The sequence below is a fragment of the Eubalaena glacialis genome, chromosome 5 (assembly GCF_028564815.1).
Source record: "Eubalaena glacialis isolate mEubGla1 chromosome 5, mEubGla1.1.hap2.+ XY, whole genome shotgun sequence".
Classification (NCBI taxonomy): domain Eukaryota; kingdom Metazoa; phylum Chordata; class Mammalia; order Artiodactyla; family Balaenidae; genus Eubalaena; species Eubalaena glacialis.
The window spans coordinates 29,914,927-30,059,105 of NC_083720.1; the positions used below are offsets into that span (position 1 = coordinate 29,914,927).

Below are 144,179 nucleotides of genomic sequence, written 5' to 3' on the forward strand. Positions count from 1 at the left end.
GAAAGAAGGTAATACTGTTTTATGCCTAACTCTCCTTGGAAGTCATTTCAGGAGGAACTCATGGGCGTAAGGGCCCTGTCCAGGTTTTACAAATTTCTCTCCTTTCTCAAGTGAAGGAACCATTAGCAACTTTTCTTTGGAGACATGACTGAGCCCAGGAGAGGTGCTACCCTGGTCTCGAGAACCCATGCGGCCGGCTTTTCCCGGTGTTCCCCGGACCCTCGGAGCAGAAGCCCCGCCCCGAACGCCGCCGCCGCCCGCGCCCGCGACCCCCTCGGCCGCTCGCCCGCTGGGTGAGGCGGGGATTCCGGTGCCTGGAGCCCAGTTAGGTAGGTAGTGCTCAGGGTTTCAGTCACCTCTACCTTTCTCGAGCCTTCCTCCCTCCCCTCCAAGGCCAAGCGCGCCACTAATTCTGAAAAGCCTGCAGCTTCGTCCTCGCCCCCGGCCTCTCTGCGCGCACCTCTTGCTCCTTGCTCCGAGGTGGAGCGGCGCTCTGAACTGGGGGAGGCCTGGGCCGGAGCGGGAGGCCCGGGCCGGAGCGGGAGGCCTGCAGTCCTGCGCGCGAGGCCGGCCCGGGGCTGGTGGGCGGTGGAGGGCGAGGCGGGCCCCGGGCCGGGTGTGCGGGCGCCGGGCGCGGCTCGGGCCTCGCCAGCCTGCGCTCCTGTCGCGTCGCGACCCCGGCGCGGCCGGGCCAGGAAGGAGCGGAGCAGGCGGTACTCTAGGCTCCAGAGAACGGGAAGGGTATCCATACACAGGGAAGGCGGGCGACGTTTGCGGCCTTCGCCGTCCCACACGTTCCCAAACGGTGGGGCCTGATTACGAGTCGAGGGAGGCGACCTACGTCCAACTGGGCGAAGAGTGACTTCCGTCTTACTCGAAGTCCGCATTTCGTGTCACAGCTCTCAGCGACTTTCCCAATTCCCGGGCTCTGTCCTTTGTGGAAGCTTAAAGAATGGCTGCCCCTGAACGTTCTTAAAGCTTTCTGGTTGTCCCTGTGTGGAGTGTTGAACGTTGGTTTGCACCAAAGCGGTTGAGCTATCACTATGGGCAAACCTCACATCCCAGCACCGCTCGTTGAGTGACGCTGAGTGTCCAAAGGTGACATCGGTGCCTTTGTAGTAGTAACTGATGAGGAAGAACATTTTATTTACTTATTTATTTTAATTTCATAAGTAGTGAGAAATCAAGGGTTTGGATGAGTGTGTAAGAGTTCAGAGGAAGGAGAAAGGCAGGGGTATAAAACCAGAAGACATTTATTTGGTATATTCCCGGCCTTTCTCTTGCACTGTCCGAGAAAAGGGCCCCCTTTGAAAAGATGAAATGAGATTCAGGAAAGTTCATTGTTTCTCAGATGGAGAAGATATTTCCGTTTTCCTCAGAATATTTCTGCTTTTGATCACCCTTGATTTAGGGAGATAGAAAGGCTAAGTGCGAATTGGACTTCATTTCATCAAACCTATCTGTCTTCATTGAGGTTTTGTTAGCCCTTTCGTTCCTTACAGTTAAATATGGCACCCCTCTCCCCCCGCCAATGGTTCAGATATAGCCCATTCAGTTAATAGCCTATCTCTGTCTACAAAGAATTTGATTTGGTTTTTAAAACTACACATACGGAAAAGAATACAAATAAAATGTAACTATTAACACTCAAAGTGGGAGTGAAATTATTATTTGCTAAAGTTGATTAGCATATTTGGCTCTGAGCTTCCCCATGTTCCTTGGATGAAATGTATTGATACTTTCTGCTCAGAGTGAATAGTAAAAGAACTAGAAGGCATTTTGGTTTCTGCGAGGGCTTTCTGTAAAATCCTTAACCTGCCACTAGAGGCTGCTCTTAATTCTTAACATGAGAGGACTAATCTCCATAGTTAATAAGGAACAGGAAGTTACTACTTTGGAAATTGCATTGCTTTGCTATTCACATGTTGATGTCTTTTTCCCACTAACAGTTCTTTCTTTTAAAAAATATTGTTATTATTATCATATATTTTTGGGTTCATATCAATTCTGTTTGTTTGGTTGTTGGTATCCAAATAGAAGACGAAGACACTCTTACTTTTGGCTTATACTCTTGTATTTCAGCATGATATGTAGGTAGGCCTGGGATGCTTTTGGTTGCTATTACTGAATTTCCTTTTATGCAATTAGAAAGAAAACTCACTTTTTATTAAGGCACAATTCATGACCAAAATGCATTGTGTCTGTCACTTTTCTTATTAACCATTATGGTGAATTAAATGGTTATTCTCATTTACCCGCTGTCTTTTTTAATAAAATAAGGGATATTCAGAAAGGACTTTTCAAATAGGCAAGATATAATTAGGTCTCAAATAAGCAAAGAACGAATGAGTAGAAGGTGAAGATTTATGAAAAGTTCCGACAGCTGAGAGAGGCTTTATTTCTCATCAGAGGCATATTGCATTCAAAATATTTTAATTTCTGACAAGTGCGATCCACCACTTAAGTGTCATATGGCAAAGTATTAAGCTGCAACATGAGTCTTAAAGTAAACATTCAGCTTTCTACATGATATACAAGACCTGCCCTTTTTGACTTCCAGGTCTCATTGCAACTTGCAAAGGGGATGGATTTTAGCATTTATTGAGCTCCTGCTATGTGCCAATTACTGTGCTAGGTGTTTTATGAACAGTTATTTCATTTTATCCTGACAAGTCTTATGGAGCAGATATTAGCACCTTTTTAAAATGAGGAGATAGGCTTAGTGAAGTTAAAAGTAACTTGTTCAGGATCCAACAGCTATCAAGGGGCGAAGCTGAGATCAGATCTGGTCTGGTTGATGACAAAGCCATCTTTCTAATTCATCATGCTCGAAGAAGTTTAGCAAGAACAAGGGTACTATTAAGGAATCATTCATGTATTTGATAAATAGTTCTTGAGTTTTATTTTCATCAGTTACTTGAATTTTATTTTCATCAGTTACGTTCCGTACTTATTCAGATTTCCTTCATTTTTATCTATTGCTCCTTTTCTGTGTCAGGATACCATATATTGCATTTAATTGTTATATGTCCTTGAGGCTCCTCTTGGTTGTAACAATTTCTCAGACTTTTATTGTTTTTGATGCCTTTGACAGTTTTGAATACCAGTCAGGTATCAATATTTTGTAGTCCATCCGTCAGCTGCAATTTGCCCCATGTTTTTCTCATGATTAGATTAGGGTTATGGATTTGGGGAGAATGACCAGAGAGGTGAAGTGCCACCTCATCACATCAGATCAAAGGTACATACTAACGGTATGATTTATCAGTGATGTTGACGTGGAACACCTGGCTGAGGTAGTGTTTGTCAGGGTCTCCACCTTAAAGTTGCCTTTTTTCTCCCTTTTCATGCTGTACTCTTTAGAAGGAAGTTACTATGCATAGCCTGCACTTAAGGAGAGGGAAGCTATGCTCCACCTCCTTGAGTCTCTACATCAATTATGTGGACTTCTGTACAAGATATTTGTGTACTCTTCCCCAATTATTAATTTATTTAATCACTTAATTATGTCAGTGTGGACTCATGGATATTTATTTTATACTTTGGGTTATAATTCAGTACTACTTCATCTATCAGTTAGTCCAGCTTTGGCCATTGGGAGCTCTTTCAGTTGGTTTCTGTGTCTCTCTCTTTTACATACCCCCATGATGGTGAGCTGTCTTGTTTTGTTTTTGAGCACTTCCTTACTTTCTGGCATTATAAGATGCTCCAGGCTCATCTTGCATACTTCCTGCCCTAGTCCTAAGATCAGCCATTTTTCCAAGGAATCCTGGTTTCTTTTCTTGGAGAACAGTATTAGAAATCAAGATATGGGTGCTAAATGTGCTCAGTACTACTGAGGTGTTGTTGCTTCTAGTCTGTCAGCTGACAGAACAAGGAAAGATATGTGTGTATACTGACCTCTCTATATACACATATCTATAAATATCTCTATATGCAACCATCTGTCTCTGTATGAAGCTAAACATGAGTTCATACTGATGCCTCAAACTCTAATCCATTATCACATGGAGCATTCTAGCCCCCTTCCCTTGCTTATTTGTAACCTCTCATTCCCATAGTGCAAAACCGGGCTCCCACCATCTGCCCTCCACTTGCTTAATTGTTCAGTTCCACCAGATTTGTATAGCAGAGTCAGAATTGTTAACCAGCACTTCTATGGGAAACAACTTTATCAACTAAAATACAGTGCTTATATATAGTTTCTTCTGCCCTTAGTCTTAGAGACTCCACTCATTTTCACAGTTACAGAGGTCAACACTTTTCCCTCCACCCCATTCACTGAGGTTGTAAATAAATTTGTAATAAGTTAGATTTTTTTGGTCACATTCTGTATTCAGTCTGGGATCCTCTGACCTCCTAAATGATTTTGTTTTTCTAATTTGCACACGTTAATGTTTATTCTTTGTACTGTAAAGTTCTGTGGGATTTGACAAATGTAAGAGATAGATTTTTCAGGTATAGATTTTGGAGGCATCTCTGTATATACGACAGTTAAAGTCATGCAGGCATGGCACCCCAAAGGGTAACATGTGGAATAAAAAATAGGAAGGAGTACAGAACCTGGGAAACATCAACACTTAAGGGGCAGGTGGAGGAAGAGAAACCAGAAAAAGAGAACGAGAAAGAGTGGTCAGAGATGTATGAGAGAGAGAGAGCTCTAAGGAAGCCCAGGGAGGAGAATGTCAAGAAGGAGGATGTTAGGGGTTGAATTGTGTCACCTCAAAAATTCATATGTTGAAATTCTAATCCCCAGTACCTCAGAACATGACCTTATTTGGAGATAGGGTCTTTACAGAGGAAATCAAGTTAAAGTGAGATCTTTAGGGTGGGCCTAATCCAATATGACTGGTGTCCTTTTAAAAAGGGGAAATTTGGACACAGAGATACACAGGGAGAATGCCATGTGAACATGAAGATAGCTATCTAAGCCATCAAGAGAGGCTTGGGACAGATCATTCCTCCACAGCCTGCAGAAGTAAACAACCCTGCAGACACCTTGATTTCAGACTTTAGCCTTCAAAACTATGAGACAACAAATTTCTGTTGTTTAAGCCACCCAGTTTGTAGTACTTTGTTATGACAGCTTTAGCAAACTAATATAGAAGGAGTGGTCAGTTATTTTGGTTGTTAATGATTGTTCACGTAAGATAAGAAACGAAAACATGCCCATTGACTTAGCAAGAACCATTTCAGATGCAAAAATTATAATGTGGTGGATTGAGGAGTGAATAGTAGGTGACCAAGTGGAGACTAGTCGTAGGCTTTTGCTTTGAATAAAATTGGTGATGCAGGAAATGAGGGCAGTTTGTTGAGGCTCTCACCACTTCAAACTTCCCACTTAGTTGTACTTGATTCTCTTTCTACTTCTAAACACCTTACAGTAGAAAAATCAAATTAGTATTTCTAATTCTTTATTTTCAGTATTTTATTTCTCTGTTAAAAAAATTTTAGTGGTTCTGTCATGACTTTGTTAAAGTAATATTTGTTAAGTAGAGCACAGGGTGCTGGATGGTGAATCATGCTACAACAGACCAGTAGAGAAACTGGAAGAGAGGAGTATATTACTCACAGGTCCTGGAGGAAATACAAGGCATGTCTTGAGGGGCCGCATGGGAAGGTCAAGGCAGAGTGCAGACAGACAGAACAATAGGAACTGGGGAACATGCTTTCATGAGGGTTCATGGGTGGAGTGCTTTGGGGTTCCCTGGGCTAAGGCAGAATTGGTCAATTCCGAACAAAAGAGCAGGGTTTTGGTAAGTTCCATGGGGGTTTTATCTAAGAAACACACAAGGTCCTGGGAGGAGGGTAGACTGTTGGTTACAAGGGCTATTGAGGGAGTCATATCAGGAACTTAATTTGTTTGTGACTTTGTGGGTTGTTATCTAGGGTGTGTGCTTGCATGAGGGGCTTGTATCAATTTAAGGTCCCTCTAGGCCGCTTGGTCAAACAAAATGATGCCAAGGCAGCAGTACCATGAAGTAGTTTACCTGAACTCTTGACAGTTTCCTTAGTTGCCTATGGGATAAAGGCCTCAGGTTAACTTTCAGGACTTCACATATTCTGGACCTTACTACATCAATTCAGGTTTGTGATCCTGCATTGTGATCCTCATCCCTTCCTCTCTTCTACATTATATCAAGTTTATTAAAAACTCTGGCCTTTTCCCCCCAACTTTGTTTTGTCCCTCTAGCTGTATCTTACTCATCCTTCAAGATAAAGTTTAAGGCCTAATTCAGTTAGGACCTGGCCAACTCCTTTTTTTTAGTTTAATTTAATTTAATTTTTTTTTTTTTTGGCTGCGTTGGGTCTTTGTTGCTGCACGTGGGCTTTCTCTAGTTGCGGCGAGCAGGGGCTACTCTTTGTTGCGGGGCGTGGGCTTCTCATTGTGGTGGCTTCTCTTGTCGCGGAGCACGGGCTCTAGGCACCCGGGCTTCAGTAGTTGTGGTACTCAGGCTGAGTAGTGGTGGCTCACGGGCTCTAGAGCGCAGGCTCAGTAATTGCGGTGCACAGGCTTAGTTGCTCCGTGGCATGTGGGATCTTCCCGGACCAGGGCTCGAACCTGCGTCCCCTGCATTGGCAGGTGGATTCTTAACCACTGCGCCACCAGGGAAGTCTGGCCAACTCTTTAAATTCCTGTTTAAGGCCAACTTTTGTTATTAAAATATCAGTTGAAAGCTAACAATTTCTATTTACTAATATACACTTAAAGATGTATCTTCAGAGGCAAATAGAAAATCGGGAATATTTCTGAAAAATGCTAGTCAAACAGCCCTACTTTTATCGAAAAACCTCACATAGTACATCGGTTAGCTGATGTGGTTGAGCAGATATAGTTTCGTGCAACCCTGGGAGGGACTCCATGTTGGTGTCGAGTTTCAATCCATCAACAATTTGTATGCCTCCTTCCTCCTAGCTGAATTCTCAGCCAACTGAGAGACAAATAAGGAGTTATTACAGATAAAGACTAGGTTGGAGGACATAGCTTCGTGAGCAGTAAAAATAACAAACCCAGAGAATTAGGTAGACCCACCACCCTGCCACAACTCCCTGGGCAACTTCATGTCCACTTCCCCTACCCCACAGGGAGCCTTTATTGCTAAGTTTGTTTTATTTCTGAAAACATATCAGAACATACACTCTCTGGACAGGTAGACTCCTAGAAGAGAAAAGAAGTATGAATTGACCCAAGTATGCCCAAAATATGAGGGGAGAAGTGAGTAAAGAGACAGAGAAGGGTCCTACTCCTAAATATGAGGGGAGGAGTAAAGGGGCAGAGAAGGGTCAGTACTTTTGCTCCGTTAGAAGGTACCTCTGCATTGAAGGACACATTAGGTATTGGAAATACATTCATTTCTAACATTTGGGGAGAAAGAAAAGGAATTCTTGCCAGAGAAATTTCCTAGGGACTTATAGCACTTGCATCAATAGTCTAGAAAACTTCGAGAAAGAATCTTTCTCTTCTGCCATCTCTGAAATAATCCAAAGATCACCCTAATTCTTTTTTTTTTTTTTTTTTGGCTGCATTGGGTCTTCGTTGTTGTGCACGCACTTTCTCTAGTTGCGGTGAGCGGGGGCTACACTTTGTTGCGCTGCGCAGGCTTCTCATTGCAGTGGCTTCTCTTATTGCAGGGCACAGGCTCCAGGCGCACGGGCTTCAGTAGTTGCAGTATGCGGGCTCAGTAGTTGCGGCACGCGGGCCCCTAGAGCACGTGGGCTTCAGTAGTTGTGGCTCGCGGGCTCTAGAGCTTAATGTCCCCTGCATTGGCAGGCGGATTCTTAACCACTGCACCACCAGGGAAGTCCTTATCACCCTAATTCTTGAGTTTGCTTTGTGGATAGCTGCACCGTTGACTTAATATTTATAATTTCCTATTATCTATCGACAGTGTCTGGTTTGAAAAAGATTGGCAGTTAACAAAACAAGGCACAACTAAAACTATGGCCATATCTGTAAGGTGTATATGAAATCGAAGTGCCCATGTTGGATCTTGTATACTTAAATCTTATTCTTTATTGCTTCAAATTAAAGACCCTCCTTCCCCAATACCAACATGAAATATGAAAATAAAAACATCCACATGAGAAAATCTAAGCATGGCAGTCAGAACCAGAATTTAGGGTAGATTCTGGGGCAGTGTTAACATGCAGCATGAATTTGGTGAATGAGGTTAGAAGATCAGATCCCAGTTGACCACTAGGACTCTTCTCAGCTAACTGCTGAAAATGTTGTAGATCCCATGTTGCTCTGTTCTATTCTCAAGTTATGACTGCACATTTGATTTAAAAGTTTAACCTAAACTTTGATAATTTATATACAGTCATTGACTAATCTTAGCTGGATCCAGAGTGTAGCCTATCACTCTATATTTGAAAGAAAAAAAAAAGCACAGCCCTTTACTTACCCCAAATTATGCATGTGTTAGTTTACCAGGAATTTTGTCTAAATTTTTTATAGCTTCCTTCTTGATAAAATTCAAGTTTAGACTTTTCTGAAAAATCGGAGCATTGAATCTCCTTATTATCGTCTTGTGGGTAAATCTTTCAGGAACAGCATACATTTATTTGAGCTTTTATTGATTCTTATACCTAGACCTTTAATTCCTTGGATAGGAATCATTTACACCACTCAGGGATAATCATTGTCATAATGTTGACATAGATCCTTCCAATTATAATACATCTTTAATTTATCTTGAAGTGTTGATTGCAAAGGTATATTAATTATAGTTATAGATTTTATGATACTGTATCAAGAGTTGTTTTATTTTTTCCCCTAAGAGAAGATAGCTGGGGAGGAAGCTTAGCAATATTTTCTCTAAATCTTTTACAGGCTAAAACAACTAGAGCCATGCTCTACATCCTATAATTTTGGACCTTAATAATTAGCCTATGTGTTAGATGCAAAATTATTTATCTGGGAAAATCTTACCTTTGTACAGTGGTTCTACTTTTGGAATGGAAGTCTATTCAGACAGCTGCTTCTCAACTATCATAAGAATATGTCAACATTTCCCTCAGTTTGTCTGTCTGTTAAAGTAGCAAGAGAGAAAATCTGTATTCAGACTCACTACTATTTTGATAAAACACCAAAACTCAGTTGAAAATAGTATTTTTGAGAGGTTATCTGAAGAATATATAGTCCATTTCATTTGTCTAGAAGTCTTAAAATTTAACTTTGGATTAAGTCAGATATCAGTTAGCTGAGAATTGACTTTTGAATTTAGCAAGTCCTGACCTCAACAAGCGCACTTTAAGTGGAATGGTGGGGATTAAAGCCCGATTAGGATGGGCTCAAGGGAGAAATTTTAGATGAACCTAGACAACTCTGTTTTGTTTTGTTTTTGTCTTTTATTTGCTGATAAAATCTTGGACATAACAAATGCTGTATAATATCGGTTGAATGAATAAATGAATATCTCTAAGTATTTATCTAAAAGGGATCCCTGATAGTGGAATTGCTAGGTCTGATGGCATACCCATTTAAAATCTGATAGTTTCTGCTAAGTTCTCCTCTAAAAAAGCGTGGATAACTCTTTAGAGAAAATTTGCATTAAGTAGGAGAGATCTGGAAAGAGAAATAGGGTTAAGAGATTTTGGGGGGAAATAATACCATTGTTCTCTGCTGTTGCAAAGAATCCAGTAGATAAGGAAACACTGATGGTACGAGAGAGGACGTAGATTTATTAGTGCAGTGCTTTGGGAAGTTGAACAAAGATGAGACCTAGTGCATTGGCCTTAGCTAGGAGCTCAGCCGTAATGGAAGAGAAGGTAGAGCATATGGGAATGTGAACGCTGGTATCTTATTCTGGTGTACGGGAACATCATAATTTATTTAACAAGTTTAGTAACTGCCATAGGTTTTTCACTTTCAGGAGCTCTGAGGTGAAAATCCTTTCATCCTTGTATACCTTGTGAATGTCTTTATATAGCATCTAAAGGATAAATCTCTAGAAGCTGTATTGCTGGGTCAAAGGAAAAGCATATTTAAAATTGTAAAATATGTTGCCAAATTCCCATTTAAAACACTGTTCCAATCCACACTGCTACCAGCTGTGGTGAGAGGGCCACTTCCCCATCCCTGCATCAATAGTGTATTTTACCAATCTCTTTAGTTTTGGTTGATCTGGTAGGTGAAAAATGGTATCTCTGTTTTGATTTTGTGTATTTGGGGATATTCTTTCTCTTTTTTCAATTTCTGGGTGGCTTTTAAAAACATCTTATTGAGACATGATACACATACCATAAAATTCACCCATTAAAAGTGTACAATTAAATGATTTTCAAGGTTCATATATGTTATATCATGTATCAATTTCATTCCTTTTCTATAATATTGCATTACAGGTATATACCATCTTTTTTTTAATCCATTCATAATTTGATTTGTTTCATTTTTGACTATTACGAATAATGTTGCTATAACATTTGCATACAACTTTTTGTGTGGGCATATGTTTTCATTTTTCTTGGATTTATACCTTGGAGTAAAATTGCTGGGTCCTATACTAACTCTATGTCTACTATTTTGAAGAACTGCCAAACTGTTTTCCAAAGCAGCTGCAGCATTTTAAATTCCTACAAGCAATGTATGAAGGTTCCAATTTCTCCATATCCTTGCCAACAGTTGTTATTGTCTGTCTTTTTTATTATTGCCATCCTAGTGAGTGTGAAGTGGTATCTCATTGTGGTTTTAATTTGCATTTCACTATTGGTTTGTAATGTTGAGCATCTTTTCATATGCTTACTGGATATTTGTTTATCTTTAGAGAAATATTTATTCAAATCTTTTGCTCATTTTTTAATTGGGTCGTTTGTCTTTTTATTATTGAGTGTAAGAGTTCTTTATATATTCTGCATACCAGTCCCTAATCAGATATTTGATTTACAAATAGGGTTGTCATCACTTTCCTGATCGATTTACTTGCATTTTTAATTTTTTTTTTTTAGCAGTTTTGTAGTTTTAGCTTTTAGGTCTATGATGCATTTTGAGTTAATTTTTGTGTATGGTGTAAGAAAGTGGTCCAACTTTATTTTTTTGCATGTGGATATCCAGTTATCCCAGCACCATTTATTGAAAAGACTGTTTTTCCCCACTGTATTGTTTTGTCAAAAATCAAATGACCATATACATAAGTATTTATTTCTGGACTCTCAGTTCTATTCCATTGACCTATATATCTATCCTTATGGTAGTATCACCTTGTATTGGTTATTGTAGCTGTGTAGTCAGTTTTAAATTTGAGAAACGTGAGTTCTACAACTTTGTTCTTACTTTGAAGATTCTTTTATTTATTCTGTGTTCATTTCAATATGAATTTTATGATCAGGTTTTCAGTTTCTGCAAAAAAGCAAGCTGAGATTTTTTAGGGATCATGTTGAATCTGTAGGTCAATTTGGGGAGTATTGCCATTTTCACAGTATTAAGTCTTCCAATCTGTGAACCTGAGATGTCTTTCCATCTGTTTAGATCTTTACTTTTTTTTAACGATGTTTCCTAGTGTTAGGTCTATGAGTCTTGGACTTCTTTTGTTAAATTTATTCCTAAGTATTTTATCCTTTTAGATGGTCTTGGAACGTAATTAATTTTAATTTCATTTTCTTATTTTTCATTGCTAGTGTATAAAAATACAATTACTTTTTATATATTGACCTTGTATCCTGCAACTTTGCTGAACACATTTAGTGGTAATCATGTGTATGTTTGTGTGTGTGTGTGTGTGTGTGTATTCCTTAGGATTTTCTATGTGCAAGATCATGTCATCTGATAATAAAGATCATTTTCCTTTTTCCAATTTGTATGTCTTTTATTTCTGTTTCTTACATAATTTCCCTTGCAAGAACTTCCACTACAGTGTTAAGTAAAGTTGCAAGCGAGAACATCCTTGTCCTGTTACTGATCTTAGGGGCAAAGCATTCAGTCTTTTACCTATATGTGTGATGTTAGCTGTTGGTGTTTCTTTCTTTTTTTTTAAATTTAATTAATAAATTTATTTTTGTCTGCGTTGGGTCCTTGTTGCTGCTCACGGGCTTTCTCTAGTTGTGGCGAGCAGGGGCTACTCTTCGTTGCGGTATGCAGGCTTCTCATTGCGGTGGCTTCTCTTGTTGTGCAGCACAGGCTCTAGGCACGCAGGCTTCAGTAGTTGTGGCACATGGGCTTAGTTGCTCCACGGCATGTGGGATCTTCCCTAGGCAGGGCTCGAACCCGTGTCCCCTGCATTGGCAGGCGGATTCTTAACCACTGCGCCACCAGGGAAGCCCCCTGTTGGTGTTTCATAGGTGCCCTTTATCAGGTTGAGGAAGTTCCCTTCTATTCCTAGCTTGTTGACTGTTTTATCATGAAAGGGTGCTGGATTTTGTCAAACGCTTCTTTTGCACCATGGGTATGATTATGTGGTTTTTGTCCTTATTCCATCAACATAGTATATTATGTTGATTGATTTTCATATGTCAAAACAATCTTGCGTTCTTGGGTGAATTCCAGTTGGCACTTGGTCATGGTCTTTCATCATTTTTCTTTGTTGCTAGATTTAGTTTGCTAATATTTTGTGGAGGATCTTTGTGTATACATTCGAAAGGGATGTTGACCTGTAGTTTGGGTTTTTTTTTTCCTTATGATGTCATTGCCTAGTTTTGGTATCAGAGTTTTGGTATCTGTGATCTCATAGAATGAATTGAGAAGTTCCCTCCTCTCCTATTTTTTGCAAGTTTGTGAAGGATTGGTGCTAATTTTTCTTTAAATGTTTGGTAGAATTCATTAAGGAAGTCATCTGGTCCTGGGCTTTTCTTTGTGGGAAGTTTTTTTTTTTTTTTTTAATTACTAAATCTCTTCAGTTGTTATAGGTCTGTTCAGATTTTCTATTTCTTCTTGAGTCAGTTTGATAGTTTGTTTTTCTAGGAATTTGTTCATTTTGTCTCAGTTGTTGGCAACACTAATTTTGTTGGGGTATGGTTATGCATAGAGTTCTCTTTCTTTTTATCTCTGTAAGTTTGGTGGTGATGCCTCCTCTTTCATTCCTGATTTCAGTAATTTAAGTCTTCTCACTTTTTTCTTGGTCAGCCTAGCTAAAGGTTTGTCAATTTTGTTGTTCTTTTCAAAGAACCAATTTTCGGTTTCATTGTTTTCATTCTGAAATTCAGGCTAACAGAGCATCCTCTATATGAAACGTTGGGTGTAGGGTGGCAGAAGAAAAATGGCAAAACATGTGCTGACTCCGTATATTTCTGCCTGAAATCGACATAGATCACTTTCATTCATATTTCACCAGGCAAAAGCAGCATACCCATGTTAGACTTCAGTGGGGTAAGATAATCGAATTCTCTCCAGGGAGGGCCAGTGACTATTAATGAACAATAACATAATCTGACACACTGCCTTTCTTTAGTGCCTTTAGTTGCTTAGGTTTGGTTATTCCTGAACCCAACTTTATTCTCCAAACTGGTGTCTTAAATGGGGACTAGGAGATATCATAATAGTAACAATAATAGCATCTAATGTTGAGTGATTATCATTTCCCATACATGCGTCCTTTACATGTATTTTTGCATTTAATCCTCACAACAACTCAGTGAGGTAGTGATTATTTTTATCTCCACTTTATAGATGAGGAAACTGAACAATAGAGAGATTAAAGGCAAGTAGTTGAGATTCAAACTCAGGTCACTTTAATTTTAAAACACATGTTTCTACTTTAATATGTGGTTAAGTACATAGATTCTGGTGGTAAACTAACTAGGTTCAAATCCTGGCTTATGCCAGATACTATTTTTTGGCCTTGGGCAATTTTGTGACTTCTCTGTCTGTTTCTCCATCTGTAAAATGGGGATATTAACAGTACCTACCTCATGGGGTTTTTGTAAAGTTTAAATATAGAAATTGATGTATGTGGAGTGCTTGTGTTTAGAACAGGGCTTGGTATAAAAAGGAGTTTGCTATTATTAGTAGTATTAGTATTATTACTACTATCACTATTATCATTATTTAGCAAAGCTTTGGAAAGCTCCACTGGTTATCCTACTTTCTTCCTTCTGTTCCCTGCTTCTTAATCCCCTTTGAGAATTACCATTCTAGATTTCTGTTCCCACCTTATATTTATCTATTTTTGGACTAACATTTCACCAACATGGAGGGTAACTGTAGGAGGACCATTGTCTTCAACCCAGCTGTATATCTCTGCTTCCCAGAACTTCCCTGCTGGTCACTTTTATATTCATAGTTTATTATTTAAACTCCTACTTTATATTTATGTGGGTGCACAGCAATGATCTGCAATATAGGAATAAACTGCCTGGGGGGAGGCAATCATTATTACTGGCACTGCTTCTTGCTACATGACTTTGCTGATCATTTCTTCCAGTTAATTCTTTAAAGTTGATGGTTTACTGTGGTTTAATTTTGGATACAACATACTAAATTTTTTCCCTGCAAAAATCATGACACAACCAAGAATGCACAGTAGCAAACTGTTCTTAGCATAGATCTATCTATTGGTCATCAGCCTTTTTAAAACCAGGTACTGTTTGAGAAGGGCCTGATTGGCTAGTGGAGTCATAGCAAAGTGTGCACAGTTCTTTTTCATGTGGGCTAAAGAGAACTAAGCAATTAATTCTCAGTTTTAGTGCTTAAAGTGGAATGGAACAGAATGACTTGTAGGCAAGTTGGAATCTTGTTTCATTTACCATCCCCCTCAAATTTATATTTTTCTTTTAAGAATTTATTACATAAAGCAGAAGGATAAATGATCCCACTTCCTTATTTGTCCATTTGATACAATACATAGACTTCAAGTGCTGGTTTTGATTGCGGTCAATTTGAAGTTAGGGTGTTAATCCCCATGAGGATAGTGGGATTTTTTTTTTTTTTTTTTTTCCTAATGATTTATGATGTTAATGTGTTTTTTTCTTCTGAAGTAATTTAAAATAATACTTTAAAAGTTTTAGTCTGAAAATTTCTTCTTTTTTTGTCTTTTTTTCCCCCCAGTCTACATTTGAATTTGCCAGTTTAGCCATGTGGATTGAAAAGTGATAATTAAGAGACAGCGATAGGAGAGGTTACAAAATTTGAGAGTCCTTGATTAGGGCACATTTTTATGTAAAGTCAAAGCTAAGATTTTGATTGTTCCCATGTGCTTCAATTATCATCAAACCAATCTTAAATTATCTTATACTTCTGAAGGTTCCAAATAAATTTAGATTTCCAGATATAGCAGATTGGAACATAGTAATGTACCATCTTTTCTGCCTATTGGACTTGTATTGTGGATCTGCTAGGCATCAAGTGCCATATTAAACATATTCTTGCCACCAGCTTCTACAAAATTGATGTCTTTAATCAAGTCATGAATATAAATTTGATCAATGCTATTCTGTATGGATTAGGATCTAAGGATTTATGCATAAAAGTTATATATAAGAAGATATATCCTCACATATGCAGAGTCATGTTGGAGACATCCATGGGTTTCCTCATTTTCACACTTAGATTGCTAGGTTAGGTCAAAGCTAAATTCTAATTCCATATAGTTTTATGGAATAATCAGCCTTCTCTCTTTCCTAATCAGTTTCCAATTATTTAGCCCTTTTCCCCTAAAATCCATGGAGTAGAGTTAAGCACTATCTTCCCTCTAATTTCATAGCTTATTTGAAGGAGCTTTGTAGGGAATGGAGCAAGATGACAGAGTACCAAGCATGAAAAAGACTGGGTTCTTGAATCTTATTTGCCTCCTGCTAAATTATTTGGGGGATGCTGCAGTCATTATTATTCAAGAGTAAAGTGACACTGGAAAACAATGTATTTTTTCAAGGTAATCATTCAGATTTATTTTAAAAAGGAGAGGAGAGTTCTTCTTTGATTTTATAAGAACAAAGGTAACAGTCAGGCATTTCTTTGGCTAATTCGTGCAATCCTAGAGTAAAATTTAAGCCCAGGTTACTTTGATAAGATTTAAAGGAGTAAAACATAAGTGAATACAATGATATTAGATCTGTGTAATTCTGAATAATAAAATAAAGATTAAGATGATAATATTGGTCCCTCAAGTACTGGTATTTAAACTTTAAAAATCAATCAAGAGAGAAGATTAAGTGGTTTTTCTTTGGTACTAAAAATGTAAAACTAAGACCAAATTGTTCTATTTTCACAGATTTAAGATACAAAGAATGATATTTAAAGACATTAAAATGGCTATTAAATTCTCTTCAGTTTGTAAAGAATCTCCTATGAAGTACACTTAGAAGAAATCCCTGAGTACATTAACTACTCTATTAGTATCTTCCTTCATAAACAAAAAGGAACAATTTAAAGTACTTAGCAAAAGCAGTATCTATGTATAAGCCTCCCTCCAGAGTGCTTGTAAATTAGGCCACCAAATATTTAACAGGAGAAACAATACAGTCACAAAATTAAAATATGATATTTGAACACATTAACCATTCAAATCAAAAAACCAATTTCTTATGGTGTCTCTGTTTTGTTTTAGCCACTCGATATTGTTTTTCACTGTTTCCAGCACTTGCTGCCTAGGTTTTTCTCCTGCTCCAGCTTCTGGATATCTTTTGAAAAAGCTCTCCATCTATAAAAGAGAAGGAAATAATTAAGAAAGTAATTTTAAGCCCAATTATTCTTCAAGGATTTTCTTTACACTCTGGATTTATTTTCTTCTTCCCTGGACATTCAGTATCACTGAATAACATTGAGATACATTTTCTGGTGCATGATTTAGATTGAGCCCATCTCTCAGATTAGCAATCATTACCCATGGCTTTTGGACACCTGGCAGCATGTCACACAAAAAAGGCCCTGATGTATTGGGGAAGGAGAGCAGCACACTGGTGGCTGGCATGCTCTTTCTGCTTCCTCAGGTTTCTCAATTTTCTGCACATTCCCCAAGGTGTTCCCTGGAAAATCTGGTCTGTGGAATGATGGCTTTGCTTAGCCTTTCATTCCAGGAGTCTGGAGTATTTTAATACGCATTCAGTTCATTTATTGAGGGCTCATCAAAAAATCTCTGTTAAACTTGGTTCATTTTCCCTCTTCCCTCCAAAACCCTCCCCCAAACTCCACCATAGTAGTATTTGCTATTTATAAAAATAAGAATTATTTTGTTTCTTAATACAGAGGAATGTAACATTTCAGTATCTAATACAGGTACTGAAAATTCATACAATCTCTATTTGTGCAACATTAATGAATATTCCCTACCCCCCTGGGAATTGAGATATTTGAAATCTGAAAGATTTGGGCTTAGTTTTGAAATTCCAAAACTATGAATTCAGAAAGGAATCAAATCTTGACCAGCTTATCCCAGGATTACATTTACCTGGAAAGGGGAGACATATTGTTCATGCTTTGGTAAACCAAATGGTCTCATGGAGCCTTCTAATCCTCCCAAGGCCTCACGTTTCTCAACTTTTAAACTTTATTTATTTCTTGGTTGTTTGAATTTTTTTCAGTTTAGAAAAAACTAGGTGTACATTTAATTATATGTAAGAATTATTTCTTTTTTCTTGTCTTCTGGGATCTGAATAGAGGAAATATCACTTCTCCTTGAAAAAAAATTAATTCTGTTCCTTCCTTGACAAGTATAGAGGAATTTATCTTCATACCTGCCAGAGTTGTAGTTCAGTGTTGAATGGCTCTGCTATAGTGACAATCCGGCCAAGGTTTCTGTTATTGAGTGTATATCTGAAGAGAAATTTAGGGGAGGAAAAGGGTATATAAGTGCCCAGAACTTTAAATATTTTCTCTAAATGCAGATATATCCTTTTTATTTTGGGAGTTTTTAAAAAAGTAATTTTCAAAGTACAGAAAGTACAAAACACAGTAAGTAAACATATTTAATTTAAAATCCATTCAGGAGAAATTCTCAGCAAATTCTACAGTTCTTTTTGTAGACATATCCACACCACTTACTCAGAGATGGTAGACTGCTTGTTACTTTCCCCAAATCTGTTCTCCTTTTTTCCTGCACACATGAGAACCACAGTCAGATGACATTTCTCAGCCTTCCTCATAGCTAGGTGCAGACAGGTGACCCAGTTCTCATCAGTGGAATATGAACAAAAGTGATATGTTCGGGGCTTCCCTGGTGGCGCAGTAGTTAAGAATCCGCCTGCCAATGCAGGGTTCGAGCCCTGGTCCGGGAAGATCCCACATGCTGCAGAGCAACTAAGCCCGTGTGCCACAACTACTGAGCCTGCGCTCTAGAGACCGTGAGCCACAACTACTGAAGCCTGTGTGCCTAGAGCCCGTGCTCCGCAACAAGAGAAGCCACCTCAATGAGAAGCCCGCACACCACAACAAAGAGTAGCCCCGCTCGCCACAACTAGAGAAAGCCCACACACAGCAACGAAGACCCAATGCAGCCAAAAATAATAAATAAATAAATTAATTAATTAAAAAAAAAGTGATATGGTCAACTTCCACCTCCTTGCTTAAGTAAAGGGAAATTGCTTGCCTTGGACTTTTTTTTTTTTTTCCCCCTCCCCTTCTTCCAGACTTCAAGCACACAGAATAAGGTCAGACTACCCTAACAACTTGGAATGCTCACTTCAGGAGACCAACCTGAGTGAGAAATAATTATTTATGTCCTTTAAGCTGCTGCATTTCTGTGTTTCTGTTACAGCAGAATAGCTCTATCACCTTTGTCCTAACTAATACTCTATGTGTCTTCCTGCAGGTACAGGAATTTGAATATAGGCTATTTATTCTGCTTTCAAAAAGCTTTATTAGCTGCTTGCATATTTGGGGTTATGATCTATATCAGCCTGCTAAGCAAAGACACTTGAAGCTGAGTGCAAAGATAGCACTTTAGAGATAATATTCTATTCCTATCTCTTTTGCATTTTCTCTCTTAAAGAGCAAGAATCAGAAATTTCCTTATAGACCAAAATACAAATCATTGTAATACAGGTAAAAATTTCATCCCAATTAATCACAGTATAAGAAAAATAATCACAAGAATTATGTATAAACCTTGAACTGTTGGAATGTTGGGGAAAGATAAAGGAAAATATATCAATATATAAAGAGGTAAACAAATATTAGGAGAAATTTTACATTTAAAATTTATCACACAAGAGAAGCAGAAATCGTGAAATAAAACGTAATAAAGTTTGTCACATACACATTACAAAATTTTATACTAAAGAAAAACTGCCATAAAATTAAAAGTAAAAATTTATTATTTTGTTTTAAAAAGGGCAAATATTTTCACTATAAAAAGAACCCTTACAGATTGGCAATAGGGAGAAATATGCCAACATGAAATTAGCGAAGGAATGAATCAGCAGTTTTCAAAAGAAACGTAAAGAGAAAATGTACTAATGGAAACAGATGAAATGTTCTAATAATTATCCACAGTTTCAGTATACTAGGTCCAGTGTTCACTCTTATCACAGACACCATTGAATTTAAATCCATTATGTCTTTCATCTTTCTTCTCTTAGAAATCTAAGGCAAGCAGTTTCCCTTTACTTAATGTCATCAGCCATTATCCAAAATGTAAGAATCTCAGTCATCTATGATCAACACTGTCCTTATAATGTGTGTAACTTCTTGCCTCTGACTTAGCTGTCTAGAGCTGCCCAAGCTCTCAAACCCGCCACCTGGCCCTCTGGAACTGCCCCTTTACAGGGAATACTACTTATTTGGAGAATGTTTATTTTCCCACATCCTCCATACACCAGGTCAGAAAGGGAATTGGTGTGGTCATGCTCCCCATTGTGGATTCCAAACCATTATTCCTCCACTCTCTCTTTAAGAACCTCTGTTCCTTCAGGTTATTCCCCTTCATCTCATTTATGATACACTTTGGCACCTGACTCCTATCATCTTTTCTACTTCAGGCCATGATTTCAAGGTCCACATGGATGAAGATATAACAGCTTAGCGCCTTAGTTTCTTGACCTCCTCATTTCCAATGGTATTTTCTCCACTCTACTCCAGCCAATTCCCATCATCATGCCTTGTGATTATCCATAGGTACTCTGACTCTAAAATTATTAATTTATGCATGCTCCATGACATAATTTACCATTCACTTTCCACTATGACCATTCTTTGACTTTATCTGGATTTCTGACCCATTGACCATCCCTACCCCTACTTCTGGATCATCAGCTCTTCCTTTGCTTTCACTTGTTTCCTTATATAGTTTAGATTCCATGGTCTACCATTTTCAGTAACATTTTTGCCTAAGCCCTAAGCTTCCTTATATTTCAATAATTTGAGTCTGGCAAAACTCCAGCTTTGGGTGAAATTAACTGCTCATTTCCTTTGTTTGTACCAGGTGGACACATTCTGTCAAGGGAGGTCACCCAACTTTCCCCATATTGTTTCACTATAAATTCATGGCTGTCCATCTTAAATGGGCCCTTCACATTGACAATCCTGCATTATCCTGGTCAGCTCATTCTCTTTCTCTTTGAATTGCCTTTTGCAAATGTTTTCACTCTCTTAAAACCTCCAAACACTCTCCCTCTTCCCTTCCTCCTCAGATGATCTTGTCTTCTAATTCACAGAGAAAATACATAGTAACCTCTACATCTTTTAGCTTACAAACATATAAATATACCTGTTTTCCTTCTATCATCTGTGCTTTGGTTCCTATTTCTCCCTCACTTTCTCAAAAACATTAATTTTTAAAAAATCTTTTTCCTGTCTTACATATTAAATCTCTCACTCTTCACTGGATCTGTCTCATCAGCTTTTAAGTATATTAAACATATTAAAATATCTTCCATATAAAAAAAGGGAAAATCCTCTCCCTTGATCTAGCATCGCTCTCTTAATATCTTCTCTCACCTCCCCATTCATAGACAAACTTTTCAAGGGGCTTCTCTACATTTCTTGCTTCCATTGTCTTACTACTGACTGATACATTGATTTGCTTCCATTTGAGTTTTGCCCCCACCACTCCACTGAAAAACTCTTTCTGAGTTACCAATAAGTTTAATGAGCATTTTTATTCTTTGATTTATTCAAACTTTAAGCAGCATTTGACAAGGGACTCTAACTTCCTTGAAACAATCTCCGCTTTAACATCTCAAAGGAGACTCAAAAGGCAGATAGATATATATAGATATATATAGATATAGATATATATAGATAGATAGATATATCTGAACTCATGGTTCTTCTGCAAACCTTATCTTTTCTGGAAATCTAGACATTTTATTCTTGTCATCTCACTTGCCTCCCATTTCTAATCTGCCGAATTCTAAATGTTGTTCTTATCTTTTCATCTTCACCATTACATCCATAGTACAGTCTCTCACTATCTTTTCCTGGGACTACTCTAATAACTCTATAATTGCTTTCCCCAAATTTGCTCTGGTCTGTGCTTTACTTTACCACCAGAGCTAGCTTTTCAAAGTAAAATTGATCATTTTACTTTCTTACTTAAAACCCTGTAGTGACCTTATCATTCCTCTTAGAACAAAAGCCCAAATCTTAATGTGACCCTGAAAAACTTAGCCCTTATCTTTCCTCTTTTCTGATAGTAGGCATTCAGCCAGGAAAGCTTTGCCTCCTGTTCATATAATTCACTCCTGTCCTTCCTTCAGAATTCAGCTCAATCATCACTCCCTTAGGAAAGCCCTTAACCTTCAACTTCTCTTGACTTGGTCAGTTTCCCCATTACACTCTTTCAGTGTGCCCTGAACCTCTTCTATTTGTAGTTATTACAGTTTTAACTGTACTACATGTATTTGTGTGATTCTTTACTTAATATTGATCTTCATTATTAGACTCTAAGCTCCATGAGAACAGAGAACCAGACCTGTTTCTCCTTGTATACTGTTGTACCTTGAGTACCAAGCACTGTGCCTAGCACATAGTAGATGCTCCACAATATTTACAGGATGAAAGAATTATAATTTAAAATGAGATATCAGTTTTCATGTACTCAATTAGCAAGAATATTTTTAAATGACAACACTGAGTATTGGCAAGGGTTGGAAAAATAGGCAAAGTTAATAGTAAATTTTGTTGTGGATGACAGTTTTGCAGCATTCATCAGAAACTCTAAAAATGAACACATCCTTTAACACAGCAATATTACTTCTACTGTTATTTTTATCCCAAGGAAATTCTCAAGGATGTTCAAAGAGAACAGAGGTTCAGTTTCAAAGATGTTCATCAATACATCATTTATACAGTGGAAAGTTTGGAACAATTTTATTATCCAACAGATGGAGATTGGCTAAGTAAACTAAGATGTATCTACACATTGAAATATGGCTGAGAATTTAAAATAACATCGAAGAAGCGTACTTAAAGACATGAAAAGATATCCACAATATAGGATAATGTAAGAAAAAGCAGGTTATAAAACAATATGTCTAATATAATTCCATTTCTGTAAATTAATGAACAGCCATAGAAAAATGACTCAAGGAAAAACAGCAGTGTGACAACAGAGGTTATTTTTAGGTGGTGGGATTATGGGTGATTTTTGTATCCTTATTTTTGCTTATCTGCATTTTGTGCAAAACAATACACACCTATTTTATAATAAGAAAATTGAGATTTTAAAAAAGGAAATCACACTAAGTTCCTGTAATGATATTTTACAGATTCAAAGAAAGTCTGTTATTACAGGTAAGAAAACAGTTTTTCCAGTGACTTTCTATAATTTCTATAATATTCCTCTTCTGTTTTGTTCTTTGTGACTAAAAATTGAAGAATATATTTAGAAACTAGCAATGAATAGATTGAATAAAAACTGCAACTACCTGTATAAATATCAGAAATATAAAAACAAAATATGTTCATTCCAAGAAACCATCATATGAAGTTACCATTTAAGGGGAAATATGCTGTATATTTATCATATTGATTACTTTTAAAACTAAAATAAGGATTTAATTATATCTTAAATATTTTGAAAAATAATTATGTAAAAATAATCTTCTTGGATTTAATATTTATGTAAGTACTATTATGTTATCCAGAAGAAATGGTTTTGATGCACTTAAAACTTTTAGTTAAGTGCTTATTAAATTATTTTGTTTATGAGGTACTGTTTAAATGACTTCAGTCATGTCCCATTGACTTAATTTTTCATTCATAGTCATAAATTAAAATCAAACTTCATCACACCACACTATATTGGCATATTGAGTTCATTCAACTTCATAGTTTCATGTAAGAGTTTAGTGGAATAAACAAAAGCAAATAATAATTTCTGAAGTATCTTTGGAACTTTGTGGTTAAGTCTCAAACTGGAAAGCACATTAGTGGTGGGGCCATCAGCTGTCATAAAAATCACATAACAAAAGCTTTATAAAAAAGCAGCTTATTTATTTTAAGATGACAATAAATTGTTCAGAAACAAAGGCAGTAAAACCACACATTCTGAAGTCTGGAAAACATTTAAGAGTTTGAAAATATTTGGCTAACGCTTGGCTCATTTCTGTTTAATTTGTCTTATCCAATTTTAATGGGGAAATTATATTTTTTTCAAACTAACCATAATTAATATTGGGCTTTTTTGTATCTGACATGTGGATATTATATAATTTTATGTTTTAGGCTATTTGAAATAATATGTCATGAGAATTAGATCATTAGACTATGAAGAAATATTAAAAGCCTTGGGAGAGGGTTTTGGAACTAGCACTGCAAATAGTTCATCAATTTGTTTTTCCTGAAAATTTCAACATTAGGTCTAATAGATTTATTTTAAGGCCAACTGTTTATGACTTTATGGCAATGTAACACCTGTTCTTTTTCCTATTTCTTAATTCTTAAGAAGTATAACAATGAACTAATTTTTAAAAATGAAATATGCATTATTTGAAATAACTCACATGACAGCAATTCAAATAAGCCTTGAGAAATACTCTGTTTAATAAACAATAAGGAAGTACCCACTTTATTATGCAAAATAGAATATTATTTACTTATATTTTCACAATAATTTAATAGTAAGCATTGTTCTTCGTCTACATAGGTTTCTTACAGCATGTACCAGAAAGAAAGGTTGCGTAGTCTTTTCGATTAAAACAAAATACACAGTACATGTCATTAGGCATATATCTTTCAAAATGGAAAGTATTACCTTGCATAATATGAACTATTACCTCCAGATAACATGTTCTCAATAGGTAGATTTATTAATTCTAAACCAAATAGTTTATTGAAACAATTATAAACAGATGAACAGAGCATCATATACACACCACACACACACATACACAAGCATGCTAGTCAATCTTCATAGAAATGGATGAGCAGTTACATTCAATCGTTGCAAGAACACAAAAGGCAAACATTTATCACAAGTAAGCAAAAGCAATGTAGGGTATCTTTGTTGAGAGCTAGAGATATAATTTGGATCTCAGAAGGATAAGAAATGTGAATGAACATAATGGCACACTGGTTAATTGTAGAGTAGAAAAGAGTATAGAAATAAAAGTTATCTTTGCAGTTAGTATTTCTGATAAGGTGGTCATTATGCACTAGGCAGTGCTGAAGGGAAGACAGGAGAGATTAGGAGGAGATGACAGAGGCCATTTCTTGGTATGGGGATTACAGATGGTATAGTTCTTTGGTCAGTGTTTACATATTTGTTTGGGACATATAATCTATATTTTATACTCTGTCAAAGAAGTATCCTTTTAATGGAAATAAGCATTAAATTTAGAGGATCAAGACCAAGAGTGGCAACATTTCTTCCATATGAGGCTGAAGAAATAAGAAATTTAGGAAAGCATCTCTTTAGCTCATTTGCTCATCTCTTGTCCTTGCTACTTATTTTAAAATTGCGATTGCCCGGGAAATGTAGTTTGGTTTTAAGAAGGGAGGAATTGGGAGATTGGGATTGACATATATACACTATTGATGCTATGTATAAAATAGGTAACTAATGAGAACATACTGTATAGCACAGGGAACTCAATGCACTGTGGTGACCTAAATGGGAAGGAAATCCAAAAAAAGAGGGGATATATATATATGTATAGCTGATTCACTTTGCTGTACAGTAGAAACTAATACAACATTGTAAAACAACTATACTCCAATAAAAATTAATTTAAAAAAAAGAAATTTTCAAGATACCTAAAGCTTAATTGTCTGGTTAAGGATGGCAAAAGTTATCCGTATGAACTCAGTAAGATTTAGGGCTCTAATGGGAACCCAGGTCCAGGAATTATCATTTCATTTTCATTAAAAATTAATTGAGAACTAAATATGTGCCTGGCATTATGCTAGGTGCTAGCACAATAGGCAGAATTAACTTGTTTTAACCAAACTAAAAATAATGCTTAGTCATCTTTGCAGATTTCAAAATTCTATTGATCAGTTGGAAACACTACTCTCCAGAAAAGGAATTATGCTTAAAATTAACTAGTATATTTCTTCCCTGGAAGGAAAATACCATGATTCTTACCTCTGATAATATGCCATTTCAGATATTGTATAGATGTCAGAGAAAGCACAGAAAATAGAAAAAGAAAGAACTTGTAGATGGTATCAGACAAAGAGAACAATAAACCATTATCTGATCATCCCACCTGTTGACTAGATATTCCCAGTTGAGCTGTATCCAATTCCAGGCCATAGTCTTCCCATAGCTATTATATGAGATGTATCGAATGACTGTAAACACATCCTGAGTTTTAATAAGATTTGAGTCCTTGAGCAAATCCAGATATCTAAGAGAAGCCAAACAGAAACACAATTCAAAATGAACTTTTAGTGTTCACCCTTAGCTAAATTCCAATAGAACGTCGCTTTCATTCCAGTAATTCAATTCTTGAGTCACCAATTGACAAAGTCAATTAAGTAAGACAAATGATAAAACACAATTTAATATTTTCTAAAATATTTAACTGTTTTTAAAGAACAACCTCTAATTTTGAGGACTAGTGAAATGTAAACTTTAGGAACACTTAAATTATTTTGGAGGCACTAAAAACAATTAACCACAATTTCAACTATTAATTTAAAAAATTAATTGTATTTATTTAATAGAAGCACTTCATCCATTTTACCTGGTTATTCCATTATACTAAAAAAAACAAAACAAAACAGTAAATTAAAGGAAAGTACTTATTATTTTATATGGGATTACAGTTAAGTCTTATTTGCTCTTCCCTAGATTGTAAAAAACAACTTTCTAATGTAACTTGTATGGTTGGATTGGTTGGCTATAATTATGGTATAATGCAAATAAGTGCAAGATAAATTAAGTGACCAAATCAATAGATTTTTATTAAATTTATGCCATGGCTGTACCCAGAGGGAATATCTGAACATGCTCTGGTAAACTTACAGAAACTGCACTGGTGTGGTGGGCTCCTGAATTTTGTACAATTTATCTCTTATCCTCTAGTTCACAAGAGTCTTAGTAAGGCATCTAAGTACTTGCTAATTTTCTCATCATATACAGTTAGCACAATGCCATCAAAGTAATGAATCAATATAATGTTTTGTGGAATGTCAAGATGATCAAGTTCATGATAGACTATCTTAGGGCAGAGAGAAGGAGAATTCACATATAGCCCTAAGGTGAGATGGTGAAAGTGTATTGTTAGCCCTGCTAAGTAAAAGCAAACTGCTTCTGGTAGTCCTTACAGATTGGTTATTGCATTGTAATTTACTATTTATATTCTGCCTCTCCCAGGAACCTGTAAGTTTCTCAAGGATAGATTTCATTCTTGTTCATTTTTATTCCCACAATCTATATACCTGTACATAGAAAGGACATCTTAAGTGTTGTTTAAATGAATGAAGTAAATAACTCAGAAACCATAACTAAGCAAAAAATAAAAAAGGCAGAAGCTAGTTGATTTGCGACATAGATGTGGAGTGGGAGAACATTCATAGATGGGCTTCAAGCAGTCTTTGTACCTTCTGAGTGGAATGTAAATACCTTTTGGGTGTGTGTCTATGCATGTTGTGGCAGACACTCCTCTGCTGACAGAGACCAGTTTTGTTCTGGGCTTGGGTCAAAGTATCCTTGATCCTAGGGAAGGTAAACTACTACCCCATCCTCAGAGTATCATGATTGGCCCAAATCAGTCAAAGGAATTCAAGTTCATCCTAGTCAGCAAATGATCAAATGGTAGATCCAGAGTATAACCCAGAATGATCAAGGGTACCTAGTTCTGGATTATGTGGGGAAATGGAGATAACTGACCTCTTATCATAAAAGACAGAGCCTTGTGAGGAGGAGCTCTGTTGCTCCTGTCCTTCTTCCATTGAACGTATTTGTGTGAAGGCAAAATGCTTGGAGCTCTGGAAGTCATAAGACATCCAACATGTAGAGGATGGCAGAAAAGAAAGAGAAAGAGCCTAGGTCTTGGATGAAAATGTTGAACCACTGTACACAACCGGAAACTACCTACCTCCAGAATATTTTATATGAGATTACATGTCTTTATTTTTTAAGCAACTCTTACAGGGATATTTTGTTTCTTGCCAGGAAAATAATTATTTAATAGATTTTCTTGGAAACATATCATCCATAATTAGCATTTTAAAGAGACTGTGACATATAAATTATCAAGTACCATTCACGTAATTTTTTCAAAAGTTCCAGCTTACCTTGACAAAAGAGTAACATTCTTCACTGATGCTAATCCATACAATAGCTTTTCTTTTTCTTGAGCTAATGAAGTTTTCTGGTATTGCTGAAGAGTGTGGTTCCATGAAGTCTCATTGCCAGAGTTCTGCATTCCATACCGATATACCAGAAGCCTGAGATTTACAGGAAGACTAGAAGAAGAAACAGTGTTTCAGAGATTTTAATTCCTCATTTCTCAGTTTAAAGTCTTCCAGAAATGAAAACACGGTGAACAGTCACCTTACAGTCCCAGTTAGCCACTGCTGAAATAGCTGGGAAGCGTTGTTCAAGGCATCGCTGTCTCCCATCTTGCATGCGAGCCCTAATACAGAGGCACGGAGTAATCTAAGAAAAGAAATACACACAGAGCTGGGGCCTGGACCACTTTTCAACATGTCTTAACATACACAAACGAATATTAAATGCATATTAATCTTTAAAAAGGTAAAAAATAACTTTGTGAGGTGGTCTCCAGTATCATTCCATCCCAGAGAATCTGCAATGGGCTTCACTTGATCTCGGAAGTATTTCTGAAATAAAAGCACCATGCACAGTGAGTAATAATTTACTATTTAGCAACAGTCTCCCGTTTATTATAATCTACAGTTCCCTGTGGTAATCTTTTCCCCTACTAGCTCAGAGAACTTTCGGCCTGTCCTAGGAAAGGGATGTATTAAAGTTTTTATAACATTGCAATTTTACTTCAGTCCCGATCATAAGAACATCCTGGATCACTCTCTAATGTTTTATAGAACTTTGGGTAAGCCCCTTTTAACCTCCACTTCTTAGCTAACATTTGTAATAAATAGAATAACACCTGGCATACTTACCGCCCTAAGGAAGATTGCTCAAGTATCGATGAAATGATAACTAATATTTGTATATTGGCTTAGGATTTAAAAATGACATTTATATTATGTGATTCTCACTATTCCATTACCATAGGCAGCCAATTGCTGACATTCCTATCTTACAAAGGAAACAAAGACTCACAAATATGAAAGCATTTGTCCAAGTTCTTTCATAAAGAAAGTGGAAGAGCTAGAGATTGGAATCCAGAATTTGTTTAAAATTACAAGTGTCCTGCCTAAGTGCTGCAGAAATCACAAAGCCAAGAAAAGCATTTAGAATGACTATCTTATAATAAAATCTCAATGTGGAAATAATAGCAGTAAGAATAAGGAAAAATGATGTCATACTTTGATGAGAATAGATTCATTTTAACATAGATAAATCCATTAAAAATAGGATCTAGTTTGTATCTATGGTTTAAAATGTTGTTTATTTAAAATAAAATATTAACTATTCCTTCTAACACTAAAATACACCTTTAAGTGGTATACTGAACCAGAAATACTGATACATTTCAAGTTGAAAAAACAAATAGCATCTCTTTGATTTGATTAGTCAAGTCATTATAATTTCCGTTGACTTCACTTGGCAGGCAAGATATGCTTTTGTGTTTCCCAGGAGCTCCTTCTCTCAGAAATCTTCCTATTCTGCTAATGGCTAAACATCTCCTTTCATAAGATATAGCATTAACATTACCTCAATCATAGGGTATAGCTCTTTATCATCTTCAAACATGCTAATAATATAGGTTACAGCTGAAATGACTCTCTGCCATGGTAAATATTCCTCTTCCATTTTGAGATACTTGGTCAAGTTCAGAGCCTCCTTATAATTTAGAAGTTGAGCTCTAAGAAAGAAAAAAAAAGCCCACAGTAAATTAAAAACCATAGACTAGTTTCCTTCGACTGAAAGTACTAATATGGGGATCATAGACTTCAATGTTAATGAGAACCCTTCCATTAAACAATTAAGAAAATGCATTACTGTTAAGGCCCAATCAAAGAGGTTTGTTCACAATGATGTATTAGTGCTTTCATATGTTCAGTAATAAAGGGGAAGACAGAACATTAAGGTGTGCATTTGAAAAATTGCTATGGCAGAATTTTAGATAAAACAAAAGCCATTTAGCTATACAGTTAATATTGACAAATAGAAACTTTTAAATTTTAGGTACACGAGCTGATTGTAGTATACAAATGCACCTTTATAAGTGTATTGTATTGAATTTTTTTACATTTGATATGAATAGGAAATATAACAGTACTCGAGAATCATGAATGTTTAAAACATTCCAATTGAACTTATATTTCCCATAAAAACATCTCCCTTTTTTATACATTTCCCAATAATATTGATAAATAAAAATAGATTTTGTTTCTCAAAAAAATGTGACGTTACCATCGACATTTCAAAGTTTAAAGAGTTCAGTTTCTTCCTCCTTAGAAAAGATTTTAGAACCTTTTGAAATAATGTTCTCAGAAATCTGTTATGCCTCAAATTTCAGCCTAGGTTTTGGAAAGAATCTTAGATGGGAATCCTGTCTTTCCAAATTACATTTTGAAAGTTAAAATTAAAGAATAAACTTTAAATTATTGAGAAAGTAATACTGATGCATTGAGTGCTAGTATATTTGAAGTCATTTTTTGTGAATGGCAAATAATGTAACCATATCTTGATTTCTCCCCTGAGAGTTGATAAGAAGATAAACTGGTATTGGAGAGCTAGATAAGAATAAACACCTTTGGTATCATATGATTTGTACTAATGTGATATGATACAGAGTTTGTTTTCAGTTCAGAGAGCTGATTTCTCCTATTTTCTCAGTTCCTGATCTTATTTAGAAGAATTTATATTTTGGAGCATTCAGCCTGTCTTAATAAAAGTATAAATAATATTGAGAAATGGAGTGTTTCATTGAGAATGTTTGTTGAGTAAAAAAAAAAATTGTAGAAGTTTACGTTGACGTTTGAAACTTGAGAATTTTCTAATTTTAATGATTCTCTATTTTCCTGGGTGGATAGCGCAACAGTCAGTTGTGCAACAGTCCAGTCAGTATTTTCTTAGACTACTTAGGAAGAATAATTGTTGCTCTGAGGATCAAATTAACGAAGAGGCTAATGAAAGTTCAGGAAGAATGACAGGTAATTTGGTTAAAACCTAGTGGGCTGCACATTTATAGTAGGTGAAAAGATTAGAAGGAATGGGTCTTGGTTACAAAGGCCAAAAGAATTGGCTAAATTAGCATAAGTAGAAGTAAGGAAGTAATCCAATGATCCAAAGGTTAGAGGCCCTGATGAAATACTATATATTTAACTGTTGAAAAAATCAATATCCTATCCTAGTGCCTTGTTTTTTCAGCATACTTGATAGCTATGCAGTTGTTCCACTTTGGTATCACTTGTTTAAGTTTGAGTCACATGGTCAGAACACTGGACTGAGAGTGAATTTTTTGCTGGTTATTATAGAGATAATATTTCGAGAATTAAGTTGATGCACTTTTCATTTCCCACAAATCATGTTACTCTGTGGTATTTGATACTTCCGAGGAAGAGCAGTATCATTTAGAATCCTGATTCTCAAGTTTGCGCATGTATCAGTAACACCTGGAAGGTTTGTTAATCACATACCCTTGGGCCCTATCCCTAGAATTTCTGATTCAGCAGGTCTGGAGTAGGGCCTAAGAAGTTGCATTTCTCACAAGTTCCTAGGCAATGCTGATACTACTGGGACGACGAGTGAAAAATCTGTTTTTAGAACAAAGACATGTATAGTGCCCTTCCCTCCCAGACCCCCTTACAGTGCTGTGTTGGCTCATAGCTGCACCTTCCTCAGAGAATAGCCCTTGACCAAATACATCCATCTCACTTAAAAGGTTATGCTACCCCCACCCCTGGCCATTTAATTGTCTGATTCAGGAATGCAACAGGCCAGCCTGCTTCCCTCAAGTTGGATCCACTCTGTAGTACAATTCATGGATATGGCTTCCTACTGGAATCTGGCAAAGCTAGACTCCAGCTGAGACCATATTGTTGCTCAGCCTTTTTCCCTGCCCCATCCTGCTTCTTGCGCTCCCTATCTCACGAGAGTACTCTCTCAATAAACCGCCTATTCAGGAACCTCCATTTCAGACTCTGCTTTGAGGGAACTCAACCTAAGACAGCATTTTTACTCAGCTTTGAGTCTCAAACTCTGTTAAATCCGTAGACCAGCAGCAGCTCTGAAAGCCAGACTTGGTTGAGAATTTTCCTTGTTCAAAAATCTTCCATTTATAGTAAGAGTCCAACCTGAGGAACTTAAATCCTAGAATTGTCCTATGATCTATAGTGTGGAGAGGATGGAGGCTGTAACTTAAAGTTCTCACAAAATGCTGTAAAGAAGAAGAAGAAAACAAAGAGGTCTTTTGAGGGAATTCTTGCTCTCCTTTCTTGGACTGAGGTACCCAGAAGATTGGGGAATCTGGAACAAAAGGTTTGTTTTTGCTTCCTCCGGTGTGACCTGGAAAGACTGCACAGTCCTTCTCCAAGAAGCTCAAATTAAACATAGTGTCTTATCAAACATGGCTTTTGAATGGGACATTAGAAATGGTTGAGAGAGGTGGTTAGGTGGATAGAACTGACCCCATGGTCTCTCGTTCTTCAGCAGAGCCTTCAGATGGTGTGGAGACTTTTGAAAACTTCCCATGTGTCTGGTCTCTCGCTGTTAACTTACTAATTAAATTCAGATTTCTGGCTTAAAACAGTCTCTTTGCAATCAGCTGGATCCCTTTTGGAGTCTTTCCGCATTCCCCTACTTCTCCCTTCTTTAAAAGGCAGTCCTCGGTAGGGTGGGAAAAGTTGCTTATCTAGTTGTGTGTTGTGGTCTGGTCAGCTCTGTTAGCACCTGTAAAATGGTAAATCTGGTGTACCTAGAGGTCTGTAATCTCGGCGTGGCTGATGTTCACCTTGTGGTCTTTATTTGCTAACCTGGCCCTCACCTTGGATATCATTGGAGCCACTACACCTTGAAGCCTGACTGAAAGTCTGTTTGGATCATTAGCTTAGGGGGTCTTTGAAGCCATCCTTTCTGCCATTCTTCCCTTGCCTAGGAACTCCTGCTCCCTCCCATGTGCCTGCTAGCCAGCACTCTCTGCTTTCCCTTGTGCTGTTCCTCACCCACTCTCTTTGGCACACAGTGGGCTGCAGAGTGCCATATAAGCTACTGAAAAGGTAAAAAATCTGTAACAGGTAGACAAAAAAAGGATTTTTTCTGTCTCAGTTTTGGCAAGGCCTCCAAACCAAGCCCCTTAACTTACACTCCAAAGTAAGACGCAGACCCATCAAATCAGGACTGACATGGTTAGGAACAGGTTTTTGTGACCCTTAGCTGATAGCCCACTACCAGCCTGCGAAAGAGATTGGAGCGGCCAAGGGGGAGAGGGAGACATTTTAGAAGAGGGCTTTTGGAGGATTCTGTCGGTGTGCTGTGAAGGCTGTCCTCCCACAGGGGACAGCAGGGTGTAGGATGCTTTTCCCCTCACATGAAGCCTAGAAAAGGGGCTTTAATGGAACCACTTGAAGAGTTTTATCTGTGTGCCCTGGAGCTTGGGGGCACAGTGGTCTGGTGTCTGATACCCCAAGAAATCTAAAGGGTGAGAGACTATGGTTGCTACTGCTCTGACATCAGAGTGAAGAGATAGGACTGCATGAGGTTGCCCATTCTTCCAGACTTTGTCAGGGGAAAGGGTATAGGAATACATCCTACAGACCAGATGTGGTTCAGAGGTTTTCACTTCCTCACCTCAAGGAACTGCAGGAGGAAGACCCTTGGCCATGGAATGTGTGTGGATGGTGCCTATTCCACGAAAGCACCACACAAGGAAAAGGATCAGTGTTAAACATCTACAAAGTTCAGAGAGGACCAAAAGTAGACAGCATGTCAGGATCTTTCTTCCCTTCATCTGCTCTCCTTCTCCTCTCCTTGCCTTAACACTCTGGAGGAATCAGAGGCAGCATGGTGAGAAGTAGAAGTCCCATGCAGCAAAACGGAGAGGAAATTAAGTGCTTTGTTCCCATTGCAGGGGGCTGGCCTGAAACTAGCCTGAGCTGGAGGCTGGGAGGAACTTTAAATGAAGTTGAACATTTGAGGGTTTTACTGGGCAGGGCATATAGTTGGAGTCTGTTGTGGGGACTCAGAAGTGACTGGGTGAATTTTTACTCCTTATCTTCAACAAATGTGCCCAGCTGGATATTCCATCCAGGGCAGTAAGAGTACTAGCTCCTCAAATCTGGGGGCAGGGGTATCAAGAATATTTTTGTTTTTAGATCCGCCCTTTTAGTCTTGCTGATGAAACAATAGTTCCATTTCTTTTTGAATACCAGAGTAGAACTGTGTAAATTCTAATCCAACCACATGCACTTACCTATCCAACTACGCATTTCTGCTTTTCTCCAAAGTTTCAGAGTGATCTGGACCTGACTAACCAACACAGGTGGGGTCTGTTTCTCTTTGAGTCCCTTTTACCTCATGCATTACAGAAGGAAATTGGGTGATAACTCAATAGCTCAGGCGATATTTCAGGTGATAGCTAAGGTATTTTCTGCATTGGTTGCTGTGTGATTCTACACGTTTCTTGGCTTTCAAATTTGTTTCACTTTCTACCTTTCTGAAGCTCTTCAAAATTTTATGGGCTATGGCCAAGGAGCTGAGCAAATGCGAGAAAGTCGTTCAATTGTGTGAGTTATCTGCTTTGTACACAGTTCCTCAGAGAAAGCTCTTTAAGAAGCTTTCACTTCTTAAAGCAAAAGAACTGTCTGCATTGTGTTGGGATGGAAATTAAACTATAAGGTTATTACAGCTCTGTGTAATTTCTAACAGCCAAGATTCTAAGCTTTGGAAAAGATCACAATGTATTCACAGGAGAGTTTTCCTGAAAAAAAAAACCTAAATGGTCCTATTATGTTTTAAAATGTTTATTTTTTAATTTTTCGACCGCACCACATAGCTTTCGGGCTCTTAGTTCCTCGGCCAGGGATTGAACCCATGCCCTCCACAGTGAAAGCGCAGAGTCCTAATTACTGGACCTCCAGGGAATTCCCTAAAATGTTGATCATTTTCTTTCACCACTTAATTTCCCCAGTCTACACGTACCGGGTACAGAGTAGGTGCTCAATAAATATTTATTAAATGAGTGATTGACATACCATAGCGTAATGAAAATAATTAATCTGTTACATATCCACGAGATTAAACTGGGAGAGTCACCAAAGAGAATCAAGTTGTCTATTACCTACAAAGGGAATCTAGATTGCAAATTCATAAGAGCTTTTCTAAATGCTTCTTTGCTGCTACTAAACAATGGTGGATGCTTTTTCATCAAGTAATACAATCTACTGAGCACTTCCTAAAGACCAGACAATGTTTGGTGTCCTTTATGTGCATTATTTCATTTGTTCCTCACGAGAGTCTTATAACGTCATCTCCATTTTACTAACAATGAAATTGAAGCAGAGACAGGTTAAGAAACTTTCTCAAGGTTATTCAGAACCAGGATTTTAACCTGGTTTGAGAGCTTGTTTTTTAACCCTATAAATTCCCTCCTTAAAAATGTCACAAATGTTTTCTGACTTCCAGTATACTATCTAGGGAGTCCATGTAAAATAGTTCTCCCATGCCTTTAGTGATGCTCTACTATCCTTCCAGCCGTGTATTCAGCTCATATTTAATGAACATCTACTAGGGGCCGGGCACAGTCAGGAGCTGGGGATAAAATGAATAGGAACATGATCTAGGTGCCTACCTTTGTGAAACTTGCAGTTTGGTGGGTGAGATGGATAATTAATAAGCAATGACAATATAATATTATCGGAAATGCAGGACCCCATAAAAGGGACACCTAACCCAGACAAAGGGGCCATGAGGCTTCCTGAGGAACTAGCATCTCATTCTCAGTACCTTGCTTGTGTCTAAAATGAGGCCACTACAAAGCCAGCAAAGCTTTGCTAGCTTTGCTAGCTTTGCTAGCTCCTACAAAAGTGCCAGAAATTCAAAAAATACTTGTTGAATTACTAGTGTTAGACTACCTGAGAAAAATATCTCAAAGGTACTGTGGTTACTACTCTTACATTACCCCAATCTATGTTGATTATTTTTTTCAAAGTGTAGGTTGTTTTTTTTCTAAGTGTAAGTTACCTTCAGGCCATGAGAAAAAAATTCAAATTTCCTAAACAGTACCTTAATTCAATCCTAGGGCGCCATGTCTCATACTTCTTACCCCAGTGACCTGAATAAGATTTGACAACTCTAACCATAAAATCTTACAATGGGCTTGGGCTCACAGAGATGAGTTAATGAAACACACTGTTTGTCTTTTTAATAAATCAAATTATGACAGTACATTTTTGCGCATTTGCAAGTGTCACTGCTAATTAGCTCAAGGACTCTGATTAGACAAACCCTACCTAAAGTCAATAGGGTAGGTGAGTTTTTGTGTATGTTAAGAGTTGATATCACTATTTTAGCTATAAGGCTCAGATTAGTTTTTTAAAAAAAGTTATGAAAAAATAATGTCGTAAATAGTGGCTTCGGATATTTTAAACTATAAATTAGTACTTTGTGGTAATTCATTTTTAAAAAGATTTATGACAAGATCCACAGTATTTTAAACAATTGAATCTCATTCCAAAACCCACCTTGCCAAGGCAAAAGCGTCATCAATAAGACTTGCACGATCAGCAGAAGAAAAGTACTGGGAAGAGAAAGAAAAAAGGTAAGAAACATAAATCTTAAAACGTGTTGCAAAATTAATGTCATTATGATGCTGTTCTTAGAACAAAAAGAAAACAATTCACAACCATTGCTATTCTTACCTTGTGGCTGAGGGAAAGATTGGTAGCTATCCATTCCCAAGTTGATACTTCATAATTTACACGATAAAACCCAATATGGTCTGGGTTTATTTTGAGAAAAGTGTTTCCACTAGGATTAGGAGAGTTCAAAGTGATTCCTGTGGTAGTAAATAAACACTAATGAGAAACATGTTTGCACATACTGTAAACACAGAGAAATTAGACCCAGAGGGTAAAAAGAAAAGAAATATTAGCTCAAGGAGTCAAGTTTGATTTGGATCCAAAGCCCCAAAGCCTAATTCTTATTTAGTTGCCTAACTTTAACATGTCATTGTAGTGCGTGAGCTGAAAAAGAAATAAGTAATGTAAATAAGTGTCCTGTAATTTGTGACTTATTATTATTTCTTACTGGCAGAAGCTTGTCATATGGGTGAAATAATTCTGTGCTTGTCAATCCTTCAATAAGTAAAACAATGCTTAAAGACAGAGAAGTCCATGCCCTTTGGGGGTAATCCATATATTCTTATTAATCATGATAGATTAACTACACAAAGAATATTCACTGGGGCAGCCTGGGGAGGGGATAAAAATGTAAACATTTAAAAGAATACTTTGTTTATTAAAATCAACATTCAAATTGATGGAAATGGTGATTGCTAAGCAGAGCAATGATTTGAGGGTCAGTAATGCTCTTAAAATGTCAAGAAGGCTTGCAATAGGACTAAAATCCAAATACAGCATTCTTGATTTTGTAGTCCATTTCATGCTCGTTCTCCCAATTTTATTTATCTTTGTAAAGTCATCTGCTTCCTTATTTCAATTGATTACATCAATGTTTTTTCATCAGTGGATTTACCAAATTAACTTTCTGAAGTAGCATTCAGAATTTACATAGGGCTCTAGGATATAGATTTTGGAAGTTCAACATTGAGGAACAAAGACTTATGTTTTAAGTAAAAACTACTCACTTAAAATAATAGTTATGCTCTGACATGACCAGTGTTTGTTAGCATTAGCTAACGAACATTAGGATGTTCATTAGCATCCTGTACTTTTATACTTATATACTCTTTTGTTTGTGTGGACAATATGCAATTTAAATAATGATGTGGGAATACTTAGTATATTTAAATAATTTCAAATAGTTTAATGTAGTGATAATGTGGGATGTGATATTGGAAAATAGGAGATGAGGCTGGAAGTAAAAGTGAGGCCTCAGTGTGAAGAGCCACAAGCTGTGTTAAGAAGTCCATCTTCTTTTTTTAAAAAATTATTTATTTATATTTATTTTGGCTGCGTTGGGTCTTTTGTTGCTGCATACGGGCTTTCTCTAGGTCTTTTGTTGCTGGGTACGGGCTTTCTCTAGTTGTGGTGAGCGGGGGCCACTCTTCTTTGCGGTGCGCAGGCTTCTCATTGCGATGGCTTCTCTTGTTGCAGAGCATGGGCTCTAGGCACATGGGCTTCAGTAGTTGTGGCACGTGGGCTCAGTAGTTGTGGCTCACGGGCTTAGTTGCTCCGCGGCATGTGGGATCTTCCCGGAGCAGGGCTCGAACCTGTGTCCCCTGAATTGGCAGGCAGATTCTTAACCACTGCACCACCAGGGAAACCCAAGAAGTCCATCTTCTGAGAGATGGTAAGAATAGAGAAGATTTTTAAGCAGGGAAATAGTATGCTCCAGCCTGTTTCTAGAAAGATAATTTTGGTGGTGGTATGGGAAGGAGATATTGGAAGGAGATTCTAGAGTCTATTGTAATAATCTAGGGCAAGAGAGAATGAGGGCTTACACTAATGTGGAGATGATGAAAATAGGTGATGTGTTCAAGAGACACATCACTGGTAAAATCAGCACCGTCCTTTTTCTGAGTTGATGAGGACAGTTAGAGGAGGGAAAAATAGCTTGCATGATTGGATGAATAATGGTGTTGCCCTTACAGAATAGGGGAAGATGAGTCAGTTTGGGAGGAAAGATGATTTAAATTTTGGAAGCATTCGCAAGGTTTGGAAGATATCCAGGACACAGTAGTTTTCTGTAATATATAAGTAAACTCTGCAACAAGACAATAAGTTTCTTTAGGAACGTTCAGAGTAGGTTCTTGACAAATTGTAAACCTTTACCTCACTCATGTAGTATTTATCTTCTTTGTCATTCTCCCATGGACAGGTTGTTGAAAGGAAGCTAATCTTTTGGCAGCCATACACTTTGAATGTTTGTATCAGGAGGAGAGCCTCTTGCTTAAGCACAGAGCCATATGTTATAGGAGAAAGAGCATGAACTTTCCAGTCTGAGAGACTGAGGATAAAATCATTGCTCTATGACTTACTAGCTGTGTGATCTTGGCCAAATCACTTGACCTCTCTGTGTCTCAGTTCATCATGAGGGAAGTAGGGATAAAAATCCCTCACAGGGCTGTTGTGAAGATTAAATAAAATAACATAGGTAAAGTGTTGGTCACATAGTTATGTGTCCAACAGATGGTAGCTATCCCCATTATTATGAAAGGGGATATGCCGCCAGTTCTATAAATAGCAAAGCAAGTATAAATAACATTGAGAAGCTCCTGGCAATCCATCCAAATACTGCAGTATTTTAGTGTGCTTTATGTACACCTAGTTAAGCCTGTCTAGAGTTACAGTGATTTTTCTCACTTTATAGATGAGGAAGCTGAGATCCAGGAAGTCAGTAGTTACCAGACTTTCCAAGTTCATGCTACTCTTGGAACAGTTGTCAACAACAAAATACTGTTGGGTTGTTTAGTTACATAATGAAGTAAATAGGACTAAAATATTGATGCCTATTCCAGGTGGTGCATAGAAGTAAGGGTGTATGTTTCATTCTGTTTCTCCAATTACTATTAAGAATTTTCTGATTATAACAGTAGTATGTGTTCTTTAGGCTCCAAATATGTATTTGGAAAATACAAAAAGAGTATAATGAAGAATACAGAAATTACCCACCACCAGTTGACATGTTTTTATCTTGTGTGCGTGTATGTATCTTCCATATATATGTACATACGAACACACAATACACATAATGGAACCTTACTGGGTTTATTATTATTAATCCTTTTCATTTGAAATTATATTGTAAGCACTTTGCAATTTCATTTTCTATATATGAAGATTTAAATTTAATGGCCACATAGTACTCTATCATTCAGTTTATAAATTGTTTTGTGCTATTTCTTGCTAGTTTTACACATAAAAGTAGTGAACGAATTCTTTCTGGGTAGGGGCTCTTTCTAGAAAAATTTTTTCCTTCTATTATTTGTCTGATAATTATCTTTTCAAAATTTCATCCAGAGGCTAGTTTCAACTCAGATTTCAATAACATAGCATGCATAATAGTTCTCTAATAGACTATTTTATATAAATAATTATAACAAGCTTCAGTCAACTAGACAGCTTGTGACAGCCTGAAATTTCTAGAGAAGGAAACATTTTTCTTTGGTGACATAAATACTGTGTTGCATCGACCCTTTAGGCAAGTTATTTTTCTGTGTAAAATGACAGTTTATATCTATCTTATTAAATTTGTGTATCAGTTAGTAGTAAAACAGCTGAAATACACAAGAGTAGTATTTTTTGACTAATTACAAATTATATTTGGGGACCTAAAAATTTCAAGTAGGACGCACTATCAGAATTTGGGGAGACTTCCCTGGCAGTCCAGTGGTTAAGACTTCACCTTCCAATGCAGGGGGTGCGGGTTCGATCCCTGGTCAGGGAGCTAAGATCCCACATGCCTTGTGGCAAAAAAACCAACACATAAAACAGAAATAATAACAATAACAAATTCAATAAAGACTTTAAAAATGTCCCACATCAAAAATATCTTTAAAAAATTCCACTAGTATTCTGACTAGTTACAGTTAAAAAAAAAAAGAATTTGGGGTCAAGGAAGAAAAGTTCAATCTCTGAAACGAAGACTAACATGATCCATTGTAAAAATGGATTGGTTATCCATTTGTGACAATGTTTTCAACAAATTACTTATTCAAGGAAATATTAATGATTGTGTTAGTAATAATTATGGAGTCCCATCTAAATCTCAGCAAGTAGCCTAGAGAATCTCCCTGAAAAGAAAGATGTAGGATTAATATGTAATATATAATAAGTAGGAATCGGGAAAAAATGCAATCTGACTATCGTGATGAAGGATTATCATAGGCAATGGTTTTGGTGATTGCGAAGAAATAATTGCAAAGGAGAGTTGGATAGTGAAGATCTGTTGATGTGTCCCTAGTCTGCCTAGGAAAGCAGGTGCCCAACTTAGCTGGTACATGTGTTCCAGATCATTTGACAGATCTGCTCTTATAGAGAACAGTGTATATGGAGAAACCTGTTGGTTGTTTACCATACTGTTCCCTTTTCCTCCTGGGTACACAGCTAGACTATATACATTAGCCTCCCTTGCAGTTAGGTGGCGACATATGATTGACACCGAGACATAAAGTGTGGGGAGAAATAATAGATGCATTTCTAGGTCTGGTCTCTCCATTATCTTCCTCTGAATTCTGATCAGATGCAAAAGATTCAGCAGAGAATTATTTAAAAAGGATAACCAACAAGGACCGACTATAAAGCACAGGGAACTCTGCTCAATGTTATGTGGCAGCCTGAATGGGAGGGGAGTCTGGGGGAGAATGGATACATGTATATGTATGGCTGAGTTACTTTGCTGTGCACCTGAAACGATTGCAACATTGTTAATTGGCTATAATCCAATATAAAATAAAAAGTTTAAAAAAAAAAAAGAAAAAAAGATCCAGCAGAGAAGTCCAAGATTGGGTCGAGGGGAGGGAGGAGGTGGAGCCATGAGAAAGAAAAAGCCAGGAATTCTAAGTCATTATCTGAGAGTGAGCTACCTAGGAGAGATGGTAGGTCAGGAACACCTCCATTGGAGTGTTGCATGAATAAGAAGTTTTTATTGCATGAAGCCACTCCTGATAGCCCCTCAATGCAATAATTAGACTCCCCTAGTTAATGCAGTATATATACAAAACAATCACAGCTTATGACATCTTTAAAATAATTAATATGCCCCAACTCTCTATTTACCCTTATTAAGTAAATTTTCTTCCTGGAAGAGATATCTAATTAGCTGAAGTGAATATTCTGTTTCACCTTGGCCAGTATGTTTTTATTTGTGTAAATTAACAAATTAGCATTCTTATATGTATGGTTCACATGAATAAGATTTCTGAGACTTGGTTGACCAGGGCTGGATTAAACAAACTGAGCTTCTGAATCTGCAAAACGGAATCCATAATGATTCAATCAAAATTCAAACATTCCATGAGGCTCAGTTTGGAGGAATGAAGAAAGTTTCTCTCTCTCTCCTCCCCGCCCTATTTGCCATTAAATTAAAAAATATATGCCTATCATTATTTTGATATGAAATATTTAAATATAACTACCATCAAATTTTAGTAATATCTTATTTATATGATAGTCAGAATTTGGTTATCTAAACCATCCAGAATGCATCCTCAATCTGAAAGAGTTATGAAAACAGTCATCACAAAATCTATTCCACCTCCTATGCCCTAAACTATCTTTTAGACCCTATGTGCTTATGAATCCCTATTTTAATTTTATTTTAATTTATTTATTTTTTTATAAATATTTTTTAAAGCAATTAAAAATTTTTTTTTCTTTTTAATTAATGAATTTATTTTTTGGCTGTGTTGGGTCTTCGTTGCAGCGCATGGGCTTTCTCTATTTGCAGCGACTGGGGGCTACTCTTCATTGCAGTGCACAGGCTTCTCATTGCGGTGGCTTCTCTTTGTTGTGGATCACAGGCTCTAGGCGTGCCGGCTTCAGTAGTTGTGGCTCGTGGGCTCAGTAGTTGTGGCTTGCGGGCTCTAGAGTGCAGGCTCAGTAGTTGTGGCGCACGGGCTTAGTTGCTCTGCAGCATGTGGGATCTTCCCGGAGCAGGGATTGAACCCATGTCCCCTGCATTGGCAGGCAGATTCTTAACCACTGTGCCACCGGGGAAGTCCCAAATCCCTATTTTTAAATACTATGTTTTAGCAAGATTGGTTGTCTGATATCATGTGATAATCTACAAGTCTTCTAAATGTTAGAAAGCAGCAGATTAAAAACAAAAAGGTGGTATACTACTAAATGTAGATGCACTGACAATAGCCAAAATAGTAGCTGATGCTAAAGATAGAGGCATTACTATACACAGTCAGCCTCTAGAAGCACAGCAGTCTGCAGGCAAACAAACCTTCATTAAGCAAGGACTTCCTGAACTCTTAGCAACTCTTAGGATACACACAGAACCTTGTTGGGAATAGGGGAGCAGGAGACAAGGAGTATGATGTGTAATTCGTATCTTCAAAGAGCTTATAATTTACTTTAAAAAGAAAAGACAAAGCATATGAATCTTAAATAACCATGCTGCTGCTTAAAATCTAAGGAATAATACTAAGAATAAGGATTGATGAAACTAATAGCATAAAATATACTCTCAACAATGAGAGGAGAGATTATTCAGGGTAGGTTAGAATAGCCAGAGAAGCATCTGAGGTGGAGATCCTCTTCTATTGTTATAAAGTACCTGTTTAATTGTTTTCATGTTTAAAATATCGTGTGTGACACAAATGTAAATAAACGACCTTAGGGGAAGTCCCACTCTTGCCTGGGAAATTTCTAACTGATGAATCACCAAAGAAACCGAGAAGAGGGAGGTGGGGCTGGTAACCTGAGCTGATTGCCCATTCAGTACACTCAGGACATGTTGTCATCTGTGCTCTGAGCTGAGAGCTGAGGATGTCCCCAAACAGGAAACAGGAACTTATTGCATAGCCTAAAAATGGAGCAGGCACTTTGAAGTAGGAAGAGATGTCTAGTTTGCTTCTGGCTAAGTGACCAGTCATGATTCTGAAGTTGCAGATAAAGATAGGTTTGTCATCAGAGCTCTGTGAACATTAGAGCCACTTCATTCATTCATTCATTCAATAAACAGTTACTAGGTACCTGCTGGAGATATAGAACAACCCCACAACAACAAAAAATAAGCTCCATTTCTTAAGGAATATTCTACAGAGAGGGGAGAGACAGATAAAGTCAATAGTTACAGCAAAAAATGTCTTAAATGTAATGACAGAGGGATAGAGGTTGCCCTAAGAGCCCTTTGCTTTCTCACTTTCATACTAGCATTTTCTGTCTGTAGCACTATTTCAGTCTACACTCAGTCAATCCTGTCATCCACTTAAACTCTACCTTTAGCGCCCCCCTAACTCTCAGACTAGATGTCCCTTTCTTTAGTAACTTTCCTCAACCCCTAAATCTCCGCTGGTGCTTCTCCTGCGAGTGCCTTTGGCTGTTACCACACCAGGCCCTTACGACATGGTATTATGTTTGCCTGACTCGTCCACACCCTCCCTAGACAGTAAGTACCACAAGGTAAGGATTGTGGGTCCCCCCCCCAGCATTATCTCCATACCTATCCCTGTGTTTGGCCCATAAGTTAGTTCTCAGTAAATACTTGTTTGAAAGAATTAATTAATGAAATTAATTATTTAATTCATTATTCAAATATTCTGTCTAATAAGTACATAATACATACAAGAAGAATGTTTATTGTTAACTCCGGAAATCTATTTTACAAAGCACTTGAATAAGCTTTAGTTATCTGGAAAATTTACTTTTGTGGAAACCTCATTTCATGAAAATGCTAGGTACATTGTGTTAGTGTATATAAATTACTCATGCTTTTAAATTTGTAAACAGCAAATCAAGCCGCTTCCCAGACATTCCCCCAACCCTCAGTTAACCAATGGTGACCAATGGGGAAAATATGTAGTAATATTTAAACCAGATCCACTGAAAACCTCCCAAGGGAATCCTAGCCTCATTATGCCTTTTATCGGTGCTATTGCACATTTTTTAAACTTTTTTTTCTGTCTTCTCCATTTTCCTTTGGCTTGAGTAATGTACTTGAGTAAGAAAATGGTCAGACGACGGCTCACAAAAGATAGAGCTTGGTACTCAAACACAAAATTATCCTATATAAAATACTAAGACAAAATGGCATTGATCTGGGTATTCTAGAAGAATTCAAGAGAAATTGCCTAAATGACCAAAAGAAAGTTTTGTTGTAAAGGCAACAGAAAGGGGTCTTACCTCGACTATAGCAAAGCTGGTAGAGTTTATAGTAAAAATTAACACTCACAAAATAATTTATAGTAAAAGTAAAAACCCAAAGCTGAAAAAACTATATCAGAGCCACATAAAACCTTGTACACAAATGTTTATAGCAATATTATTCATAACAGCCAAAAGGCAGAAACAATTCATATGCCCATCAACTGATGAACAGATAAACAAAAGGTAGTATCAATATGATACTACCTTTGTAATATCAATATGATATTACAAAAGGTAATATCAGTATGATGTGAATATAATTTGGCAATAAAAAAGAATGAAGTACTGATACATGCTATGACATGGATGAACTTGAAAATATTATGTTAGGTGAAAGAAGCTATCACAAAATGCTGCATGTATCGTTCCATTTATATGAAATGTCCAAAATAGCCAAATCTATGCAGACAGAAAGTAGATTAGTGGTTGCTTAGGGCTGGGGTTATAGGAGAATAGAGGAGTTGATAGCTAAAGGGTATGGAGTTTCTTTTTGAGGTGATTGAAATGCTCTAAAATTTACTGTGATGATGGTTACAAGTGTCTGTGAATGTAATAAAAACCATTGGATTGCACACTTTAATTGGGGGAATTTCCTAGTATGTGAATTATATCTCAATAAAGTTGTTTTTTAAAAAAATCTACTGGAAATAGTGTAAAAACTTACTTGCCAGAGGAAATTAATTACTATTTTAGAATATCTTACAGGAGCAAATAGGCATATGTAAATAGAGGGTAGGTGATCTACTTTTATCCCTGAGAAGCCATGGGGGAAAGTCCATGCCAAATGCTATTCTGAAACCAAGTCCTCATGGGAAGGGATGAAGAAGAGTCTCATTTGTCTTAGATAAGAAGTGATTTTAAACACAAAACAAGCACAATAGCAAAAGTATAAAAAGCAAGATTCTTCTGGGATGGTTGCTAAAACCTGTCATTATTTTTTCAGCGATCTGTGGTAGAGAACATGTGATAAGGTCTCCCATGTTTTTACGTAAGTCTAAACTTTTTCAAGAAAGGAAAAGACAAATCAATGGAGACAGAATACGGAAATATATTTCTAGTTGATTTAAGTGAGCAGAACAGTCACAGCTGAATTTAACACAGGCAAGTGCCAAGTCATTCGCTTAGGGAGATGGTTAGATGGATGGATATAGATATAGGTAGTGCCTTGAGCTACTGGTGACAACTTGACAGCTTAGAAAAAATGATTGGGAGTCATTGAAGATTCTAATGTCATGCTAGTTGAAAAAATGATAGGTCTAATTTAATGGCAGCATTTTAAAAATCAGGCTTGTTACATAACATTCTAAGAAATTCAGTGGCTTATCTGATATTTAAAAAGAAGAAAGGAAAAGAGAAGGAACAAAGTAGGAAGGAAAAAAGAAGCGAGGAAAGAAGGAAGAGAGCAAAGAAAGGATGAAAATTGATACATTGATCTTCCAGTGGTTGGGTATCTGACCCTTCTCCTTTGGATATGGGTATTTATTATTGTACCAGTCATGGTAAATCATTACAAAGAATTTCTTAAGGTAAAAAAGTTCTCATTATTATAGATAAGGATTTTGGCTCACCAGTTAATTATTTAAGAGATTTCTTTTCGCTGAAGTTTACATCATAAGTTCCATCTGTATTGTTGTTTCTTTACACTTATATTCATTTAATGTAGTACATTAATTCAAAGAAGAAATAAATCAATTGATGATATTTACCTCTTGTTTCTGACCTATTGTAGAATGTAATCCTTGATTCATTATTTTCAGTCCATTTAACTGGAATATTCCATGTGTAACTAAAGTTTTTTAAAAAGAAAAATTTTAACTTTTATCACTAATAAATAAAAACATTTCCAAAGTAAAAACAAACAAGCATAAAAAGCAATAGACAAGCATATTTTCCTCATAAGCAATTGTCCAGTGTATAGTATACAATTAATACAGTTAATACAGTACTCTTTTGTGGTAAAGATAGGCTGTGTAATTGCTTTCAATTTTTATAAATCTCTAAAATTTGGAACTTTGTATCAAAAAATTAGCTAAGGATGAAGAAGATTATTTCAGTAAAAATGCCTTGAGGCTTTGGAATAAAGATATTGCATAAATATAACACATATAAAATTGAGCATTCACATACATACTTGCACAGACTTTAATATGCTCTAGTTTCTGTCAAGGAACACAACACATGTTTAGAATTCAGAAGACAATATTAAAATGCTGTGAAGGAAATAATGCCTTTTAGAAATTATGTTGAAATGACACCACCACCATCATCCCTTAAAGCTTCTCATGCTCTTTAAATATCTCCTGTTTACAATCATGTGAACCAGTGTGTTGCAAAGAAAAATCACCAGGCAAGCATGTTTCAGGGGGTTTTCGTATTCTTTTTAGCTTCTTAGTATTTTCTCATGGAGCAGGGGGAGGAGGTTAGCTTTGTACTTTGACACAATATATACTTAACATTTTAGTCTTGAAATCTCATAAAAGAGGTCTTAAATGTCTTTTAGATTGTTCTCATGTCATATCTTACCAGTCAGAAAACACAGGAGATCTAGAGAAAAGATGAATCTGTGTTTGGGTTTAGGTTTCAACTCAAAGTTGGCCTTGTTTTTCTTCATCTGTGATCATTCAAGTCCCTAACAGAGAATGGGGGAATGATATTTCTCCCTTTCAAGTTATAATAAAATTTATGTAATTCAGGGAGAATATATATTTGCCATCTACATGAAAGAAGTAATCCTTTATTGTCTAACTACAGAAATGTTTTATAGGTTGAACTTTTACTAGCTCTCTTGAAGGAGTTTATTGCAGTGGAATGTTTTTGGCTGTAAGTTTCATAGAACCAATACATAAATTGTTTCTTGGATCCTATAGGAGACATTGTCAGTGCTCCACCCTGATCCCCTTGAATTTCTTTGTCATTTTTGTACACCCTGGATTCCATTGTGCTTTCCCTGCCAACAGCCAGCACCTGGGTCTCTCTGTTAGAGGACTGCCCTCTGGCTGCCTGAGCAAGGAAAGCTAGAAGTTCCTGGAAGTTTACATCCTTGGATGCAGCCCTTAGCCAATGATGGATGGGCATGAAAATGTTCTTTGCCCCATCCACAGGACCACACTGAAGCACTGTCTCTAGAACTTCCCTGCAGGGTAGTCACCCTGGACAGAACCTGTTTGTTGTTGCACCTTTGCTGCTTGATATCCCTCTTCCCAATCCCCCTACCAGCCTTTCCTAGGCTTCCTAATGAGTCACTTTCACTTGAATGATCACCTCAGGGTCTGATTTTAGCGAAGCCAACCTAAGAACGATCCCTTTCCTAGACTAGTACTTGTAGTCTAGTAAAGTCTGTCTGTAGTATAGATAGACTAGTAATATTGCCAGAGCTTCTCGACAGATAGACAAAGAAGCATTTTTTTAAAGTCACATTCTACCTACAGATTGCACTCTTTCACTGCTCTGCTGATGTGGTGTTGCCATGTAGACTAACATTTCATTCCTCCTCACCTTTCCCCAATGCCAACCCGACTGAAACAACAGAGTACGGAGTGTCTCGATACACTATATGCGCAGTTAGGATTTCACATTTCCACTATCCCCTCTAAGACACGGTCTCTGGGACTAGGCTGTGCCTAAGAGTAGGCATAAGATATACTGCTAAGGTCATGTAAAAAATATTACTCTGAGGTCTGTAAGAGCATCATAAGACAAAAAAGGATGGAGGGTTGAGGCTATATAATTTTATAGTTTTGGAACCACTTACAGGATCTAATCTGAGTAAAATTATAGATTAGAGAGTACAAAATGTCAAGAAATAGAAATTACATAAATGAAATGATAGAGTTTCCTATATGTTTTCTAAAATTCAAGAGTATCAGATTTCATTTTTTAAAGGTATAATTCACTTTTAAAATATCTAACAATATAACAGTTTCTGGCAGTATAAATATGGCCAATCTAATTTTCACTAAGGAAACTGACTTTGCCCCAACATGACATACCTACTACCATTCTTCCACCGGTTTACATTGACTGGACTGCCAAAGACACGTAAACTTGTCCCATAGAGAACTCTCCCCGATGGAGATGTGAAACTGGCCCATTTCTAAGAGATGGTTGAGGCCATAGTGTAAAACAGTAACTTACAAATGTGTGGGCCATTTAGATTATAAAAAGTTTCTGGTCAGTAAGAATTCCCTAATATTGGAATATTTAAGCAGTGAGAAAAGGGAAGAGGCCATTTAGTTTATAATACAACTTAACATTGTCTACCAGATAGGAATATACCTGAACAGAGAGCAGGTGAACACTAGGGTTGGAGAAAAAACTAATTCCTTTCTGGGGGCATTAGGTCCCATATAATCTAATCTATAATTAGATTATATTATGATCTAACTTTTTAATAAAATGGAAAAATAAGGAATGATAATTTTCTATATAATGTCTTTTTGTCTCTTATTTGTTCAAGAGCCACTACAAATTTTTAAGAAATGTTCTCAAGAGGATAGCCCATCTTTTCTAGGTTTATTTTCCTATGCATATATAATTTGTAACTTTTTTTTAAAAAAAGGGAACAAGTAGATTGACTTTATGATAAATGATCACTAAAAATCATGCATCTATGAATCTAAAATTTTTTTAAAGTGTCTGAAGGTTAAAACTAAAAAAAAATTAGAGAAAAGTGTAAATGTTAGGATGGTTCCATGTTCTAAATCTTGATGAATACAGTTTAAAGATTTATTATAACTTTAAAAGTGATTTTAGACCTGTTGATATGTTTAGTTCCCTTGGTAATAAATTTTTTTTGTTTGTGTGGAGAGGAATCTATAACCCAGGAGTAGTCTTTAAAAATGTAACCCCACAGGTTTAAAACAGTGTTGGCTGTGTCTCTGGCTTAGCAAATCAATGGATATGAATGAGAGAAGGGAACAACTACTGTGAAGCTTTCCCAATGGAAGTTTGTTTCTCAAGAAAGAAACATATTTTTTAAATTTTATATGTGTAAACACTATTAAATAGCAGTGTTAAATATGGCCAATCTGATTTGCTAGAACATAAAACAGTAACTGTAAAAAACAATTTATAGTTAACAGAATGATCACAGAAATTATGTTGATTTATGTAATTGAATTATCACCTGATAGCAAGTCAGATCTAAGTTTCAAATCATGCATATATTATGAAGAGGAAAGAGTGAAAAACAAAGAAGTTTTCTCCATCATAATCTTTCCTCTCCAAAATAAAGATAAAGAAGGAAATACAGACACTCCCTGACTGATTTCATTGGGTCTAAGACCTCAAATTTTCCTTTGTTTTGGCGTGAACTATTAATTTTCAGAACCTGCATTCCAGCAAGATATCCAGTTTCTCTGAATTTCATTTGCTGTGGGAGAGCTGAGTGTCTGAGGTTTCCAGGGGGAGAGGCTGGTAACAGGTTTCAACAAGGTGAGCACCACTGGCTTCTCCAGTTCAGGTGCCAACCAGTTTCTTGAAGTAGCTAATTTAATAATTCTGAGTGTTCTTCATTCTCGATGCCTGGGACAGAAAGTTTTTGGCAATTTGAATTTTTGGAAACACCTGAGTGTGCTGTTCGTGTAACAATTCCCAAAGCCCTGAATTGGAAATCAGGAAACAGGTTCTGTTACCTGCTGCATGTAGTACGTATCATAAAGTGGGTCTATAAAGATTTTTCAGTTCTCTAGAAATACGGGTATGACCCATATAGAGCAAGATGAGAACAATATTCTAAAAGGAGATTGTTCTCTTCAAATTCATCCGATTCAATTCCCTGCACACTGTTTATTCTTTAATTGGAAGTTTTAGCTCAACTCAATCTTTGGAACATGTGCCACACAGCCCCAGCCTGGCCATTCTCCTAGGGCAGGCCCTATCAACTCCATCACCTCTCACATGCTACAATGTCACTAGCTACAATGTCATCCTAACTGGTCTCCCTGCATCCACTCTTGTCCCACCTGATCTGTTCTCCATAGTGCAGCCAGAGGGGAACTTTGAAAAATGTAAACATGATCCTGCCAGTTCTCTCCTTAACATCCTTGAATTTGCACACTCTTTTGTTCAAAATCTTTAACATGGTCTGCATGCCTGTCCCCTGCCTTCCCCTCCAACTTTATCTCCCACCAGTCTTCCCAGTGCCTCTCTGTTGTCCAGTTCTTGGAGCCAGACTGCCTGCATTCAGATCGAGGATCCATCACTTACACTCTGTGCAACCCTGAATAAGTTATTTAAAAATTTTCTGCCTAAAGTTCTCTATCTGTTATAATAAAATACATTAAAGTACTTAGAATAGTGCCAGCTACTTAGTAAATGCTCAGTAAGCATTGCATATTATATGTATAATGCTCCTTTTAAACTTTAGAGCCTTCATATATGTTGCATTTTCTGTTTTGAAAACCCCGACAGTCATCCCCCAACACCAATTTACTCAGTTTAAATATCACTTCCTCAAGAAAGAAAGTCTTCTGTAGTCCTCTCTACTGCACCACATCTCCTGTCCCACAGTTAATTCAGGCTCAGCATATCAGTGGACACATGGCAGCAGAGAATAATTACTGTGAAACTTCCAAATGGAAGCTTGTTTCGCAAGAGAGAAATATTTAAAAAATTTTAATATCCAAAGGCTCTAGCAGTATTAAAATGGGCCAATTTAATTTGCTAGAACATAAAACAATAACTGTAAAAGAACCAGTTTATAGTTATTAAACGCTTCCTGAGACACCTTCTACACTATATTTCTCCTTCCTCATGTTATATTAATTGCTACTGAATAATTGATCTTGTGATGATTTATATATGTGACTGTAAAATGAGGTCAGTGAGACTATTAAAAAAGGAAGAGGGTGAAGGGTCTTTTCAGTGGAAATCGGGTAGTGGAGATTAGAGGCCACCTGGAGTGTGGTGAGTGCAAAATTCTCTCCACCCAAAGCACGTATTAAGAAGTTAAAAGACAATTAAAATCGGCATGGGTGAAATTGGAATGTTGTCCAGGGGACCAAGGTGTTGCTCTCATTTAGCCAGGATCCCGTCTAGGAGGGGGCTCAGCTGGGTGATGAAGGTCAGAGATGACATCCCCAAAGTGGTACACCCAGTTTCCTGTGGCCAGCTCCAGTGGCTAGGGGGGGCGTCCTGAGATCGTGATTTTGTTTTCTTCATTTGGGAGCGGTTGGCACCCCAGAAATAACTAGTTATACAGAAATGGCTATATTATTAATACTTTTGTAAAAGTTATATTCATACAAGTGTAATAAGTTTTGAAATCACTGGCTGTGTGGCACGTGTTTTGTCAGCTTTTACAATATTTCTTATGTTTTAAAAATCTGGCAAATTAGAGGAAATGGCGTATTGGATTTGTAATTTTATCTGACATTCTTAGAATACCTTAACTCAGTAGTCATGTTTAAATGCCTATAAAAGTCTGATTTGGGTGAGGTTTTTTTTGTTGTTGTTAATTTTATTGGAGTAGAGTTGATTTACAATGTTGTGTTAGTTTCAGGTGTACAGCAAAGTGATTCAGTTATACATATACGTATATTCATTCTTTTTTCAGATTCTTTTCCCATATAGGTTATTACAGAATATTGAATAGAGTTCCCCATGCTATATAGTAGGCCCTTGTTGGTTTTCTATTTTATATATGGTAGTGTGTGTATGTTAATCCCAAACTCCTAATTTATCCCTCCCCCGCATGTTTCCCCTTTGGTAACCATAAGTTTGTTTTCGAAATCTGTGAGTTTGTTTCTGTTTTGTAAACAAGTTTATTTATATCATTTTAAAAATTAGATTCCTCATGAGTGATATCATATGGTATTTGTCTTTCTCTGACTTACTTCACTTAGTGTGATAATCTCTAGGTCCATCCATGTTGCTGCAAATGGCATTATTTCGTTCTTTTTTATGGCTGAGTAATATTCCATTGTATACATGTACCACATCTTCTTTATCCATTCCTCTGTTGATGGACATTTAGATTGCTTCCATGTCTTGGCTATTGTAAATACTGCTGCAATGAACATTGGGGTGTGTGCATCTTTTCAAATTATGGTTTTCTCTGGAATATGCCCAGGAGTGGGATTGCTGGATCATATGGTAGTACTATTTTTTGTTTTTTAAGGAACCTCCATACTGTTCTCCATAGTGGTTGTACCAATTTATATTCCCACCAACAGTGTAGGAAGTTTCCCTTTTCTCCACACCCTCTCTGGCCTTTATTGTTTGTAGACTTTTTGATGCTGGTCATTCTGACTGGTGTGAGGTGATACCTCATTGTAGTTTTGATTTGCATTTGTTTGATATTTAGTTATGTTGAGCATCTTTTCATGTACTAGGAAAGTCTGATTTTGTAAAGTTAAAGGTTTGATTCTTTTTTTCTTTTTTGGTTGTTAAGGTTTAATGTGTTTGAGAATGCCCAAGAAATTTGATATACTATATTTATGAATTTTAATTTGTTAGATTCATAAAAATGTATAGAAAAGTCTTTTTAGAAATTAGATTCATAAAACTGTGTCTTTCGGTGTTTATATTTGAAATTATAAATGGAATTTAATACAATTTTAAGTGATGTTTAGAAGTTTCTTATAAATGATATATGCAAAATAATTTGATTGATTGAGTTTGTAATTGCTGTTAAAATGTTTGGAGGATTTCATTTATGCATTGTAAATAAAAACATCCTTAATCAAAAACTGGGAAAACCATTATTGAAAAGCCACTGTCTCCTACACCCTTTCCACAGACCAGCACCTCTCTCAGAAGCAGCCCCTTTTAAATGCTTCTGGTTTTAGTTCTTCTGATGTCTAATACTGTAACTCTAAATACCTCTATATTTTTTTAGATAGTATTTATTAACTCACCCATGAGAGAGGGTGATTTAGTTCACTTATACTACTTTCTTTTTCATTCCCCCTTTAACAGTCAAATTATAATAAAGCAAAATTATTATTATTAGACTTTCTATAGGTTACAATTGTTCCTTTAAATAATATACCCATACTGCCTTTTCTTGTTTTATAAATTTTAGTATTGTTACTCTCTCCTAACTGTAGAATAAGGTTATCTTGTGCAGTGCTGATAAATGCTTAACAACCAGCTCTCAGGGCAGGGGTGGGAAGTGGAATGTAGTATTTGCTGATTTCCATTAATTCACATCATGACCAATTTCAGGCTACTGGAATGATGTCACTGAGTTGGGATTAAAGCCAGCTTCGGTCCACCACTGAATCAGTATCCAGTATCCTTTTTTCCACCTTTTCTTCCTCTTCCACCTCCTTTCTTCTGTCAGCTGTTTTTTCTTGTTACAATGTTAAGACTGTTTATATTTACAATCTAACCTGTCACTATAACAAATATTAACATGTTATCCATTGGTTGATTATAAAAGCTAAAAGATAATAAATAACACATACGAAATTATGCTCTATACATATTGCTGGCTGAGAAGTGTGTTGGAGTCATATTTACTTCTCAATGGTCTGATTTCATGGCCCTTGAGTCACTTAAATGAAAATTTCCCCTAACACCCTAACATAAGGGTAAAATAGACTCCTCTTCTTTATACTTTATCAATGGCATAAAATCATTCTACCTGCTTCATATTTTTGGATCACAATTTTTACATACAGCCTTGATTTTTTTTTTTTCTAATTTTCTTCGTTATAGTTGGCCAGACTGATGGGCCTTCACCAATTCCCCAATTCTGCCATCCTCCCAATTATACTCTCTTTTTCCTGGGGATCACCTAACTCAGCCCCAGTCATCCTGCTCTTATGGCACTGTGAGCCCACTGGATCGCTATTGGTCTGCATTTCCTTTCATGGCTCTCCTAGGTTGGATGAACTGTTTCCTGGATCCTATGTCTTCCTCTTTTTTTGATTTATTCATATTTTTTTTCTCTCCAGGCTCCAATCCGCCTGGACTGTAGCCTTAGTAACTTTCTAAGAAGTGCTGTGTGGAAAGCATTTTCTGGGGCTGCATGTCAGAAAATGTCTTCACTGTGCTTATACGTTTGGTTTAGGGAACTGCCTAGAGAATTAGAGGTTGAAAATATTTTTTGCATCCACGTTTTAAATGACTGCTTCATTTTCTTCTTGAGTTCAGAGTTGTTGTAAAGAAGTCTAATGCCACACTAACTCATATACCCTTGTTTTCTGAAATTTCATGAGGCTATAGCTAGGTATGTTTTTGGTGTTTTTTTTTTTCCTTTTTGTACTGTGTAGTCAATGGGGCATTTTAATCAGAATCCTCGTGCACTTTATTATTTCTTTGGTACAATTTGCCCCTTAAGTTTCTCTATTTTCTTTTTTTGAGAGACTTCTATTAGTTGGGTGCTAGATTTTCCATATTTGTCTTCTGTTTCATATTTGCCAGTTGTATGTGTGTTTGTCCTGTACTTTTAGGGAATTCCCCAAATTTATTTCTAGTTGGTCTATTAATTTTTTTGACAACCAAAATTTAATCTTTCATAGCTCTTTTATATTCTCAGTTTGTCTTTTCGAAAACATTCTGCTCTTAGTTAATGGATATAATAGCTTCTTTGATCTCTTAATATATTTCATAAATTTATTTTTTATTTCAATTATGTCTCTTATAGAGATAGGTTTCTTGTTTGTTCATGTGAGATTTTACCTTTTATGCTTTTAGATTTTTTTCATGTGTCTTGAGATCCTTGATTGTTCATTCATATTTAAGAAAGAAGGACTAAATTGGTTATTCTTGGTGTCTTGTATGTAACCCCTCTACTGTTGAGAAGGGAGGTATATATATATGTATTTTTTTAACATCTTTATTGGAGTATAATCGCTTTACAATGGTGTGTTAGTTTCTGCTTTATAACAAAGTGAATCAGTTATACACATACATATGTTCCCATATCTCTTCCCTCTTGCATCTCCCTCCCTCCCACCCTCCCTATCTCACCCCTCTAGGTGGTCACAAACCACCGAGCTGATCTCCCTGTGCTATGCGGCTGCTTCCCACTAGCTATCTATTTTACATTTGGTAGTGTATATATGTCCATGCCACTCTCTCACTTTGTCACAGCTTACCCTTCCCCCTCCCCATATCCTCAAGTCCATTCTCTAGTAGGTCTGTGTCTTTATTCCCGTCTTACCCCTAGGTTCTTCATGACTTTTTTTTTTTCTTAGATTCCATATATATGTGTTAGCATACAGTATTTGTTTTTCTCTTTCTGACTTACTTCACTCTGTATGACAGACTCTAGGTCCATCCACCTCATCACAAATAACTCAGTTTCGTTTCTTTTTATGGCTGAGTAGAGAAGGGAGGTATATTTTTGAAACTGACTTCTCCGCTGAACAGGAAGTCTGACTAGAGGCTCTGTGTATGTATGAGGGGAGCTGGCAGCTCCAGCCCATTCATCCTACAAATGCCACAAGGAGGAAAGCTTTACTTTGGGTGTCCTAACCAAATGGAAATCCTTAGCTGTCCTCTACGTCCTGGTCAATTTCTTTAGGAAAAAAAGCCCTCTGGATTTTTGCCTTGGGTCATTGCCAGCCTTTTGAGAGCTCTGTGTAGAGGAAAGAATGGCAGTCAATGAAGGGAAAGTGGAGGGGGAGGGGTCTGGCTGGCACAACTGTCCTGAATCCAGACTTCAAATTAATTGCCCTATTTTCAGCCTCACTCCTGCCTTCCACTCTGAGTGCTGACACTGAACCCAGAGCCTGTCTAGGGATAGGGGAAATCAGCTTCCACCTCTGTTGAAAGTCTCTTTTTATCTGGCTGCATCTTCCTCTGTTTTCTGTCTATATTTCTCCCTCTGCTTTTCTTTATCTAGAATTTTATGATGCATTTAGCCCTTCCTATTTTCTTTGCTTCTCTGAGTTTATTTCTTTTAGTACTTATGTTTCTTTATTCAGTGATTTCTGGGAAGAATAGTACTTGCATGCGTGTGCTCAGTCCATCATTTGGAACCTGAAGACAACTGAGCTATTTCTGAATGCCTTTGTTTCCCTAAAGACACTGTGCTTAAGCATCAGGTACTGAAGAGCAAGGTCTAAGCAAATGGCCAGTATTTCCATCAAATTTCTGCTTTTCTCCTGAAATGCGTTATAGATTCTTACCCAAAAATTGAATGTGGCTCAGAAGAATTAACTCTCGAGTCCAACAGAAAGCGTCTCTGTGTGATGTTCCTCATATCTTTCACATTAAGTACAGGATAACCCATCTGATTGGTCCAGGTGTCCATTACTTCTTTCACTGGTAGCTTACTTGCCTAAGATTTTTTTTAAAAATAGAGAATAATCAATCAACAAATAAGGGGAAATAAAAGGATAGAATAATCAGATAAAGAAATGATTGATAAATCATTTGTTAATCAAAGAAATATTTGAGGATATACTCCTCCTTACCTGTTCAAGTGCTGCCCAAAAATCTGAAGTTTTGGCGTTCTTAAATTTGTATTTTTCCAAGTAACTCTGCATGTGAAAGATAACAAGTATTTCAAAAGTCAATGTTTGCTTTTTCCATACTTCCACAACATGAGCTGAACCCTTCAACATGTCTCACTCTAATGAATAATATAGCAAATGTACCTAGAATGAAAATCAAATGATACGCCGTATGCAAAACATTTTGTAACCTATAAAAACACTGTACAAATAACGATTTATTTGTAAAGCATAAGGAATATTTTTTCTTATTAATGAGATAATTCTCTTTTTTGTTGTTGTTTTTTTGTTTTAGTCTAATGGAATTGTGAACAGGTGAGGGAAAGAGTTTAATTTTTTCAGGACAACCAATATAAGATGCTTAAGGACCGTCAACTGTTTAGCAAGCAGTCAACAGTCCATAACATTTTTGATCCACTAGGAAAAAAGATCCATAATTCTATGATGTTCACTTATTGGTGTTAACCTGTCCACTGCTGGCTGCATCCCCTACCTTTATTTATACCAGTAGTGTTTTCTCATCTCAGACACTAGATGACCCCATCACACATGAGTGATTGAAGTGATATGCAAAGATAAAACTGGTGAGCACGGCTCTAAGCCAAGGCTCAGCAAACTTTTTCTGTAAAAAGCTGTATAGTAAAGATTTTAAGTGTTGTGAGACATATAGTCTCTGTCAGAACTACTCAACTCTGCCCAAATAGCACAAAAGCAGTCATAGATAATATGTAAATGAATAAGAATGGCTGTTTTCCAATAAAATGTTATTTATACACACTGATATTTGAATTCCATACAACTTTCACATGTCATGAAATATTCTTTTGATTTTTTCCAGCCATTTAAAATTTTAGAAGTGATTTTCATTTGCAGACCTTACAAAAATGGGTGGTGGGCTGGATTTGGCCTGCAAGCTGTAATAGTTTGCAGACTCCTGCTCTAAATAAATGAATATACAGTCTTCTGAATAATAATACTCATGATGATGATGGCTAAATTGGGAAAATTATTCACTCTAAAGAGTAAGATTTCATTTTTCAAATATTTTAAAAATACAAATCTTTTAACTACAAGGCTCCCTTTTTGTCAGTTCTAGTCACAAAACCTCTCTATATATGAGTTTTCAGGCATAATATGATATCCCTAGAGAAAATTCCTTGTCTTCTTCTAATCTTATAATTGAGCACTACTTATAGTTCTCCAGTAAACCTTCCAGAATTCCTGCTGTATCACTCCTCTGTTATGCTCTAGAATTGTCCTGTTTAAAATGTGGAAGTCTTTGATAGAAATAGAACCTTCTTAAGTGGTCTTTGAACCTTCAAAGAAAATAACCAGTGGTTGACTTTGCTCATATCATTTTCACTCTAAGTTGCTCTAATTTTCAGGAGGTGCTATACCTTAGCCCTGTTATCTTCTAAATTCCTCTTTTTAGGCATAGAGAGATAAAACAATATTATCTGGACTGCTCCAAGATGCCTGGGAGAGGGTTGAGGCCAGTTTGGAATGCTGCCTTCATATTTGTTCTTTTGATTGGTTCACTGCTCAGCACTGCCACTGGAGGGCAGGCGAAGGAAGGGAGAAGAAATGAAAGGCACATATTCTGTATCAAATTTAGGTGTTCGTTCCAGAGTTTTGCATAGATCATTCATTCCTTCTTAGTAAAATAATTGGGTGCTCGGAATAGTAATAATTATAATCATAGCTACCTGTTAATGATGATTTCCAGTGAATAGTATCTTCTTAAAATTAATTTAGAGGAGTTTCTTTGTATATTCACGGTGCCTTGTACTTAGAAACATGCAATCTTGGAACTGAAAGGAACCTTAAATACTATTTTATACAGCTCTCACATTTTGGGCATGAAGGAAACTGGTGTCTAGAGAGGTGAAGAGATTTGCCTGAGATTACGGTGAAGAGACTTCTGAATCCTGGATCAGTTTGTGTGGTTTTCGTCACTGTTGTTATTGTTACTGTTTTTTATTTTTTTTTATTTTTTATAAATTTATTTATTTATTTATTTATTTATGGCTGTGTTGGGTCTTCGTTTCTGTGCGAGGTCTTTCTCTAGTTGCGGCAAGTGGGGGCCACTCTTCATCGCGGTGCGCGGGCCTCTCACTGTCGTGGCCTCTCTTGTTGCGGAGCACAGGCTCCAGACGCGCAGGCTCAGTAGCTGTGGCTTACGGGCCCAGTTGCTCCGCGGCATGTGGGATCCTCCCAGACCAGGGCTCGAACCCGTGTCCCCTGCATTAGCAGGCGGATTCTCAACCACTGCGCCACCAGGGAAGCCCATTGTTACTGTTTTTTAAATTGCAGTTTCTTGCTTCACCTTAGCTAGAGGCTTATATAAGCAGTATATTAAAAGGAACTAATTTTATTTTGTCTAGATTAGTGCTTTTGAATATTCTATATTAAGAAATTTCCTTCTTCACCTTGCATAATCACGATGCAGTCATTCCACTCAAAAGTTCACGATGACCTAGGTTCCCCAATAATAGTCCCTCAGTTAGTATCAGTGTGCACAAAGGAAAGGAACAGTGTTTCTACGACTAGTATCTCAGGAAGGGACAGGACATTTTCCAGTTGAACCATTCCTGTCTTTTCAGCGATACTACTGATACTAGGAGAAAAAGAAAGGATGGATATATTTCTCAGCTTCTATTTCATGACCATACATTGTTATAAATGCCCCATAATTTAATACACTTTTTTACATACAAGCACAGCCTGAAAGATTTTCCAGTTGATGGTTTTACTCTTAATTCCCCTCACTCTGTACCTACTTTGCTGTCTGAGATTGGGTTTGGGGTTAAGGTGATAAGCATGAAAGAGAACAGAGAGCTGGCCATCCCCAGAGTTAGCGCCACACCAGGTTAGCTAATGAAGAGTCACTTTTGGTAGAAAGTTAGTATTTGCAAGGGAAAAGTCTTGGACAGTGTCACATATTGTGGGGTTTAGGGGCAGCAGTCATAGCATGATGATAAGTCAAGGAGAGATACATTTGGATACTAGAATTATGTGAAGGGATGTTCCAATTGGTTTGAGAGCTTATTGAGTGTGGCCTATATTGATCATATACTATTTTCAGATATTAGCTAGTGTTTGAAGATTGAAGGCAAAAAATGAGTGTTTCAGTGTCTTTTTGTAAATTAATTCCATAGCACTATAGTGATATGAAAATTAGTATCTATTCATTCTAGCGCCATCTGTAGTCGCAGTTAGGGTGGAGGAAGATGGTTTTAACGTGAGAAATATTAGTTTTAGACTGGACTGGGTTTTTAATTAATTATATCACAGATATGAGCTAAATAAAATGCAAGAGTATTATTAAATTATTAGAGTAGGTATTCTCTTTTAAAGACTCTTTTGGTACTTCTCAAAAAAAGTTAATATGAAAAATTATTTAATTTGAAGTCCACTTTGAAGATTCCAAGAACGTGTTATTCATCAGTTTAATTTAGAATGAAAACTATGCAAATGAAATTTTAATTTACTTTTAAAAATGAATTGTCTTTGTTTATTTTTATATTCTATATTATTATAGACCATTCATTCATTCAAGAAGCGTTTTTTGGATCTTCTAACATCTGTAATGCACTCTCCTAGGCATGGGAGTACATGCAAAGATATAGAAGACACAGTTCCTCACAAAAGGTGCTTACAGTTAGAGAAGTATGAAATTTGAGTCTGAAGCTGATGAAAAGTTTATAAGATGTTCTAATGTACACTTAAGAACAAACACATAGCTTCTCTCTTTCCACCTAATGTCCACACAGAATATTTTATTCATGGACAAAAGTAGTAAAATGTACTGATGTGCTCCCTGAATATTTCCTAAATCCTGGTCTTATTTTTTACTTTAATAGTCACCTAGGAATTTAAGTACTGGGTAGAAGGGGACCATTTCCTTTTATGGTATTATGGAGAATGCTGATTGCCACATAAGAAGACTTGGCAGTAGTGAGAGCTGTAGGAACGGTGGGCAAGCACTGTCCTGGGGAATCACATCCAAAGGAAGTACTGGTACCCTTTGGGGAAGCTAGCAGGGCACTGCTCTCACCCATTTTCTGTTTTATGGGTTGGATACTATCAGCGCTGCTCTGCCTACTACCTGGGATGTCACAGTAGGGGGGATGGAGATGGAAGAGAAAGAGTCGGAAGACAGTTCCATCCCTAGGCTGCAACAGAGCCAACCTGCAGACAGGACAGTTACAGGGACACAAGGTAGCAATGGTGGTAATATAGATAATATAAAACCCTGAGAGAATTGGCTTATGGTCTAGAAGAACAGCAATGGAACTGGAACAGCCACTGGAGGAATAAGCTTAAGTGGGATGTGTGAAATGCTTTAAGAAATTGATTGTTATTTCTCTTTCCAAACGGAAACAGGCCCTCTTTATTCACTGACTTTATCATAATAGGAATATGTGTGTTAACCATTTTATAATCCAATAATAAGGGAAAAGTCCTTTTAAAAACTATAATGGAAGAGCTTTATAGATAGATTTAAATTTTTATATTATGTTGCTGTGGACTGAATTGTGTTCCCCCCAAATTCATGCTTTGAAGGCCTAATGCCCAATGTGATGGTATTTGCAGATGAGGCCTTTGGGAGGTTTAGGGTGAGGTTTAGATGAGACCATGAGGGTGGGAGCCTCATGATGGGATCAGTGTCCTTATAAGAAGAGGCACCAGAAGGTTCTCTCTCTCTCTGCCATGTGAGGACACAGCAAAAAGGTGACCATCTGGAAGCCAGAAAGAAAACTCTCACCAAAAACTGAGTCTGCCAGCACCTTGGTCTTGGAATTCTTAGTCTACAGAACTGTGAGAAAATAAATTTCTGTTGTTATGCCACCCAATCTATGGTGTTTTGTTATGGCAGACTGAGCTAATACACATGTAAAGGGTGTAAAAAATAACTAAGTAATCTGTTTCACTTCTCTGTGAAACTTTTGTTAAATGACAGTTACAGATACAACGTAGGTACTAACCTGGATGTGATCACCTTTTTGTGTTTTGCAATATTATCTATCCTTGAGCAAGGAAAGGAAAAAGTAAAAAGGGAATTGTCCTTAATTAATCACATATCTTAACATTCATCAGCCATATATCAGTGTAGTTTTTTAATAATATTAAAAGTAATAAATCATACCTGACATCCTTTTTGAAATTTCTCTGGTGTTATCCAGTCTTCAAGCATTCTCAGAATGGAAGCTCCCTATGATGGAAAAGAATGGCAAGTTAAATTAATAAAGGATATGTAAGAAACAAATATCAGTGATCACTATTGTGACTAGTATTTCATGATCATATTTGTGAGATAATGTCTTTAAGATGATTCTGCTAAATTATATGGCTATCAATCTGTGATTTTAGGAGGAAAATACCACTTGGCATACCCCCTGTATCTATGCTTCTAAAATAACTAAAAGGCAAGGAGAAATTGATAAAATGGCCATCATTTCAGTAACTTAAGGTTCAGATAATTATTGCACTTCACCACATGAACCAGTAGATGGGGCTTTCCTAATGAAAGAGAAACTGGAAAAAGTTTTAGAAAAGTCATGTTCTTTGATGAACAAGGAAAGCAACTTCAGGATAAAATTCTGGCTACTTCTTAAGTATATTGGAATATTTGGGAAAAATAATTATATTTTAACAGAGGGGAGTAGACAGTTGAGGAATTAATCTGGTCAGATAGTTTAATATAGATTATGTATATAATTTAGGCATAAAATGCTACTCTTCCAAAGTGGTTTATCTCATTTGATTTTATTTAGTCTGAAGAGTCTGATGAATACTTCTGCTGTCTACTTGCTTTTCATATGTTATAAGATTAATTTTAAGTGCATTATTCATAGATTTAAAAATCAATTTTCAAGTAACTGACCAGAAAAACATTGCTTCCCCATTTAAGTTAGCAATTTCTACTGTAATTTATTAAAATATAAGTTATTTTTGTACCTAGTATAAAGCTAAAGGCTTAGAAACATGTATTTATTTCTGACCTAATACCTTATACCCATGGAATATCTAGGACTTAGGAAGAAGCTGATTTAATAAATATAAATGTCTCTATGTGAATTATTAGAATATACTATAAGTGGATTAGAAATTTTCCTTTTAACAGAAAGATAAAAAGAATCATTGACAATATAAAAGAAAAATGAATAAAGGAAGCCTGAAATAATGCCATGAGAACATATGAGAGGGAAAGCCAAAAAATATGATGCTATAAACTTCAAATACTAATATATAGAAGGCTTTTTCACTAAAGCCAATTTTATCTAGTATTCATTTTAATAATTATAATATTTTGTCTTAAATAAAACTTTGGGTATCACCCAGAAGAGTAAAATGTATTAGTTTGCAGTGGCTTTTGAACAACTTAACCTAGTGCGTAAACCACAAGAGGCTGAGGTGGAAAATTGACTAAAATATGTTGCATACAGGTGTGGAATATGTTTAGAGGAGAAGCTACAGGAGAAGTTGTGGGAGAAAAATGGGTAGCATAAAGCTTCAGGTCACTATGGGTTTTTAGCAACTTTTCATAAAATTTTACTGGATAAAAATGCCCCATCTATGACATGCTAACAAATTCATATTTAAATCGTATATAAAAATGGATGAAAGTAATCCCTTCAAACGGAATTGGATTTAAGTGCTTACTGGAAGCATTCTACTAGAAAAGGTGTCCACGTATATGGCACTTCTCATTGACCACATGGCAGAAAAAGAAGATTTACTGTCTTTTAAAAAATCAAGTCAGGGCTTCCCTGGTGGCGCAGTGGTTGAGAGTCCGCCCGCCATGCGGGGGACGCGGGTTCGAGCCCTGGTCTGGGAGGATCCCGCATGCCGTGGAGCAGCTGGGCCCGTGAATCACAACTACTGAGCCTGCGCGTCTGGAGCTTGTGCTCCGCAACGAGAGGGGCCGCAACAGTGGGAGGCCCGCGCACCGCGATGAAGAGTGGCCCCACTCGCCGCAACTGGAGAAAGCCCTCACACAGAAACGAAGACCCAACACAGCTAAAAATAAATAAATAAATAAATAAAATTAAAAAAAAAAAAAAAAAAATCAAGTCAAACAACTCTAAATTGGATGCTTAAAGGGTAAATGTTCAGTTATCAGAAAGATAGCCGTTATAAACAAAAGTGAAAAGAGAAACTTTTAAAAATCTGATTCAGAATCCTGTGACAATGACCAGCATTGATCATTTCTGCTGAAAATTACAAACTATTGAATATTCAGCACTTGGAATAAGTTCTACACTGTTTCCCAAAGCCCATTAACATAGTATAACCATTCTTACCATTTTTAGGCATTTACTAAGAGAAAAACCACTAAACAGGAAGACATTCAAAACAGTGTCATATTTTCCGCACCTTGCTATAGGAAATCCCATCAAAAACAGATGTTATTTCATCAGGAGTTGTCACAGTGACTATAATTGGGTGTGAAGATATCAAAGAATCATCCTCTTGTACAGGTAATACATCTTCAAGTAGCATCTGATCACGCTGAAATGACAGAATGAACCAAAGAAATCTAGCACTTCCTTTATAGTGGTTTATATGTCAAAATATCATTTATATAATACAAATTGGGGGGAAATAAATATAAATGACTCATATTATTTAAAACAAATATTAGATATTCAAATTAATCATATTTTGCACTGATTTTTCTACACTGATTCCATTCCCTTCTACTTATAATTCCCTTGACTTCACCCCTATATGGCAGGCCAAGAAGACAGAAGCATTTATAAATTCTGTTTCTGCTACTTCTGTGTGACTTTCAGACATGAGCCAAACTTTCAAAGCTCTGTTTCATATCTGTGCAATAAGAATGATGATATCACCCCACAGATTTGTCTGAGACTTAAGGAAACGTGTTGATTTGCCAAAAATTGTTTTAGGCATCTTTTTCCATTAATCATTGGAATTTGGATGACTCGTAATTAATTGAAGAAAACATTAACTTTTGCTTTAGTTCTAATAATTACCTTCTCATTCCTGTCCTAGGTTTTCTCAGCAAAATAGAGTGTTTGAGAGGTCTAGCACTATAGTCAAACTTCCTAGGTTCAAAGCTCAGTTTCTCCACTTTCTAGACATGTGAGTTTAATTTCCCTCACCCATGATGGCAGCTACTTTTTTAGAAATGTGCAGAGGATTTAATGAGATAATGCATGGCAGGCATTTGACATAGTACCTGGCACACAGTGAAAACCTAACACACTAGCTGCTGTTATTATTTTGATTCTTAATCAATTAGATTCTGAACTAGTTCTATTAAATCACTAATAATAAAAATCAAAAGCTTTATTGATCTTACTTAATCAAAAATAGTTCCCAAAAGGAGCATGCTATATTAGTTTACATTTTCCAGTTTTGTGAATTCCACTTATAATAGGCAAGGTGCTGTTGTCAAGTGATGACTGTCAATCAAGGTAATTTTGTCTTGGATTTTAATTTTTGTTCCCCTAAAATGTTTAAGTAAGAAGAAAGAATCTTAATCTCAATGTCAGGAAATTTGACTCTCGTCTTGGTTGTGCTACCAGTTGTCTCTGTGACATTTGGAAGTTACATTACCTTCCTGGGCATCAGATTTTTTCACCTGTAAAATGAGGCTCCACTATTGTGGTACTTATCAAGCTCTCTTACAATGTATCTTAGTTTATCTATTCCCTCCACCATCAGACCCTAAATTAGGAACTTCTATAAGGGCAGGAAGTGTGTTTTATTCAGTTTTGGGTCCTCTGTAGTGTTCACTGAATGAAGAATGAATGAATAGATGAAGAATGAATGAGTTGGATCATATGATTAAATTTCATTTAAGAACTGCATACTAAATTTTTCCAATATTTAATTGTTTTTGAAACACTAAAAGTGGAATGTTAAAATATTACATATACAATATATTACATAAACAGTACATCTTGGTATAAGAAGAGTTACTTTATAGAAAATACAGGACAAAATAATTTTTCATTTATATAGTTTAATTTCAATAAATTATGAAATCAGCAATTTTCAACATAGATGAATGGTCCTCAACTAGGGGACATCTGGCAATATGTGGAGACATTTTTCTTTTGTTTTCTCTCTCTCTTTTTTTAATTGAGGTATTGTTGATTTACAATGTCATGCTAATTTCTGCCGTACAGCAAAGTGACTCAGTTATACACATACATACATTATTTTTTATATTCTTTTCCATTATGGTTTATCCCAGGAGACTGGATATAGTTCCCTGAGCTATACAGTAGGACCTTGTTGTTTATCCATTCTAAATGTAATAGTTTGCATCTACTAACCCCAAACTCTCAGTCCATCCCTCTCCCTCTCCCACCCCTTGGCAACCACAAGTCTGTTCTCTATGTCTGTGAGTCCATTTCTGTTTTGTAGATAAGTTCATTGTGCCGTATTTTAGATTCCACATATAAGTGATATCATATGGTATCTGTCTTTCTCTTTCTGACTTAGTTAGTGTGATCATCTCTAGTTGCATCCGTGTTGCTGCAAATGGCATTATTTCATTCTTTTTTATGGCTGAGTAATATTCCATTGTATATATGTACAACATCGTCTTTATCCATTCATCTTTTTTTTTTAACATCTTTATTGGAGTATAATTGCTTTACAATGGTGTGTTAGTTTCTGCTTTATAACAAAGTGAATCAGTTATACATACACATATGTTCCCATATCTCTTCCCTCTTGCATCTCCCTCCCTCCCACCCTCCCTATCCCACCCCTCTAGGTGGTCACAAAGCACTGAGCTGATCTCCCTGTGCTATGCGGTTGCTTCCCACTAGCTATCTATTTTACGTTTGGTAGTGTATATATGTCCATGCCACTCTCTCACTTTGTCACAGCTTACCCTTCCCCCTCCCCATATCCTCAAGTCCATTCTCTAGTAGGTCTGTGTCTTTATTCCTGTCTTGCCACTAGGTTCTTCATGACTTTTTTTTCCCCTTAGATTCCATATATATGTGTTAGCATACTGTATTTGTTTTTCTCTTCCTGACTTACTTCACTCTGTATGACAGACTCTAACTCCATCCACCTCACTACAAATAACTCCATTTCGTTTCCTTTTATGGCTGAGTAATATTCCATTGTATATATGTGCCACATCTTCTTTATCCATTCATCTGATGATGGACACTTAGGTTGCTTCCATGTCCTGGCTATTGTAAATAGAGCTGCAATGAACATTTTGGTACATGACTCTTTTTGAATTATGGTTTTCTCAGGGTATATGCCCAGTAGTGGGATTGCTGGGTCATATGGTAGCTCCATTTTTAGTTTTCTAAGGAACCTCCATACTGTTCTCCATAGTGGCTGTATCAATTTACATTCCCACCAACAGTGCAAGTGTGTTCCCTTTTCTCCACACCCTCTCCAGCATTTATTGTTTCTAGATTTTTTGATGATGGCCATTCTGACCAATGTGAGATGATATCTCATTGTAGTTTTGATTTGCATTTCTCTAATGATTAATGATGTTGAGCATTCTTGCATGTGTTTGTTGGCAATCTGTATATCTTCTTTGGAGAAATGTCTCTTTAGCTCTTCTGCCCATTTTTGGATTGGGTTGTTTGTTTTTTTGTTATTGAGCTGCATGAGCTGCTTGTAAATTTTGGAGATTAATCCTTTGTCAGTTGCTTCATTTGCAAATATTTTCTCCCATTCTGAGGGTTGTCTTTTGGTCTTGTTTATGGTTTCCTTTGCTGTGCAAAAGCTTTTCAGTTTCATTAGGTCCCATTTGTTTATTTTTGTTTTTATTTCCATTTCTCTGGGAGGTGAGTCAAAAAGGATCTTGCTGTGATTTATGTCATAGAGTGTTCTGCCTAGGTTTTCCTCTAAGAGTTTGATAGTGTCTGGCCTTACATTTAGGTCTTTAATCCATTTTGAGTTTATTTTTGTGTATGGTGTTAGGGAGTGTTCTAATTTCATACTTTTACATGCACCTGTCCAGTTTTCCCAGCACCACTTATTGAAGAGGCTGTCTTTTCTCCACTGTATATGCTTGCCTCCTTTATCAAAGATAAGGTGACCATATGTGCATGGGTTTATCTCTGGGCTTTCAATCCTGTTCCATTGATCTATATTTCTGTCTTTGTGCCAGTACCATACTGTCTTGATTACTGTAGCTTTGTAGTATAGTCTGAAGTCAGGGAGCCTGAGTCCTCCAGCTCCATTTTTCATTGTCAAGATTGCTTTGGCTATTCGGGGTCTTTTGTGTTTCCATACAAATTGTCAAATTTTCTGTTCTAGTTCTGTGAAAAATGCCAGTGGTAGTTTGATAGGGATCGCATTGAATCTGTAGATTGCTTTGGGTAGTATAGTCATTTTCACAATGTTGATTCTTCCAATCCAAGAACATGGTATATCTCTCCATCTATTTGTATCATCTTTAATTTCTTTCATCAGTGTCTTATAATTTTCTGCATACAGGTCTCTTGTCTCCTTAGGTAGGTTTATTCCTAGGTATTTTATTCTTTTTGTTGCAGTGGTAAATGGGAGTGTTTTCTTAATTTCACTTTCAGATTTTTCATCCTTACTGTATACAAATGCAAGAGATTTCTGTGCATTAATTTTGTATCCTGCTACTTTACCAAATTCATTGATTAGCTCTAGTAGTTTTCTGGTAGCATCTTTAGGATTCTCTATGTATAGTATCAAGTCATCTGCAAACAGTGACAGCTTTACTTCTTCTTTTCCGATTTGGATTCCTTTTATTTCTTTTTCTTCTCTGATTGCTGTGGCTAACACTTCCAAAACTATGTTGAATAATAGTGGTGAGAGTGGGCAACCTTGTCTTGTTCCTGATCTTAGTGGAAATGGTTTCAGTTTTTCACCATTGAGGACAATGTTGGCTGTGGGTTTGTCATATATGGCCTTTATTATGTTGAGGAAAGTTCCCTCTATGCCTACTTTCTGCAGGGCTTTTATCATAAATGGGTGTTAAATTTTGTCAAAAGCTTTCTCTGCATCTATTGAGATGATCATATGGTTTTTCTCCTTCAATTTGTTAATATGGTGTATCACATTGATTGATTTGCATATATTGAAGAATCCTTGCATTCCTGGAATAAACCCCACTTGATCATGGTGTATGATCCTTTTAATGTGCTGTTGGATGCTGTTTGCTAGTATTTTGTTGAGGATTTTTGCATCTATGTTCATCAGTGATATTGGCCTGTAGTTTTCTTTCTTTGTGACATCTTTGTCTGGTTTTGGTATCAGGGTGATGGTGGCCTCGTAGAATGAGTTTGGGAGTGTTCCTCCCACTGCAATATTTTGGAAGAGTTTGAGAAGGATAGGTGTTAGCTCTTCTCTAAATGTTTGATAGAATTCGCCTGTGAAGCCATCTGGTCCTGGGCTTTTGTTTGTTGGAAGATTTTAAATCACAGTTTCAATTTCAGTGCTTGTGATTGGTCTGTTCATATTTTCTATTTCTTCCTGGTTCAGTCTTGGCAGGTTGTGCATTTCTAAGAATTTGTCCATTTCTTCCAGGTTGTCCATTTTATTGGCATAGAGTTGCTTGTAGTAATCTCTCATGATCGTTTGTATTTCTGCAGTGTCAGTTGTTACTTCTCCTTTTTCATTTCTAATTCTATTGATTTGAGTCTTCTCCCTTTTTTTCTTGATGAGTCTGGCTAATGGTTTATCAATTTTGTTTATCTTCTCAAAGAACCAGCTTTTAGTTTTATTGATCTTTGCTATTGTCTCCTTCATTTCTTTTTCATTTATTTCTGATCTGATCTTTATGATTTCTTTCCTTCTGCTAACTTTGGGGGTTTTTTGTTCTTCTTTCTAATTGCTTTAGGTGCAAGGTTAGGTTGTTTATTTGAGATGTTTCCTGTTTCTTAAGGTAGGATTGTATTGCTATAAAACTTCCCTCTTAGAACTGCTTTTGCTGCATCCCATAGGTTTTGGGTCATCGTGTCTCCGTTGTCATTTGTTTCTAGGTATTTTTTGATTTCCCCTTTGATTTCTTCAGTGATCACTTCGTTATTAAGTAGTGTATTGTGTAGCCTCCATGTGTTTGTATTTTTTACAGATCTTTTCCTGTAATTGATATCTAGTCTCATAGCGTTGTGGTCGGAAAAGATACTTGATATGATTTCAATTTTCTTAAATTTACCAAGGCTTGATTTGTGACCCAAGATATGATCTGTCCTGGAGAATGTTCCATGAGCACTTGAGAAAAATGTGTATTCTGTTGTTTTTGGGTGGAATGTCCTATAAATATCAATTAAGTCCATCTTGTTTAATGTATCATTTAAAGCTTGTGTTTCCTTATTTATTTTCATTTTGGATGATCTGTCCATTGGTGAAAGTAGGGTGTTAAAGTCCCCTACTATGATTGTGTTACTGTCGATTTCCCCTTTTATGGCTGTTAGTATTTGCCTTATGTATTGAGGTGCTCCTATGTTGGGTGCATAAATATTTACAATTGTTATATCTTCTTCTTGGATCGATCCCTTGATCATTATGTAGTGTCCTTCTTTGTCTCTTGTAATAGTCTTTATTTTAAACTCTATTTTGTCTGATATGAGAATTGCTACTCCAGCTTTCTTTTGATTTCCATTTGCATGGAATATCTTTTTCCATCCCCTCACTTTCAGTCTGTATGTGTCCCTAGGTCTGAAGTGGGTCTCTTGTAGACAGCATATATACAGGTCTTGTTTTTGTATCCATTCAGCCAGTCTGTGTCTTTTGGTGGGAGCATTTAATCCATTTACATTTAAGGTAATTATCGATATGTATGTTCCTATTCCCATTTTCTTAAATGTTTTGGGTTTGTTATTGTAGGTGTTTTCCTTCTCTTGTGTTTCTTGCCTAGAGAAGTTCCTTTAGCATTTGTTGTAAAGCTGGTTTGGTGATGCTGAACTCTCTCAGCTTTTGCTTTTCTGTAAAGGTTTTAATTTCTCCATCAAATCTGAATGATATCCTTGCTGTGTAGAGTAATCTTGGTTGTAGGTTTTTCTCCTTCATCACTTTAAATATGTGCTGCAACTCCCTTCTGGCTTGCAGAGTTTCTGCTGAAAGATCAGCTGTTAACCTTATGGGGATTCCCTTGCTACTTTTAATATATTTTCTTTATATTTAATTTTTGATAGTTTGATTAATATGTGTCTTGGCGTGTTTCTCCTTGGATTTATCCTGTATGGGACTCTCTGTGCTTCCAGGACTTGATTAACTATTTCCTTTCCCATATTAGGGAAGTTTTCAACTATAATCTCTTCAAATATTTTCTCAGTCCCTTTCTTTTTCTCTTCTTCTTCTGGGACCCCTATAATTCTAATGTTGGTGCATTTAATGTTGTCCCAGAGGTCTCTGCGACTGTCCTCAGTTCTTTTCATTCTTTTTTCTTTATTCTGCTCTGTAGTAGTTATTTCCACTATTTTATCTTCCAGGTCACTTATCCGTTCTTCTGCCTCAGTTATTCTGCTATTGATCCCTTGTAGAGTATTTTTAATTTCATTTATTGTGTTGTTCATCGTTGCTTGGTTCCTCTTTAGTTCTTCTACGTCCTTGTTAAATGTTTCTTGCATTTTGTCTATTCTATTTCCAAGATTTTGGATCATCTTTACTATCATTATTGTGAACTCTTTTTCAGGTAGACTGCCTATTTCCTCTTCATTTGTTAGGTCTGGTGTGTTTTTACCTTGCTCCTTCATCTGCTGTGTGTTTTTCTGTCTTCTCATTTTGCTTAACTTACTGTGTTTGGGGTCTCCTTTTCGCAGGCTGCAGGTTCGTAGTTCCCATTGTTTTTGGTGTCTGTCCCCAGTGGCTAAGGTTGGTTCAGTGGGTTGTGTAGGCTTCCTGGTGGAGGGGACTAGTGCCTGTGTTCTGGTGGATGAGGCTGGATCTTGTCTTTCTGGTGGGCAGGTCCACGTCTGGTGGTGTGTTTTGGGGTGTCTGTGGCCTTATTATGATTTTAGGCAGCCTCTCTGCTAATGGATGGGGTTGTGTTCCTGTCTTGCTAGTTGTTTGGCATAGGGTGTCCAGCACTGTAGCTTGCTGGTCGTTGAGTGAAGCTGGGTCTTGGTGTTGAGATGGAGATCTTTGGGAGATTTTTGCCGTTTGGTATTACGTGGAGCTGGGAGGTCTCTTGTGGACCAGTGTCCTGAAGTTGGCTCTCCCACCTCAGAGGCACAGCCCTGATGCCTGGCTGGAGCACCAAGAGTCTTTCATCCACACGGCTCAGAATAAAAGGGAGAAAAAATAGAAAGAAAGAAAGAAAGAAAGAGGATAAAATAAAATAAAATAAAGTAAAGTAAGATAGAATAAAATAAAGTTATTAAAATAAAAAAATAAAAAATAATTATTAAGAAAAAAATTTTTTTAAAGTAAAAAAAGAGAAGCAGACGGACAGAACCCTGGGACAAATGGTGAAAGCAAAGCTATACAGACAAAATCTCACACAGAAGCATACACATACACACTCACAAAAAGAGAAAAAGGGGAAAAAATAATATATCTTGCTCCCAAAGTCCACCTCCTCAATTTGGGATGATTCGTTGTCTATTCAGGTATTCCACAGATGTAGGGTACATCAAGTTGATTGTGGAGCTTTAATCCGCTGCTTCTGAGGCTGCTGGGAGAGATTTCCCTTTCTCTTCTTTGTTCACACAGCTCCCGGGTTTCAGCTTTGGATTTGGACCCACTTCTGCGTATAGGTCGCTTGAGGGCATCTGTTCTTCACTCACACAGGACGGGGTTAAAGGAGCAGCTGATTCGGGGGCTCTGGCTCACTCAGGCCGGGGGGAGGGAGGGGTAGGACGCAGGGCCAGCCTGCGGCGGCAGAGGCCGGCATGACTTTGTACCAGTCTGAGGCACGCCGTGAGTTCTCCCGGAGAAGTTGTCCCTGGATCACGGGACCCTGGCAGTGGCGGGCTGCACAGGCTCCCGGGAGGGGCGGTGTGGATAGTGACCTGTGCTTGCACACAGGCTTCTTGGTGGCGGCAGCAGCAGCCTTAGCATCTCATGCCTGTCTCTGGGGTCCGTGCTGATAGCCGCGGCTCACGCCCGTCTCTGGAGCTCCTTTAAGCAGTGCTCCTAATCCTGTCTCCTCGCGCACCAGGAAACAAAGAGGCAAGAAAGAGTCTCTTGCCTCTTTGGCAGCTCCAGACCTTTTCCCGGACTCCCTCCCAGCTAGCTGTGGTGCACTAGCCCCTTCAGGCTGTGTTCACGCCGCCAACGCAAGTCCTCTCCCTGCGATCCGACCGAAGCCCGAGCCTCAGCTCCCAGCCCCCGCCCGCCCCGGTGGGTGAGCAGACAAGCCTCTTGGGCTGGTGAGTGCTGGTTGGCACTGATCCTCTTTGCGGGAATCTCTCCGCTTTGCCCTCCACACCCCTGTTGCTGCGCTCTCCTCCGCAGCTCCGAAGCTTCCCCCCTCCGCCACCTGCAGTCTCCGCCCGCAAAGGAGCTTCTAGTGTGTGGAAACCTTTCCTCCTTCACAGCTCCCTCCCCCTGGTGCAGGTCCTGTCCCTATTATTTTGTCTCTGTTTTTTCTTTTTTCTTTTGCCCTACCCAGGTACGTGGGGAGTTTCTTGCCTTTTGGGAGGTCTGAGTTCTTCTGCCAGCGTTCAGTGGGTGTTCTATAGGAGCAGTTCCACGTGCAGATGTATTTCTGATGTATCTGTGGGAGGAAGGTGATCTCCGCGTCTTACTCTTCCGCCATCTTCTCCTCTCTTCTTTATCCATTCATCTTTTGATGAACATTTAGGTTGTTTCCATGTCTTGGCTATTGTGAATAGTGCTGCTGTGAACATAGGGGTGCATATATCTCTTTGATTTATAGTTTTGTCCAGGTATACGCCCAGGAGTGGGATTGCTGGAGCATGTGGTAGTTTTATTTTTAGTTTTCTGAGGAACTTCCATACTGTTTTCCATAGTGGCTGCACCAACTTTCATTCCCACCAACAGAGTAGGAGGATTCCGTTTTCTCCACACCATCTTATGGAGACATTTTTGGTTTCACAGCTGGGGTGGAGGATTACTGGCATCTAATAGATACAGGCCAGGGATGCTGCTAAGTACCCTACAATACACAGGACAGTCCCCACAACAAAGAATTGTCTGGCCCAAATGTCAATAGTTCCATCCTTGAAAAACCACAATGTAGATTAAATTTTAAAGAAGCAATTGTTGCAAATTAACTTTTTCACTTTTTTTTATCTTTCAGTTTTAATTTATAGACTAACTTGTTCTCAAAGTATACTTTTGTGATATGAGAAAATAATAAGGATGCAATACCAAATACTAATTGAACATTTTTTCAGTAATTTCAGTTTTCATAATCTGAAAACATTTATTAGAAGTTAATTTAATTAATTTTATAATTAATGCTTTTCTTGGTCCATTTTTTTAAAGTTAAGTTTTTTGAAATATAATTTACATTATTAAAATTTACCCTCTTAAAGTAGACAGTTTGATGAGTTTTGACAGATATAAACAATCTGTAACTACAATCATAGACAAGATATGGAAAAATTTCTTACCCCCAAAAGTTCCCTTGAATCCTTTTTCAGTCTGTCTCCTCCTCTCACCTCAGTCCCTGACAACCAGTGATATACATTTTATTCCTATAGTTTTGTCTTTTCGAGAATGTCAAATAAATGGACTCATTCAGTATGTAGTCATTCACAGATGCCTTTTTCCACATAGCAAATGCTTTAGAGATTCATCCACAGTGTTGCTTTACCAGTAGTTTGCTCCTTCTACTGTAGTATTCTATTGTATCAATACGCTACAATTTATTTCTAAATTTGAGTTGTTTCCAGCAGTTGGCTATTATGAATATTCCCATTATGTGCATTTACATGCAGGTTTTGTGTGGACAAGTGTTTTCATGTCTCTTGGAGTAGGATTGCTGGATTATATGATAAATGTATGTTTAACTTATAAGAAGTGGTCACACTATTTTCCAGGGTGACTGTGTCATGTCTACCAGCAATGTATGTGACTTGAAATTGCTCCACAAATTTACCTACATTTGGTATTATCAGTCTTTTAAATCTTAGATATTTGGGATGGTTAATTTTATGTTACATTGATTGATGGGGCCATGGTACCGAGGTATTTGCTCAAACATTATTGTGGGTGTTTCTGTGAGGGTGTTTTGAATGAGATTTACATTTAAATTGGTGGACTTTGAGTTCACCAGTTTAACTTCTTCACTTTTTAAAGCAGGTTGTGAAAACTGCAAGGGCTGCGAGCATCTAACACTCTTCTTATTGTATCCAGTGGAGGGTAGTAGTCTATACAGTACACAACCTCCTGTAATGCTACTTTCACATAACCACACACTTATACTTTTATATATACAAACTGATAAGAATACCCACACCATCTAAATACAGATGAAAACATATGTAGCTTTTTGGGAAAAATATCTGTAAGGTTCATAGAAGCCTCTGTTCCAGGCCCCTCAGAGACACAGAATAATAATAGTAATTACATGTACATTTTGGAAGCTTTTACGCTTACAAGACAGAGAACAGTGTTCTTCTTTCATAGAGGAGAGAACTGACTCAGAGAGGATATGTAACTTGCTCAAGGTCACATTCCCTGTAACGCATCTAAGAAATGATGTGTGCAAGATTTGAACTTGAGTCTAACTACTAAGTTTATGCGTTTATCTCTTTACCGTGTCATTTCAGCAACCTGTGTAAGGGAAGTCATTTATAAAATTAAGCTTGGACATTTTTCAAAGGGTTAGCAATACAGATACTTTCTTGAACACAGAGTTGGCATTGTCTAAGCTAGATATTTTTTTCCTGCCTTGGCACGTGTTCTTGAATGACTCTACCAACCACATCCTTGGCTCATGGTGGTCAGTTGCCCTCTAGGGCCTGGGCATAGGCTCTGAGCATGGTGTAGTTCAGTGGAGGCAGCTGGTTCCACCCCAGCCTCCCAATGGAATTCCCAATTCGATACTGCACTTGGCCCCAAACTCAGGGCCACTGTCTTAGTCCAAAGGCTTCAATCAGCTTGACATGAGGAAAACAGAGATTTGGAACTTATATGTTTAGGGCTCACCATTTGCCACTCTTTTTCTGCATGGTCTACTCCCAGGAACTCAAAGAAGGAAGCAAACCCTTCGTTTAACCACAAGTCTTCCCACCATTCCATGGTCACAGTATTTCCAAACCACTGAAATTATAAACAAGAAAGAGGGTTAAATTCTCATGCCTTTGGTAGAAAGGCCTAGAAAATTTCAGTACATTCATTTGTTCATGCAAATTTTGTCACTTGACACAAAAGTGGCAGACATCATACTTAGCATTTATTTCCTGCTTTATTTCTCCTGGTTTTTAAGTGACCTGAAATTCTCCTTAGTTTATTGTCTTTATTTTGGTAGTACTGGGAATATTTAAAGTTATAGGAAAACCTCGTGTATTTACTAAAGGCAAAACAGTGTGTCTTAAAAGTTTCTTTATGGGAAAATGTTTATTAGCAGTAAGAAAGACTTTCAAGCAGGATTTTCTGGGTTGGCTATTTTTTATTTGCTAAGTTATAATTTCAGTCATTCCTATGGTCTTAAGCCACTTTTTAAAATAACCTAAGTTGGTGCTAAGATTCTATACCTGATGCACAAGTTCATGGGCAACCACAGTGGCCACCCTCTGTTGGTTTGATGAGGCTGATTCATTAGGGTCATAAAGCAGGTTTGTTTCTCTGTAAGTGATGAGTCCCCAGTTCTCCATAGCCCCAGTGCCAAAATCTGGAATAGCGATTTTATCTATGGAAAAAGAGTCCAGTGAGAAATACATTCTTTCCATTTTGTTCATAACACTTCTTACCAAATTAAGTTGTTTAGATGAATGTTTTTTAAAAGACTAAAAATAATTTCTCAGAGTGAAAAACAATCATCTATTTGTGTAAACTTTTCAATCTTTAATGCACTCAAAATTTCCATGGAACTCTTCCTGTTGGCTCCAGATATCAATGTGTCTTTTATTTTTTAAGAATACTATTGGCAATGCTGTTTTCAAGTCCTCTATAATTTTATGTCTTTTGTTCCTTTCTGTATTTCATTTTTATTTGCTTTTTTTCCCATGACTTTCACTTAGATAATACCAAGCTTCTGTTTGGGGGGCTATGCTGTAAGGAATAAGAGAATGAAGTTTTCAAATGAGGTCTTAGAAATACAGAGCTTCCAAGTGTGTAGAAATATATTTCTGTCCAAGGACACAGATTATTAGAGAATACAAAATTCCACTTTTTCCCTAATTCTGTACAATTTGTGGTCAACCAGATTCCCTACTAATTGAATAGCTTACCATCCACTTGTATGTATGTATTAAATTAGTTGGATCAACATGGAATTGACTATATTCTCTGTAAATTCCCTTCCAGGTCTAAAATGTTGAATTCAATCTAGACTTTCTAGTCCTTATTTTTGCTGGGACCTATAATCGTAGACATGCTATCTGACAGAAGGAGGCAGTGTTGATCAGTTCTATGTTAAATCCCAAAACAGAAAAGGTTCAGTTGGATTAGTGGACAGAACACAGCTTCTCCAGTTAATGAACTATAATAAGAATGGGATTTATTTATTATTACATGTAATTTAAATTAGGCACATAAATGAAAATAAATTAAATTTTCATCTAACATAAAGAAAAGGTCCTTTCTTTATGGTTAAAATAAAGATTCTTAAAGCTTTTTATAAAAAGAATGAAAATGGATACATCTTAAATGGAGGTCAGAATTACAGCAGTAGTTTACTTTTAGTGTTATTTTCATTCTTAGGTTTGGTTATTTTGTCACAAGAGTACCTCTGAAAGTTTGGAGAAATATTCCCCCCAAGGGCCAGTATTTTCTGTAATGTTACAGAGTGTAACTTGTACCTAACCCATGAACAAAAGGAATTTTTTTAAACCTCATTTCTTTGGTGAGTATTGACATTATAATTAATTCACTCCAGTGCCTTTAATTTTGGGGGTGGATAAATTCAGTAATCAATTGTAAGGAAAGTCTAAGAGTCAATTCTGAAAGAGTTGAAAATGCATATAAAAGTATGAAGAAGAAGAAGGAATATGGGAGAGAGGGAGGAAGAAAAGAGAAGAGAGAAATAAATTTGTGAGATTTCCACTTACCAGGTTATCATGGGTGGTACAAGAGAGATAAAGAGAAAAAGACTTTTAAATTACTGTGATTAACATTTTATTAGATATTATTCTGATTTCGATGGAAAGTTGTTTCTCTTCCTGTCTCCTTCTCTAATTGCTGTTAAGCAATAAAAAAAAAAAAAAAAAAAAAAAATGGAGCATCCACAAAGTTGCTCAGAGCCACAGCCATTCCCATGTAGAGAATTTGGCATTCCAGTTGCTTTGCATTGGTAATTTATTAAAGTAAGGGCAGAAACAGAAATAGAGAAGTCAATTGTTGGTTTGTTGATTTTCTTGTTGCCTTCATTTCATCCCTACAGACATCTATATGGGTGTTACATTTAAAGCCTTTGCTAATACCACTCAAGCTTACTATTAAAGCATTTCTGCTGTTGATAGAAGTGTCATATCCATACCATTTTGATTATAGCACTATTTTTATTTTAAAAAGAAAACATGTTCCCCCCATCCTCCATATTAGAAAAAATACTTATGGAAGGAGCACCAGTTCATTTTAACTGCTGAAGAATCTGGAATTAGTCTTGTACAACAATGGAAAGACTGGAAGTACATGGGACTCTGACAGCATTATTTATCCCTATTATTTATTAACTCACTGATGGTAGGGAGGCAATGTAAGCTATTGGGATGGGTACTAATTTTGAAATCAGCTGATCTAGGTTGCTCTTTCTGGTTCCATCATTATCAATGTCTGCAGTTTTATGTATATACTTCAATCTTTATTTGGAAATAAAATACTATACATTTATCAGGTAAGAACAGAGTATAGACATTATTCTTAGAGGAATCCAGAATGAATCTTTCAGCATCTAGTAAGTATTAGATACATAGTATAGGCATATGATGAAAAGACTAAGGGATGACCATTAACTAAGGATGCTAAAGCTGGAGGAAGTGAGTTAACTTAGGTGAAAACAAAGGCAATATTAAAAATAAGAAAATAAAAAATGGTTCTCACCTAATTTAGGAAGAGAATAATCCATAGCGAAGTAGTCTTCAAAATAATCAAACACACTTTTAGTTATATTTGCAGCATATTCAGCTGTGTGCTTTTGCTCTGGCTGGACATATATAGTGAGCTATTAAAAAAAAAATTCAGTGAAAATTCTTCATTTGAAAAAACACAAAAACTATGATACATGACATAGTAGAAAGAAGGTGGGCTTTGGAGCCAGGTAAGTCTAATTGGAATCCCAGTTCTGCATGGTCTTGGACAAATCACTTCACGTCTCTGAGACTCATATATAAAGGAAAAGAATACTGCATAACTCACTAAGTAATTTCAATGACTAGAAATAATGTAAGACACAATGGTTGGCATAATGTACAGTATATTTTTAAAATGTTATTACCTTTTTCTACTTAGAACATATATTGTCTTTTTAATATTTGTGTATCTATGTATTTATTTCTCTTTGTGTAATTTGTCTTTGAAGAAATAAGGCATGTGATTTTTTTCTCATCTAAAGAGCCCTTAGATACATGTTTTCCATTTGTGCTTTTCTATCCATTGCTACCCAGACTACCCTTTTGATATATTAACTATTCTGCTTCCAGAGTCTAAAATACAGTGACTCAAAATTTTCCTGAGAGGGAGGCATCTTGATAAGCCAAATCTTGATAAGCTACATCTCTAAGTATCTAGGATATTATTTTTGTGCCATGACATAATTTATAAATCAAACCAAGTATAGACTTTTTACTCCCCAATTCTAAGCATGTATAACCCCAAGTAGCCAACACAATATTGAAGGAGAAAAACAATATTGGAAGATTGATAATATCTGTCTTCAAGACTTACTGTAAAGCTACAGTAATCAAGACAATGTGGTATTAACAAAACAATAGAAAAATAGATCAGTACAAGACAATAGAGAGCCCAGAAATAGACCCACATAAATATAGTCAACTGATCTTCGACAAAGGAGTAAAGGCAATACAATGGAGCAAAGACAGTATCTTCAACAAATGATGCTGGAATAACTGAACATCCATCTGCAAAAAAATGAATCTAGACACAGACCTTACACCCTTCGCAAATATGAACTCAAAATTGATCACATACCTAAATGTGAAATGCAAAACTATAAAACTCCTGGAAGATAACATAGGGGGAAATCTAGATGACTTTGGATATGAAGATGACTTCTTAGCTTTACCACCAAAGGCATAATCTATGAAAGAAATAACTGATAAGCTGGGCTTCATTAAAACTTTTGCTCTGTGAAAGACAATGTCAAGAGAATGAGAAGATAAGCCACAGACTGGGAGGAAATATTTGTAGAAGATCCATCTCATAAACAACTGTTATACAAAATATGCAAAGAACTCTTAAAACTCAACAAGAAGAAAGCAAACAACCTGATTAAAAAATGGGCCAAAGACCTAAACAAGACACCTCACCAAAGAAGATATACAGATGGCAAGTATGTATATGAAAAAATGCTTCACATCATATGTCATCAAGGAGATGCAAATTAAAATAACAATGAGGTACCACAGCACCCCTACTACAATGCCAAAATCCAAAACACTGACAACACCAAATGCTGGTGAGGATGTGGAGCAATAGGCATTCCCATACATTGCTGGTGGGAATGCAAGATGGTACAGCCATTTTGGAAGACAGTTTGGCAGTTTCTTACAAAACTAAACATACTCTTAACATATGGCCCAACAATTGTGCTCCTTTGTGTTTACCCAAAGGAGTTTAAAACATGTCCTGAGATTTGTTCAAGATGGTGGAGTAGAAGGACATGCTCTACTCCCTCTTTCAAGAACACCGGAATCACAACTAACTGCTGAACAATCATCGACAGGAAGACACTGGAACTCACCAAAAAAGATACCCCACATGCAAAGACAAAGGAGAAGCCACAATGAGATGGTAAGAGGGGCACTATCACAATAAAATCAAATCCCATAACTGCTGGGTGGGTGACTCACAAACTGGAGAACACTTATACCACAGAAGTCACCCACTGGAGTGAAGGTTCTGAGCCCCACATCAGGCTTCCCAACATGGGGGTCCGACAACAGGAGGAGGAATTCCTAGAGAATCAGACTTTGAAGGCAGAGGGATTTCATTGCAGGACTTCGGCAGGACTGGGGGAAACGGAGACTCCACTCTTGGAGGACACACACAAAGTAGTGTGCACATCGGGACCCAGGGGAAGGAGCAGTAACCCCACAGGAGACTGAACCAGACCTACCTGCTAGTGTTGGAGGGTCTCCTGCAGAGGCAGGGGACAGCTGTGGCTCACCCAGGGACAAGGACACTGGCAGCAGAAGTTCTGGGAAGTACTCCTTGGCATGAGCCCTCCCAGAGTCTGCCATTATCTCCACCAAAGAGCCCAGGTAGGCTCCAGTGTTGGGTCGCCTCAGGCCAAACAACCAACAGGGAGGGAACTCAGCCCCACCCATCAGCAAACAAGCGGATTAAAGTTTTACTGAGCTCTGCCCACCAGAGCAATAGCCAGCTCTATCCACCACCAGTCCCTCCCATCAAGAAACTTCCACAAGCCTCTTAGATAGCCTCATCCACCAGAGAGCAGACAGCAGAAGCAAGAAGAACTATAATCCTGCAGCCTATGGAACAAAAACCACATTCACAGAAAGAGAGACAAGATGAAAAGGCAGAGGGCTATGTAACAGATGAAGGAACAAGATAAAACCCCAGAAAAACAACTAAATGAAGTTGAGATAGGCAATCTTCCAGAAAAAGAATTCAGAATGATGATAGTGAAGATGATCCAGGACCTCGGAAAAAGAATGGAGGCAAGGATCAACAAGATGCAAGAAATGTTTAACAAAGACCTAGAAGAATTAAAGAACAAACAAACAGAGATGAACAATACAATAACTGAAATGAAAACTACACTAGAAGGAATCAATAGCGGAATAACTGAGGCAGAAGAATGGATAAGTGACCTGGAAGACAAAATGGTGGAATTCACTGCTGCGGAACAGAATAAAGAAAAAAGAATGAACAGAAATGAAGACAGCCTAAGAGACCTCTGGCACAACATTAAACACAACAACATTCGCATTAAAGGGGTCCCAGAAGGCAAAGAGAGAGAGAAAGGACCCGAGAAAATATTTGAAGAGATTATAGTCGAAAACCTCCCTAACATGGGAAAGGAAATAGCCACCCAAGTCCAGGAAGTGCAGAGAGTCCCATACAGGATAAACCCAAGGAGAAACGCGCCGAGACACATAGTAATCAAATTGGCAAAAATTAAAGACAAAGAAAAATTATTGAAAGCAGCAAGGGAAAAACGAAAAATAACATACAAGGGAACTCCCATAAGGTTAACAGAGGATTTCTCAGCAGAAACTCTACAAGCCAGAAGGGAGTGGCATGATATACTTAGAGTGATGAAAGGGAAGAACCTACAACCAAGATTACTCTACCCCGCAAGGATCTCATTCAGATTCGATAGAGAAATCAAAAGCTGTACAGACAAGCAAAAGCTAAGAGAATTCAGCACCAACAGACCAGCTCTACAGCAAATGCTAAAGGAACTTCTGTAAGTGGGAAACACAAGAGAAGAAAAGGACCTACAAAAACAAACCCAAAACAATTAAGAAAATGGTCATAGGAACATACATATCGATAATTACTTTAAACAGGAATGGATTAAATGCTCTAGCCAAATGACACAGGCTTGCTGAATGGATACAAAAACAAGACCTGTATATATGCTGTCTACAAGAGACCCACTTCAGACCTAGGGACACATACAGACTGAAAGTGAGGGGATGGAAAAAGATATTCCATGCAAATGGAAATCAAAAGAAAGCTGGAGTAGCAGTACTCATATCAGATAAAATAGACTTTAAAATAAAGAATGTTACAAGAGACAAGGAAGGACACTATGTAATGATAAAGGGATCAATCCAAGAAGAAGATATAACACTTATAAATATATATGCACCCAACATAGGAGCACCTCAATACATAAGGCAACTGCTAACAGCTCTAAAAGAGGAAATCGACAGTAACACAATAATAGTGGGGGACTTTAACACCTCACTTACACCAATGGACAGATCATCCAAACAGAAAATTAATAAGGAAACACAAGCTTTAAATGGCACAATAGACCAGATAGATTTAATTGATATTTATAGGACATTCCATCCAAAAACAGCAGATTACACGTTCTTCTCAAGTGTGCATGGAACATTCTCCAGGATAGATCACATCTTGGGTCACAAATCAAACCTCAGTAAATTTAACAAAATTGAAAGCATATCAAGCATCTTTTCTGACCACAACGCTAGGAGATTAGAAATCAATTACAGGGAAAAAAACGTAAAAAACACAAACACATGGAGGCTAAACAATACATTATTAAATAACCAAGAGATCACTGACAAAATCGAAGAGGAAATCAAAAAATACCTAGAGACAAATGACAATGAAAACACGACGATCCAAAACCTATGGGATGCAGCAAAAGCAGTTCTAAGAGGGAAGTTTATAGCTATAGAAGCCTATCTCAAGAAACAAGAAAAATCTCAAATAAACCATCTAACGTTACACCTAAAGGAACTAGAGAAAGAAGAACAAACAAAACCCAAAGTTAGCAGAAGGAAAGAAATCATCAAGATCAGAGCAGAAATAAATGAAATAGAAACAAAGAAAACAGTAGCAAAGATCAATAAAACTAAAAGCTGGTTCTTTGAGAAGGTAAAGAAAATTGATAAACCATTAGCCAGACTCATCAAGAAAAAGAGGGACAGGATTCAAATCAATAAAATTAGAAATGAAAAAGGAGAAGTTACAACAGACACCGCAGAAATACAAAGCATCCTAAGAGGCTACTACAAGCAATTCTATGCCTATAAAATGGACAATCTGGAAGAAATGGACAAATTCTTAGAAATGCACAACCTGCCGAGACTGAACCAGGAAGAAATAGAAAATATGAACAGACCAATCACAGGTAATGAAATTGAAACTGTGATTAAAAATCTTCCCACAAACAAAAGTCCAGGACCAGATGACTTCACAGGTGAATTCTATCAAACATTTAGAGAAGAGCTAACACCCATCCGTCTCTAAACTCTTCTAAAAAGTTGAAGAGGAAGGAAAACATCCAAACTCATTCTATGAGGCCTCCATCACCCTGATACCAAAACCAGACAAAGGTACTACAAAAAAAGAAAATTACAGACCAATATCACTGATGAATACAGATGCGAAAATCCTCAAGAAAATACTAGCAAACAGAATCCAACAACACATTAAAAGGTTCATACACCATGATCAAGTGGGGTTTATCCCAGGGATGCAAGGATTCTTCAATATACACAAATCAATCAATGTGATACACCATATGAACAAATTGAAGAATAAAAACCATATGATCATCTCAGTAGATGCAGAAAAAGCTTTTGACAAAATTCAACACCCATTTATGATAAAAACTCTCCAGAAAGTGGGCATAGAGGGAACCTACCTCAACATAATAAAGGCCATATATGATAAACCCACAGCAAACATCATTCTTAATGGTGGAAAACTGAAAGCATTTCCTCTAAGATCAGGAACAAGACAAGGATGTCCACTCTCACCACTATTATTCAACATAGTTTTGGAAGTCCTAGCCATGGCAATCAGAGAAGAAAAAGAAATAAAAGTAATACAAATCAGAAAAGAAGAAGTAAAACTGTCACTGTTTGCACATGACATGATACTATACATAGAGAATCCTAAAGATGCCACCAGAAAACTACTAGAGCTAATCAATGAATTTGGTAAAGTTGCAGGATACAAAATTAATGCACAGAAATCTCTTGCATTCCTGTACACTAATGATGAAAAATCTGAAAGAGAAATTAAGGAAACACTCCCATTCACCATTGTAACAAAAAGAATAAAATACCTAGGAATAAACCTACCTAAGGAGACAAAAGACCTGTATGCAGAAAACTCTTAAGACACTGATTAAAGAAATTAAAGATGATACCAACAGATGGAGAGATATACCATGTTCTTGGATTGGAAGAATCAACATTGTGAAAATGACTATACTACCCAAAGCAATCTACAGATTCAATGCAATCCCTATCAAATTACCAATTGCATTTTTTACAGAACTAGAACAAAAAATCTTAAAATTTCTATGGAGACACAAAAGACCCCGAATATCCAAAGCAGTCTTGAGGGAAAAAAACGGAGCTGGAGGAATCAGACTCCTTGGATTCAGACTATACTACAAAGCTACAGTAATCAAAACAATATGGTACTGGCACAAAGACAGAAATATAAATCAATGGAACAGGATAGAAAGCCCAGAGAGAAACCCACGCACCTATGGTCAACTAATCTATGACAAAGGAGGCAAGGATATACGATGGAGAAAAGACAGCCTGTTCAATAAGTGGTGCTGGGAAAACTGGACAGCTACATGTAAAAGAATGAAATTAGAACACTCCCTAACACCATACACAAAAATAAACTCAAAATTGATTAGAGACCTAAATGTAAGACCAGACACCATAAAACTCTTAGAGAAAAACATAGGAAGAAAACTCTTTGACATAAATCACAGCAAGATCTTTTTTGATCCACCTCCTAGAATAATGGAAATAAAAACAAAAAGAAATAAATGGGACCTAATGAAACTTAAGCTTTTGCACAGTGAAGGAAACCATAAACAAGACGAAAAGACAACCCTCACAATGGGAGAAAATATTTTCAAAGGAATCAATGGACAAAGGATTAATCTCCAAAATATATAAACAGTTCATGCAGCTCAATATTAAAAAAACAACCAAATCCAAATATGGGCAGAAGACCTAAATAGATATTTCTCCAAAGAAGACATACAGATGGCCAAGAAGCACATGAAAAGCTGCTTAACATCACTAATTATTAGAGAAATGCAAATCAGAACTACAATGAGGTATCACCTCACACCAGTTAGAATGGCATTATCAGAAAATCTATAAACAACAAATGCTGGAGAGGGTGTGGAGAAAAGGGAACCCTCTTGCACTGTTGGTGGGAATGTAAATTGATACAGCCTCTATGAACAGTATGGAGGTTCCTTAAAGAACTAAAAATAGAATTACCGTATGACCCAGCAATCCCACTACTGGGCATATACCCTGAGAAAACCATAATTCAAAAAGACACATGCAACCCAGTGTTCATTGCAGCAGTATTTACAATAGCCAGGTCATGGAAGCAACCTAAATGCCCATCGACAGACGAATGGATAAAGAAGATGTGGTACATATATACAATGGAATATTACTCAGCCATAAAAAGCAACGAAATTGGGTCATTTTTAGAGACGTGGATGCATCTAGAGACTGTCATACAGAGTGAAGTAAGTCAGAAAGAGAAAAACAAATATCATGTATTAACGCGTATATGTGGAACATAGAAAATGGTACAGATGAACCGGTTTGCAGAGCAGAAATTGAGACACAGAAATAGAGAAAAAACGTATGGACACCAAGTGGAGAAAGCAGCATGGTGTGGGGGTTGTGGTGTGATGAATTGGGAGATTGGGATTGACATGTATACACTGATGTGCATAGAATGGATGACTAATAAGAAAAAATTAATTAATTTAAAAAAATGTCCTGCACGAGGATGTTTATAGTAGCTTTATTCGTAATTGCCAACACTTGGAAGCACCAAGATGTCTTTCATGTACCAGATAAACTGTGGGCAATGGACTATTACACAGTGCTAAAAAGAAAGAAACTATGAAACCATGAAAAAACAAGGAGGAACCTTAAATGCATATTATCAGTATTAAGTGAAAGAAACGAATCTGAAAGGGCTACACACTGTATGATTCCAACTATTTCACATTTTGGAAGAGTAAAAAAGATGGAGACAATAAAGAGATCAGTGGATGACAGGCTGGGGTGTGAGAGGTGGAGAGATGAATAGGTAGAGCATAGAGGATTTTTAGGGCAGTGAAAATACTCTGTATGATATAGTAATGATGGATATATGCATACACCTTTAGCCATATTTTCTCAGAAGTGAAGAACAGCAGAAAGATCCAATAATTTAAAGGATGAGTTTCTAAAAAGCATCCCTTGGAAGATATTCAAGATGGCAGAGGAGTAAGACGTCGAGATCACCTTTCTCCCCACAAATACATCAAAAATACATCTACATGTGGAACAACTCCTACAGAACACGTACTGAATGCTGGCAGAAGACCTCAGACTTACCAAAAGGCAAGAAACTCCCTACATACCTGGGTAGGGCAAAAGGAAAAACAGAGACAAAAGAATAGGGATGGGACCTGCACCTCAGTGAGGGAGCTGTGAAGGAGGAAAAGTTCCACACACTAGGAAGCCCCTTCACTGGTGGAGATGGGGGGTGGGCGGGGGGGACGCTTCGGAGCCATGGAGGAGAGCGCAGCAACAGGGGTGCGGAGGGCAAAGTGGAGAGATTCCCTCACAGAGGATCGGTGCCAACCAGCACTCACCAGCCTGAGAGGCTTGTCTGCTCACCCACCGGGTCGGGTGGGAGCTGGGAGCTGAGGCTCGGGCTTCGGAGGTCAGATCCCAGGGAGAGGACTGGGGTTGGCTGCATGAACACAGCCTGAAGGTGGCTAGTGCACCACAGCCAGCAGGGAGAGAGTCTGGGAAAAAGTCTGGAACTGCCTAAGAGGCAAGAGACCATTGTTTTGGGGTGCACGAGGAGAGGGGATTCAGAGCACCGCCTAAATGAGCTCCAGAGATGGGCGTGAACTGTGGCTATCAGCGCAGACACAAGAGACAGGCATGAGACGCTAAGGCTGATGCTGCAGCCACCAAGAATCCTGTGTGCAAGCACAGGTAACTATCCACACCTCCCCTCCCAGGAGCCTGTGCAGCCCACCACTGCCAGGGTCCTGTCATCCAGGGACAGCTTCCCCAGGAGAACACATGGCATGCCTCAGGCTGGTGCAATGTCACACCGACCTCTGTCACCGCAGGCTCACCCCGCATTCCGTACCCTTCCCTCCCCCCGGCCTGAGTGAGCCAGAGCCCCCTAATCAGCTGCTATTTTAGCCCCGTCCTGTCTGGGCAAAGAACAGGCACCCTCAGGCAACCTACATGCAGAGGTGGGTCCAAATCCAAAGCTGAACCCCAGGAGCTGTGCAAATAAAGAAGAGAAAGGGAAATTTCTCCCAGCAGCCTCAGGAGCAGTGGATGAAATCTCCACAATCAACTTGATGTACCCTGCATCTGTGGAATACCTGAATAGACAACGAATCATCCCAAAATTGAGGTGGTGGACTTTGGGAGCAACTGCAGACTTGGGGTTTGCTTTCTGCATCAAATTTGTTTCTGATTTTATGTTTATCTCAATTTAGTATTTAGAGCTTATTATCACTGGTAGATTGGTTTGTTGATTTGGTTGCACTCTTCCTTTTTTCTTTATATGTATATATATTATTCTCCTTTTTCTCTTTTTGTGAGTGTGTATGTGTATGCTGCTTTGTGTGATTTTGTCTGTATAGCTTTTCTTTGATGGTTTGTCCTAGGGTTCTGTCTGTCTGTGTTTTTTTTTTTTTTTTTTTCATATAGTTTTTAGCACTTGTTATCATTGGTGGATTTGTTTTTTTGGGTTTGGTTACTCTCTTTTTTATTACATTTTTAATTTTTATTTTTAATAATATATTTTTTATATTTTATTTTAGTAACTTTATTTTTTTAAATTTTTTTCCTTTCTTTCTTTCTTTCTTTTCTCCCTTTTCTTCTGAGCCAAGTAGCTGACAGGGTCTTGGTGCTCCGGCTGGGTGTCAGGCCTGAGCCTCTGAGGTGGGAGAGCCGAGTTCAGGACATTGGTCCACCAGAGACTGCACGGCCCACATAATATCAAAGGGCAAAAGCTCTCCCAGAGATATCCATCTAAGCGCTAAGACCTAGCTCCACTCAACAACCAGCAAGCGACAGTGCTGGACACCCTATGCCAGACAACTAGCAGGACAGGAACACAACCCCACCCATTAGCAGAGAGGCTGCCTAAAATCATAATAAGTTCACAGACACACGAAAACACACCACCAGACGTGGTCCTGCCCACCAGAAAGACAAGATCCAGCCTCATCCACCAGAACAGAGGCACCAGTCCCCTTCACCAGGAAGCCTACACAAACCACTGAACCAACCTTACCCACGGGGGACAGACACCAAAAACAATGTGAACTACGAACCTGCAGCTTGTGAAAAGGAGACCCTAAATACAGTAAGTTAAGCAACATGAGAAGACAGAAATACGCAGCAGATTAAGGAGCAAGGTAAAAACCCACCAGACCAAACAAATGAAGAGGAAATAGGCAGCCTACCTGAAAAAGAATTCAGGGTAATGATAGTAAAGATGATCCAAAATCTTGGAAATAGAATGGAGAAAATACAAGAAACGTTTAACAAAGACCTACAAGAACTAAAAAGCAAACAAATGATGAACAACACAATAAATGAAATTAAAAATTCTCTAGAAGGAATCAATAGCAGAATAACTGAGGCAGAAGAATGGATATGCCCTGGAAGATAAAATAGTGGAAATAACTGCCACAGGGCAGAATAAAGAAAAAAGAATGAAAAGAATTGAGGACAGTCTCAGAGACCTCTGGGACAACATTTAACACACCAACATTCGAATTATAGGGGTCCCAGAAGAAGAAGAGGAAAAAAAAGGACTGAGAAAATATTTGAAGAGATTATAGTTGAAAACTTCCCTAATATGGGAAAAGAAATAGTCAATAAAGTCCAGGAAGCACAGAGAGTCCAATACAGGATAAATCCAAGGAGAAACATGCCAAGACACATATTAATCAAACTATCAAAAATTAAATACAAAGAAAAAATATTAAAAGCAACAAGGGAAAAGCAACAAATAACATACAAGGGGATCCACATAAGGTTAACAGCTGATCTTTCAGCAGAAACTTGCAAGCCAGAGGGAGTGGCAGGACATACTTAAAGTGATGAAAGGGAAGAACCTACAACCAAGATTACTCTACCCAGCAAGGATCTCATTCAGATTCGATGGAGAAATCAAAAGCTTTACAGAGAAGCAAAGGCTAAGGGAATTCAGCACCACCAAACCAGCTCTACAAAAAATGCTAAAGGAATTTCTCTAAGTGGGAAACACAAGAGAAGAAAAGGACCTACAAAAGCAAACCCAAAACAATTATGAAAATGGTAATAGGAACATACATATCAATAATTACTTTAAACGGGAATGGATTAAATGCTCCAACCAAAAGACACAGACTTGCTGAATGGATACAAAAACAAGACCCGTATATATGCTGTCTACAAGAGACCCACTTCAGACCTAGGGACACATACAGACTGAAAGTGAGGGGATGGAAAAAGGTATTCCATGCAAATGGAAATCAAAAGAAAGCTGGAGTAACAATTCTCATATCAGACAAAATAGAGTTTAAAATAAAGACTATTACAAGAGACAAAGAAGGACACTACATAATGATCAAGGGATCGATCCAAGAAGAAGATATGACAATTGTAAATATTTATGCACCCAACATAGAGCACCTCAATACATAAGGCATTGCTAACAGCAATAAAAGAGGAAATCGACAGTAACACAATAGTAGGGAACTTTAACACCCCACTTTCACCAATGGACAGATCACCCAAAATGAAAATAAATAAGGAAACACAAGCTTTAAATGATACATTAACAGGATGGACTTAATTGATATTTATTGGACATTCCATCCAAAAACAACAAAATACACTTTCTTCTCAAGTGCTCATGGAACATTCTCCAGGATAGATCATATCTTGGTTCACAAATGAAGCCTCGGTAAATTTAAGAAAATTGAAATCGTATCAGGTATCTTATCCGACCACAATGCTATGAGACTAGATATCAATTACAGGAAAATATCTGTAATACACAAACACATGGAGACTAAACAATACACTACTTAATAACCAAGAGATCACTGAAGAAATCAAAGAGGAAATCAAAAAATACCTAGAGACAAATGACAATGAAAACACGACGATCCAAAACCTATGGGATGCAGCAAAAGCAGTTCTAAGAGGGAAGTTTATAGCAATACAATCCTACCTCAAGAAACAAGAAACATCTTAAATAAACAACCTAACCTTAAACCTAAAGCAATTAGAGAAAGAAGAACAAAAAAACCCCAAAGTTACCAAAAGGAAAGAAATTATAAAGATCAGATCAGAAATAAATGAAAAAAAATGAAGAAAACAATAGCAAAGATCAGTAAAATTAAATGCTGGTTCTTTGAGAAGATAAACAAAATTGATAAACCATTAGCCAGACTCATCAAGAAAAAGAGGGAGAAGATTCAAATCAATAGAATGATTAATGAAAAAGGAGAAGTAACAACTGACACTGCAGAAATACAAAGGATCATGAGAGATTACTACAAGCAACTATATGCCAATAAAATGGACAACCTGGAAGAAATGGACAAATTCTTAGAAATGCACAACCTTCCGAGACTGAACCAGAAAGAAATAGAAAATATGAACAGACCAATCACAAGCACTGAAATTGAGACTGTGATTAAAAATCTTCCAACAAACAAAAGTCCAGGACCAGATGGCTTCACAGGTGAATTCTATTGAATGTTTAGAGAAGAGCTAACACCTATCCTTCTCAAACTCTTCCAAAATATAGCAGAGGGAGGAGCACTCCCAAACTTATTCTATGAGGCCACCATCACTCTGATACCAAAACCAGACAAGATGTCACAAAGAAAGAAGACTACAGGCCAATATCACTGATGAACATAGATGCAAAAATCCTCAGCAAAATACTAGCAAAGAGAATCCAACAGCACATTAAAGGGATCATACGCCATGATCAAGTGGTGTTTATCCCAGGAATTCAAGGATTCTTCAGTATATGCAAATCAATTAATGTGATACACCATGTAACAAACTGAAGGATAAAAACCATATGATCATCTCAATAGATGCAGAAAAAGCTTTCAACAAAATTCAACACCCATTTTTGATAAAAACCCTCCAGAAAGTAAGTATAGAGGGAACTTACCTCAACATAATAAAGGCCATATATGACAAACCCACAGCCAGCATCGTTCTCAGTGGTGAAAAACTGAAACCATTTCTACTAAGATGAGGAAAAAGACAAGGTTGCCCACTCTCACCACTAGTATTTAAAATAGTTTTGGAAGTTTTAGCCACAGCAATCAGAGAAGAAAATGAAATGAAAGGAATCCAAATCGGAAAAGAAGAAGTAAAACTGTCACTGTTTGCAGATGACATGCTTCTATACATAGAGAATCCTAAAGATGCTACCAGAAAACTACTAGAGCTAATCAGTGAATTTGGTAGAGTAGCAGGATACAAAATTAATGCACAGAAATCTCTTGCATTCCTATACAATAATGATGAAAAATCTGAAAGAGAAATTAAGGAAACACTCCCATTTACCATTGCAAGAAAAAAGAATAAAATACCTAGGAATAAACCTACCTAAGGAGACAAAAGACCTGTATGCAGAAAACTGTAAGGCACTAATGAAAGAAATTAAAGATGATACAAACAGATGGAGAGACATACAATGTTCTTGGATTGGAAGAATCAACCTTGTGAAAATGACTATACTACCCAAAGCAATCTACAGATTCAATGCAATCCCTATCAAACTACCAATGGCATTTTTCACAGAACTAGAACAAAAAATTTCACAATTTGTATGTAAACAGAAGAGACCCCGAATAACCAAAGCAATCTTGAGAAAGAAAAACAGAGCTGGAGGATCAGGCCCCCTGACTTCAGACTATATTACAAAGCTCCAGCAATCAAGACAGTATGGTACTGGCACAAAAACAGGAATATAGATCAATGGAACAGGATAGAAATCCTAGACATAAACCTATGCACATATCGTCACCTTATCTTTGATAAAGGAGGCAAGAATATACAATGGAGAAAAGACAGCCTCTTCAATAAGTGGTGCTGGGAAAATTGGACAGCTCCATGTAAAAGAATGAAATTAAAACACTGCCTAGCACCATACACAAAAATAAACTCAAAATGGATTAAAGACCTAAATATAAGGCCGGACACTATAAAACTCTTAGTGGAAAACATAGGCAGAACACTCTATGTCATAAATCACAGCAAGATCCTTTTTGACCCACCTCGTAGAGAAATGGAAATAAAAACAAAAATAAACAAATGGGACCTAATGAAACTTAAAAGCTTTTTCACAGCAAAGGAAAGCATAAGCAAGATGAAAAGGCAACTTTCAGAATGGGAGAAGATATTTGCAAATGAAGCAACTGACAAAGGACTAATCTCCAAAATATACAAGCAGCTCATGCAGCTCAATATCAAAAAAAAAAAAACCCAATCCAAAAATGGGCAGAAGACTTAAGTAGACATTTCTCCAAAGAAGATATACAGATTGACAGCAAACACATGAAAGGATACTCCACATCACTAATCATTAGAGAAATGCAAATCAAAACTACAATGAGGTATCACCTCACACCGGTCAGAATGGGCATCATCAAAAAATCTACTAACAAATGCTGGAGAGCATGGGGAGAAAAGGGAACCCTATTGCACTGTTGGTGGGAATGTAAATTGATACAGCTACTATGGAGAACAGTATGGAGGTTCCTTAAAAAACTAAAAATAGAACTACCGTACGACCCAGCAATCCCACTACTGGGCATATACCCTGAGAAAACCATAATTCAAAAAGGGTCATGTACTACAATGTTCATTGCAACACTATTTAGAATAGTCAGGACATGGAAGCAATCTAAGTGTCCATTGAGAGATGAATGGATAAAGAAGATGTTGCACATATATACAATGGAATATTACTCAGCCATAAAAAGAAACGAAATTGAGTTATTTGCAGTGAGGTGGGTGGAGCTAGAGACTGTCATACAGAGTGAAGTAAGTCAGAAAGAGAAAAAGAAATATCATATGCTAACACATATATATATGGAATCTTAAAAAAATGGTTTTGAAGAAAGTAGGGGCAGGGCAGGAATAAAGATGCAGATGTAAAGAATGGACTTAAGGACATGCGGAGGGGGAAGGGTAAGCTGGGATGAAGTGAGAGAGTGGCATGGGCATGTATACACTACCAAATGTAAAATAGATAGCTAGTGGGAAACAGCCGTATGGCACAGGGAGATCAGCTTGCTGCTTTGTGTCCACCTAGAGGGGTGGGATAGGGAGGGTGGGAGGGAGATGCAAGAGTGAGGAGAAATGGGAATATATGTGTATGTATAGCTGATTCACTTTGTTATACAGCAGAAACTAACACACCATTGTAAAGCAATTATACTCCAATAAAGATGTTAGAAAACAAAAACACTGTAGTGCTTCAATATGGCATAATGGTAAGCTTTAACAAATAAAATGGTAGTTTTTGAATCAAAAAAAATATATATATATAACCACATTAAATCGTGAATATTAAAGCGCATGCAAAGATGCTCAACATCACTAATCATGAGAGAAATGCAAATCAAAACCACAATGAGGTATCACATCACACCAGTCAGAATGGCCATTATCAAAAAATCTACAAACAATAAATGCTGGAGAGGGTGTGGAGAAAAGGGAACCCTCCTGCACTATTGGTGGGAATGTAAATTGATACAGCCACTATGGAGATTCCTTAAAAAACTAAAAATAGAACTACCATATGACCCAGCAATCCCACTACTGGGCATATACCCTGAGAAAACCATAATTCAAAAAGAGTCATGTACCAAAATGTGCATTGCAGCTCTATTTACAATAGCCAAGACATGGAAGCAACCTAAATGTCCTTCAACAGATGAATGGATAAAGAAGATGTGGCAAATATATACAATGGAATATTACTCAGCCATAAAAAGACACCAAACTGAGTTATTTGTAATGAGGTGGATGGACCTAGAGGTTGTCATACAGAGTGAAGTTAAGTCAGAAAGAGAAAAACAAATATCATATGCTAACGCACATATATGGAATCTAAAAAAAAACGGTACTGATGAACCTAGCGTCAGGACAGGAATAAAGACGCAGACGTAGAGAACGGACTTGAGGATACGGGGTGTGGGGGGGGAAGGGGAAGCTGGGATGAAATGAGAGAGCAACGCTGACATATATACACTATGAAATGTGAAATGGATGGCTCGTGGGAAGCTGCAGCATAGCACAGGGAGATCAGGTTGATGCTTTGTGATGATCTAGAGGGGTGGGATAGAGAGGGTGGGAGGGAGGCCCAAGAGGGAGGGGATATGGGGATATGTGTATACGTATACCTGATTTACTTTGTTGTACAGCAGAAACTAACACAACGTTGTAAAGCAATTATACTCCAATAAAGATATTTAAAAAATAAATAAATAAAAATAAAAAGCATCCCTTAAATTACTATCGCTGACTCACTGTTCTCCCAAACTACTGGGTGATTGACATTCTTGCTTTATTTGCCTAAGTAAAGATGTGTTCATCTTCATCTCCAAAGGCTACAAAATTCACTCATATATCATCCCCTTTCTTTTAAAGTTTGTTTTGTTTTGTTTTATTTATTTATTTATTTTTCCTTTCTAGAAGAAGTGATACACTTCCTCACCGCCCTCCTGTTCTCTTTGTGAACAACATGCGTTTTCCAAGAAGTTAAGTGAAACTAAGGATCCAGTTCGTGGCCACTGAACAGAGCGAAGGTAATTGCCCCCTATGAAATCAAAACTATCACGTTCATATAGCATTGTCATGTTGTAAACTGAGATTCTCAGAATTTCCACCACATCTGTTCTCTTCTGTTAAAAACTTCAGAAAGGGTAGTTCCTCTTGCCTCACTCTGCTGTTGTGTACACACTCTGTACTTTTGTGTTGCACGTAATATTTGGAGAGTGAAAGAGGGTTGAAAAAGAGGAAGAAGAGATAACAGTGAGGTCTCCCACCTTAGGTGGAGCAATGGGAAGGAGAAAGACTATGTGCTTTTTCTGTCAATATGTTCTCATTGCCCATGCTGGTAGATTGACTCCCTTCAATCAGAGTGCTTCTGAGACAATATAATCAGGTTTTTCTTACTCTCCATATTTCTATTGTTGGCAGCAACAGGAATGCAGTGTCCTTAAATAGGATTGGTGTTAGTGTACATTCAATCCAAATAAAAGCAATGCCTGCCTTTCTTGTTTCTGAGAAACTCAACACCACAGAGAAGTATGTTCTGTCTTTACAGTCTGGCCAGTCTGCAGATCACATGTGATCGATGACCCTTATTTTGTTGTATAATCCATCATATTTTATGACCACTGCTTTGATCAACTGAGCTAAGCAATCACAGAATATATAGATACAGCCTGTTAACCTTGTAACATTATTAGCCAAAGCATATCTATGTGTCCTATCTGCCATATATCAGAAACATTTTTATTTTAAAGATTACTTTCTATGGGCTTTGCTAGAAGTTGCTAACTCCCCTCCATCATTTGCTGAGCCTCAGCACTTCTGTCCATGACAAAATTCAGTAAATTACTCCTGAATTGTCATTGCTTTGTAATAATTACTATCGTTCTAGTTTACATGCTTGCTTTACTGAGGTGATTTTTTTAAAGCATGTGATAACCATATTGAAATAGCATGGGGTGAGGAAGGAGATATGCATGCATACTGTTTCTTCTTCTTACTTTCTAAAAAGTCATATATGCCTTTATTATTCAAAGACTCTATTAAAGGTTAAATATAAAGGTTTTTATATAAGCTTTATATATATATATATACATATATATAAAGCTTGTATATATATATATATATATATATATATATAGGAAGTTTGTAAGGCTTCAAGAACCTAACTTGAATGCATATATTTAGTTTTTAAAGATACTAAGTTCCCTAAGTGAATTAAATTACCTAGATATACCACTGTTGGATACAATTTTTAAAATTTATTTATTTTTGGCCACACTGCACAGCTTCTGGGATCTTAGCTCCCCGACCAGGGATTGAACCCATGCCCCCTGCATTGGAAGCATGGAGTCTTAACCACTGGACTGCCAGGGAGGTCCCTGGGTACTATTAGTCATAACTCAAAGCACTGCATCTATTGAGCTAGTGTCAGGTGTAAAATCTGTGCTTTCTGAAGCTTATATGCAGCTGATTATTCTTTTGGGAGGTGTGATACATCTTACATCTGCTTTATCACTGTTGTTGTTGTTGCCTTTCTCTTACCATATGATAACCTACTGTAAAGAACGCTTTTAGAGTTGTTAATATTGTCCTTTTAATTAAGGGTCTCCAGGAATTTGAGAGATGGAATTTAAGTCCACGAGAATTTATTCTAATTGGTTGCTGTCACTTCTTTTATGTGTAATCATTATGATTAAATATTAGTCTTACTGGATACTTAAAAATTCCCAGGTAATGTGATAAGCACTTACCATGCAATGTCTCACTCTACACAACAATTCTATGAATCTGGCACTATTAATAATAATAAAATATAATGTTTTACATCACTGATGATATCTTTACCCCAATCCTTTCATTAGCCCAGTTTTCACAATTATAAAGTCCAAAGAGCTCTGAAAATCAAAAGTTTTTTTATATGTTCTAAGCAAACTAATTTGTCAGTAACATCTGACCTGAACTGATAGTTTTTAAAAATAATTTTTATTTTTCTCACTAAAACATATTGCTGCAGAAATATTACTGTTTGATTATAATGTGCTGCCCCAGAGCCCACTGTAGTTACTCAATGATACTCAATATTCGTACCGTATTACCGTTCACAAATCTGAAAATTTCTGACTTCCAACATACAACTAGACACAAAGGTTTTAGGTAAGGATTGTAGACTTCTATTTCAAATTTTAGAGTTTGAAGAGTTTTAAAAATAAACTTCCTCATTGTGTACATTGTGTGCATGAGAAAAATGTGTGCATGAGAAAAATGTGTTCATGAGAAAAATGAAGTAAGACAAAACTGACACTAAACTTCAGCGCAAAGTTTGTTTTTTACTATATCATACTGCTTCTTTTCTCTACTCCTAAGAATGAAACCTGACTTTCCCTAGCTACAAAATAGAGATAACAACAGTACCTATCTGATAATGTGAGCAGTTCATAAGCTAATGCGTAAGCAATTCTTGACACATAATAGCTCTGTGTGTCCCATCAAGAACATTAGTATCATTAGAGATAATACATTGAATGATTAACCTCTGTAATTTTCTTTGTCTGCACTTCCTTATATGTGGGTGGTATCCACATTACCATTAGGAATACTAGGAGAATGAAGGGGGAAAAAATAGAAGTTAAGTTTTTGAAGTCCAGAATAGGCTTTTGATGCCTACACAATAAATTTGAAAGCCAAAATGTTTTGATTTGCAAGAGCCTGGTTGAAAAGGATTTTAGCAATAAAAACAGAAGGCAAGGAAAAAAGCAAACCACAACGTTTATGCTGTAACAATAGATTGGAAAGAGACTGGAGGGACGTCCAGAGGGCTCTGTCTCAATAAACTGGTACCCCAGGAGAGGGGTACTAAGATTGAAGGGGCAAGGCTCTGGAAGGGTGTCTTAAAGTCTGAGGTGAAGGCACTGAACTTGGGAAGACCATGTGAACAGAAAGGAATCAGATTGAACAGATGCTACCCACCACTACCACCATCACCCTAGTCAGAAGCCCAGCCAGTGCCTACAGGGTTCCCACCACCACCTGGCAGCCCTGCAGGTCTGCTGTGTCCTGCGTCCATGTTTTTGTTGTCCTTGTCTGCTGAGCATCTTCCATTGACAAAGGTGACCAAACATCCATGTTTGCCCAGAATGTCCCAGGAATGTAAGTCTGTTGCTTATCTGCTTACACCTCTTATGCCAGCATAATTAATAACACCTTCTCTATTATTTATATTTTATAAGTGATAAAAATGTATGATCACTCTCCCCATTGACAACAGTCTGCCTTTCCACTGCCGATCATCCAGCAGAGTTAGCACCTGTTCATCTCTTGAGGTTTTTCTATCTTATCTCTACTGTTCCAAACAGACACACCCCTTTAAATGGCTCAGGACCCTTGCAGGGCCCCCTAAAGCAGAAGATGAGATCTTTGGCACTCAAAAATGGCATGATCAGCAGAGACCTTAAAACACAGTTGGGTGACACTGGACAGTGGTGACCACTTCTGTTTCACATCTCAATTGAAGTACAGATACCTTAGCATATTTCACTCCCTTCAGGGCTTAGCATCCTCCTTGTGCACATAGTATGTGCTCAACAAAGACTGATAAAACATTCTGATTGGAGGAACCCTCAATTTTATTATCAGTGCTGATGTAGCCAGGATGAGAAAGAGAAAAGAACTTGATATTGTTTTTAATTCTATAAATGCGTGTTTAAGGTACATGGTTGATATTACAGGAGGTCATCAATGTGTTTAATTTTTTATAAGTTTATGTTCTTCTAAATATTCTTCCAGCAGTAGGCAGAAATTTGGGGAGGGGGAATACTTAGTAGAAAAGAATAGTGATACTTTGGGGGTTTTTTCAACTTTTTTTTGTGACTGCTTTATCACAAGAATGTGATATATTCTTCCTAAATTTTAGATTGTCCCTTATCCATAGATAAATTATTATAAATATGCAGAACCTTGGCTTGAAGTTTGGGTGACTAAGGACTGTAATTTTGCTGTGGCTTTGAAGTTTCACAATGTGTTCAGAACTTTGAGTTCCAGAGCTCAGCTGCCATGAGGTGTTGTTTGAGAAGAAACCCAGCATCGTCACTTAGGTTACACAAAACATTTGTTGGCAGCTTACTTCTCATTTAACTCAAAATTTGAGTTGTTTGATGCTTGGTGATTATCATTCCTGCAGTAGAATTTTTCAAAACAAATAATAAACATTAAAAAATCTAACTTACCTCATAGAATTTTATATTCTTTTTTATTAATATTATTTTTGTAAATTTAAATAAAGAATAAGGATCATTAGCAATCTTCTATGGCTTCCTGAATTAAATACATTCCTTCAGGGAAGATTAAGAGACCTTAATTTAGAATAGTCCTTCCAGTAAAGAAAGAAATTTTGTAAAAATTCATTAAAATGTTATAAAAATCAAACTCATTTTGAAAACTTGGCATCAAAAAGACCACAAATAACAAATGCTGGAGAGGGTGTGGAGAAAAGGGAACCCTTGTACACTGTCAGTGGGAATATAAATTGGTGCAGCCACCATGGAAAACAGTATGGAAGTTTCCCAAAAAACTAAAAATATAACTACCATACGACCCAGCAATTCCACTGCTGGGTATACATCCAAAGAAAACAGAAACATTAATTCAAAAAGGTATATGGATTGGGTTGTTTGTTTTTTTGATATTGAGCTACATGAGCTGCTTGTATATTTTGGAGATTAATCCTTTGTCAGTTGCTTTGTTTGCAAATATCTTCTCCCATTTTGAGGGTTGTCTTTTCGTCTTGTTTATGGTTTCCTTTGCTGTGCAAAAGCTTTTAAGTTTCATTAGGTCCCATTTGTTTATTTTTGTTTTTATTTCCGTTTCTCTAAGAGGTGGGTCAAAAAGGATCTTGCTCTGATTTGGGATATGGGGATATATGTATACATATAGCTGATTCACTTTGTTATACAGCAGAAACTAACACAACACTGTGAAGCAATTATACTCCAATAAAGATGTTAAAAAAAAAAAGGTATATGCACTGCAGTGTTCATAGTAACATATTTACAATAGCTAAGATATGGAAGCAAACTAAGTGTCCATCAACAAATGAATGGAGACGATGTGGTGTATGTATATATACAATGAAATACTACTCAGCCAACAAATAATGAAATTTTGACATTTGCAACAACATGGATGGACTTGGAGTGTATTATACTTAGTGAAATAAGTCAGACAGAGAGAGACAAATACTGTATGATATCACTTATGTGTGGAATCTGAAAAATAAATCAAACTAATGAATATAACAAAAAAGAAACAGACTCACAGATATAGAGAACAAACTAGTGGTTACCAGTGGAGAGGGGGAGGGGAGGGACAAAATACAGGTAAGGGATTAAGAGGTACAAACAGCTGTGTGTAATATAAATAAGCTATAAGGACATTGTACAGCCCTGGGAATATAGCCAATATTTTATAATAACTATGAATGGAGTATAACCTTTAAAAGTTGTGAATTACTATGTTGCACATCTGAACTTTATTGTTAACCAACTATACCTCAATAAAAAAATGTAATGCAACTAATATTCAAGAAAGGAAATAAGCAGAGTTAAGTCTTTTGAGCTACCTTCCAAACTTGGTTACCTTTTTTCCTAACAATTTTTTAGGGTTGGGTCCTCTAATCTTCATGAGCAACAAGGACATTTTAAGCATAGTGAATGGTTCAAGTACTAATATCTGCTACTCCAGGTAAACAGTTAAGAAGAACATAAGCCTCGATTCAGTATTTACTGATATAAAGGATTCTTGCCAGAATGGTGAGTTCAGTCAGGGTATTATAGATTTTTGGACTGCACAGTATAATCTGACTATGAATAGCAGATGATAAATATACCAGAATAATACTGTCAGAAACAGAGTGGATAAGAATGGTTTTTTGATTCATGAAATTTCTACTAAAATTGTTGTATTACACAAAAAGTAACAAGCTTAATCTTTTTTTTTAGCTGAACAAGTAATATAGAGATTTTGGCTCCAGATCATGCGGTATATTGATGCTTTAATGTACCCCCACTGCAAACAAACAGAAACGATAGTTGCAATGTAAAAGTGGAAAACCCACGAGACGTATCAGGGCTTCAAACAATATAAGCATCTCCGTGGAGTTGATAAAGGCACAAAGCAGTTGGCAGGAACTAAAGCTATTCGGTTATTGGGCTCTGGTTTTTGAAGGAATTAGCAACAAGTTCCTGGAGGTTAGAACAAGGTCATGCTTTGGAAATTATTTTTTTAAACTCTGACTACTATTTCTGATTGTTTTATCATAGTTTTCTGTTTTTATTTTATGGTGATCATATCTTCTTGAATCTCTGAGTGTAATAATTAAAGGTTGTGTTGTCAGAATGTTTAATTTTTTATGGCTTATTTTTTGTTTCCCTAACTATTCTTATTTACTCACACTGTGCTTTTCTGTTTGTCTTGGATTTTCTCTTTTATGTTGCTTGTTTTCCTCATATGCCTGTTTGTCTTAGGTTGTCTGTTTAGCTCTAAGAATGTAGTACTGTGAGACTGGTGTGGGTTCCCACCGATGTTACTTTCAAGTAGATATAAGTAGTGTGGTTTTCCTGTAATTCTCTCTGGAGTGGGAAATTGTACTGGAGCATTTGTGCTTGGGTGTTAAGGGCTAGATTTCAATTTGGAGTGAATGGGTAGGGAGCCAGTCAAATGCCAAAGAGGTGGAATTTACCTTGAATTGATATTCACATTAGATGCCTTTAAGTTCTCCTGCAAGGTTCTGTTCAGTTTTGAAGAAAAGAACCCCACAGGTTTTTGCAGTAGGGAAACTCTGGTTGCCTGTCTTCTGTAGATGGGGTGGAGGGAGGAGCATCTCTCCCATCCAGTGAGGTAAAGATATTTTTCAGAATATCACATTTCAAAACGTTTAGCAGGGTACATTGTTTGAAAAGAATCTGGAATTTGAGTCTCCACCACTTGCCAGTTGGGTGATCTTGAGCACATTAATTAAACTCATTATTTCAATTTTCTCATCTGTAAAGTGGGAGCGATGATTTCTTCCTTATAAAATTATATTGCAAAGATTATAATGTTTTATATATATAATATGTATCACAGAGGCAGACTAACCATTAGACAGCTTAGCAAGTGTTCAGGGCATGAGCAAAATGGGGGCCCCCAAAAAGAGAAAAATAATTAGGTAAAAGTATTTAGTTTTTCAAAAGAAAATTATTCAGTTCATCATTTTGATTTAAAAAAAGCTTATTTGTATTTTCTTACACTTTTTGAAAATGCTTTTGATACTTTGCTGTTGTCCTATGTTGAATTACGTATTGGAATGGCACCACAAACATCTCAGTACTTAGTTACTTGAAGGATATTCATCTCCCTCTGGTTTCCTCCTCTCCCTCTGGTCTTCATCTGGGACCCCACCCAAACACATACACCCAATCATTTTACTAAATTAAGCATGTGCAAATATTTAATACCTTTGTGCTGATATACTTAGGAGCTAGCTTTGGACTTATAGTGAATTTTCACCTTAAAATAATTCAAGACTATCCATTCCTATGGCTGTTTTGTTTGTTTATTTTTCACCTGGGTCCTTTCAGCTTACATTTTTCTATATTATTCAGTGTATCATCAGGCTCACAGAGCCTGGTGACTAACGGGCTTTTCTGGTCTGTTGTGTGAAAAAAAAAAAAAACTATTCAAAAAAATTATAAAATCACAAATGCATAGGTGGTAAATTTAAAATATATATAATGGTACTCACAGGTATCCCCTTATTTGATATCCTCATTACGGAGTCAAATTGATGTACAGCAAAGCACACCAGGTAAGTGCTCATGGGAACAGACTTCTGGAAAGTTGTTCGATTCCATTTATCATCCACCGACTCTTCTTTCTATTGAAAGCAAAAGATAATCTTTTATTTTTAAAAAGATCAATCATGGACAAGACAAACAAAAAATTACTCCAAACCTAGCTTTCCAGTCAGAAGTCCTTTGTCAAAGCTTAGGTGTAAAAAGAAATTTTACCCCTAACTGGCGATGTTGAAAAAAACTAGAGGAAAATTCATTTTATTTTTAGTCCTCTGAAAGAGTGATTGAACTATATACCATTTGAGGTTTCTCAGGGAGAAATACAACTTTGTGATATAAACTGGACAGGAGTTTATCTTTCTACATTAAACACACAATCCTGGCCATAATATTCTAGCAGGTACTATGGCCTCTTAATGAAGAAAAGGCTAGTGCTCAGTGCCTTGCACACAGGAAGAACTAAGCAGGTATTTGCTGATTTGACTATGTGCAAGAGGGCAATAGCTGTACCAGGCATAGCAGGATGTCAGGTTGTCTTTTCCATCTCTGGTTGTCTCCATCTGAGACCCAGGGTATGGTCACTAAAGTCACTGCTTTGGTTACCATGGAGAGAGAGAAGGATTGCATTACTTCATGCAACTACCGACCCCATCTGTCTGGTTTTCTGTCCATGCCAGCTTTGCCTTCCTCTCTCAGCCAGTCCTCAGTCCTAATACTTCATCCATGAATAGTTGCCTAATTCCTGCTACCCATTGTTTAAACATTTCCACATGCCCTGCAGCCACACAGTGAGTCACACTAAAGTGGAAAGCTTTAAAAAAGGATTAAGAGAGGGAGGCTAGACTAGAACTTGATGCATCATCGACAAGGCAAGCATGTTATGTGCACATGCTTATAGAGAAGAGTTGGAGCCCCAACAAAGTTACTCTATGATAAAAACCTAGTAGTAGTTTCGATCTCCTAAGGACCCAGATTATTCACCTTCTTCCAGGACTAGTTTCTGGAACTAGGTGAAAGTGAAGAAGTATATACTCTGCAAAACAAAAAGGTCATGTGAGGAAACCATAAACGGAAGTTAGTAAAGTTTGCATTCTTACTCCTCCCACCTTCATTTTCTCCGTTCCATGCCAAAAAATTCTGATGGCATTTTATTCTGATCCAGTCTTCTGGATTAGAGTGTCATAGTTTAGGTTTATCCTTTCCTCTTTCTTCTCCAATCAAAACCCAATTGCCCAGGTGTCTGACACCAGAAGAAAAGTTGATAAGCTTACACCAACAGTTTACTTTTTAACCTTCTTACAGCTTTGGTTTGCTTTTTCGAGGAATATTTGTAATTAAAGAGGATGAATTTCAGCGATGATATTTCACATAGTGGATCAGAAAGATGGGAGATGTAATGTAGGCACAGTGCTTTTCTGGTATTAGGTAGGTGACAATTATATCTAAGGATGAGCTTCACCCTTTTACGTGTCAAAGGTATAAGGGATAATAAACCTCAACCTTGAGGTAATGATGCTTTAGTTAACTGCGTTACCCATTCTGCAGATGAGGAGCAGTAACAGAGGAAAGAGTCATGTTAATAATTATACAAACAGAACTTATTGTAGCCTATTTTTTTTTTTTTAACATTTAATGAGTACTTCTTGTTCACTAGAATACCTATGGGCATGGTGTTTCCTGGAGTTGTGGCTATATTCCAATATTTAAGTGATGATTTTTTGTAGTAGCCCTATATTAAAAACTGGGTTTATATTCAACTGAAAACCAAGAATAGTAACTAGGCCCTTGAATATTTTTAAATCTGTAATTCCATTAGTTTGCCTTTAATTTGTCATGATTAGGGGCTTCTTTCATTTAAGCAGAACCCAGCTAATGTATGTCTACTGTATCCATTCTTGCTTAGAAAACCTAACATGGTGTTTTGACTGGAATGTGACATCTTGAATTAAAGATGTCTAGTACTCAAAGAAAAGAGATTGCCCAAATGTATTTTCAAGCCTCAAAATAAGCTATTAGAGCACATTTATTTTAGAATTCAGTAGGTTCTTTCATAGCAAAGCAGGTAATTTACCTGATATTATAAACAGACTATCTGCATAAATTAAAAAATTTAAAATACTCACCTCCACTGGCATATTTGAAAGTGCCTTATATTCTTTGGGGTGGACGATAGATATTGTATAAGTTGCCTTTTTGTTGGGCTCATCAAAACAAGGGAAGGATTTCCTGGCATCTGTTGGTTCATGATCAGTGGCTGCTATGCTCCTTAGAAATAAACACACAAACAAAGTATATGTTGCCTCTTCTGATAGCCCCTATGTTTCTATTCCTATAGAAAAGAATCAGCTATGTAATTATAACTACTGAATTTCTTAAAATGAGTTTCCATCCAGAAAACTATCAAATAGTTGTCAAAGTCTTTCCTGGAATTGTTAGGTTAACAAATAAATGAAAATTCAGAAACTGCTTCAGATATTTTATATGAGTAGTTAGGTATTTTGTTGCCATAACTAAAAATCTGTGAACTCTAAATGAGCAAAAATCAATCCAATTCTGAGCTATCACTCTTTCCATCCTAAAGCCATCAAGCAACAAGTAGATAAACACAAAGCCAAACTCAAAGGCTTGCTTGTACCTGTCCTTGTGAGTGTGAACAGCTGTGTCCTGTCATGGAGTAGAGGAGTGTATTCCAGAGTCCACAGCTCCTGTCCCTAATAGTACATTCTTTCTTACTTATGTTACACCAGGGACAACTCCCTTAGTTTTCATTTTCATGCAAAGTCAGTCCCTGAGCAATCTCCCAGTGAAGCAACCTTTGGCCAGGTGTAAAGTCCACTTTTGGAAAGAGACAGTATTCCTTTATGGCTCTAACTTAATGCTTATTAAGCTAAAATGTTAATGTTTAATGTTTCCATCATTTCAAAGAGGAAATTTTTTTTCTGACTAATTGCTCAAAAAAAATCAATGAATGTAAACTTTTTACATGTAGTTATATTACAGTAAGATATTGTACATTTGCTCATTAGAAGAGTAAGCAGAGTAAAAAGTGTAAAAGGAAAGAAATGTTGACTTATATTCATTAATAATTTGTGTAAGGAAAATATTTCATACTTCAGAATTCTCAGAGACTAAGGAAGGTATTTCATAAAGAATAACAAATTGTTACATTGTTCATTGATCCAATAAATATTAATTGAACCCCTTCCTACACACACACACACATATACACACATTTACCAGGCATTATTCTAGATTCTGAGGGAATAACAAAGAATAAATAAATAAATAGATAAATAAGGAGAGTGATAAGAGCTATATAGAAAATAAAACAGGGGAAGTGACAGAGAATGACTCAGGAAAAGTGGTGAGCAATATTAGGTAGAGTAGTCAGGGACAATCTCTTGGAGTAGGTGATGGTTTGCTGAGATCCGAATGATGAGAAAAACCCAGACAGGTGAAGATTAGGGAAAATGTGTTTCCTTAACAGAGGGAACAGCAAGTGCACAGTCTCTAAAGTGGAAAAGAATTTAATGTGGTTGAGGACCTGAAAGATGTCCAGTGTAGCTGAAGTACAGTGAACTGGAGGGACTAAGGGGTCAGCAGAGGCCATGGTAAGTGTCTTCATTTCATTTGGGTTCAAGGATGCATTATATACATTAACTTATCTAAAAAATAATATGTCATAGGTCAACATCCAACTACAAGAAATTAAAATATTTTTGAATTTCTTTTAAAAACCCTCTGGATACAAAAATTAGTTGTTAAAAACTCAGCCAAAAAAACTAAGCTGTAAAAAATAAAACTGGAAAAGGGCTGTCTTTTAGGACACTGTTGACTGAGGGGGACAACTTTCTGGGATGACTGAAAAACTCTATACCTTATGTATAGCTGGTTCATTTTGTTATAAAGCAGAAACTAACACACCATTGTAAAGCAATTATGCTCCAATAAAGATGTTAAAAAAGAAACTATACCTTTTTATGGGTGTGGTTAACAAAGATGTGTGCATTTGTCAAAATTCATTGAATTGTTCCCATTAGATGTGTGCATTTAATGTATATAAATTTTACCTAAAAATAACTGTAAATCAATATTGAGCTCCAGTAAGTAGGTTTAGATTTGGATTGTTGCAGTGGCATGAGTTAACAGTTCAGAAACAATCTTCTCTGTATCCCAAGCTTGAGCAAATGAAAAAAAAATGAGGATAACAGAAGGCAGGTTTCTCACAGCTGGGGAAGAGAGTTATAAATTTGTAAAAAAGGAAGATTAGACCTTGGTATTGAACTGTAACTGCAGGTTCAATGTATGTTCAATGATTTTTCACATACACATGTATCTATATATGTAAATGGATATAAAAATACACAGAGACATGTATTTCCTAGTTTTGTCTGCTGAACAGGACTAGAAGAAATGACAAGCTTCTGGCAATGAGCACAACTAGTTCCCATTACCACTCTCCAATAAAAGGAACCAGAACTCTTCATAAAAATGGCTGATTCCAGTGCTGGATCGGAAAGGTCCAAAATGATCCTGGAACATCTTGCTTTGCCAAAAAGTAAGGAAGTTTTCAAAGAATCATAAGAATAAGTCAAAAGGACACAAAAGCCAGCTTGAGGGGACTACCCCTGGCCAGATCTGGGGGAACATCAAAATAAGTAATGGAATTATAAACTATTGATTAAAATAAGAATCCATGATAAAACATGAATAAATAAATAAGTGGGGCGAAGGAAAGCTCTTCTTTACAGTAGATTGCCTACTAATAATTTTAGGAGGAATGATGGCTCAGAAAATCATCAGTGGATGCCAAAACAAAGTGGATGGAAGTTTGTTGAGGAAAGGGATATCTGAATAGTTTCAAACACTTTCTCTGAAAATTACTTACAAAGAAAAAAATTATAACTTTACAATGAAGAAAACTGTTGGATACCTCCTTAAGCAAGTAATCAAAGATCACTAATAATTGTACAAATCAACATAACGTGTGTCCTGATGTGACTTCGTGAGAGGGACTAAGTATCACTTCTGTGAAATTCCTGACAAAAATGCTTAACTTGCATTTTTAAATCATGAGGAAAATCAGACAAACTAAAACTGAGGGATATTCTCAAAATAACTGGCCTGTGCTCTTCAAAAATATCAAGGTTGTGAAAGACAAAGAAAGGCAAGGGACTGTTCCAGTTTAAAGGAGTCTAAAAAGGCATGACATTAAATGCGTTGCATGAATCCAAACTGGATACTGGACTGGGAAAAAAATACTGGGTTAATTGATGAAATTTGATTATGACTGTGGATTAGATGATTATCATATCAATGTTAAATGTTCTGATTCTGATAACTGTACTGTGGTTATGTTAGAAAATGTCCCTGTACTTAAGAAATATATACTGAATGTGAAGAGGTAAAGGGAGAGAATGTTTCAATATACTCTAAAGGTCGAGAGAGAGACAGAGACATGAGGTTGCTGGGGAGAGAGGAAATAGGACAGAATGTAAACAATTGGTAGTGTTCCTAGGAGTTCCTTGTATTGTTCTTGTAACTGTTCTGTTAAGTTTGAAATTATTTCAAAATAGTTACCTAAAAAGTCCCAGCCAAGAATTTATTCTTCAGTATTACTGAATAGTTTTTGTGGTAACAGTTTAACTAATCAGTTGAAGTTTCTAACACATGTAGACTGTAGTGAATTGCAAATGCATCAGAATATAAAGAAGCCTGTACACTTCCCCATTGTACTAAGGATTTATAAGAAGATCCATGAGGCTCCAACCCCATGTTTAGTCAGCTGCTTTTTTCTTTTGAATTCCTCTTGATTCTGATTTCTTCCCCAGGCAAAGGAAGAGGAAAAGTCACTCTCTGCAAGAATGTTTCAGTTTAGTCACACCTCAGAAATAAGCCAGATAACTAATTTGGGAATATGAGTGTGATTAACAGACAAAAAGGGAGAAATTGACAATAATACAATAATAGTAGGGGACTTGATCACACCACTTACCTCAATGGACAGTCATCCAGATAGAATCATCAGATAGAAAACCATTAAGAAATCAGTGGTCTTAAATGACACATTAGACCAGTTGGACTTAATATGTATCTACAGGACATTCCATCCAAAAACAGCAGAATACACATTCTTTTCAAGAGCCCATGCAACATTCTCCAGGATAGATTGTATGCTAGGCCACAAAACAAGTCTCAACAAATTTAAGAGGATAGAAATTATATCAAGCATTTTTTCTGACTACAATGGTATGAAAGTAGAAATAATTTACAGGAAGAAAAACAGGAAAAACACAAACAGGTGGAGACTAAACAACATGCTACTAAAAAACCAATGGGTCAATCAAGAAATCAAAGAGGAAATCAGAAAATACCTTGAGACAAATGGAAATAAAAACATAACTATCCAAAATCTATGGGATGCCTCAGAAGCAGTTTTTAAGAGAGAAATTTATAGCAACACAGGCTTACCTCAAGAAACAAGAAAAGTCTCACATAAACAACCTAACCTACCAACTAAAAGACTTAGAAAAAGAAGAACAAACAGAGCCCAAAGTCAGCAGAAAGAAGGAAATAATAAAGATCAGAAAGGAAATAAACAGACACTGAAAAAAAATAGAAAAGATCAATAAAACCAAGAGCTGTTTTTTTGGAAAGATAAACAAACTTTATAAGTGTTTAGCCAGGCTCACCAAGAAAAAAGAGAGAGGACCCAAATTAACAAAATAAGAAATGAAAGAGGAGAAATTACAACCAATGTAACAGAGATTAAAAAAAATAAGAGAATATTATGAACAGCAATAAAGCAATAACTTAGACAACCTAGAAGAAATGGATAAATTTCTAGAGACATAAAATCTTCCAAGACTGCATCAGGAAGAAATAGACAATCCGAACAGACCAATCTAAAAAAAACTCCTATCAAACAAAAGTCCAGGACCAGACAGCGTCACAGGGGAATTCTACCAAACATATAGAGAAGAGCTAATATCTATCCTTCTCAAACTATTCTAAAAAAATTGAAGAGGAGGGAACACTTCCAAATTCACTCCATGAGGCCACCATTGCTCTGATACTGAAAGTAGGCAAAAATACTACAAAAAAAGAAAATTACAAGCCAATATCTCTGATGCATATAGATATAAAAATCCTCAATGAAATATCAGCAAACTGAATTCAACAACATATAAAAAGGATCAGACACCATGATCAAGTAGGATTTATTCCAGGGATGCAGTGATGGTTCAAGATCCACAAATCAATCAATGTGATACACCACATTAACAACAGGAAACATAAAAATCACATGATTATCTTAATAGCTGTAGGAAAAGCATTTAACAAAATTCAACATCCACTCATGATAAAAACTGTCATTGAAGTTGGTATAAAGGGAACATATCTCAACATAATAAAGCCCATACATGACAAACCCACAGCTAACATCATACTCAGTGGTGGAAAGCTGAAAGCTTTTCCTCTAAAATCAGGAACAAGACAAGGATGCCCATTCTTGTCAATTATTTACATAGTGTTGGAGATCCTAGCCACAGCAATCATACAAGAAGAAAAAACAAAAGGCATCCAAATAGGAAAGAAAGAAGTAAAAGAAGTCATTATTTGCATGATACTATATATAGAAAACCCTAAAGTCTCCACTAAAAAACTATTAGAACTAATAAATGAAATCAGTAAACTTGCAAGATACAAGATTAGTATACAGAAATCTGTTGCTTTTCTATACACTAATAATGAACCAAAAGAAAGATAAAGCAAGAAAATAATCCTGTTTAAAATCACATCAAAAAGAATAAAATACCTAGGAATAAACTTAACCAAGGAGGTGAGAAACCTATACTCTGAAAAGTATAAGACATCGATGAAGGAAATTGAAGATGATGCAAAGAAATGGAAAGATATCTTAGGTTCATGGATTAGAAGAATTGATACTGTTAAAATGTCCACACTACCCAAAGCAATCTACAGATTTAATGCAATCCCTATCAAAATACTCGTGACGTTTTTCACAGAACTGGAGCAAATAATCCTGAAATTCATATGGAACCACAAAAGACCCCAATTTGCCAAAGCAATCTTGAGAAAAGAGAACAAAGCTGGAGATGTCACTCTCTGGCTTCAGACTATACTACAAAGCTACAGTAACCAAAACAGTATAATACTGGCACAAAATCAGACACGTAGATCAATAGAACAGAATAGAGAGCCGAGAAATAAACACACGCACTTATAGTCAATTAATTTATGACAAAGGAGGCAAGACTATACAATGGGGAAAAGACAGTTTCTTTAATAAATGGTGCTCAGAAACCTGGACAGCTACATGTAAAAGAATGAAATTAGAACATTTTCTCACACCATATACAAAAATCAACTCAAAATAAATTAAAGACCTAAATGTAAGACCAGAAATCATAAAACCCCTAGAAGAAAACATAGGCAGAACACTCTTTCACATAAATTGTAGCAATATTTTTTTAGATCCGTGTCCTAAGGCAAAGGAAACAAAATAAAAAATAAACAAATGGGATCTAATTAAAAGCTTTTGCACAGCAAAGGGAATCATCAACAGAACAAAAAGACAGCCTATTAAATGGGAGAAAAGATTAGCAAATGATATGACCAGTAAGGGGTTAATATCCATAATATATAAACAACTTATACAACTCAATACCCAAAAAATGAACAAGCTGAATAAAAATGGCAGAAGACCTGAACAGACAATTTTCCAAAGAAGACATACAGATGGGGAACAGGCACACAAAAATATGCTCAACATCACTAATGATCAGAGAAATGTAAATCAAAACAGTGAGATATCGCCTCACACCTGTCAGAATGACTATTATCAAAAAACACAAATAATAAATGTTGGTAAGGATGTGGAGAAAAGGGAACCCTGGTACACTGTTGGTGGGAATGCAAATTGGTACAGTCACTATGGAAAACAGTATGGAGGTTCCTCATAAAACTAAAAATTGGACTACCATATAACCCAGCAATTCCAGTCCTGGGTATCTATCTGGAAAAAAAATGAAAACACTAATTTGAAAAGATACATGCACTCCAATGTTCATAGACAAGATATGGAAGCAACCTAAGTGTCCATCAACAAATGAATGGATAAAGAGGATGTAGTATCTATGTGTGCAATGGATATTACTCATCCATAAAAAAGAATGAAAGTCTGCCATTTGCAATAATATTCATAGACCTGAAGGGCATTATGCTTAATGAAATAAGTCAGACAGAGAAAGACAAATACTGTATGTTATCACTTATATGTGGAATCTAAAAAATAAACAAACAAATATAACAAAACAGAAATAGACTCACAGATATAGAGAACAAACTAGTGGTTACCAGTGGGGATAGGGAAGGGGGGAGGGGCAAGATGTGGTAGGGGATTAAGAGGTACAAACTACTATGTATAAAATAAATAAGCTACAAGGATATATTGTACAGCACAGGGAATATAGCCAATATTTTATAGTAACTTTAAATGGAGTATAATCTATAAAAATATTGAATCACTGTGTTGTATACCTGAAACTAATATAATAAATCAACTATACTTCAATTATTTAAAAAGGCCCTATTTGTATATGCTAAATTCCATCCAGAGTTACTAAAGTTTTCTAAATGTATGCAGATTTGAAAACAATGTATATGAGATAGCAATACAAAACCATTTTAGATCACAACTTCTTTGGGGAGGTTTTATTCAGTGATTAAAACTTCTTTTTAAAATTAGATGAATTGATTTGCAAATTAATGGAAAAGACCCAGCTAATCTCACAGTATGTTCAGGAGTAACTCTTGGGTACGTCCTAAATAATTATAATGCCAGGCAAATGTGCTGAGGTAAACCATTTTTACATAGGGGCCTCTCTGTGTTGTAAGTCACTTACTAGACCCAGCACATTAAAAATATAATTCTGTGTAGCTTGTTAATTTACAAAAGGGAAGGCATTCCTCTGACTTCTCTGAGTGCATCAGATCAAGGTGACCTTAGAGAAAGCTGAAGAGAGAGGAAGTGATGATTGCAAGCACCAACCGTTCACTCTGAATCAACTTAAAAAAACCCAACTACTTGATTACCTCATAAATCATCTGGCATACTGTTTCCAATGAAGACTCTCAGGCTATGTTCAGCAGTTTAATATCTTGAGCCAGCAAAATAAACAGCAAGGTCTGGGTGAAAAACTTAAATGAAAGACTTCTGATGCAGGCGAGGCGGCCACAATGAAGTATCTTTGCAGACTAGTAAAGAGTTCCAGAATTCAGTAGAGGAGCTGATCAGTGCAAGACAACCCATCTAGATTATTCAAACTCCAACCTATTTTTATGGTGGTTTGAACCAATTAATTATTTAAATTTATTTTCCAAATGCTTTTTTTCTATGTAGAGGATACTCAAGGTCAAGTAAAATTTCTTATTGTTTCCTTGCTTCCAAAATAAAGGAAATTACTACGCATCCTGCAACAAGTAAACAAGACACCCCTGCTGAAGCTGTTCTATATTGATAATGGGCATACTGATAGCTCGACATATCAATATAATGAATAAACTGACATACAATTAAAATTTCAAGATCAAAACTACAAATGAGTATACATATCTGTGCGTGAGGATATAATGCATGCACACGTGCACACAGACACACACACACACACACACACTTAATTATGACCATCTCAATGATTTCTGCTCTGTTTCCACTTAACTCTTAAATCTTTATCACAAGCCCTAACCTTGTGCTTCAGATTTAATTATCCAAATGCCAACTAGACATCTCTTCCTAGATGTCTGACAGGCATTCAACACATCTGCCACCGAATTCATGACCTTCCCTTCTAAACCTGGTTCTTCTATTTTCAATATCAGTGAAAGGTGTGGGCTATCAGATCAGATATCTGGAGCATCCTAGATCTATAACTCATCTCTTCCCATAGCCAGTCAGTCTGCAAATCCTGACTACATTACCTGCAAGCTATTTTCTCCATTATGTTCTCTTCTGTCTGTCCTGAAATCACTGTCCTACCTGATCCTCATCATCTTCTCTTTCCTGGATAACTGCAGTTTCTCTCATATACTCATGTATAGATTTAGTTCTTTCCTCCCCATGTAAATAGTCATTGGTTAACTTTTCCTGCATAATGCCTGTCATTAATTATCCTTACTTTTTTTTTCCTATGGGTTTTCCAGAGTTATCTCTAGCTAGCCTCTTCATATAAACCTCTCCTACAAACTTATTTCTTCTCCCTACTATGCTTTTTTGACCTAGTGCCTTTCCTGTTTGCCTGCTTTTACCTTCTTGCTTGCCTCTGCCTATTGAAATCCCACCGTTACATCAAAATTCAGCTTCAATCCCAGCAATGCTGTAAAAACCCAGAAAACCCAAACCGGAAACCATCTGTCCCTCTTTTAAATTCTTGTTGCAATTCCTGTCAATTCCAATGGTTCTCAGTCCTTAAAGTACGAAGACTGCATTCCTAAGTCAAAAGAAGATTCTACTGACTCCTCTTGCCTTTGACAAGATGGGGAGAAAAGGAACCAAGGGAAGTTTTCCATCCTGACTGAGTGGGAAGGTGGAGGTGTCATTGGTGGAAATTGGATTCCTCTATGGGAAAGGGGCTGTGGTGATGCAGCATGTCCCAGCATGTTCCAGAGGACACTAGTGTGAGAGCCTGTATGAAAATTTCTATATATTCATTTAATAATCATTAAGTTCTCTCTGTGTGCTAGGTAGTGAACAAGAGAGACACAGGGACCCTACTCTCAGGGACCCACAGAAGATTCCACAGTCTCATGAAGTTGGGAAACTGCATACTATGGCAGCTTCTAGAGGTTCATAATGAACATTATCATATAAAAGTCTCTGAAAAGTCCCACCATTTAAAAAAACTTTAAAGTTTAAAAAACTTTAACATAATTTTGTGTTTAGTATTATTTCCCAAAGAAATTTGGCCACAGAATCCCTCCCTTGCATTTTTCTGGCAATATCTATTAATATCCCATGCAACTAGAACTCCGTGGAACAGATAATTAGGAAATGCTGTGTAAGAGCAATCCAAATGCAGAGAAGGAAATGCTGAACCTTGGAGAGAAGAGAATATTGTTATATACTTCGGAGATGTGAGTAGAGGGGAACTCTGAGAAGAAAACAACTGGAAATCCTACATAACTATTGAGAAAGAGTGTTGAAGTGGTTTGGTGGTGTGGGCAGGAAAACATTCCAAAGGTTCCAGTCCTTCAAAGTGGTTTTCCTCAGATCCGAAGGAACAGACCAGAGAGTAGGAAAAGTGGCTGTTAAGTTTCCCAAACTTTCTTCTCCTGAGCCTCACTATAGCTCTCTCCCCAGTGAGATGATATGGTTATTAGGGCTAGGGAACTCTAAACTGGCTCTACCTTCTTCTCCAAGTCTCCATTTGCCTCTGAATTTTAAGGGAAAGAAGCTCAGATAGTTGTCTCTTCTCTGTGAAGTTCAAGTGTCGGTTGTATTTACAGACATCAAGTAATTTTGGTTACTATTGAGTGCACTAATGTTTATTTGCATTGTGGTTGCGACGGTCGTATCCCATACCACATATACTCAATCCTGGAGTTAATTTTACAATAAGGCAGAAGGGTTGGAAAGTATAATCTTGATGGTATACATAAAATGCATTACTCTGATGGTATTTGAAATTGTATGAGCATCAAATATTACAAAGTTCACTCTATAATATGAAAGGATGGTGCTGTTCCCCCTGAACTCACTCTTGTGGCCCTCCTCTGCACTCTGTAGATGAGACCCACTAGGGAGGCCTGCATTGTCAAAATGTTGTTCACAGGCTTGAAAGAAAACAATGCACTTTTCTCATATGCTTGAAATATTTCATAATAAGAAAAACAAAAAGTATTCCATTGAGCCTAAATGAGGTTATTGAGTATGTTCCAGAACCATTCCAAAACCATGTGTGCAGTGCAAAACTGGCTGCATCCTGTGTAATGTGAGAGCCTCAACTGCTACCAATGAAAACAGACAAACCTGGTGACACCAGTCCTCCATGGGAGCCTAATTGAGCACCAGCCTTCCTCCCCAACCTTGCGTCACTTAGTATTTCTGAGTATTTTAGCAACTAAAACAGCTAAGTTTCAGAATATCGTCTCTCAAGTATATATTTTATCATAAAACTAACTCATACAGTAAAATAATCCAAAGAGTTAGAATGAATAATATATATTTTAGCATTTAGTAATTTTTTGTACTTATAAAATACATAACAGAAACTTATTAATGGAACTGTGTTCCATATTTTTTGGCCTTCCTGTAATGTATAGAATTTTATAAAGTATTTTGATGGCTTTACTCAGATGCAATTTCTGTTGTTTTCACAACCCAAAAAGCAGTTTTAAACTCTTAGCAATAATCATTTAAAAGTTTTTACTTGTTTTCACTTTACACTAACAGATTTTTAAAATCTCTTGAAGGTAGATATTCTTTAGAGTATTATTCCTTTACCAAACTGCAAACATTTAAAAAAATCATCTTATCGTTAGTAAGGCTCAGAGAAATAAGTTCTTTCATTCATTGTTTGTGGAAATGTAATTTGGGACATATTTTTGAAAGTCAGTTTGGAGACACATATACATATGTGCATGCACATGTGTTATATATGTGTAGATGTGTGTATATATACACACACATGCATGCACTCATACATGTGTAGTTTGAGCCAATTTCCTAAGAAATTTCCTATAGAAATATTAGAAAATACTACTCATAGTTTTTTATAAGGCTGTTCATTACATTTTATAGGTAAAAAAGTAGAAGCAATTCAAGTGCCCAAATCTAATGAGAAAGTTGAATGAATTACATTATATTGATACAATGGGCTATCATATATCCATTAAGTCATTTGTGGAAGAATACCAAATTACATGTTAAAGTGTTGATATATTGTAAAAACATGTTACACAGTACTATATACAGCATAATAATGCTATGTTTATCTGTATCCAGAAAAAATAGCTAGAAGAATGTCTGCCTAAATACTAACAATGACTATGCTTGAGTGATGGACTTATAGATGGATTTTTTTCTTATAATTTTCTGTTTCTCAAGTTTTCTGTAGTGAATGTGTCTTATTTATGAAATAATTAAACAAAATAAATGTTACATGTTTCTTGACATATTTGTACCCTTTGACCCAGCAATTCTATTTTTCAGACTATATCCTAACATGAGAAAATAAACAGATACACACTTACAGAGGTACTTACAACTATGTTCTTTCTGACTTGTTTATAGTAATAAAATACTGGAAGCTACTTGAATGTCCAACATTAGGGAATTGGTTTTAAAAAAATAACTGCATTCATGCAGTGGAATATTGCACAGTCTTTAAAATCAGATTCTTGAAAATATTTAACAAAGGGAAAGGCTTACAGTATATTCAGTTAAAAGGTATATGGACAGAGAGATATGTAGACATAATATAATTACAATTTTGATTACCTAAAAAAAATTGGAATATACATTAGCGTGTTAACAGGGCTAACCACTGGGTGGTGAAATTATTTATAGGTTCTTTTTTTCCTTTTTATAATTTTCTATGCTTTCAACATTTGTAATTTTTATAAACAAAGAATATGTAAACAATAAAGAAGCTTGTTTTTTGCAAGTAATATTAAGATACAGTATCTATATGAACATGATCCCTCCAAATATTTTTTCAAACTATCATTTCTACTCAGTTTATTGCTGTACTACACAGTGAGATAAGAATGTATAATATTTTATTTTAATCCCTGGGTCTCTCTGACAAACAGTAGGAAGAATTTTGACCAAAAGATTTGCTTTGCTCTATAAAATGCTTAAAACAACATAGGAAAGGAATATTCAGAGGGCTGGCCTCAGTCTTACTCTGAACAGTGACATAAGGTTCCTTAATCATTTACTTGTTCAGAATCTAAGTAGGCAAAGGTCAAAGCAGTTTCAAGTTCAGTGGTACCTCAGGTGTAGCCTTCCTCTCTGATGCAAGGACCACACCCACAGAGTGAAGGTTTTTTGAGTTCATTGAGAGAGTTTATGCCTTTAACAAAGCTCTAGTAATAGCCTCTGATTGAGCGACAAGGCAAGTTACCATTTGGCTAGACTCAGGGAATGCAAGTATATATACATGTATACTAGGAGGGCTGTGTGGGAGGGATATATTTACGTTCTTAATTGCTTAATATATCTTCTATGTCACAAAAGCCTTAGCATAACCACTGCATACTGCATGATAGATAATAAGCCTGAAGATTTATCCGTGTGCTACCACTAATGTATGGACTCAATGAGTATTTATTGAAAGCTTATCTGTAAAACATGGTTCTGGCCATGTGAGATTAAAAAGACATAGTCCTACCTTCCTTCCTAAATGAAAACACAAAGACAATTGCGTGGGTTTTACATACTCTTTCAATGTTTCTTCTCCAATAAAACAGACAAAATTATAATTGATATTTACTGATTTTCACTTAAATTTAGTGTGATATCATTTTAAAAGTTCACTTTAAAATCATTGCCATATAGCCCAAGAATATCACCAGTGAAATTTACCAGACACATGTATTTTTAAAGTTTGAGGTAGTTTATGTAAATATTAAGGATAGAATGCAGTATATTATGATTTTTCCTGATGAAATAAAGGACTTACACTGATTTTTTAGACTCCATGCAGCTCATTCAATACTTTCAAATTTTGTGATAGGCTTTGAAAATATAAAAGGGCAAGAATTTTTGCTTCCCAGATGAACAGGCAGAAATAAGACCAAGTTTAGATAAAGATCAGACCATCAATATAATTGAAAGGTGGAAAGTGAAAGGGAAGGAGAAGAAATGGAAAGCAAATATATAGCTTTGGAGAAATAAAGCAAAAAAAAAAAAATTTTACTTGATTTGTCCTTTCTCCACGTATGTTGTTCTATAAAACCCCACGAGCGAGCCGTTCAGCCGGCCGGCGAACTCCATGGTCAAATGGTAGAGACCCTTGCCACCGTTGGGTGCAAGCTCTTCTTCTGTCTCCACCACCACATACTCCTGCTTTTTGTATTCGAAGCACCGCCTGACTTTCACCTGCTCCCCAGAAGGCTTCCTCAGCACCGGGAGCTGGGTGATCCTCGTCTCCCGGAGGTGCAGCCACAGGTTCCGGGTGGGTGAGCTCACGTTGATGGAGATGTTCACGCTGCCCGTGTACGTGTCCTCCTCCAACAGGGGCTTCACCTCCAGGTCGTAGTGCACTGGGTTGATGAAGTCCGGCAGCCTGAAATTTTTCCAGCCTCCACTTTCATCTTCACTGGCAGGGCAGAGCCCCTGGTCCTGTGGAGGGCTCAAAGTGGGAGGCCTGTGGGAAGGAGCCTGGGTTGTGCCCTGTCCTCCGTCGGTAGAGTCACACGATCTGGTCAAGCCCACGGAAAGTCCTACTATTAATCCGACACCCACCACCACCGCACAGATAATGGCCACATGTTTCCCTTTAATGCAATATCTCTTAGAGCCTTCTCCCTCCTCCAAGATCATTTTTGTTTCCAAAGTCAAATGTTACACATAAAAGGTTGTTAAATTTAACTGACTAACGTCAGCAGTCTTCCTTTTTCAATTGGAAGGAATTCCCTGGTTTGGCAGCCTGCTTTCGCCTTTCCCACACCTCTCTCTCTCTCTGGCTGCTTGAGTCTTTTCCTCTCCCTTCACGTTCCCACTAGACACTCAAGGATGAATGTGGAAACAAGGGGGTGGGGTAAGGACTCCAGAAGAGGAGCTGAGCTGGAGGAAGAGGACTGACGAGAATATTGTCACGGCTCCTCTTACAAACAACGCATCCCCCACTCCACTCCTGCTACTGGAGTGAGTTAAATATAAAACAGGGCTTAGCTTATCAGCCAGCGGGAGGATGATCCTTTGCCAAAGCTCTGTCAGCAGCTTTCGAGGAGAGAGCGTTTGGGAAAGAGGTGTGCTTGTGATGGAAAAACTCACCCTTTGCCACTGAGTCTGTGGCTTCTTCCTGTTGTGTGCACAGTCTCTCTCTCCTAACCAAAGGGCTTCTTGCATCTCAGCTATTTTTTAGGTAGCTGTGTTTTCTTTTCGTTCTTTTTCCTCATCTTATGTAAACATTCAGATTCTGCCTTTTGCCAAAGTCAGGTCCTGGAGTTCCGTGCACAGAGTGATACATAAATTCAAGGACCACTTAGGTACTGAGTAAATATTTGTTGAATTGGTGGATTAGTAAAACACGGCCAGGTCACCCTAAATCAGTTCAGTTGATGCTGGATGAAAGAGAAAAGGAAACAGAAATTAGTCAAAGCAGTACTGGAGCTGAAAAGCATAAGAAGATAAAAGAGAGAAAAGTAATGGGTTGGAAGGACAGAAGGACAAGGAAGATAAACTTGGTTAACTTGTTAGGTTAAATAACTAAACTCTGTTAGATAATCTTGCCTAAGTGAGATTGAATTCTTTAGCCTAGAGTGTGGTAGATGACGTTTGGAGGAGATTCCAGGTGCAAAGTTGGCTGTTGAAAGATCTGTTATCTGCCCAAACCTACTGCCTGTGAATGAAAAGCTCAAGATGATAGAAATCACAATAATGAATTCCATGTTTATGAGTAGCTAAGATGTATACATCCAAGCCATCTCTAATAGTAGCAGTACAATCATAAATATAAAAAATTTGAGAGCTTTCTATATGCCAGGCACTATGCTAGGTACTTCATAGAAGTTATCATTTAAGACTTACCAGCAACTCTATAAGACTGATACTATTATGATGCCCATTTTAGAGGTGGAAGGACTGACATTCAAGGAGGTAAATCATTTGCTCAAGGTCACAGAATTGGAGCTTGAACTCAGGTTATCTGAGTCCAAAATCCAAATATTTAACTATACTGCCTCTGTTCTCTGAAGAGGAAAAATGTTTAAGGGTTAAGTAACTATGAAAAACTTGGTCAATATTTCCCAAAGTGCAATCCATGGATAATATTAATAGATATACTTGCAAAGCAGGCAGTGCTGCGGTAGATAGAGTTAAGAATGTTCTTTGACTACCTTCCATTCTTTCAGAGCTTCCAGACGGCACTGCCATCACACTGTGAATCTCCCAGATAGGATATACTATTGCGTGATTTCTGTATTTAGTTGATGAGAGAGTTTGTTTGGTGAGGTACCTTTTGAGGGTGTTGTGTTCCCACAAACACAAACCTGAAAAATGCTACTTTAAACTGAAAAATGCTACTTTAAACTGTTCCAAATTATAAATTAAACACACGGATAAAAAGAGAAGATTTTAAGAATGAGAGGGTCAACTTTGCTCTACGCAATTCTATTGTTTTCTCATAAAATAGTAGTAAGAGAAATAAAGTTAAAGGCAAGAGGGGTATATTTTTCTAAATCATAGGTTCATCTTGTTATTTATTAATTGCACATTCTGAAGTAATTCTAAACTTTAATCATAGTATGTTTAATTTGGGTAAGTCAACTTTATGAATTTTAACCTTGAAATCCCTTTTTTATCAGAAATATCATCTGATGTTTCACTAAATGTTTCACAGGTCAAACATTTTAATGTATTCTCCATAAATTAAAAAGAAAGTGTGGATCAAATTTATCCCAGCATTATGACTGAAAAAAATGAAAAAGAAAAGGATTTTGAAGAATGTACATAAAATTATGTTAAACTGGAAGCATTTTTTAAAAATCTCAGCTAAGGCAAACATATATAAAACTCTTAAACTCAATTTTGTCTAGAAAGACAGCAGTCTTATCACCAGGTCCCATGTTTACACTAAACTGAACAAAGAAGATAATAGACCTTTGGAATAAGGTGCACTTAAGGGGGTTTGAGAATGGCCACCTGTTATCAAATATCTCTCCTGTTTTGCCTGAAATTCCACCATAAGGGGTTCATTATTTATAGATAAATGCAATTTTTTGCTAGCAAAAATAAAATACCTTAAATCCATGTACTTTGTGTGTGTGTGTGTGTGTCTGTGTGTGTGTGTGAACACGTGCATAAATTTTTAGTCTAAGGCCCAACCACAACGTTTTATTAGTACCAAGCTAAAAGAGCTGCCTATATCCAGTGAAGGGCATCACATCTTATCCATGTCAGCATATTAGGGTTGCCTGAGGTGATAGAGGTAAAACGTCCAGCCAGACAAGTGGGAGTAGCAGAGCCAGGCTGTGCACTAAACACATTTAGGGTCGCCATACTAGGGTTTACTAAATATAAAGCCCCAGCTTTCATAGTTGGTAACGCTGCACTTCATTGCAGCAGTTCTTGCTGTCCTTCCCCCTGACACTGGAACACTTGAGTCTGTGGCAGGAGGCTCTTGATCTTGAAAGCCCTTGTTCCAGATCCAATCCACAGTGAAGGTCAAGGCAGCCACTGGCAGGACACACACACACACACACACACACACACACACACACACACAGAATCTACTCCTATAATGAGACCAACGAACCATCATAGGCACTCACCTAGATTAAACAGTTTATATTGATTAATCTTATGTTGAAAAATCTACATTACATATAACTACTTTGAAAAGGCTACCTCTGGTCAGTTTCCATTTAGGTTCAAGCCAGAGGCGTGAATGCACGGCCATTCACTGTAGATCATAGACCACACTCCCCCATAGCTTTTGACAATGTGTAGTACCATCTTGTACCCCAAGTACAAATCCAGTATCTCTCCCATATATGACACTCAATAAATGTTCATTGATTGCTTTTTGCATAAACAAATGAATGGATAAATAAAAAGGAGGAAAAAGAACACCAAGAATCCAGAATGGGAAGGTTAGTGGGCATAATATGCCAGAAATGTTGAGATAAAATAAATTCAGTTCAAATTCCAATAATGACTAGAAAGAAGTTCCCTGGAGGTGAGGACTTGAAAATCATTCCTGATCTTGAGAAGATAAGGAACTTCCTGGCTAATTCCTTCCCACAGCAGGTAGATTGATGCAGGAGACCCACCATAATACTGAATACACAGCATATACCTCCCTTTTTCACTTGGAGCTTCAGTTTAAAGCTCTTCTGTTAAGTCTCAGGAATTACACATACCCCTCTATGTACATGGGGTGCTATTGGCTCACCAAAGAACTAGGAGCATCTCCAGAAATGTTGTCAATAGTTAACACCACAATGTGATTATTTTACTGGCTCTTCACTCCTATTAGTTGATCATAGCTGAATGGTTCAGGAAAAAAACAAAAATGGCAAGCTAGAATCACAATGGAAGAAGCAGAATCTGCAAATTGGGCTATATTATATAAGGAACAGGGAGAATCAGAACCAGTTCCTTTCCATCTTGCCACAGGGTCTCAATTATCAACCATGTCAATTCTATAAACCCCATGGTCAATCCAAGTATTTCCAAACTTTAAAGGTTTAGTTGGAATTAAAAAAGGAGAGTGCCATTGCATGTGACTTGGCCGACCATGCATTCTAAATCCATATTGGCAATGTTCATTGTGATCCTGGTCAATTATATTTTATTTTATTTTCTGTTCGTCATCTTTTGTTTCGTCTCAGCAACTGTTTTAAAACGTTCAGTTGGTCTTAAGACTAAGTGATCTCTTCTGACTTTTTCCAAGAGCTGAAAATAGCTGCAGATGTCAGGCAGAAAGTGTTCATCAGGCCACATCTGACTTTTGTTGGTTGATAATGATGAATTTGCCCAATGATAGCACAATAAGAGGAACTACACAGTAGGGAAGACAAGGAAGAGAAGAGTGAGGAAGAGGGTCAAGAGGTACGGAAGAGGAGGGGAAGAAAAATTTTCAGAGAAACTGATGAGAATAAACTTCCAAAATACATTCAAACATAATTCAATAAAAAATAAAAATAAATGAAACAATACGTTTATGCCTTCTCTATTTTTATTGTTTCCAGACTGATTTGAGAATCCTTCTGTAGGGTTTTCTGGACACACAGACTGTGCTCATGATATTCCCCACCTACATGGTCTGTGGGCACCAGGGTTTCATAAGTCACAAGCAAGAATCTCATTCCTGTTTCTCATTTGGATCGCTCTAGGGAGAATTGGTGTACTCTACCTACCTCTGAAAAAGTGTCTGTGGGCCACTATTCATTCATTTGCCTTTCAGTCATTCAGCAAATATTCATCCTTTCAACCACTCAACAAATATATATTAACTCAATAAATATTTACTTTTCAACAAATATTTACTGGGTAAGGAATTCTAGGATAAACTTTAAAATATGGACATTAAAAGAAATGTTAATAAATACTCTTAAAGACATGTGTGTAAACCCCTGCTTTGTTCTTAGAATGTATCAATAGAAGTTTTGAAAATATTCAGAAAAGCAAAGAAAATAAAATGAAAGGATTTTTATTATTTCTGTAATTTTAAACTGCTTTTATATTGGGTTCCCTAATGTGCAATAATACGTTGGGAGACAGTGGCAGGACATAGAAACAGCAGAAGAAAAATAATAGTGATAATATAGTCTAGATTTCTGTTCTAAGAATTTCAAAATTTATCAATTTTCTCAGCGCACTAAATAATAGCTCTATATTCTGAGTTTTAAAACTTCCTGAAATGCTTAATTCATTCAGCATTTCCTTTCAGCCTTTTGTATTGTCAAAATTCTTGGCAATATTTTCTTCTCTCTCCTCTCCTATCTGCAGAAGTCTGCAAAAATAATGTTGGTGTAGAGAAAATATCTCAACCAATGTTCTTTTATCCCGTAAAGAATCCAAGTGAATTATACTAGTAATGGTGATTTTGGATCTTGTTCCCCACAAAAATTCTAATAGACCCATTCTTCATCTTAAGTAATATTATTTCTTTCAGAGGAAAGGCCTGTAATTTTCCAATTTTTATTTATTAGCACTGACTGGTTTGAAAATTTCTTTATTACCACATTAATTTTTTTTAACATCTTTATTGGAGTATAATTGCTTTAAAATGTTGTGTTAGTTGCTGCTGTATAACAAAGTGAATCAGCTATAGGTATACATATATCCCCATATCCCCTCCCTCTTGCATCTCTCTCCCACCCTCCCTATCCCACCCCTCTAGGTACCACATTAATTTTAATAAATAAAGTTGTCTTTAATTTTTGTTTTTTTGGAAGTAAAGATTTTAGCTGCATTAAGATGATCCAAGACACCCATATGAGCAACGGGAATGTTTCTCTGTTGGAGCTCTCTTTTCTTGGCATATATTCTGTTTTTTGTTTATTACTTTCTTTGTATGCTTGTGCCTTAAGCTGAAAAATTGTCCCCCTAAAACATATCCACATTCTAATCCCTGGAACCTGTGAATGTTACCGTACATGGTTTAAAAAAAAAAAAGGTCTTTGTCGATGTGATTAAAGAATCTTGAGATGGGGGGATTATTTTGGGATTATCAGGTATCAGGGTGGGTTTTAAATGCAATCTCACATGTTCTTATAAAAGGGAGGCAGAGAGAGATTTTATGCACAGGCACACAGGTGATGTGAAGATAGAGCAGAGAAAGATTTGAAGATGCTGGTCTTGAAGATTGTAGTGATGCAGCCCAAACTAAGGAATGCTGGCAGCTACTAGAAGCTTTTATAAGAGACAAGGACCAGATTCTTCCCTATAGCTTCTGGAGGAAGAGTCGCCATGCTGACACCTTGATTTTGGCCCAGTGATGCAGATTTTGGATTTCTGGCTTTCAAAAATGTGAGAGAGTAAATTTCTGCTATTTTAAGCCACAAGCTTTTGGTAATTTTTTACAGAAGCCACAGGAAATTAATACAACAGTCTTTAGGTATTCATTCAACAAACATTTATTGAGAACCACAATGTGCCATATATTTCAACTGATGGAAAAGCACTAACTAAGAACACAAATGAAAACAGTCTCAGAGTAGAAGAGTTTTTCTCAAGTAGAAAGAGTGTTGGAATAAGATAGAATATTGGCTTTTGGGACGATGGCATACTCTCTTCTTTCATTCACTTCTGATTTTCTAGAGATACACTTCAGAACTCTGTTTTTGTTCTTCGGGGGCATATATAGCTCTTGCTCAAGGTTTTAAAGGATTTTTACACATTTATTTTCCAGTTGCCTTCACCATGGAATATTTGTTAAGAGGGTCCATAAATTATTTCTTCAGTGAATAGGATGTATGTGTTTCTATATAAACCTTATGACTCCTGGTAATTCGCTGGCGGTCCAGTGGTTAGGACTCAGGGCTTTCACTGCTGTGGGTCCAGGTTGGGTCCTGATCGGGGAACTAAGATCCTGCAAGCTGCGTGGCATGGCCAATAAAAAAAAAAAAAAAAAATCATGACTCCCACTGAATTTATCTGAATCATTTATTAAGTTTATATCTGGGGGGAAATTTATATTTACTTTTGATTTGGAAGCTTTAATTCTAGATGCTTTTTTTGGTCAGTGATGTTGCAAATCCAGGGCAAAATAATACTGGATAACTGTAAATATAACTGGATAATTATAAATAACTATAATAATACTGTTTCTTGTGGATGTAGCAATTCCCTTCTATCTTCTGAATGCATTGCCTCATTTACTTCTGCTCTTGTCATTGATGGTAATCTGGTGAATTATTTAACTTCTACATTTAGACACTTTCCTTTGATGTCTTGATTCTCATTAGCTTTTAAAGGGTTTTCAGGTGACTTTTACTCTTGGTTTATCTGATATCTTTTGCATCTGTGGCTAAGATATTTATATGCATATATTGCAACGGTTAGCTTGATTGCTTAAAATCTCTACTCAGGATTCGGACACATCTCCAAGTGTGAAATCATCAGGTATAGCCTACCATGAGTTGGAGCATATGAAAATTTCAGATGTCTTTGGAGAAAGAATTTATTTTGGAGTGTATAAGTCAGGGATGCTTTTAATTCCAAGTAAAGAAAACTTAGCTAACTATGGCTTAATCTATAAAGACTTCTAATGACCTCCCATAACAAGAAGTCTGGAGGTAGGGAGTAGCATCATGGTTTGGCAGCTCTGTAATATCATCAGGAAACTAATATGTGACTATCTATTCATTCCATCACCTTTATTATGGGATCCCAAGCTGGTTGTCACAGTTACAGCTATGACAATCACTTTCAAAAGCAAGATATGGAAGGTGGAAGGAAGAGTAAGTTTCTTTCCCTTAAGAGTTCCGTCCTTTTATCAGTGAAGAAAATAATTTCCCAGCGGTCCTCAGCAGGCTTCCCCTGACATTTCATTCAGGAGTCCTGACTCACCTGGCCCTTCTGTAGCTTCACCTGGTGGAGAGGTATGTGATAGAAATGACAGACTTGAAACAACACCAATTTATCTCTAGAACAGCACACATTGCTGGCGCAAACTCAGGATATTTGTTGGCAAATAAGAATGGAAAAATGGCTGTTGGCTAGACAATAAAGACTGCCGCCACATAGCAAGGAGCACAAGCACGGCCTGAATAGATCTTATCTGTGGAGAGGGGAAGGACAAATCTGAGAAGAGCAGAGAGTTTGTGCTTCCTACTATTTTCTACCTGCTGCCTCCATCCTCCCAGCATCTTAACTTAAGGTTTTTTGTTTTGTTTTTTTATTTTTGGTGGTGGTGGTGGTTTTGTTTTTTTTTTTTTGGCTCTCCTATTTCCTGTCTCCTCACACCTTCCTAAAATCATCTCCATAGCACTATGGAAAAATTTTCAATGAGTCCCCTTCACCGACAGGATCAAGTTCATGACATGGTATTCAAAGCCCCAATTCCCTTCACTCCAGAAAGTTCCTGACATCTCAGAATCCTTTTTCAAACTTACCCCAAGCCAAACTGGTCTATTGATTATCTTGCAAACATACATTACCCATTGCTATCATGATGCATTTGCTTGTGCTGGTGCTTCTGCCTGGGTTTCCCTTTTTCCCTCCTCTTCTCTTTTTAATCATTCTCAGGACCCAGCTTACCTCTCTTCTCAAGTAAACAAACGTTCACTGATCCAGATGGACCAAAATGGTCAATCCTCTTTACTTCCTGTAAACACACTAGATGTCATTTGTCATTTATTTTTAGTCCAATCCTCAAATGGCCAATTATTCTGTGTATTAGTAAATGTAGTCTAACTGCCCAAACAAGCAGTACCAGTATGTTATTTATTTCTCACACAGGCCATATCCAAAGTGGATATTTTTGTTAGTGAGCTCTCCTAGGTAGCACTCCCCCAAGTCAGGAATTTAGGCTCCTTCCATCTTGTGGTGTTGCCGTCTTCAATATATGGCTCCAAGGTTGCCACAGGGAGAGAAGAGAACAAGAGGATCTCATACTGGATTTTTAATCACCTTAGCCTGGAAGTTACTTTCACTCACAACCATTGGCCAGAACTAGTCACACAACTCTTCATAAAAGCAAAGGGGCTGGGACAGGCAGGCAGCAACAACAACTCTAGCCTTCAGGAGAGGAGCATGTGTCTTTGGTGGTCAGCTAGCCATGACTGCCCCATGCTGGCCTCCCCTCATCTTAGGATGAATTTGCTAGTATGCTGCAGTGACTCAGAAGGAGAAGAAGGTCATATGTAGAAGAAAAATGCTGTGCCATTTGCTATTATTTTTATCGAGTCCTAAGGCCGTATCCAAGGCAAAGTGCCTTCTCTCTTCAATTCTTCTCTCTCAATAATTTCATGTATAAAAATTATTCACCTACATGCTCATAGTTTATACTTATTTCCATCACCACTGCTCTAAATATTTATTTTAACTTGATTTTTCCTGAACAGACTTGTACTGTGAGGGGGATGCACATAAAGTGATTTACTCTAGGTTCCACACTGCTTCTAAGGATGGCTTAGGTACAGCAACTCCCTATTTTGTTTTCCAAAGGTCAGTTTATTGGCACTTCAGAATACCATAGAAACAAATGTAAGTAAAGGTAATTGCATTCAGGTGGAAGGAAAGAAGAAGGAAATGGAATGAAAAAGAACCAACCTTCATGGTACATACTTGGTACCAGATGTCTTTTATTTGCTGTCTTTTTAATGCATCCAGCAATGCTATGAGTTAGTTATTATGGGTCTCAGCTGCTACTAACCATACCATGCTATCTCCAAATCTAACAGAAGGAATTTAGTACTATTTATGGGCTAGTCCAGACTTCTCCATGAATAATTTTTTATTTTAGGTACATTATGGACTATCTAGGTCTTTGCAGCTAGCCTAAGCAACAAATCATATTTATAATATTGTTTTTAAATAAAAATGTACTACAAGAGCCAACACATAAGACCTACTTATTTTTCTGGTCGTCAGGCCTGTCAGGACACTGGGAGAGTCCCCTTCCCAATGCACACTGCATTGCATAGTGCCAAATTCATAGAAGATATTATACAGGTAGAGTGAGTGGTTAAGTGATAATCAGATAAAATTTAAGTTAAAAGAGAAACTAATTTCCTGTTTTAATTATAAATTTAAAATTGAACTGTTTATATAACAGCATTTTCTCAGATTTTCTCTCTAAAATATTAGCCAGTTTTTATTATGATACCACATATAACTGTTTTAATTAGAATCTAATATAGGTTTATGGTAGAAAAAAAGAAAATGCACAAAATGTAATATATGTGGCCTTACATTAAATGATAAAAGCAGACGACAAAGTGATATATACAATATGATACTCCTGTTGTAAAATATATATACATAGAAAAAGACTTGAAAGCATAAATCAAAGTGTTAAAAGCAGTGATTTTCTTTGGTGATATATAAAATTATGGGAAATTTCTTTTGCAATTTTGTGTTATTGTTCTTATTTTGTTTGTGTAGAGTATTTTCCTGAAGATATGTTATTTAGTATTTAGGAAAAAAACACGCGTATACATATTGTTATACTGGGTCAAGTCTTTCATGGAAAAACCTAGATATTTATCTGCATCTGTTACTTCCCTGTACTGTAACAATTGTCCTCCTAAATCTTGATCCATTAAGTTAAATAAACTAAGAAAAGATGTTTATACTGTCTCTAGAAAGTACAAATCCATTTCCTGTCATCATTTCATATTTCCAGTTTATTAGGATAAGTTAAATTATGTGGGTTCCCCTTTTTGCACTTTTCCATAAATCACGTTTTTGATTGCTGACCTCCTATTTGTGCTGAGATTTCCACTCCATGTATTATCCACTTCCTTCCCATCTTCTTTCCCACGTCTCACCCACCCCGCCCATCCTGAGGCCCTCTTTCGGACATTATTAAACATTATTCCTCCCCTTGGAGACTGTGTTTTACAACATGGATTACAAGACAGACAAATAACAAATATACCTTATTAAGCCTTTATTAAAGGCATCTTGATATTCAGACACATATGTAGATAAAACAAATGTTTCATGTTTTAAAATCAGATTTTTTTCTTAAAGAAAAGCTTTATGAATTTTTATATAAAGTTTACTTTTCCCTTTCTCATTCCCAAACAATATGATTTACACCAAGGTATAGTAATCTTTTAAAAACATAAGTCATATTATTTCCCTGCTTACAACTTTCAATGGCTTCCCAATGCAGTTGAAACAACATTGAGACACTTTTCTACGGCCTGCAAGTACCTCCAAGATATCTTTTCTTTTTATCCCTCAGGCTCCATTTTTCAAGAACTTCCTGTTCCTTAAACGCTCCGGAGTCCCATTTTGGGGCTATTTCCTTACTTAAAACACGGCTCCCCAACACCTTTGTAAGGCTGCCTCCTTCTCACAATTCATGCCTCATCTCAAATGCCTCTTCCTCAGGCAGGGCCTCGCTGACTACCTTAGCTTCATTATCACTGCCCTTCTCCCTCTTCTTTCACGCTGTCTATCCCATTACATTACGTCATAGTTCTCATAGCCTTCTATCCACTAAGTTATTTCACTTAGTTTTTCATTTATGTGTATTGTTTGTCTTGCCAACTAGAATATAAGCTCCACAGGATAAGAACTTTTTCTTGTATCTCTATTGCTAGAATTGTGCCAGGCACATGGTAGGCACAAAATAAATATCTTCTGTTTGGGGATCTAAACAAAAATTGGCTTTGAATCATACACAGTACCTTGCCTTGTTTGCTCTTAAAAATGGCTGCAGGATCTGCAGCTCAGGATGTAAGGAGCACACCTTCTGTCTTTGAGCAGGGAAAGTCCTTTCTCCCAGTTCCTTTAGCCTCTATTTATCACCATTCTTGAACTGTCAGTGCCTTTTCAGGCCACCACCAAAAGGGCAATTGTCCTGATTCCACTTTTACCTTCTGACTTTCACCAAGTTCCTGAAAACTCCTATTAGTTTCTGTAATGGAAAATCAGCCTAAATCGATGAATCTCGCTGTTGTTCTTTGGTCTACAAAGGTGAAACTATGGTGCTTTCATCAGCAGGGTGTGTGCTTTTAGTTGGATTGTCACTTATCTATCACACCCATGCCTTACCCCTGAATCACAGCACTTTTCTGCAAGGCTAGTCAGTAGGACTTAGTATGAGTCTGTTTTAGAACTTAGGTCAAAATGGGAATTATGGAAATTAGCATGATTTCATTAGCATCACAGCCTAACCAGTTTTTCTAATTCATCTTAAAATTGTATTCAACCATAACTTATTTAAAAATAAAGATAAATTTATCTTTCATAAGAACATGGGAATTTAGAGCTGCATTGCAATTTAGGTATGATCTAGTTTATAGATAAGAATATTAAAACCCAGGGTGAGGCTAAGTAACCTTTCAAAGGTCAGTAAGCCAGGTGAAGGCAGAGCCACATTTAGACACCCAGTCCAACGCTCTTTCTACTACATCTAATGAAAGTCAATGTTCATTAGTTATAGGATTAACTATTTTGCAATATTTAATAATTTTTCTCGTCGTAGTGCCTGGCACATAGAAGTCAATCAATAAAATTGGCAATACATGAATGAACCATTAACATGAAGTGTTTAAAAACATTTTTAAGGGTTTTGACTTCAATATGGAATAGCGATTATAATGTCTTGTTGCTTTTATTTATCTCTGTCTTTTGAGGTTGTAAAACACAAGCATGGCTGTTATACACAATGACTTAAACAATATTAATTTACATAGTTATCTGATTCTCACATGTTTCATTTCACACACCTCTGCCTGATGAACACACCCTGGGATGTGTATCCATCTTTGTATTCATAATGCATATATATAATTCCACTTCTGATGTGAATAGCATAGAAATGTTATTTTATTTACATATTGGTAGTTATTTCTAAAAGGAAAAAGGTGGAATTCCTGGATTTAATTATCAATACTTATTCTTCACACAAAAGTGACTTTTTAAAGCATTTTGCACTGGAATAATGACAAAGATTTGGCATTATAGTTGAAAAAATATCTTTGAATCCTCTATGCACTCATAATATTCAAAAATTTATATGATAAAGTCATAGCATGATGAGAAAAAAATTCTCTTTGACATTAAAAGTGAGATGTTGTAGGAAATGGGAAATGAAATAAAGAAGACTTCCTGAAATTTCAATCTGAAGAGTAATTATAATGGTGACAATAATTTTATGAAATACATTGCCAAACTTCATTTAAGATGTTTTGAAATTACACTTTATATTTTGAATATATCGAGCCAATTCAGGAAAAGGTCCCATAATCCAAGAGAATGTTTTGCTTTCACTTATAAGCCATGCACTGGCGGGTTCATCTATTATGTTCTAAATGTAATGACCACTTTTCAGTGCTTTCACCTCCCTGGTTGCATGTACCTCTCTTTAACTTGCCCCAATTTACCTTTGTGCTGTAGGAGAGCGTGCAGCATTACATTTCCCTTCTTCATGGGTTTAATTTTTTTCGTTTGTCCAATTCCATGAGTCTTAACTTTCACTAGCTCTATTTAACACTTCTTTTGATATATGTAGAACATTATTGCTTTTCTGTGTCCTGGGGGAGGGAGGAGTAAATAGCACACTCCCTCTGCTTCATTGACAAGCAGTTCCACATTCAGCAGTTTTCTAGCATCCAGTCTATAAGATACTTCCACAGACAGCAGAAAAATGATGCTACCAATCTTGCATGAACATACACAGCAGTATCGAAACAACTTTGTCTCATTTAGTCATGTTCACTGAATCAGGTAATGATCAGAATGATGGGCAATTCTTCGCGCTATTACGTACTCAATGAAACAGTACCTGCCTTATGAATGATGTCTCTTCCTCCCCATCTTGGTGAAAGAAGAGTTTGGAAGCTATTTTGTGGGACCACCACAGCTGGAGAGCCCAGGAGAAGCTGGGATTCAGCTGTCTCTAGGATGTAATGCTTCAGAGTTTCTACTGTAGGGAATGCTGAATTTTATAATTGTTTACACTTTCCCTTTCTTGAAACTTTCCTTTACCTTTGAAGGTGAGTCTGTGAAGTGAAAATTATAACAAAATGAGTAATAATGAATCTTGTAGAAGAAAAAATTCAAAATCTGTTTACCGAAATCCTATTAAGCACATCACAAGTCCCACTTCTTCCATGAGACCTTTTTAAACCAACCCAGTTAGTGATTACACATCCCTATGAACTTAAGAATATGATTGTTTTTTGTTTTTTTTAAATGAATTGACATGTTTATTTATTTATTTTTGGCTGTGTTGGGTCTTCATTTCTGTGTGAGGGCTTTCTCTAGTTGCGGCAAGTGGAGGCCACTCTTCATCGCGGTGCGCGGGCCTCTCACTTATCGTGGCCTCTCTTTTTGCGGAGCACAGGCTCCAGACGCGCAGCCTCAGTAGTTGTGGCTCACGGGCCTAGTTGCTCCGTGGCATGTGGGATCTTCCCAGACCAGGGCTTGAACCCGCGTCCCCTGCATTAGCAGGCAGATTCTCAACCACTGCGCCACCAGGGAAGCCCGCTACCACTTGTTTTATAACCCATGACATTTGTTCTATTGGCACTTCATATTGTTATTTACCTCTTATTTACCTTTCCTTCCCTTGTGCTACTCTTAATAAATACATGACTTACTTCCCCACTAGATCACAGGCACTTCCTTGTCAGATACTTCTGTATTCTTTGAAGCACCTAAAACTATCATTTTTGTGAAGTTATTTTAAAAATTAAAAGATGAATTTATTTCCATGTGGGTGAGTATAGGTTCTTGAAAAATACGACATCTGCTTTAGACAGTAGCCTTTGTAAGAACTCAGAGGGGGAGCGAGGGCTTCTTAGATTGGTGCATCTTCATGCATGGAAGGTAGAATAAGATATCTTTCTCTACAACCCTGCTCTGGAGAATCACCCAGGCCTTATGTAGGCATGTGCTGGGCTGCTTTGTATCCACTTGAAGTATGGGTAGTGAAATAAATCCGGCAAACGTGACCACGTATTTTCAGCAGGGGTGTTCTTGTTAACTTTATCCCACTCCTGAGCTAGCCCACAATGTGTCCCTTTTGTATTCCACGCCAGATCCACAAGTAAGCAGGCAGACTGTGCAAAGTTCCAGAGCAGAAGTACTTGCTATGTTTTTATATTCTTTAAGGCATTCTCCTTCCCATGGGTTGAATTGTTGAGAAGAGGTGGGTAGAATTTTAACAATGTGTGGGTAAACACTTTTCAAATATGGTGTTTGAACCTGATGTAAAGATTTCGGACAGATTTGCCTAAAAATCCCAAGAGTTGTATTGGTAAAAAAGAGATTGAGACCCCAACCCCAAGGCAGAACCAACCAGGTTTATGCCCCTCCCCATAATCTCCCTCATTTTTTGATAGAATGTGAATTATTTCAGTATTATGTAATCTGCTATGCAAACACAGCTTTAAGTCCCTTCTTATAAGATTGCCATCTATAAACCTGTCTTGTTTAGACATTCTCAAAGTACCACTTCTTCAAATCATTCCTCTCAAGATGGAAAATTATTGAAGTCTGTCTGATATTCAAAATTTGGGTGTACTTTCATTTATAGCCAGGATTGAATAACAGGGACCAAATTTATCCTTCCATCTGAAACTACAAAGAAAAGGAAAATAATATATGAAATTATATGGTTTTCAGGACACCAAACATCAGGCAACATAAGACAGTTATCCTTGAAAGACAGGAAACAAATTAGATGAGTCCTACTTTTGCCCCAGCTTACTGCTTTAAAAGAGTTTCCAGGCTGTGGTGCAAATAGGAGGAACACAGGAGGAGCTAGCAGACTCCTTGAGTTATGTTGATGGAGCTGAGAATCCAGGGAGACAAAGGCAGCTAGAGTTCAAAAAACAGAGTACTAAAGAGGAGGGAGAATCCGAGATATACAGAGTGTTCCCCTGACTATGCAACAGTATACTCATTACTGTATATATGTGAGGAAACTATCAGAGGCAAGGAAATCCCCCAGAAGACTTAGAGGGATGAGTATGAGCACTCACACAGGGCTGGGTATAGTTCCTTTTCCAGCCAGCCAGTTGGGAAAACCTCAGTGTAACCTCAATGTGCCCAGGGCATAGGATAGATTGTTCAGAAGGGTTTAGCCTCAGCAGTGGGAAAAAATTAGCCAAACACTGAACATGGCTCTGGTCCCTAATAAATCTTAAAAGCAAGACCCAAAGGGATAAAAATGTTTCCTACTATCTTAATTGTATCCCAGAACAAAGCTCAATATTGATAGGAATACAAAAATATCCAACATTCAACATGATAAAATTCACAATGTCTGACATCCAATCAAAGATTACAAGGCATGCAAAGAAGCAGGAAATTAGAATATTTAAATAGGTGGAAAATCAATCAATTGAAACCAGAACTGACATAATAGAATTAGCAGATAAAAACACTAAAACGATTATTATAACTGTATTCTCTATGTTAAAAAAAAGTTAAGTAGACATGGAAAAAATAGAATAGCCAAATTGAACTTCTAGAGATAAAAACTATAATGTCTGAGTTGAAAAATACACTGGATGAGATAAATAGTAGCTTAGACACTGCAGAAGAAAAAGATTAGTGAAGGTATGGTAATAGAAACTATTCAAAATTAATGGATCCATGTATAATGACTGGGTTAAGGGAAGGCATGGAAGCTCCTAGGGAAAAAAGTTTCCATGAGGGTAGAAAGAGGCAGAATTGGTGAGTTGATCCTTGCTCTGAGTGTATAGTCAAGGGGGAACTATGGTTTTGGGTCTGTGGGGTCGCAGACACCAGAACCACTCCCAAATTAGTCATCCACCTGGGTGGGGTGGGGGGTAGGGAGCCTTTGTACTTAGGGTGGTCTGAGTGAATTAAGAACTGTCACGTTGGAGGCTCAGACCAATTTTAATGCTAACATTTATGGCTGTGTGATGACTTTCCCATCTTGTACCTGAAGAACCACTCTGGTGATTGCAGCAACTATCACTACAAAGACAGTAGTAACATGCTCCAGTGCAGGCTGTGATGAATGGAGAATTTCCTTGGACTCTACAGGTTTCAGCTTCATTAACAGGCAGAAGCCACATAGCATATTCTGCACACTCAGCTTCTCATAGCCTTTGTGGAGTTCATCATTCTCAGAGAGGGTACAATCAGTTCTGGTTCTATCTGCAAGCCAAAGGCAAACATGGCTGGTCTTTCCTAATAAGTAAGCATTTTGAGGGATTTTGGGGCATATCAAGGGAGGGAGAACCTAGTAGAGAAGAGACTATGGTGTTCCTTTTAATGTGGGCGTGTGTGTTATACTTTAAACTATCTCTTATTGCTCCTAATGGATAGTTATGCTCCAAATTGAAACTTGAACACTCCAGTTACATAGGAGAAGTTGAGGTATATTTCTTAGCTCTTTATCTGCTAAAATGTTTCTAGAAAAAAGTAACCAAATAAAAAGGAACAAATAGTCCTAGAATAGAGATTTTTTGGAAATTCTGCCCAGTTTAAACTTTGCCTTCAGATCCCACTAAACTTCATGTATTATTTTGCTTTGTCGTGAGTGACAAAGAAGAAGTTATTGAGATGACTTTGCAACTCTTACCCAATTCCATAACCCCTTTTTATCTACTACCACTATTCTGAGTGGTTATAGCTAATACATATGTGGATTTATTATGTGCCAAGTACTGTTCTACACATTGAGTTAACTCATTAAGCACAGTTCACTTAAGTATCAAATCTACCCTTTTCTATTCCTAACAAAAATGCCACCATTAGCATGTGAAACATTTCCTGTGGGAAAAATATGGGGTGTAATACAAATAAATGCTGTCTGTACAAGACTTAACTTGATGTAGAATTAAAATTACTTACTTGTAGATTTCACATGATGAAACTTTATTTGGATTGTCTTTTGCAAAAACCTTAGTATTCAGACATGCTTGCACTTGAATGTAATGATTTAGGGCCTGTTACACAAAAATAGTTGTAACTATATATAAAACCATGTAAAACATTAGATCTATAAAAACACTTTTCCCTAAAGTTCATAAAAGAAATGAGAGGGAGTGGTAGAAAGAGATTGTACTAATTTGAACAGAATTGCCCATACATGCAAACCTCAAAAATTCCAATAGTTGGTTACTTTCAAGTAAATCTGTTTCCAGAAATACAGTCTCTTCTGTCTCATTGCAGTGGAACTCTACTCAATAGTCTGTAATGGCCTATATGGAAAAAGAATCTAAAAAAGAGTGGATATATGTATATGTATAACTGATTCACTTTGCTGTACACCTGAAACTAACACAACATTGTAAATCAACTATACTCTAATAAAAAATTTTTAAAAATAAAATAGAGATTAATCCTTTGTCAGTTGCTTCATTTGAAAATATTTTCTCCCATTCTGAGGGTTGTCTTTTCGTCTTGTTTATGGTTTCCTTTGCTGTGCAAAAGCTTTTAAGTCTCATTAGGTCCCATTTGTTTATTTTTGTTTTTATTTCCATTTCTGTAGGAGGTGGGTCAAAAAGGATCTTGCTGTGATTTATGTCATAGAGTGTTCTGCCTATGTTTTCCTCTAAGAGTTTGATAGTGTCTGGCCTTACATTTAGGTCTTTAATCCATTTGGAGTTTATTTTTGTGTATGGTGTTAGGGAGTGTTCTAATTTCATTCTTTTACATGTAGCTGTCCAGTTTTCCCAGCACCACTTATTGAAGAGGCTGTCTTTTCTCCACTGTATATTCTTGCCTCCTTTATCAAAGATAAGGTGACCATATGTGCATGGGTTTAGAAGCAACTGACAAAGGATTAATCTCCAAAATTTACAAGCAGCTCTCATGCAGCTCAATATCAAAAAAACAAACAACCCAATCCAAAAATTGGCAGAAGACCTAAATAGACATTTCTCCAAAGAAGATATACAGATTGCCAACAACCACATGAAAGAATGCTCAACATCATTAATCATTAGAGAAATGTAAATCAAAACTACAATGAGATATCATCTCACACCAGTCAGAATGGCCATCATCTAAAAATCTATAAACAATAAATGACGGAGAGGGTGTGGAGAAAAGGGAACCCTCTTGCACTGTTGGTGGGAATGTAAATTGATACAGCCACTATGGAGAACAGTATGGAGGTTCCTTAAAAAACTAAAAATAGAACTACCGTACGACCCAGCAATCCCACTACTGGGCATATACCCTGAGAAAACCGTAATTCAAAAAGGGTCATGTACCACAATGTTCATTGCAGCTCTATTTACAATAGCCAGGACATGGAAGCAACCTAAGTGTCATCAACAGATGAATGGATAAAGAAGATGTGGCCCATATATACAATGGAATATTACTCAGCCATAAAAAGAAACGAAATTGAGTTATTTGTAGTGAGGTGGATGGACCTAGAGTCTGTCATACAGAGTGAATTAAGTGAAAAAGAGAAAAACAAATACCGTATGCTAACACATATATATGGAATCTAAAAAACAAACCAAAAAAAATGGTCATGAAGAACCTAGGGGCAAGACGGGAATAAAGACGCAAACCTACTAGAGAATGTACTTGAGGATACGGGGAGGGGGAAGGGTAAGCTGGGACAAAGTGAGAGAGTGGCATGGACATATATACACTACCAAATGTAAAATAGATAGCTAGTGGGAAGCAGCCGCATAGCACAGGGAGATCAGCTCAGTGCTTTGTGACCACCTAGAGGGGTGGGATAGGGAGGATGGGAGGGAGGGAGACGCAAGAGGGAAGAGATGTGGGGATATATGTATATGTATAACTGATTCACTTTGTTGTAAAGCAGAAACTAACACACCATTGTAAAGGAATTATACTCCAATAAAGTTGTTAAAAAATAATAAAATAAAATAGAGGCTTTGTTTTTAACAACTCCTTTTACTTCTGTCTCTTCTTTAACATGTTTTTCACTTTTCACTAAGTATTTAGATAAGGATAAGGATATAATGATCTAAATGTATATCTGTGTCTAAATCCATATCTATATCCTTATCCATATCTTTGTCTCTCTCTATTTTCTCTCTGTCTCCATCTATTCACACTGTAATAGCTTGCTGGCATGGCAAGATGATTGCAATAATTCTTCTGTCCCTGTATGCTTGCCACTTAGCATTATAGCTTTTTATCACTCTTCCCATCAAGAGGTAAGGCCTATTTCCCCATCCTCAGAATATGTTTACCCTTATGACTTGCTATGATCAATAGAATAAAGCAGAAGTGACATTGTGTGGCTTTAAGGGCTAAGTCTTAAAAAGCCTTGCCGGAGACAGAACCTCATAAGGAAGGTTCTCTTTTCTCCAGAAAGAAGCTTAGCATATACTCTCCAAAAAAAGTAATGATAAAACTGGATAAAAATTTTCAAAAACAATAATTTAAAGACTCTGGAAATTGACCAGAGACACAATTTAAGCAGTATTGATGCAGGAAAAATGACTGAACCGCTGTAAGAACAGTGAGAGTCTGTGGAGTTTTAGACTGGGGGTGCTTCCATTCTACATTCCATACCCCATCAGCTCCACAGCACACAGTCTACCAGAGTGGCGCACACTGTGAGAACAGGCAGCCTAAGTGCCTGAATGGGCCAATTGATTTGGAACAGAATGCAAAAAAACATATGCCCAAGGGGGTATTGATAAAAATAATAACGCTTTCTGGCAAATATGCAGGAAGGCCAACATTGCAGTTAGTCTGAGATCACACTGGTTGGAACAAGTAACAGATCAGCAGATCAGCCAGAAATTTAACAAGGAGATCTAGGAAATGAGATAGCTAAAGTGGGTTTGATAAGCTCCCACATATCCCTAGAGCTCAGGAAGGTTGCATGTGTGCACAAGGACAGACATACACACAGGAGAGACTGGAAAGCATTCAAGCTATCTAGTTATCATTGGCTGAACATGGGGCCATGAGGCCTTATGCATGCGAAAGTAAAATAAGGACCAGACTTCTAAACCGACTGAAGTTTCAAAGCATTCCCCAAGCCACACATAGAGCCAATGGCAAAAGGTAGAAGCCTTACTGACTCTAAGCAAAATCTCTGATCAATCATTAGCTGCCTACTGAGTTACTCTAATTCAGGAGAAATCCTAGGGAGCCAGATTTAAAAGTAAAAAGAATTAAAAAAGAAAAGAAAGCTGAGACATTGGTGGCCATACACTGCAGGTGAAACAGACTTCAAAGACTTAGTCCAGGGAAGTCGTTGAACAAACTAATAAACAGCAATGCTTTCCGGAGGGAAGAAATCAGAATTGAAAGTTGCTATAGTATATTCTCTAAAGTGCCCAATTTTCAACAAAATTTATGCGACAGCAAAAAAATACATCTAGGAAAGTGTGACCCATTCACAGGGAAAAAATAAGCCAATAGAAACTATCTTGAGTAGGACCAGATGCTAGACTTAGAAGATAAAGACTTCAAAGTAAAGCAACTATCATAAATATATTCAAAGAACTAATGAAAAGTATGATTAAAGAATTAAAAGAAGTATGATGTCAGGGACTTATCAAGTAGAGATTAGCAATAGAAAAAATAAATTATTTTTAAAAAGAAGCAAATGGAAAATCTGATGTTGAAAAATATAAAAACTTTAATGAAAAGTTTACTAGAGGATCTCGAAAGCAAATTTGAGCTGGCAGAAAAAATGAATCAGGGAAATTGAAGCTAGATCAATACAGATGCTCCAATCTGAAGAAAAGATAGAAAAAGGAATAAAGAAAAATGAACAGAGCCTCTGAGACCTGTGGGATACATTAAAAATACCCACATATGTGTAATGGGAGTCCCAGAAGGAAAGGAGAGAGAATGAACACAATTTTGGAAGAAATAATAGCTGAAAATTTCTCCGATTTGATAGAAATCATTACTTTTCACATCCAAGAAGCTTAAAGAACTCCATGGGGTAAACAGAAAGATTTCAACATCTAGACATATCAAATTGCCAAAAGACAAAGAGAAAATCTTGAAAGCAGCAAGAGAAGAGCAACTCGTCATGTACACGGGAACCATATTAATATGAATAGCTAACTTCTCATTAGAAAGAGTGGTGACCAAAAGGCAATGGCATAACATCGTCAAAATTCTAAAAGAAAAAATCTCTCAATGAAGAATTATATCCAGCCGTGCCATGCCAAGCTTATGGGAGCCTGAGGCAAAGAAAAATGAGTAATACTGATCCTGTCTAATTTTTTTTAAAAAAGTGGCAATTCTAATCAATAAGAAAAGACTGATTATTCAATAAATGATATTCAGAAAACTGGATAATTAAAAAATATTCTTACACGAAAATCAATTCCAGATGAATCAAGTATTTAAACACATAAAGGAAAAAATTAGACATCTTTGAAGAAATTATGAACTTTTTTTCATTATTTTGAAATGAAGAAGGACTTTCTTTTTGTTGCTGTTGTTTCCTTTTTGTTTTAATTTTATTTTTATTGAAGTATAGTTGATTTGCAATGTTTCAGGTGTACAACAAAGTGATTCAGTTATACATATTCTTTTTCATATTCTTTTCTATTATAGGTTATATTGAATAAGATATTGAATATAGTTCTCTGTGCTATACAATGGGTCCTTGTTGTTTATCAATTTTATATATAATAGTCTGTATCTGTTAACCCCAAATTCCAAATTTATCCCTCACCCCCTTTCCCCTTTGGTAACCATAAGTTTGTTTTTTATGTATGCGAGTCTATTTCTGTTTTGTAAATAAGTTCATTTGTATTTTTTTTATACTTCACATATAAGTGGTATCATATGACATTTGTCTTTCTCTGTCTGACTTACTTTACTTAGTATGATAATCTCTAGGTAGGTGTGGAAAAAAGGGAACCCTCCTACACCATTGGTGGGAATGTAAATTGGTGCAGCCATTATGGAGAACAGTATGGAGGTTCCTTAAAAAACTAAAAATAGAGTTACCATATGATCCAGCAATCCCACTCCTGGGCATATATCTGAAGAAAACTCTAACTCAAAAAGATACATGCACCCCAATGTTCATAGCAGCACTATTTACAATAGCCAAGACATGGAAGCAACCTAAATGTCCATTGACAGATGAATGGATAAAGAAGATGTGGTACATATATACAATGGAGTACTACTCAGCCATAAAAAAGAATGAAATAAAATATTTATATTTTGCTCTTCATGGATTTTATTGCATCAATTTTGATTTTAAAATATTGCATTAAAATATATTTCTTGATTACTGAGATTTTTTATTTCTCTTAAATTTTGTGCGCAAGGTGAGTGTCTTATTTGCCTCACACTAGTTCCAGTCCTAACCACAAAAACTGTTTCAAAAATGAAGGTGAAATAAAGACATTCATGGATAAACAAAGACGAAGCATATTTGTTGCTAGTAGACCTGCCTTACAAGAAATACTAAATAAGCCTGAAAGGAAAAACAGCAGATGGAAACTCAAATCCATATCAATAAATAAACAACACTGGTACTTACATAGGTAAATATATAAAAGTCAGTATAAATATACTTTTTCCCTCTTTTCTTCTCTTATTTAAAATATCATTGCATGAAACTATAATTATAAAAATATATTGTTGGGCAAATAGCACATAAAGATCTAATATGTATGACAATAATAGTTCAAAGTGGGGTGGGGGATAGAGATACATTCAAACAAGGAAATGAGATCAAACAGTAACTAAAATCCATAGACAGAAGTGAGCATCAGAAATGGTAAATATGTGAATTAATATAAAAGACTATATGTTTCTCCTTTCTTCTCTTAACTTCTTTAAAAGACATAAAAATGTACAAAGAAATAATTATGACATATAAGACAATAATAGCACAGAACAGGGGAGAGAGAATCCAGTTACATTGGAACAAAGTTTAACTTTTACTGTCCTCCTCTTAGAACACTGCCTTGTGACCATGACACAGGGATGATAAGAAGCTACGTGGAGGGGCTTTTGGAAGACTTGTGTTGGGAAAATATCATCAGTTTGGAGTAAAGAAAGAAAGACAATACAAAATGAAAAGAGACCCTTGGTCCATCAGTTTTCTGAGGGCAGGAAGCAGAAATCTAGTTGAGAAAGCTACTCAGCTACAAACATAGATTTGTTTTTTTACCAAAAAGGAAAGATGTCCCAGAAAGCAGAGCTGATAGTCTGGAGGGCAGAGCCAAGGATAACTGAGAACAATGGATTAGGGAACTACCAATAAATTGATGTAGCTGGTCGTAGGAAATAAGGCCAATAAACAAAAAATCAGTAGTTTTTCCTATATGCCAGCAATACAAACTGAAAAATAAAAATACCATTCTCTAGCTTCCAAATACATTAAACACTTAGGGATAAATTTATCAAAATATGTGCAAGACCTGT

The 144,179-nt window shown here is 36.9% G+C and overlaps 1 protein-coding gene across 1 annotated transcript; it reads right to left on the bottom strand.

Moving 5' to 3' along the window:
- Window positions 1-15,791: 15,791 nt before the first annotated feature.
- Window positions 15,792-120,330, bottom strand: ENPEP (glutamyl aminopeptidase). Its single transcript, XM_061192049.1, has 20 exons — window positions 119,404-120,330; window positions 105,583-105,724; window positions 103,411-103,542; window positions 78,931-79,051; window positions 76,425-76,579; window positions 75,877-75,990; window positions 64,198-64,332; window positions 61,967-62,032; window positions 56,779-56,844; window positions 56,491-56,642; window positions 46,114-46,193; window positions 36,269-36,405; window positions 36,092-36,147; window positions 29,121-29,271; window positions 28,029-28,102; window positions 27,813-27,917; window positions 27,554-27,724; window positions 25,519-25,659; window positions 17,605-17,683; window positions 15,792-16,571 (listed from the first exon to the last, which is right to left on the bottom strand). Exons 1-20 carry the CDS (start codon window positions 120,027-120,029, stop codon window positions 16,425-16,427), a joined length of 2,850 nt encoding a protein of 949 aa, XP_061048032.1. The 5' UTR covers window positions 120,030-120,330; the 3' UTR covers window positions 15,792-16,424.
- Window positions 120,331-144,179: the final 23,849 nt, after the last annotated feature.

Excerpts from the sequence above, each read along its gene's own strand:
- ENPEP (XM_061192049.1), bottom strand. The coding sequence starts at position 120,029 with ATGATCTTGGAGGAGGGAGAAGGCTCTAAGAGATATTGCATTAAAGGG. Across the intron at positions 62,033-64,197 it reads ATGGGATTTCCTATAGCAAG|GGAGCTTCCATTCTGAGAAT; the intron begins GTGCGGAAAATA and ends TTTCCATCATAG. Across the intron at positions 46,194-56,490 it reads GAGCCACATTCAATTTTTGG|TTACACATGGAATATTCCAG; the intron begins GTAAGAATCTAT and ends AAAAAACTTTAG.